This window comes from Bombus huntii, chromosome 4 (genome assembly GCF_024542735.1).
Source record: "Bombus huntii isolate Logan2020A chromosome 4, iyBomHunt1.1, whole genome shotgun sequence".
Taxonomy (NCBI): domain Eukaryota; kingdom Metazoa; phylum Arthropoda; class Insecta; order Hymenoptera; family Apidae; genus Bombus; species Bombus huntii.
In genome coordinates, this window is record NC_066241.1 from 1,352,617 (window position 1) to 1,496,795 (window position 144,179).

The window sequence follows — 144,179 nt, forward strand, 5'->3', positions numbered from 1 at the left end:
TACCATATAACGTGTTACGTTTTGACGTAATACCATATAACGTAATACGTTATGACGTAATACCTTATAACGTAATACGTCATAACGTTATACCATATGACGTTATGCCATATAACGTAATACGTTATGTCGTAATACCATATAACGTAATACGTTATAACGTTATACCATATAACGTAATACGTTATAACGTTATACCATATGACGTTATACCATATAACGTAATATGTTATAACGTTATACCATATAACGTAATACGTTATAACGTTATACCATATGACGTTATACTATATAAGGTAATACGTTATAACGTTATACCATATAACGTAATACGTTATAACGTTATACCATATAACATAATACGTTATAACGTAATACCATATAACATAATACGTTATAACGTTATACTATGTTACGTTATAGCATATAACGTAATACGTTATAACGATATACCATATAACGTAATACGTTATGACGTAATACCATATAACGTAATACGTTATAACGTTATACCATATGATGTAATACGTTGTGACGTAATACCATATAACGTAATACGTCATAACGTTATACCATATGACGTTATACTATATAAGGTAATACGTTATAACGTTATACCATATAACGTAATACGTTATAACGTTATACCATATAACGTAATACGTTAAAACGTTATACCATATAACGTAATACGTTGTAACGTAATACCATATAACGTAATACGTTATAACGTTATACCATATGACGTTATAGCATATAACGTAATAAGTTATAACGTTATAACATATAACGTATTACGTTATAACGTTATACCATATGACGTTATAGCATATAACGTATTACGTTATAACGTTATACAATATGACGCAATACATTATAACGTTATACCATTTGACGTTATACCATATAACGTAATACGTTATAACGTTATACCATATAACGTAATACGTTATAACGTAATACCATATAACGTAATACGTTATAACGTTATACCATATGACGTAATACGTCATAACGTTATACAATATGACGTTATACCATATAACGTAATACGTTATGACGTAATACCATATAACGTAATACGTCATAACGTTATACCATATGAAGTTATACCATATAACGTAATACGTTATGACGTAATACCATATGACGTAATACGTTATAACGTGATACCATATAACGTAATACGTTATAACGTTATACCATATAACGTAATACGTTATTACGTAATACCATATAACGTAATACGTTATAACGTTATACCATATAACGTAATACGTTTTGAGGTAATACCATATAACGTAATACGTTATAATGTTATACCATATAACGTAATACGTTATAACGTTATACCATATAACGTAATACGTTATAACGTTATACCATATGACGTTATACCATATAATGTAATACGTTATAACGTTATACCATATAACGTAATACGTTATAACGTAATACCATATAACGTAATACGTTATAACGCTATACCATATGACGTTATACCATATAACGTAATACGTTATGACGTAATACCATATAACGTAATACGTTATAACGTTATACCATATAACGTAATACGTTATAACGTAATACCATATAACGTAATACGTTATAACGTTATACCATATGACGTTATAGCATATAACGTAATACATTATAACGTTATACCATATAACGTGTTACGTTTTGACGTAATACCATATAACGTAATACGTTATGACGTAATACCTTATAAAGTAATACGTCATAACGTTATACCATATGACGTTATGCTATATAAGGTAATACGTTATAACGTTATACCATATAACGTAATACGTTATAACGTTATACCATATGATGTAATACGTTGTGACGTAATACCATATAACGTAATACGTCATAACGTTATACTATGTTACGTTATAGCATATAACGTAATACGTTATAACGATATACCATATAACGTAATACGTTATGACGTAATACCATATAACGTAATACGTTATAACGTTATACCATATGATGTAATACGTTGTGACGTAATACCATATAACGTAATACGTCATAACGTTATACCATATGACGTTATACTATATAAGGTAATACGTTATAACGTTATACCATATAACGTAATACGTTATAACGTTATACCATATAACGTAATACGTTAAAACGTTATACCATATAACGTAATACGTTGTAACGTAATACCATATAACGTAATACGTTATAACGTTATACCATATGACGTTATAGCATATAACGTAATAAGTTATAACGTTATAACATATAACGTATTACGTTATAACGTTATACCATATGACGTTATAGCATATAACGTATTACGTTATAACGTTATACAATATGACGCAATACATTATAACGTTATACCATTTGACGTTATACCATATAACGTAATACGTTATAACGTTATACCATATAACGTAATACGTTATAACGTAATACCATATAACGTAATACGTTATAACGTTATACCATATGACGTAATACGTCATAACGTTATACAATATGACGTTATACCATATAACGTAATACGTTATGACGTAATACCATATAACGTAATACGTCATAACGTTATACCATATGAAGTTATACCATATAACGTAATACGTTATGACGTAATACCATATGACGTAATACGTTATAACGTGATACCATATAACGTAATACGTTATAACGTTATACCATATAACGTAATACGTTATTACGTAATACCATATAACGTAATACGTTATAACGTTATACCATATAACGTAATACGTTTTGAGGTAATACCATATAACGTAATACGTTATAATGTTATACCATATAACGTAATACGTTATAACGTTATACCATATGACGTTATACCATATAAGGTAATACGTTATAACGTTATACCATATAACGTAATACGTTATAACGTAATACCATATAACGTAATACGTTATAACGTAATACCATATGACGTTATACCATATAACGTGTTACGTTATAACGTTATACAATATGACGTTATACTATATAAGGTAATACGTTATAACGTTATACCATATAACGTAATACGTTATAACGTTATACCATATAACGTAATACGTTATAACGTAATACCATATAACATAATACGTTATAACGTTATACTATATTACGTTATAGCCTATAACGTAATACGTTATAACGATATACCATATAACGTAATACGTTATGACGTAATACCATATAACGTAATACGTTATAACGTTATACCATATAACGTAATACGTTATAACGTTATACCATATAACGTAATACGTTATTACGTTATACCATATAACGTAATACGTTTTGAGGTAATACCATATAACGTAATACGTTATAATGTTATACCATATAACGTAATACGTTATAACGTTATACCATATGACGTTATACCATATAAGGTAATACGTTATAACGTTATACCATATAACGTAATACGTTATAACGTAATACCATATAACGTAATACGTTATAACGTAATACCATATGACGTTATACCATATAACGTGTTACGTTATAACGTTATACAATATGACGTAATACATTATAACGTTATACCATTAGACGTTATACCATATGACGTTATACCATATAACGTAATACGTTATAACGTTATACCATATAACGTAATACGTTATAACGTTATACCATATAACGTAATACGTTATAACGTAATACCATATAACGTAATAAGTTATGACGTAATACCATATAACGTAATACGTCATAACGTTATACCATATGAAGTTATACCATATAACGTAATACGTTATGACGTAATACCATATGACGTAATACGTTATAACGTGATACCATATAACGTAATACGTTATAACGTTATACCATATGACGTTATACCATATAACGTAATACGTTATAACGTTATACCATATAACGTAATACGTTATAACGTTATACCATATAACGTAGTACGTTATAAGGTAATACCACATAATGTAATACGTTATAACGTTATGCCATATAACGTAATACGTTATAACGTTATACCATATAACGTAATACGTTATGACGTAATACCATATAATGTAATACGTTAAAACGTTATGCCATATAACGTAATACGTTATAACGTGATTCCATATAACGTAATACGTTATAACGTTATACCATATAACGTAATACGTTATTACGTAATACCATATAACGTAATACGTTATAACGTTATACCATATAACGTAATACGTTTTGACGTAATACCATATAACGTAATACGTTATAATGTTATACCATATAACGTAATACTTTATAACGTTATACCATATGACGTTATACCATATAAGGTAATACGTTATAACGTTATACCATATAACGTAATACGTTATAACGTTATTCCATATGACGTTATACCATATAACGTATTACGTTATATCGTTATACAGTATGACGTAATATATTATAACGTTATACCATTTGACGTTATACCATATAACGTAATACGTTATAACGTGATTCCGTATAACGTAATACGTTATAACGTTATACAATATGACGTTATACCATATAACGTAATACGTTATAACGTAATACCATATAACGTAATACGTTATAACGTTATACCATATAACGTAATACGTTTTGACGTAATCTCATATAACGTAATACGTTATAACGTTATACCATATAACGTAATAAGTTATTACGTAATACAATATAACCTAATACGTTATAACGTTACACCATACATCGTAATACGTTATAACGTTATACCATATGACGTTATACCATATAACGTATTACGTTATAACGTTATACCATATGACATAATACATTATAACGTTATACCATTTGACGTTATACCATATAACGTAATACGTTATAACGTTATACCATATATCGTAATACGTTATAACGTAATACCATATAACGTAATACGTTATAACGTTATACCATATAACGTAATGCGTTATAACGTAATACCATATAACGTAATACGTTATAACGTTACACCATATGAAGTTATAGCATATAACGTAATACGTTATAACGTTATACCATATAACGTGTTACGTTTTGACGTAATACCATATAACGTAATACGTTATGACGTAATACCTTATAACGTAATACGTCATAACGTTATACCATATGACGTTATGCCATATAACGTAATACGTTATGTCGTAATACCATATAACGTAATACGTTATGACGTAATACCATATAACGTAATACGTTATAACGATATACCATATGACGTTATACCATATAATGTAATACGTTATAACGTTATACCATATAACGTAATACGTTATAACGTTATACCATATAACGTAATACGTTATAACGTAATACCATATAACATAATACGTTATAACGTTATACTATATTACGTTATAGCATATAACGTAATACGTTATAACGATATACCATATAACGTAATACGTTATGACGTAATACCATATAACGTAATACGTTATAACGTTATACCATATGATGTAATACGTTATGACGTAATACCATATAACGTAATACGTCATAACGTTATACCATATGACGTTATACTATATAAGGTAATACGTTATAACGTTATAACATATAACGTAATACGTTATAACGTTATACCATATAGCGTAATACGTTATAACGTAATACCATATAACGTAATACGTTATAACGTTATACCATATAACGTAATACGTTTTGAGGTAATACCATATAACGTAATACGTTATAATGTTATACCATATAACGTAATACGTTATAACGTTATACCATATGACGTTAGACCATATAAGGTAATACGTTATAACGTTATACCATATAACGTAATACGTTATAACGTAATACCATATGACGTAATACGTTATAACGTAATACCATATGACGTTATACCATATAACGTGTTACGTTATAACGTTATACAATATGACGTAATACATTATAACGTTATACCATTTGACGTTATACCATATGACGTTATACCATATAACGTAATACGTTATAACGTTATACCATATGACGTTATAGCATATAACGTAATACGTTATAACGTAATACCATATAACGTAATAAGTTATGACGTAATACCATATAACGTAATACGTCATAACGTTATACAATATGACGTTATACCATATAACGTAATACGTTATGACGTAATACCATATGACGTAATACGTTATAACGTGATACCATATAACGTAATACGTTATAACGTTATACCATATGACGTTATACCATATAACGTAATACGTTATAACGTTATACCATATAACGTAATACGTTATAACGTTATACCATATAAGGTAATACGTTATAACGTTATACCATATAACGTAATACGTTATAACGTAATACCATATAACGTAATACGTTATAACGTAATACCTTATGACGTTATACCATATAACGTGTTACGCTATAACGTTATACAATATGACGTAATACATTATAACGTTATACCATTTGACGTTATACCATATGACGTTATACCATATAACGTAATACGTTATAACGTTATACCATATAACGTAATACGTTATAACGTTATCTCATATAACGTAGTACGTTATAAGGTAATACCACATAATGTAATACGTTATAACGTTATACTATATGACGTAATACGTCATAACGTTATACAATATGACGTTATACCATATAACGTAATACGTTATGACGTAATACCTTATAACGTAATACGTCATAACGTTATACCATATGACGTTATGCCATATAACGTAATACGTTATAACGTTATACCATATAACGTAATACGTTATAACGTAATACCATATGACGTAATACGTTATAACGTAATACCATATGACGTTATACCATATAACGTGTTACGTTATAACGTTATACAATATGACGTAATACATTATAACGTTATACCATTTGACGTTATACCATATGACGTTATACCATATAACGTAATACGTTATAACGTTATACCATATGACGTTATAGCATATAACGTAATACGTTATAACGTAATACCATATAACGTAATAAGTTATGACGTAATACCATATAACGTAATACGTCATAACGTTATACAATATGACGTTATACCATATAACGTAATACGTTATGACGTAATACCATATAACGTAATACGTCATAACGTTATACCATATGAAGTTATACCATATAACGTAATACGTTATGACGTAATACCATATGACGTAATACGTTATAACGTGATACCATATAACGTAATACGTTATAACGATATACCATATGACGTTATACCATATAACGTAATACGTTATAACGTTATACCATATAACGTAATACGTTATTACGTAATACCATATAACGTAATACGTCATAACGTTATACCATATGAAGTTATACCATATAACGTAATACGTTATGAAGTAATACCATATGACGTAATACGTTATAACGTGATACCATATAACGTAATACGTTATAACGTTATACCATATGACGTTATACCATATAACGTAATACGTTATAACGTTATACCATATAACGTAATACGTTATAACGTTATACCATATAACGTAATACGTTATAACGTTATACCATATAACGTAGTACGTTATAAGGTAATACCACATAATGTAATACGTTATAACGTTATACTATATGACGTAATACGTCATAACGTTATACAATATGACGTTATACCATATAACGTAATACGTTATGACGTAATACCTTATAACGTAATACGTCATAACGTTATACCATATGACGTTATGCCATATAACGTAATACGTTATGTCGTAATACCATATAACGTAATACGTTATAACGTTATACCATATAACGTAATACGTTATAACGTTATACCATATGACGTTATACCATATAACGTAATATGTTATAACGTTATACCATATAATGTAATACGTTATAACGTTATACCATATGACGTTATACTATATAAGGTAATACGTTATAACGTTATACCATATAACGTAATACGTTATAACGTTATACCATATAACATAATACGTTATAACGTAATGCCATATAACATAATACGTTATAACGTTATACTATATTACGTTATAGCATATAACGTAATACGTTGTAACGTAATACCATATAACGTAATACGTTATAACGTTATACCATATGACGTTATAGCATATAACGTAATAAGTTATAACGTTATAACATATAACGTATTACGTTATAACGTTATACCATATGACGTTATAGCATATAACGTATTACGTTATAACGTTATACAATATGACGCAATACATTATAACGTTATACCATTTGACGTTATACCATATAACGTAATACGTTATAACGTTATACCATATAACGTAATACGTTATAACGTAATACCATATAACGTAATACGTTATAACGTTATACCATATGACGTAATACGTCATAACGTTATACAATATGACGTTATACCATATAACGTAATACGTTATGACGTAATACCATATAACGTAATACGACATAACGTTATACCATATGAAGTTATACCATATAACGTAATACGTTATGACGTAATACCACATGACGTAATACGTTATAACGTGATACCATATAACGTAATACGTTATAACGTTATACCATATGACGTTATACCATATAACGTAATACGTTATAACGTTATACCATATAACGTAGTACGTTATAAGGTAATACCACATAATGTAATACGTTATAACGTTATGCCATATAACGTAATACTTTATAACGTTATACCATATGACGTTATACCATATAAGGTAATACGTTATAACGTTATACCATATAACGTAATACGTTATAACGTTATTCCATATGACGTTATACCATATAACGTATTACGTTATATCGTTATACAATATGACGTAATATATTATAACGTTATACCATTTGACGTTATACCATATAACGTAATACGTTATAACGTTATACAATATGACGTTATACCATATAACGTAATACGTTATAACGTAATACCATATAACGTAATACGTTATAACGTTATACCATATAACGTAATACGTTTTGACGTAATACCATATAACGTAATACGTTATAATGTTATACCATATAACGTAATACGTTATAACGTTATACCATATGACGTTATACCATATAAGGTAATACGTTATAACGTTATACCATATAACGTAATACGTTATAACGTAATACCATATAACGTAATACGTTATAACGTAATACCTTATGACGTTATACCATATAACGTGTTACGTTATAACGTTATACAATATGACGTAATACATTATAACGTTATACCATTTGACGTTATACCATATGACGTTATACCATATAACGTAATACGTTATAACGTTATACCATATAACGTAATACGTTATAACGTTATACCATTTAACGTAGTTCGTTATAAGGTAATACCACATAATGTAATACGTTATAACGTTATACCATATGACGTTATACCATATAACGTAATACGTTATAACGTTATACCATAAAACGTAATACGTTATAACGTTATACCATATAACGTAGTACGTTATAAGGTAATACCACATAATGTAATACGTTATAACGTTATGCCATATAACGTAATACGTTAGGACGTTATACCATATAACGTAATACGTTATGACGTAATACCATATAATGTAATACGTTAAAACGTTATGCCATATAACGTAATACGTTATAACGTTATACCATATAACGTAATACGTTATAACGTAATACCATATAACGTAATACGTTATAACGTTATACCATATAACGTATTACGTTATGACGTAATACCATATAACGTAATACGTTATAACGTTATACCATATGACGTTATACCATATATCGTATTACGTTATAACGTTATACCATATAACGTAATACGTTATGACGTAATACCATATAACGTAATACGTCATAACGTTATACCATATGACGTTATACCATATAACGTAATACGTTATAACGTTATAACATATAACGTAATACGTTATAACGTTATACCATATGACGTTATACCATATAACGTATTACGTTATAACGTTATACCATATAACGTAATACGTTATAACGTTATACCATATAACGTAGTACGTTATAAGGTAATACCACATAATGTAATACGTTATAACGTTATGCCATATAACGTAATACTTTATAACGTTATACCATATGACGTCATACCATATAACGTAATACGTTATAACGTTATACAATATGACGTTATACCATATAACGTAATACGTTATAACGTAATACCATATAACGTAATACGTTATAACGTTATACCATATAACGTAATACGTTTTGACGTAATACCATATAACGTAATACGTTATAATGTTATACCATATAATGTAATACGTTATAACGTTATACCATATGACGTTATACCATATAAGGTAATACGTTATAACGTTATACCATATAACGTAATACGTTATAACGTAATACCATATAACGTAATACGTTATAACGTAATACCATATAACGTAATACGTTTTGACGTTATACCATATAACGTGTTACGTTATAACGTTATACAATATGACGTAATACATTATAACGTTATACCATTTGACGTTATACCATATGACGTTATACCATATAACGTAATACGTTATAACGTTATACCATATAACGTAATACGTTATAACGTTATTCCATATGACGTTATACCATATAACGTATTACGTTATATCGTTATACAATATGACGTAATATATTATAACGTTATACCATTTGACGTTATACCATATAACGTAATACGTTATAACGCGATACCATATAACGTAATACGTTATAACGTTATACAATATGACGTTATACCATATAACGTAATACGTTATAACGTAATACCATATAACGTAATACGTTATAACGTTATACCATATAACGTAATACGTTTTGACGTTATACCATATAACGTGTTACGTTATAACGTTATACAATATGACGTAATACATTATAACGTTATAACATTTGACGTTATACCATATGACGTTATACCATATAACGTAGTACGTTATAAGGTAATACCACATAATGTAATACGTTATAACGTTATACCATATGACGTTATACCATATAACGTAATACGTTATAACGTTATACCATATAACGTAATACGTTATAACGTTATACCATATAACGTAGTACGTTATAAGGTAATACCACATAATGTAATACGTTATAACGTTATGCCATATAACGTAATACGTTAGAACGTTATACCATATAACGTAATACGTTATGACGTAATACCATATAATGTAATACGTTAAAACGTTATGCCATATAACGTAATACGTTATAACGTTATACCATATAACGTAATACGTTATAACGTAATACCATATAACGTAATACGTTATAACGTTATACCATATAACGTATTACGTTATGACGTAATACCATATAACGTAATACGTTATAACGTTATACCATATGACGTTATACCATATATCGTATTACGTTATAACGTTATACCATATAACGTAATACGTTATGACGTAATACCATATAACGTAATACGTCATAACGTTATACCATATGACGTTATACCATATAACGTAATACGTTATAACGTTATAACATATAACGTTATACGTTATAACGTTATACCATATGACGTTATACCATATAACGTAATACGCTATAACGTTATACCATATAACGTAATACGTTATAACGTTATACCATATAACGTAGTACGTTATAAGGTAATACCACATAATGTAATACGTTATAACGTTATGCCATATAACGTAATACTTTATAACGTTATACCATATGACGTTATACCATATAACGTAATACGTTATAACGTTATACAATATGACGTTATACCATATAACGTAATACGTTATAACGTAATACCATATAACGTAATACGTTATAACGTAATACCATATAACGTAATACGTTTTGACGTTATACCATATAACGTGTTACGTTATAACGTTATACAATATGACGTAATACATTATAACGTTATACCATTTGACGTTATACCATATGACGTTATACCATATAACGTAATACGTTATAACGTTATACCATATAACGTAATACGTTATAACGTTATTCCATATGACGTTATACCATATAACGTATTACGTTATATCGTTATACAATATGACGTAATATATTATAACGTTATACCATTTGACGTTATACCATATAACGTAATACGTTATAACGTGATACCATATAACGTAATACGTTATAACGTTATACAATATGACGTTATACCATATAACGTAATACGTTATAACGTAATACCATATAACGTAATACGTTATAACGTTATACCATATAACGTAATACGTTTTGACGTTATACCATATAACGTGTTACGTTATAACGTTATACAATATGACGTAATACATTATAACGTTATACCATTTGACGTTATACCATATGACGTTATACCATATAACGTAATACGTTATAACGTTATACCATATAACGTAATACGTTATAACGTTATACCATATAACGTAGTACGTTATAAGGTAATACCACATAATGTAATACGTTATAACGTAGTACCATATAACGTAATACGTTATAACGTTATACCATATAACGTAATACGTTTTGACGTAATACCATATAACGTAATACGTTATAATGTTATACCATATAACGTAATACGTTATAACGTTATAGCATATGACGTTATACCATATAAGGTAATACGTTATAACGTTATACCATATAACGTAATACGTTATAACGTAATACCATATAATGTAATACGTCATAACGTTATACAATATGACGTTATACCATATAACGTAATACGTTATGACGTAATACCATATAACGTAATACGACATAACGTTATACCATATGAAGTTATACCATATAACGTAATACGTTATGACGTAATACCATATGACGTAATACGTTATAACGTGATACCATATAACGTAATACGTTATAACGTTATACCATATGACGTTATACCATATAACGTAATACGTTATAACGTTATACCATATAACGTAGTACGTTATAAGGTAATACCACATAATGTAATACGTTATAACGTTATGCCATATAACGTAATACTTTATAACGTTATACCATATGACGTTATACCATATAAGGTAATACGTTATAACGTTATACCATATAACGTAATACGTTATAACGTTATTCCATATGACGTTATACCATATAACGTATTACGTTATATCGTTATACAATATGACGTAATATATTATAACGTTATACCATTTGACGTTATACCATATAACGTAATACGTTATAACGTGATACCATATAACGTAATACGTTATAACGTTATACAATATGACGTTATACCACATAACGTAATACGTTATAACGTAATACCATATAACGTAATACGTTATAACGTTATACCATATAACGTAATACGTTTTGACGTAATACCATATAACGTAATACGTTATAATGTTATACCATATAACGTAATACGTTATAACGTTATACCATATGACGTTATACCATATAAGGTAATACGTTATAACGTTATACCATATAACGTAATACGTTATAACGTAATACCATATAACGTAATACGTTATAACGTAATACCTTATGACGTTATACCATATAACGTGTTACGTTATAACGTTATACAATATGACGTAATACATTATAACGTTATACCATTTGACGTTATACCATATGACGTTATACCATATAACGTAATACGTTATAACGTTATACCATATAACGTAATACGTTATAACGTTATACCATATAACGTAGTACGTTATAAGGTAATACCACATAATGTAATACGTTATAACGTTATACCATATGACGTTATACCATATATCGTATTACGTTATAACGTTATACCATATAACGTAATACGTTATGACGTTATACCATATAACGTATTACGTTATGACGTAATACCATATAACGTAATACGTTATAACGTTATACCATATGACGTTATACCATATATCGTATTACGTTATAACGTTATACCACATAACGTAATACGTTATGACGTAATACCATATAACGTAATACGTTATAACGTTATACCATATAACGTAATACGTTATAACGTAATACCATATAACGTAATACGTTATAACGTTATACCATATAACGTAATACGTTATAACGTAATACCATATAACGTAATACGTTATAACGTTATACCATATAATGTAATACGTTAAAACGTTATGCCATATAACGTAATACGTTATAACGTTATACCATATAACGTAATACGTTATAACGTAATACCATATAACGTAATACGTTATAACGTTATACCATATAACGTATTACGTTATGACGTAATACCATATAACGTAATACGTTATAACGTTATACCATATGACGTTATACCATATATCGTATTACGTTATAACGTTATACCATATAACGTAATACGTTATGACGTAATACCATATAACGTAATACGTCATAACGTTATACCATATGACGTTATACCATATAACGTAATACGTTATGACGTAATACCATATAACGTAATACGTTATAACGTTATACCATATAACGTAATACGTTATAACGTAATACCATATAACGTAATACGTTATAACGTTATACCATATGACGTTATAGCATATAACGTAATACATTATAACGTTATACCATATAACGTGTTACGTTTTGACGTAATACCATATAACGTAATACGTTATGACGTAATACCTTATAACGTAATACGTCATAACGTTATACCATATGACGTTATGCCATATAACGTAATACGTTATGTCGTAATACCATATAACGTAATACGTTATAACGTTATACCATATAACGTAATACGTTATAACGTTATACCATATGACGTTATACCATATAACGTAATATGTTATAACGTTATACCATATAACGTAATACGTTATAACGTTATACCATATGACGTTATACTATATAAGGTAATACGTTATAACGTTATACCATATAACGTAATACGTTATAACGTTATACCATATAACGTAATACGTTATAACGTAATACCATATAACATAATACGTTATAACGTTATACTATATTACGTTATAGCATATAACGTAATACGTTATAACGATATACCATATAACGTAATACGTTATGACGTAATACCATATAACGTAATACGTTATAACGTTATACCATATGATGTAATACGTTATGACGTAATACCATATAACGTAATACGTCATAACGTTATACCATATGACGTTATACTATATAAGGTAATACGTTATAACGTTATACCATATAACGTAATACGTTATAACGTTATACCATATAACGTAATACGTTATGACGTAATACCATATGACGTAATACGTTGTAACGTGATACCATATAACGTAATACGTTATAACGTTATACCATATGACGTTATACCATATAAGGTAATCCGTTATAACGTTATACCATATAACGTTATACCATATAACGTAATTCGTTATAACGTTATACCATAGAACGTAATACGTTATAAGGTAATACCACATAATGTAATACGTTATAACGTTATGCCATATAACGTAATACGTTATAACGTTATACCATATAACGTAATACGTTATAACGTAATACCATATAACGTAATACGTTATAACGTTATACCATATAACGTAATACGTTTTGAGGTAATACCATATAACGTAATACGTTATAATGTTATACCATATAACGTAATACGTTATAACGTTATACCATATGACGTTATACCATATAAGGTAATACGTTATAACGTTATACCATATAACGTAATACGTTATAACGTAATACCATATGACGTAATACGTTATAACGTAATACCATATGACGTTATACCATATAACGTAATACGTTATGACGTAATACCATATAACGTAATACGTTATAATGTTATACCATATAACGTAATACGTTATAACGTTATACCATATAACGTAATACGTTTTGACGTAATACCATATAACGTAATACGTTATAATGTTATACCATATAACGTAATACGTTATAACGTTATACCATATGACGTTATACCATATAAGGTAATACGTTATAACGTTATACCATATAACGTAATACGTTATAACGTAATACCATATAACGTAATACGTTATAACGTAATACCATATAACGTAATACGTTTTGACGTTATACCATATAACGTGTTACGTTATAACGTTATACAATATGACGTAATACATTATAACGTTATACCATTTGACGTTATACCATATGACGTTATACCATATAACGTAATACGTTATAACGTTATACCATATAACGTAATACGTTATAACGTTATTCCATATGACGTTATACCATATAACGTATTACGTTATATCGTTATACAATATGACGTAATATATTATAACGTTATACCATTTGACGTTATACCATATAACGTAATACGTTATAACGTGATACCATATAACGTAATACGTTATAACGTTATACAATATGACGTTATACCATATAACGTAATACGTTATAACGTAATACCATATAACGTAATACGTTATAACGTTATACCATATAACGTAATACGTTTTGACGTTATACCATATAACGTGTTACGTTATAACGTTATACAATATGACGTAATACATTATAACGTTATACCATTTGACGTTATACCATATGACGTTATACCATATAACGTAATACGTTATAACGTTATACCATATAACGTAATACGTTATAACGTTATACCATATAACGTAGTACGTTATAAGGTAATACATCATAATGTAATACGTTATAACGTAATACCATATAACGTAATACGTTATAACGTTATACCATATAACGTAATACGTTTTGACGTAATACCATATAACGTAATACGTTATAATGTTATACCATATAACGTAATACGTTATAACGTTATAGCATATGACGTTATACCATATAAGGTAATACGTTATAACGTTATACCATATAACGTAATACGTTATAACGTAATACCATATAATGTAATACGTCATAACGTTATACAATATGACGTTATACCATATAACGTAATACGTTATGACGTAATACCATATAACGTAATACGACATAACGTTATACCATATGAAGTTATACCATATAACGTAATACGTTATGACGTAATACCATATGACGTAATACGTTATAACGTGATACCATATAACGTAATACGTTATAACGTTATACCATATGACGTTATACCATATAACGTAATACGTTATAACGTTATACCATATAACGTAGTACGTTATAAGGTAATACCACATAATGTAATACGTTATAACGTTATGCCATATAACGTAATACTTTATAACGTTATACCATATGACGTTATACCATATAAGGTAATACGTTATAACGTTATACCATATAACGTAATACGTTATAACGTTATTCCATATGACGTTATACCATATAACGTATTACGTTATATCGTTATACAATATGACGTAATATATTATAACGTTATACCATTTGACGTTATACCATATAACGTAATACGTTATAACGTGATACCATATAACGTAATACGTTATAACGTTATACAATATGACGTTATACCACATAACGTAATACGTTATAACGTAATACCATATAACGTAATACGTTATAACGTTATACCATATAACGTAATACGTTTTGACGTAATACCATATAACGTAATACGTTATAATGTTATACCATATAACGTAATACGTTATAACGTTATACCATATGACGTTATACCATATAAGGTAATACGTTATAACGTTATACCATATAACGTAATACGTTATAACGTAATACCATATAACGTAATACGTTATAACGTAATACCTTATGACGTTATACCATATAACGTGTTACGTTATAACGTTATACAATATGACGTAATACATTATAACGTTATACCATTTGACGTTATACCATATGACGTTATACCATATAACGTAATACGTTATAACGTTATACCATATAACGTAATACGTTATAACGTTATACCATATAACGTAGTACGTTATAAGGTAATACCACATAATGTAATACGTTATAACGTTATACCATATGACGTTATACCATATATCGTATTACGTTATAACGTTATACCATATAACGTAATACGTTATGACGTTATACCATATAACGTATTACGTTCTGACGTAATACCATATAACGTAATACGTTATAACGTTATACCATATGACGTTATACCATATATCGTATTACGTTATAACGTTATACCATATAACGTAATACGTTATGACGTAATACCATATAACGTAATACGTTATAACGTTATACCATATAACGTAATACGTTATAACGTAATACCATATAACGTAATACGTTATAACGTTATACCATATAACGTAATACGTTATAACGTAATACCATATAACGTAATACGTTATAACGTTATACCATATAATGTAATACGTTAAAACGTTATGCCATATAACGTAATACGTTATAACGTTATACCATATAACGTAATACGTTATAACGTAATACCATATAACGTAATACGTTATAACGTTATACCATATAACGTATTACGTTATGACGTAATACCATATAACGTAATACGTTATAACGTTATACCATATGACGTTATACCATATATCGTATTACGTTATAACGTTATACCATATAACGTAATACGTTATGACGTAATACCATATAACGTAATACGTCATAACGTTATACCATATGACGTTATACCATATAACGTAATACGTTATGACGTAATACCATATAACGTAATACGTTATAACGTTATACCATATAACGTAATACGTTATAACGTAATACCATATAACGTAATACGTTATAACGTTATACCATATGACGTTATAGCATATAACGTAATACATTATAACGTTATACCATATAACGTGTTACGTTTTGACGTAATACCATATAACGTAATACGTTATGACGTAATACCTTATAACGTAATACGTCATAACGTTATACCATATGACGTTATGCCATATAACGTAATACGTTATGTCGTAATACCATATAACGTAATACGTTATAACGTTATACCATATAACGTAATACGTTATAACGTTATACCATATGACGTTATACCATATAACGTAATATGTTATAACGTTATACCATATAACGTAATACGTTATAACGTTATACCATATGACGTTATACTATATAAGGTAATACGTTATAACGTTATACCATATAACGTAATACGTTATAACGTTATACCATATAACGTAATACGTTATAACGTAATACCATATAACATAATACGTTATAACGTTATACTATATTACGTTATAGCATATAACGTAATACGTTATAACGATATACCATATAACGTAATACGTTATGACGTAATACCATATAACGTAATACGTTATAACGTTATACCATATGATGTAATACGTTATGACGTAATACCATATAACGTAATACGTCATAACGTTATACCATATGACGTTATACTATATAAGGTAATACGTTATAACGTTATACCATATAACGTAATACGTTATAACGTTATACCATATAACGTAATACGTTATGACGTAATACCATATGACGTAATACGTTGTAACGTGATACCATATAACGTAATACGTTATAACGTTATACCATATGACGTTATACCATATAAGGTAATCCGTTATAACGTTATACCATATAACGTTATACCATATAACGTAATTCGTTATAACGTTATACCATAGAACGTAATACGTTATAAGGTAATACCACATAATGTAATACGTTATAACGTTATGCCATATAACGTAATACGTTATAACGTTATACCATATAACGTAATACGTTATAACGTAATACCATATAACGTAATACGTTATAACGTTATACCATATAACGTAATACGTTTTGAGGTAATACCATATAACGTAATACGTTATAATGTTATACCATATAACGTAATACGTTATAACGTTATACCATATGACGTTATACCATATAAGGTAATACGTTATAACGTTATACCATATAACGTAATACGTTATAACGTAATACCATATGACGTAATACGTTATAACGTAATACCATATGACGTTATACCATATAACGTAATACGTTATGACGTGATACCATATAACGTAATACGTTATAACGTTATACCATATGACGTTATACCATATAACGTAATACGTTATAACGTTATACCATATAACGTAGTACGTTATAAGGTAATACCACATAATGTAATACGTTATAACGTTATGCCATATAACGTAATACTTTATAACGTTATACCATATGACGTTATACCATATAAGGTAATACGTTATAACGTTATACCATATAACGTAATACGTTATAACGTTATTCCATATGACGTTATACCATATAACGTATTACGTTATATCGTTATACAATATGACGTAATATATTATAACGTTATACCATTTGACGTTATACCATATAACGTAATACGTTATAACGTGATACCATATAACGTAATACGTTATAACGTTATACAATATGACGTTATACCACATAACGTAATACGTTATAACGTAATACCATATAACGTAATACGTTATAACGTTATACCATATAACGTAATACGTTTTGACGTAATACCATATAACGTAATACGTTATAATGTTATACCATATAACGTAATACGTTATAACGTTATACCATATGACGTTATACCATATAAGGTAATACGTTATAACGTTATACCAGATAACGTAATACGTTATAACGTAATACCATATAACGTAATACGTTATAACGTAATACCTTATGACGTTATACCATATAACGTGTTACGTTATAACGTTATACAATATGACGTAATACATTATAACGTTATACCATTTGACGTTATACCATATGACGTTATACCATATAACGTAATACGTTATAACGTTATACCATATAACGTAATACGTTATAACGTTATACCATATAACGTAGTACGTTATAAGGTAATACCACATAATGTAATACGTTATAACGTTATACCATATGACGTTATACCATATATCGTATTACGTTATAACGTTATACCATATAACGTAATACGTTATGACGTTATACCATATAACGTATTACGTTATGACGTAATACCATATAACGTAATACGTTATAACGTTATACCATATGACGTTATACCATATATCGTATTACGTTATAACGTTATACTATATAACGTAATACGTTATGACGTAATACCATATAACGTAATACGTTATAACGTTATACCATATAACGTAATACGTTATAACGTAATACCATATAACGTAATACGTTATAACGTTATACCATATAACGTAATACGTTATAACGTAATACCATATAACGTAATACGTTATAACGTTATACCATATAATGTAATACGTTAAAACGTTATGCCATATAACGTAATACGTTATAACGTTATACCATATAACGTAATACGTTATAACGTAATACCATATAACGTAATACGTTATAACGTTATACCATATAACGTATTACGTTATGACGTAATACCATATAACGTAATACGTTATAACGTTATACCATATGACGTTATACCATATATCGTATTACGTTATAACGTTATACCATATAACGTAATACGTTATGACGCAATACCATATAACGTAATCCGTCATAACGTTATACCATATGACGTTATACCATATAACGTAATACGTTATGACGTAATACCATATAACGTAATACGTTATAACGTTATACCATATAACGTAATACGTTATAACGTAATACCATATAACGTAATACGTTATAACGTTATACCATATGACGTTATAGCATATAACGTAATACATTATAACGTTATACCATATAACGTGTTACGTTTTGACGTAATACCATATAACGTAATACGTTATGACGTAATACCTTATAACGTAATACGTCATAACGTTATACCATATGACGTTATGCCATATAACGTAATACGTTATGTCGTAATACCATATAACGTAATACGTTATAACGTTATACCATATAACGTAATACGTTATAACGTTATACCATATGACGTTATACCATATAACGTAATATGTTATAACGTTATACCATATAACGTAATACGTTATAACGTTATACCATATGACGTTATACTATATAAGGAAATACGTTATAACGTTATACCATATAACGTAATACGTTATAACGTTATACCATATAACGTAATACGTTATAACGTAATACCATATAACATAATACGTTATAACGTTATACTATATTACGTTATAGCATATAACGTAATACGTTATAACGATATACCATATAACGTAATACGTTATGACGTAATACCATATAACGTAATACGTTATAACGTTATACCATATGATGTAATACGTTATGACGTAATACCATATAACGTAATACGTCATAACGTTATACCATATGACGTTATACTATATAAGGTAATACGTTATAACGTTATACCATATAACGTAATACGTTATAACGTTATACCATATAACGTAGTACGTTATAAGGTAATACCACATAATGTAATACGTTATAACGTTATGCCATATGACGTTATACCATATAAGGTAATCCGTTATAACGTTATACCATATAACGTTATACCATATAACGTAATTCGTTATAACGTTATACCATAGAACGTAATACGTTATAAGGTAATACCACATAATGTAATACGTTATAACGTTATGCCATATAACGTAATACGTTATAACGTTATACCATATGACGTTATACCATATAAGGTAATCCGTTATAACGTTATACCATATAACGTTATACCATATAACGTAATTCGTTATAACGTTATACCATAGAACGTAATACGTTATAAGGTAATACCATATAACGTAATACGTTATAATGTTATACCATATAACGTAATACGTTATAACGTTATACCATATGACGTTATACCATATAAGGTAATACGTTATAACGTTATACCATATAACGTAATACGTTATAACGTAATACCATATGACGTAATACGTTATAACGTAATACCATATGACGTTATACCATATAACGTAATACGTTATGACGTAATACCATATAACGTAATACGTCATAACGTTATACCATATGAAGTTATACCATATAACGTAATACGTTATGACGTAATACCATATGACGTAATACGTTATAACGTGATACCATATAACGTAATACGTTATAACGATATACCATATGACGTTATACCATATAACGTAATACGTTATAACGTAATACCATATAACGTAATAAGTTATGACGTAATACCATATAACGTAATACGTCATAACGTTATACAATATGACGTTATACCATATAACGTAATACGTTATGACGTAAAACCATATAACGTAATACGTCATAACGTTATACCATATAACGTAATACGTCATACCGTTATACCTTATGAAGTTATACCATATAACGTAATACGTTATGACGTAATACCATATGACGTAATACGTTATAACGTGATACCATATAACGTAATACGTTATAACGTTATACCATATGACGTTATACCGTATAACGTAATACGTTATAACGTTATACCATATAACGTAATACGTTATAACGTTATACCATATAACGTAGTACGTTATAAGGTAATACCACATAATGTAATACGTTATAACGTTATGCCTTATAACGTAATACTTTATAACGTTATACCATATGACGTTATACCATATAAGGTAATACGTTATAACGTTATACCATATAACGTAATACGTTATAACGTTATTCCATATGACGTTATACCATATAACGTAATACGTTATGACGTAATACCATATAACGTAATACGTCATAACGTTATACCATATAACGTAATACGTCATACCGTTATACCTTATGAAGTTATACCATATAACGTAATACGTTATGACGTAATACCATATGACGTAATACGTTATAACGTGATACCATATAACGTAATACGTTATAACGTAATACCATATGACGTTATACCATATAACGTAATACGTTATGACGTAATACCATATAACGTAATACGTCATAACGTTATACCATATGAAGTTATACCATATAACGTAATACGTTATGACGTAATACCATATGACGTAATACGTTATAACGTTATACCATATAACGTAATACGTTTTGACGTAATACCATATAACGTAATACGTTATAATGTTATACCATATAACGTAATACGTTATAACGTTATACCATATGACGTTATACCATATAAGGTAATACGTTATAACGTTATACCATATAACGTAATACGTTATAACGTAATACCATATAACGTAATACGTTATAACGTAATACCTTATGACGTTATACCATATAACGTGTTACGTTATAACGTTATACAATATGATGTAATACATTATAACGTTATACCATTTGACGTTATACCATATGACGTTATACCATATAACGTAATACGTTATAACGTTATACCATATATCGTAATACGTTATAACGTTATACCATATAACGTAGTACGTTATAAGGTAATACCACATAATGTAATACGTTATAACGTTATGCCATATAACGTAATACGTTATAACGTTATACCATATAACGTAATACGTTATGACGTTATATCATATAATGTAATACGTCATAACGTTATACAATATGACGTTATACCATATAACGTAATACGTTATGACGTAATACCATATAACGTAATACGACATAACGTTATACCATATGAAGTTATACCATATAACGTAATACGTTATGACGTAATACCATATGACGTAATACGTTATAACGTGATACCATATAACGTAATACGTTATAACGTTATACCATATAACGTAATACGTTATAACGTTATACCATATGACGTTATACCATATAACGTATTATGTTATAACGTTATACCATATAACGTAATACGTTATGACGTAATACCATATAACGTAATACGTTATAACGTTATACCATATAACGTATTACGTTATGACGTAATACAATGTAACGTAATACGTTAAAAACGTTATGAAACATAACGTAATACGTTTTGACGTAATACCATATAACGTAATACGTTATGACGTAATACCATATAACGTAATACGACATAACGTTATACCATATGAAGTTATACCATATAACGTAATACGTTATGACGTAATACCATATGACGTAATACGTTATAACGTGATACCATATAACGTAATACGTTATAACGTTATACCATATGACGTTATACCATATAACGTAATACGTTATAACGTTATACCATATAACGTAATACGTTATAACGTTATACCATATAACGTATTACGTTATGACGTAATACAATGTAACGTAATACGTTAAAAACGTTATGAAACATAACGTAATACGTTATAACGTGATTCCATATAACGTAATACGTTATAACGTTATACCATATAACGTAATACGTTATAACGTAATACCATATGACGTTATACCATATAAGGTAATACGTTATAACGTTATACCATATAACGTAATACGTTATAACGTAATACCATATGACGTTATAGCATATAACGTAATACGTTATTACGTAATACCATATAACGTAATACGTTATAACGTTATACCATATAACGTAATACGTTATAACGTTATACCATATAACGTAATACGTTTTGACGTAATACCATATAACGTAATACGTTATAATGTTATACCATATAACGTAATACTTTATAACGTTATACCATATGACGTTATACCATTTAAGGTAATACGTTATAACGTTATACCATATAACGTAATACGTTATAACGTTATTCCATATGACGCTATACCATATAACGTATTACGTTATAACGTTATACAATATGACGTAATATATTATAACGTTATACCATTTGACGATATACCATATAACGTAATACGTTATAACGTGATACCATATAACGTAATACGTTATAACGTTATACAATATGACGTTATACCATATAACGTAATACGTTATAACGTTATACCATATGACGTTATAGCATATAACGTAATACCTTATAACGTTATACCTTATAACGTATTACGTTATGACGTAATACCATATAACGTAATACGTTAAAAACGTTATGAAACATAACGTAATACGTTTTGACGTAATACCATATAACGTATTACGTTATGACGTAATACCATATAACGTAATACGTTATAACGTTATACCATATGACGTTATACCATATAACGTATTACGTTATAACGTTATACCATATAACGTAATACGTTATGACGTAATACCACATAACGTAATACGTCATAACGTTATACCATATGACGTTATACCATATAACGTAATACGTTATGACGTAATACAATATAACGTAATACGTTATAACGTTATACCATATAACGTAATGCGTTATAACGTAATACCATATAACGTAATACGTTATAACGTTACACCATATGACGTTATAGCATATAACGTAATACGTTATAACGTTATACCATATAATGTATTACGTTATGACGTAATACCATATAACGTAATACGTTAAAAACGTTATGCCACATAACGTAAGACGTTTTGACGTAATACCATATAACGTAATACGTTATAACGTTATACCATATAACGTAATACGTTATAACGTTATACCATATGACGCTATACCATATAAGGTAATACGTTATAACGTTATACCATATAACGTAATACGTTTTAACGTAATACCATATAACGTAATACGTTATAACGTTATACCATATAACGTATTACGTTATGACGTAATACCATATAACGTAATACGTTATAACGTTATACCATATGACGTTATACCATATATCGTATTACGTCATAACGTTATACCATATAACGTAATACGTTATGTCGTAATACCATATAACGTAATACGTCATAACGTTATACCATATAACGTAATACGTTATAACGTTATACCATATGACGTTATACCATATAACGTAATACGTTATAACGTTATACCATATAACGTAATACGTTATAACGTTATACCATATGACGTTATACTATATAAGGTAATACGTTATAACGTTATACCATATAACGTAATACGTTATAACGTTATACCATATAACGTAATACGTTATAACGTTATACCATATGACGTTATACTATATAAGGTAATACGTTATAACGTTATACCATATAACGTAATACGTTATGACGTTATATCATATAACGTAATACGTCATAACGTTATACAATATGACGTTATACCATATAACGTAATACGTTATGACGTAATACCATATAACGTAATACGACATAACGTTATACCATATGAAGTTATACCATATAACGTAATACGTTATGACGTAATACCATATGACGTAATACGTTATAACGTGATACCATATAACGTAATACGTTATAACGTTATACCATATAACGTAATACGTTATAACGTAATACCATATGACGTTATACCATATAAGGTAATACGTTATAACGTTATACCATATAACGTAATACGTTATAACGTAATACCATATGACGTTATAGCATATAACGTAATACGTTATTACGTAATACCATATAACGTAATACGTTATAACGTTATACCATATAACGTAATACGTTTTGACGTAATACCATATAACGTAATACGTTTTGACGTAATACCATATAACGTAATACGTTATAATGTTATACCATATAACGTAATACTTTATAACGTTATACCATATGACGTAATACCATATAAGGTAATACGTTATAACGTTATACCATATAACGTAATACGTTATAACGTAATACGTTATAACGTAATACCATATGACGTTATAGCATATAACGTAATACGTTATTACGTAATACCATATAACGTAATACGTTATAACGTTATACCATATAACGTAATACGTTTTGACGTAATACCATATAACGTAATACGTTATAATGTTATACCATATAACGTAATACTTTATAACGTTATACCATATGACGTTATACCATTTAAGGTAATACGTTATAACGTTATACCATATAACGTAATACGTTATAACGTTATTCCATATGACGTTATACCATATAACGTATTACGTTATAACGTTATACAATATGACGTAATATATTATAACGTTATACCATTTGACGTTATACCATATAACGTAATACGTTATAACGTGATACCATATAACGTAATACGTTATAACGTTATACAATATGACGTTATACCATATAACGTAATACGTTATAACGTTATACCATATGACGTTATAGCATATAACGTAATACCTTATAACGTTATACCTTATAACGTATTACGTTATGACGTAATACCATATAACGTAATACGTTAAAAACGTTATGAAACATAACGTAATACGTTTTGACGTAATACCATATAACGTATTACGTTATGACGTAATACCATATAACGTAATACGTTATAACGTTATACCATATGACGTTATACCATATAACGTATTACGTTATAACGTTATACCATATAACGTAATACGTTATGACGTAATACCACATAACGTAATACGTCATAACGTTATACCATATGACGTTATACCATATAACGTAATACGTTATGTCGTAATACAATATAACGTAATACGTTATAACGTTATACCATATAACGTAATGCGTTATAACGTAATACCATATAACGTAATACGTTATAACGTTATACCATATAACGTAGTACGTTATAAGGTAATACCACATAATGTAATACGTTATAACGTTATGCCATATAACGTAATACTTTATAACGTTATACCATATGACGTTATACCATATAAGGTAATACGTTATAACGTTATACCATATAACGTAATACGTTATAACGTTATTCCATATGACGTTATACCATATAACGTATTACGTTATATCGTTATACAATATGACGTAATATATTATAACGTTATACCATTTGACGTTATACCATATAACGTGATACCATATAACGTAATACGTTATAACGTTATACAATATGACGTTATACCATATAACGTAATACGTTATAACGTAATACGTTATAACGTTATACCATATAACGTAATACGTTTTGACGTAATACCATATAACGTAATACGTTATAACGTTATACCATATGACGTTATACCATATAACGTATTATGTTATAACGTTATACCATATAACGTAATACGTTATGACGTAATACCATATAACGTAATACGTTATAACGTTATACCATATAACGTATTACGTTATGGCGTAATACAATATAACGTAATACGTTAAAAACGTTATGAAACATAACGTAATACGTTTTGACGTAATACCATATAACGTAATACGTTATGACGTAATACCATATAACGTAATACGACATAACGTTATACCATATGAAGTTATACCATATAACGTAATACGTTATGACGTAATACCATATGACCTAATACGTTATAACGTGATACCATATAACGTAATACGTTATAACGTTATACCATATGACGTTATACCATATAACGTAATACGTTATAACGTTATACCATATAACGTAATACGTTATAACGTTATACCATATAACGTAGTACGTTATAAGGTAATACCACATAATGTAATACGTTAAAACGTTATGCCATATAACGTAATACGTTATAACGTGATTCCATATAACGTAATACGTTATAACGTTATACCATATAACGTAATACGTTATAACGTAATACCATATGACGTTATACCATATAAGGTAATACGTTATAACGTTATACCATATAACGTAATACGTTATAACGTAATACCATATGACGTTATAGCATATAACGTAATACGTTATTACGTAATACCATATAACGTAATACGTTATAACGTTATACCATATAACGTAATACGTTTTGACGTAATACCATATAACGTAATACGTTTTGACGTAATACCATATAACGTAATACGTTATAATGTTATACCATATAACGTAATACTTTATAACGTTATACCATATGACGTAATACCATATAAGGTAATACGTTATAACGTTATACCATATAACGTAATACGTTATAACGTAATACGTTATAACGTAATACCATATGACGTTATAGCATATAACGTAATACGTTATTACGTAATACCATATAACGTAATACGTTATAACGTTATACCATATAACGTAATACGTTTTGACGTAATACCATATAACGTAATACGTTATAATGTTATACCATATAACGTAATACTTTATAACGTTATACCATATGACGTTATACCATTTAAGGTAATACGTTATAACGTTATACCATATAACGTAATACGTTATAACGTTATTCCATATGACGTTATACCATATAACGTATTACGTTATAACGTTATACAATATGACGTAATATATTATAACGTTATACCATTTGACGTTATACCATATAACGTAATACGTTATAACGTGATACCATATAACGTAATACGTTATAACGTTATACAATATGACGTTATACCATATAACGTAATACGTTATAACGTTATACCATATGACGTTATAGCATATAACGTAATACCTTATAACGTTATACCTTATAACGTATTACGTTATGACGTAATACCATATAACGTAATACGTTAAAAACGTTATGAAACATAACGTAATACGTTTTGACGTAATACCATATAACGTATTACGTTATGACGTAATACCATATAACGTAATACGTTATAACGTTATACCATATGACGTTATACCATATAACGTATTACGTTATAACGTTATACCATATAACGTAATACGTTATGACGTAATACCACATAACGTAATACGTCATAACGTTATACCATATGACGTTATACCATATAACGTAATACGTTATGACGTAATACAATATAACGTAATACGTTATAACGTTATACCATATAACGTAATGCGTTATAACGTAATACCATATAACGCAATACGTTATAACGTTACACCATATGACGTTATAGCATATAACGTAATACGTTATAACGTTATACCATATAATGTATTACGTTATGACGTAATACCATATAACGTAATACGTTAAAAACGTTATGCCACATAACGTAAGACGTTTTGACGTAATACCATATAACGTAATACGTTATAACGTTATACCATATAACGTAATACGTTATAACGTTATACCATATGACGCTATACCATATAAGGTAATACGTTATAACGTTATACCATATAACGTAATACGTTATAACGTAATACCATATAACGTAATACGTTATAACGTTATACCATATAACGTATTACGTTATGACGTAATACCATATAACGTAATACGTTATAACGTTATACCATATGACGTTATACCATATATCGTATTACGTTATAACGTTATACCATATAACGTAATACGTTATGTCGTAATACCATATAACGTAATACGTCATAACGTTATACCATATAACGTAATACGTTATAACGTTATACCATATGACGTTATACCATATAACGTAATACGTTATAACGTTATACCATATAACGTAATACGTTATAGCGTTATACCATATGACGTTATACTATATAAGGTAATACGTTATAACGTTATACCATATAACGTAATACGTTATAACGTTATACCATATAACGTAATACGTTGTAACGTTATACCATATGACGTTATACCATATAACGTAATACGTTATAACGTTATACCATATAACGTAATACGTTATAACGTTATACCATATGACGTTATACTATATAAGGTAATACGTTATAACGTTATACCATATAACGTAATACGTTATAACGTTATACCATATAACGTAATACGTTATGACGTAATACCATATAACGTAATACGTTATAACGTTATACCATATGATGTAATACGGTATGACGTAATACCATATAACGTAATACGTCATAACGTTATACCATATGAAGTTATACTATATAAAGTAATACGTTATAACGTTATACCATATAACGTAATACGTTATAACGTTATACCATATAACGTAATACGTTATGACGTAATACCATATGACGTAATACGTTACAACGTAATACCATATAACATAATACGTTATAACGTTATACTATATTACGTTATAGCATATAACGTAATACGTTATAACGATATACCATATAACGTAATACGTTATGACGTAATACCATATAACGTAATACGTTATAACGTTATACCATATGATGTAATACGTTATGACGTGATACCATATAACGTAATACGTTATAACGTTATACCATATGACGTTATACCATATAAGGTAATCCGTTATAACGTTATACCATATAACGTTATACCATATAACGTAATTCGTTATAACGTTATACCATATAACGTAATACGTTATAAGGTAATACCACATAATGTAATACGTTATAACGTTATGCCATATAACGTAATACGTTTTAACGTTATAACATATAACGTAATACGTTATAACGTTATACCATATGACGTTATACCATATAACGTAATACGTTATAACGTTATACCATATAACTTAATACGTTATAACGTTATACCATATAACGTAGTACGTTATAAGGTAATACCACATAATGTAATACGTTATAACGTTATGCCATATAACGTAATACTTTATAACGTTATACCATATGACGTTATACCATATAACGTAATACGTTATAACGTTATACAATATGACGTTATACCATATAACGTAATACGTTATAACGTAATACCATATAACGTAATACGTTATAACGTTATACCATATAACGTAATACGTTTTGACGTAATACCATATAACGTAATACGTTATAATGTTATACCATATAACGTAATACGTTATAACGTTATACCATATGACGTTATACCATATAAGGTAATACGTTATAACGTTATACCATATAACGTAATACGTTATAACGTAATACCATATAACGTAATACGTTATAACGTAATACCATATAACGTAATACGTTTTGACGTTATACCATATAACGTGTTACGTTATAACGTTATACAATATGACGTAATACATTATAACGTTATACCATTTGACGTTATACCATATGACGTTATACCATATAACGTAATACGTTATAACGTTATACCATATAACGTAATACGTTATAAAGTTATTCCATATGACGTTATACCATATAACGTATTACGTTATATCGTTATACAATATGACGTAATATATTATAACGTTATACCATTTGACGTTATACCATATAACGTAATACGTTATAACGTGATACCATATAACGTAATACGTTATAACGTTATACAATATGACGTTATACCATATAACGTAATACGTTATAACGTAATACCATATAACGTAAAATGTTATAACGTTATACCATATAACGTAATACGTTTTGACGTTATACCATATAACGTGTTACGTTATAACGTTATACAATATGACGTAATACATTATAACGTTATACCATTTGACGTTATACCATATGAAGTTATACCATATAACGTAATACGTTATAACGTTATACCATATAACGTAATACGTTATAACGTTATACCATATAACGTAGTACGTTATAAGGTAATACCACATAATGTAATACGTTATAACGTAATACCATATAACGTAATACGTTATAACGTTATACCATATAACGTAATACGTTTTGACGTAATACCATATAACGTAATACGTTATAATGTTATACCATATAACGTAATACGTTATAACGTTATACCATATGACGTTATACCATATAAGGTAATACGTTATAACGTTATACCATATAACGTAATACGTTATAACGTAATACCATATAATGTAATACGTCATAACGTTATACAATATGACGTTATACCATATAACGTAATACGTTATGACGTAATACCATATGACGTAATACGTTATAACGTGATACCATATAACGTAATACGTTATAACGTTATACCATATGACGTTATACCATATAACGTAATACGTTATAACGTTATACCATATAACGTAGTACGTTATAAGGTAATACCACATAATGTAATACGTTATAACGTTATGCCATATAACGTAATACTTTATAACGTTATACCATATGACGTTATACCATATAAGGTAATACGTTATAACGTGATACCATATAACGTAATACGTTATAACGTTATACAATATGACGTTATACCATATAACGTAATACGTTATAACGTAATACCATATAACGTAATACGTTATAACGTTATACCATATAACGTAATACGTTTTGACGTAATACCATATAACGTAATACGCTATAATGTTATACCATATAACGTAATACGTTATAACGTTATACCATATGACGTTATACCATATAAGGTAATACGTTATAACGTTATACCATATAACGTAATACGTTATAACGTAATACCATATAACGTAATACGTTATAACGTAATACCTTATGACGTTATACCATATAACGTGTTACGTTATAACGTTATACAATATGACGTAATACATTATAACGTTATACCATTTGACGTTATACCATATGACGTTATACCATATAACGTAATACGTTATAACGTTATACCATATAACGTAATACGTTATAACGTTATACCATATAACGTAGTACGTTATAAGGTAATACCACATAATGTAATACGTTATAACGTTATGCCATATAACGTAATACGTTATAACGTTATACCATATAACGTAATACGTTATGACGTAATATCATATAATGTAATACGTCATAACGTTATACAATAGGACGTTATACCATATAACGTAATACGTTATGACGTAATACCATATGACGTAATACGTTATAACGTGATACCATATAACGTAATACGTTATAACGTTATACCATATGACGTTATACCATATAACGTAATACGTTATAACGTTATACCATATAACGTAATACGTTATAACGTTATACCATATAACGTAGTACGTTATAACGTAATACCATATAACGTAATACGTTATAACGTTATACCATATGACGTTATAGCATATAACGTAATACATTATAACGTTATACCATATAACGTGTTACGTTTTGACGTAATACCATATAACGTAATACGTTATGACGTAATACCTTATAACGTAATACGTTATAACGTGATACCATATAACGTAATACGTTATAACGTTATACAATATGACGTTATACCATATAACGTAATACGTTATAACGTAATACCATATAACGTAATACGTTATAACGTTATACCATATAACGTAATACGTTTTGACGTAATACCATATAACGTAATACGTTATAACGTGATACCATATAACGTAATACGTTATAACGTTATACCATATGACGTTATACCATATAACGTAATACGTTATAACGTTATACCATATAACGTAATACGTTATAACGTTATAGCATATAACGTAGTACGTTATAACGTAATACCATATAACGTAATACGTTATAACGTTATACCATATGACGTTATACCATATAACGTAATACGTTATAACGTTATACCATATAACGTAATACGTTATAACGTTATACCATATAACGTAGTACGTTATAACGTAATACCATATAACGTAATACGTTATAACGTTATACCATATGACGTTATAGCATATAACGTTATACCATATAACGTAATACGTTATAACGTTATACCATATGACGTTATACTATATAAGGTAATACGTTATAACGTTATACCATATAACGTAATACGTTATAACGTTATACCATATAACGTAATACGTTATAACGTAATACCATATAACATAATACGTTATAACGTTATACTATATTACGTTATAGCATATAACGTAATACGTTATAACGATATACCATATAACGTAATACGTTATGACGTAATACCATATAACGTAATACGTTATAACGTTATACCATATGATGTAATACGTTATGACGTAATACCATATAACGTAATACGTCATAACGTTATACCATATGACGTTATACTATATAAGGTAATACGTTATAACGTTATACCATATAACGTAATACGTTATAACGTTATACCATATAACGTAATACGTTATGACGTAATACCATATGACGTAATACGTTGTAACGTGATACCATATAACGTAATACGTTATAACGTTATACCATATGACGTTATACCATATAAGGTAATCCGTTATAACGTTATACCATATAACGTTATACCATATAACGTAATTCGTTATAACGTTATACCATATAACGTAATACGTTATAAGGTAATACCACATAATGTAATACGTTATAACGTTATGCCATATAACGTAATACGTTATAACGTTATACCATATAACGTAATACGTTATAACGTAATACCATATAACGTAATACGTTATAACGTTATACCATATAACGTAATACGTTTTGAGGTAATACCATATAACGTAATACGTTATAATGTTATACCATATAACGTAATACGTTATAACGTTATACCATATGACGTTATACCATATAAGGTAATACGTTATAACGTTATACCATATAACGTAATACGTTATAACGTAATACCATATGACGTAATACGTTATAACGTAATACCATATGACGTTATACCATACAACGTGTTACGTTATAACGTTATACAATATGACGTAATACATTATAACGTTATACCATTTGACGTTATACCATATGACGTTATGCCTTATAACGTAATACTTTATAACGCTATACCATATGACGTTATACCATATAAGGTAATACGTTATAACGTTATACCATATAACGTAATACGTTATAACGTTATTCCATATGACGTTATACCATATAACGTATTACGTTATATCGTTATACAATATGACGTAATATATTATAACGTTATACCATTTGACGTTATTCCATATAACGTAATACGTTATAACGTGATACCATATAACGTAATACGTTATAACGTTATACAATATGACCTTATACCATATAACGTAATACGTTATAACGTAATACCATATAACGTAATACGTTATAACGTTATACCATATAACGTAATACGTTTTGACGTAATACCATATAACGTAATACGTTATAATGTTATACCATATAACGTAATACGTTATAACGTTATACCATATGACGTTATACCATATAAGGTAATACGTTATAACGTTATACCATATAACGTAATACGTTATAACGTTATACCATATAACGTAGTACGTTATAAGGTAATACCACATAATGTAATACGTTATAACGTTATGCCATATAACGTAATACGTTATAACGTTATACCATATAACGTAATACGTTATGACGTTATATCATATAATGTAATACGTCATAACGTTATACAATATGACGTTATACCATATAACGTAATACGTTATGACGTAATACCATATAACGTAATACGACATAACGTTATACCATATGAAGTTATACCATATAACGTAATACGTTATGACGTAATACCATATGACGTAATACGTTATAACGTGATACCATATAACGTAATACGTTATAACGTTATACCATATGACGTTATACCATATAACGTAATACGTTATAACGTTATACCATATAACGTAGTACGTTATAAGGTATTACCACATAATGTAATACGTTATAACGTTATGCCATATAACGTAATACTTTATAACGTTATACCATATGACGTTATACCATATAAGGTAATACGTTATAACGTTATACCATATAACGTAATACGTTATAACGTTATTCCATATGACGTTATACCATATAACGTATTACGTTATAACGTTATACAATATGACGTAATATATTATAACGTTATACCATTTGACGTTATACCATATAACGTAATACGTTATAACGTGATACCATATAACGTAATACGTTATAACGTTATACAATATGACGTTAGACCATATAACGTAATACGTTATAACGTTATACCATATGACGTTATAGCATATAACGTAATACCTTATAACGTTATACCTTATAACGTATTACGTTATGACGTAATACCATATAACGTAATACGTTAAAAACGTTATGAAACATAACGTAATACGTTTTGACGTAATACCATATAACGTATTACGTTATGACGTAATACCATATAACGTAATACGTTATAACGTTATACCATATGACGTTATACCATATAACGTAATACGTTATAACGTAATACCATATAACGTAATACGTTATAACGTTATACCATATAACGTAATACGTTTTGACGTAATACCATATAACGTAATACGTTATAATGTTATACCATATAACGTAATACGTTATAACGTTATACCATATGACGTTATACCATATAAGGTAATACGTTATAACGTTATACCATATAACGTAATACGTTATAACGTAATACCATATAACGTAATACGTTATAACGTAATACCTTATGACGTTATACCATATAACGTGTTACGTTATAACGTTATACAATATGACGTAATACATTATAACGTTATACCATTTGACGTTATACCATATGACGTTATACCATATAACGTAATACGTTATAACGTTATACCATATAACGTAATACGTTATAACGTTATACCATATAACGTAGTACGTTATAAGGTAATACCACATAATGTAATACGTTATAACGTTATGCCATATAACGTAATACGTTATAACGTTATACCATATAACGTAATACGTTATGACGTTATATCATATAATGTAATACGTCATAACGTTATACAATATGACGTTATACCATATAACGTAATACGTTTTGACGTAATACCATATAACGTAATACGACATAACGTTATACCATATGAAGTTATACCATATAACGTAATACGTTATGACGTAATACCATATGACGTAATACGTTATAACGTGATACCATATAACGTAATACGTTATAACGTTATACCATATGACGTTATACCATATAACGTAATACGTTATAACGTTATACCATATAACGTAGTACGTTATAAGGTATTACCACATAATGTAATACGTTATAACGTTATGCCATATAACGTAATACTTTATAACGTTATACCATATGACGTTATACCATATAAGGTAATACGTTATAACGTTATACCATATAACGTAATACGTTATAACGTTATTCCATATGACGTTATACCATATAACGTATTACGTTATAACGTTATACAATATGACGTAATATATTATAACGTTATACCATTTGACGTTATACCATATAACGTAATACGTTATAACGTGATACCATATAACGTAATACGTTATAACGTTATACAATATGACGTTAGACCATATAACGTAATACGTTATAACGTTATACCATATGACGTTATAGCATATAACGTAATACCTTATAACGTTATACCTTATAACGTATTACGTTATGACGTAATACCATATAACGTAATACGTTAAAAACGTTATGAAACATAACGTAATACGTTTTGACGTAATACCATATAACGTATTACGTTATGACGTAATACCATATAACGTAATACGTTATAACGTTATACCATATGACGTTATACCATATAACGTATTACGTTACAACTTTATACCATATAACGTAATACGTTATGACGTAATACCACGTAACGTAATACGTCATAACGTTATACCATATGACGTTATACCATATAACGTAATACGTTATGACGTAATACAATATAACGTAATACGTTATAACGTTATACCATATAACGTAATGCGTTATAACGTAATACCATATAACGTAATACGTTATAACGTTACAACATATGACGTTATAGCATATAACGTAATACGTTATAACGTTATACCATATAATGTATTACGTTATGACGTAATACCATATAACGTAATACGTTAAAAACGTTATGCCACATAACGTAAGACGTTTTGACGTAATACCATATAACGTAATACGTTATAACGTTATACCATATAACGTAATACGTTATAACGTTATACCATATGACGCTATACCATATAAGGTAATACGTTATAACGTTATACCATATAACGTAATACGTTATAACGTAATACCATATAACGTAATACGTTATAACGTTATTCCATATAACGTATTACGTTATGACGTAATACCATATAACGTAATACGTTATAACGTTATACCATATGACGTTATACCATGTATCGTATTACGTTATAACGTTATACCATATAACGTAATACGTTATGTCGTAATACCATATAACGTAATACGTCATAACGTTATACCATATAACGTAATACGTTATAACGTTATACCATATGACGTTATACCATATAACGTAATACGTTATAACGTTATACCATATAACGTAATACGTTATAACGTTATACCATATGACGTTATACTATATAAGGTAATACGTTATAACGTTATACCATATAACGTAATACGTTATAACGTTATACCATATAACGTAATACGTTATAACGTTATACCATATGACGTTATACCATATAACGTAATACGTTATAACGTTATACCATATAACGTAATACGTTATAACGTTATACCATATGACGTTATACTATATAAGGTAATACGTTATAACGTTATACCATATAACGTAATACGTTATAACGTTATACCATATAACGTAATACGTTATGACGTAATACCATATAACGTAATACGTTATAACGTTATACCATATGATGTAATACGTTATGACGTAATACCATATAACGTAATACGTCATAACGTTATACCATATGACGTTATACTATATAAAGTAATACGTTATAACGTTATACCATATAACGTAATACGTTATAACGTTATACCATATAACGTAATACGTTATAATGTTATGCCATATAACGTAATACTTTATAACGTTATACCATATGACGTTATACCATGTAAGGTAATACGTTATAACGTTATACCATATAACGTAATACGTTATAACGTAATACCACATAATGTAATAGGTTATAACGTTATGCCATATAACGTAATACGTTATAACGTTATACCATATAACGTAATACGTTATGACGTAATACCATATAATGTAATACGTTAAAGCGTTATGCCATATAACGTAATACGTTATAACGTGATTCCATATAACGTAATACGTTATAACGTTATACCATATAACGTAATACGTTATTACGTAATACCATATAACGTAATACGTTATAACGTTATACCATATAACGTAATACGTTTTGACGTAATACCATATAACGTAATACGTTATAATGTTATACCATATAACGTAATACTTTATAACGTTATACCATATGACGTTATACCATATAAGGTAATACGTTATAACGTTATACCATATAACGTAATACGTTATAACGTTATTCCATATGACGTTATACCATATAACGTATTACGTTATAACGTTATACAATATGACGTAATATATTATAACGTTATACCATTTGACGTTATACCATATAACGTAATACGTTATAACGTGATACCATATGACGTTATAGCATATAACGTAATACCTTATAACGTTATACCTTATAACGTATTACGTTATGACGTAATACCATATAACGTAATACGTTAAAAACGTTATGAAACATAACGTAATACGTTTTGACGTAATACCATATAACGTATTACGTTATAACGTTATACCATATAAAGTAATACGTTACGACGTAATACCACATAACGTAATACGTCATAACGTTATACCATATGACGTTATACCATATAACGTAATACGTTATGACGTAATACAATATAACGTAATACGTTATAACGCTATACCATATGACGTTATAGCATATAACGAAATACGTTATAACGTTATACCATATAACGTATTACGTTATGACGTAATACCATATAACGTAATACGTTATATCGTTATACCATATAACGTAATACGTTATAACGTAATACCATATAACGTAATACGTTATAACGTTATACCATATGACGTTATAGCATATAACTTAATACGTTATAACGTTATACCATATAACGTATTACGTTATGGCGTAAAACCATATAACGTAATACGTTAAAAACGTTATACCACATAACGTAATACGTTTTGACGTAATACGTTATAACGTTATACCATATAACGTAATACGTTATAACGTTATACCATATAACGTGTTACGTTTTGACGTAATACCATATAACGTAATACGTTATAACGTTATACCATATGACGTTATACCATATAACTTATTACGTTATAACGTTATACAATATGACGTAATACATTATTACGTTATACCATATGACGTTATAGCATATAACGTAATACGTTATAACGTTATACCATATAACGTAATACGTTATGACGTAACTCCATATAACGTAATACGTCATAACGTTATACCATATGACGTTATACCATATAACGTAATACGTTATGACGTAATACCATATAACGTAATACGTTATAACGTTATACCATATAACGTAATACGTTATAACGTTATACCATATGACGTTATACCATATAACGTAATACGTTATAACGTTATACCATATAACGTAATACGTTATGACGTAATACCATATGACTTAATACGTTATAACGTGATACAATATAACGTAATACGTTATAACGTTATACCATATAACGTAATACGTTATAACGTTATACCATATAACGTAATACGTTATGACGTAATACCATATAACGTAATACGTTATAACGTAATACCATATAACATAATACGTTATAACGTTATACTATAATACGTTATAGCATATAACGTAATACGTTATAACGATATACCATATAACATAATACGTTATAACGTAATACCATATAACGTAATACGTTATAACGTTATACCATATGATGTAATAGGTTATGACGTAATACCATATAACGTAATACGTCATAACGTTATAACATATGACGTTATACTATATAAGGTAATACGTTATAACGTTATACCATATAACGTAATACGTTATAACGTTATACCATATAACGTAATACGTTATGACGTAATACCATATGACGTAATACGTTATAACGTGATACCATATAACGGAATACGTTATAACGTTATACCATATGACGTAATACCATACAAGGTAATACGTTATAACGTTATACCATATAACGTTATTCCATATAACGTAATACGTTATAACGTTATACCATATGACGTTATACCATATAAGGTAATACGTTATAACGTTATACAATATGACGTAATACAATATAACGTTATACCATTTGACGTTATACCATATGACGTTATAGCATATAACGTAATACGTTATAACGTAATACCATATAACGTAATACGTTATGACGTAATACCATATAACGTAATACGTCATAACGTTATACCATATGAAGTTATACCATATAACGTAATACGTTATGATGTAATACCATATGACGTAATACGTTATAACGTGATACCATATAACGTAATACGTTATAACGTTATACCATATGACGTTATACCATATAACGTAATACGTTATAACGTTACACCATATAACGTAATACGTTATAACGTTATACCATATAACGTACTACGTTATAAGGTAATACCACATAATGTAATACGTTATAACGTTATGCCATATAACGTAATACGTTATAACGTTATACCATATAACGTAATACGTTATGACGTAATACCATATAATGTAATACGTTAAAGCGTTATGCCATATAACGTAATACGTTATAACGTGATTCCATATAACGTAATACGTTATAACGTTATACCATATAACGTAATACGTTATTACGTAATACCATATAACGTAATACGTTATAACGTTATACCATATAACGTAATACGTTTTGACGTAATACCATATAACGTAATACGTCATAATGTTATACCATATAACGTAATACTTTATAACGTTATACCATATGAGGTTATACCATATAAGGTAATACGTTATAACGTTATACCATATAACGTAATACGTTATATCGTAATACCATATAACGTAATACGTTATAACGTTACACCATATGACGTTATACCATATAACGTATTACGTTATAACGTTATACAATATGACGTAATACATTATAACGTTATACCATTTGACGTTATACCATATAACGTAATACGTTATAACGTAATACGTTTTGACGTAATACCATATAACGTAATACGTTATAACGTGATACCATATAACGTAATACGTTATAACGTTATACCATATGACGTTATAGCATATAACGTAATACGTTATAACGTTATACCATATAACGTATTACGTTATGACGTAATACCATATAACGTAATACGTTATAACGTTATACCATATAACGTAATACGTTATAACGTAATAACATATAACGTAATACGTTATAACGTTATACCATATGACGTTATAACATATAACTTAATACGTTATAACGTTATACCATATGACGTATTACGTTATGACGTAAAACCATATAACGTAATACGTTAAAAACGTTATACCACATAACGTAATACGTTTTGACGTAATACGTTATAACGTTATACCATATAACGTAATACGTTTTGACGTAATACCCTTATAACGTAATACGTTATATGTTATCACGTTATAACGTATTACGTTATATGGTATAACGTTATAACGTATTACGTTATATGGTATAACATTATAACGTATTACGTTATATGGTATTACGTCAAAACGTATTACGTTATATGGTATAACGTCAAATGGAATAACGTTATAATGTATTACGTCATATTGTATAACGTTATACCATATGACGTTATACCATATAAGGTAATACGTTATAACGTTATACCATATAACGTAATACGTTATAACGTTATAACGTAATACCATATAACATAATACGTTATAACGTTATACTATATTACGTTATAGCATATAACGTAATACGTTATAACGATATACCATATAACGTAATATTTTATGACATAATACCATACAACGTAATACGTTATAACGTTATACCATATGACGTTATACCATATAACGTAATACGTTATAACGTTATACCATATAACGTAATACGTTATAAGGTAATACCACATAATGTAATACGTTATAACGTTATGCCATATAACGTAATACGTTATAACGTTATACCATATAACGTAATACGTTATGACGTAATACCATATAATACAATACGTTAAAACGTTATGCCATATAACGTAATACGTTATAACGTGATTCCATATAACGTAATACGTTATAACGTTATACCATATAACGTAATACGTTTTAACGTAATACCATATAACGTAATACGTTATAACGTTATACCATATAACGTAATACGTTTTGACGTAATACCATATAACGTAATAAGTTATAATGTTATACCATATAACGTAATACGTAATAACGTTATACCATATGACATTATACCATATAAGGTAATACGTTATAACGTTATACCATATAACGTATTACGTTATTTGGTATTACGTCATAACGTATTACGTTATATGGTATATCGTTATAACGTATTACGTTATATGCTATAACGTAATATAGTATAACGTTATAACGTATTATGTTATATGGTATTACGTTATAACGTATTACGTTATATGGTATAACGTTATAACGTATTACGTTATATGGTATAACGTTATATGGTATAACGTTATGACGTATTACGTTATATGGAGTTACGTCATAACGTATTACGTTATATGGTATAACGTTATAACGTATTACGTTATATGCTATAACGTCATATGGTATAACGTTATAATGTATTACGTCATATTATATAACGTTATAACGTAATAAGTTATATGGTATAACGTCATATGGTATAACGTTATAACGTATTACGTTATATGGTATTACGTCAAAACGTAACACGTTATATGGTATAACGTTATAACGTATTACGTTATATTGTATTACGTTATAACGTAATACGTTATATGGTATAACGTCATATGGTATAACGTTATGACGTATTACGTTATATGGTATCACGTTATAACGTATTAAGTCATATGGTATTACGTCATAACGTATTACGTTATATGGTTTAACGTTATAACGTATTACGTTATATGGTATAACGTCATATGGTATAACGTTATGACGTATTACGTTATATGGAGTTACGTCATAACGTATTACGTTATATGGTATAACGTTATAACGTATTACGTTATATTCTATAACGTCATATGGTATAACGTTATAATGTATTACGTCATATTGTATAACGTTATAACGCAATAAGTTATATGGTATAACGTCATATGGTATAACGTTATAACGTATTACGTTATATGGTATTACGTCAAAACGTAACACGTTATATGGTATAACGTTATAACGTATTACGTTATATTGTATTACGTTATAACGTAATACGTTATATGGTATAACGTCATATGGTATAACGTTATGACGTATTACGTTATATGGTATCACGTTATAACGTATTAAGTCATATGGTATTACGTCATAACGTATTACGTTATATGGTTTAACGTTATAACGTATTACGTTATATGGTATAACGTCATATGGTATAACGTTATGACGTATTACGTTATATGGAGTTACGTCATAACGTATTACGTTATATGGTATAACGTTATAACGTATTACGTTATATTCTATAACGTCATATGGTATAACGTTATAATGTATTACGTCATATTGTATAACGTTATAACGCAATAAGTTATATGGTATAACGTCATATGGTATAACGTTATAACGTATTATGTTATATGGTATTACGTCAAAACGTAACACGTTATATGGTATAACGTTATAACGTATTACGTTATATTGTATTACGTTATAACGTAATACGTTATATGGTATAACGTTATAACGTATTACGTTATATGCTATAACGTCAAATGGTATAACGTATGGTAATAGGTTATGACGTAATACCATATAACGAAATACGTCATAACGTTATAAAATATGACGTTATACTATATAAGGTAATACGTTATAACGTTATACCATATAACGTAATACGTTATAACGTTATACCATATAACGTAATACGTTATGACGTAATACCATATGACGTCATACGTTAAAAACGTTATGAAACATAACGTAATACGTTTTGACGTAATACCATATAACGTAATACATTATGACGTTATACCATATGACGTTATACCATATAACGTAATACGTTATAACGTTATACCATATAACGTAATACGTTATAAGGTAATACCACATAATGTAATACGTTATAACGTTATGCCATATAACGTAATACGTTATAACGTTATACCACATAACGTAATACGTTATGACGTAATACCATATAATGTAATGCGTTAAAACGTTATAGCATCTAACGTAATACGTTATAAGGATATACCATATAACGTAATACGTTATGATGTAATACCATATAACGTAATACGTTATAACGTTATACCATATGATGCAATAGGTTATGACGTAATACCATATAACGTAATTCGTCATAACGTTATAACATATGACGTTATACTATATAAGGTAATACGTTATAACGTTATATCATATAACGTAATACGTTATAACGTTATACCATATAACGTAATACGTTATGACGTAATACCATATGACGTAATACGTTATAACGTGATACCATATAACGTAATACGTTATAACGTTATACCATATGACGTTATACCATATAAGGTAATACGTTATAACGTTATACCATATAACGTTATACCATATAACGTAATACGTTATAACGTTATAACGTAATACCATATAACATAATACGTTATAACGTTATACTATATTACGTTATAGCATATAACGTAATACGTTATAACGATATACCATATAACGTAATACGTTATAACGTAATACCATATAACGTAATACGTTATAACGTTATACCATATGACGTTATACCACATAACGTAATACGTTATAACGTTATACCATATAACGTAATACGTTATAACGTTATACCATATAACGTAATACGTTATAACGTAATACCATATAACGTAATACGTTATAACGTTATACCATATAACGTAATACGTTTTGACGTAATACCATATAACGCAATACGTTGTAATGTTATACCATATAACGTAATACGTTATAACGTTATACCATTTGACGTTATACCATATAACGTAATACGTTATAACGTTATACCATATATCGTAATACGTTATAACGTAATACCATATAACGTAATACGTTATAACGTTATGCCATATAACGTAATACGTTATAACGTGATACCATATAACGTAATACGTTATAACGTTATACCATATGACGTTATACCATATAACGTAACACGTTATAACGTTATACCATATGACGTTATAGCATATAATGTAATACGTTATTACGTTATACCATATAAGGTATTACGTTATGACGTAATACCATATAACGTAATACGTTAAAAACGTTATGAAACATAACGTAATACGTTTTGACGTAATACCATATAACGTAATACGTTATGACGTTATACCATATGACGTTATACCATATAACGTAATACGTTATAACGTTATACCATATAACGTAATACGTTATAACGTAATACCATATAACGTAATACGTTATAACGTTATGCCATATAACGTAATACGTTATAACGTGATACCATATAACGTAATACGTTATAACGTTATACCATATGACGTTATACCATATAAGGTAATACGTTATAACGTTATACCATATAACGTAATACGTTATAACGTGATACCATATAACGTAATACGTTATAACGTTATACCATATGATGTAATAGGTTATGACGTAATACCATATAACGTAATTCGTCATAACGTTATAACATATGACGTTATACTATATAAGGTAATACGTTATAACGTTATACCATATAACGTAATACGTTATAACGTTATACCATATAACGTAATACGTTATGACGTAATACCATATGACGTAATACGTTATAACGTGATACCATATAACGTAATACGTTATAACGTTATACCATATGACGTTATACCATATAAGGTAATACGTTATAACGTTATACCATATAACGTTATACCATATAACGTAATACGTTATAACGTTATAACGTAATACCATATAACATAATACGTTATAACGTTATACTATATTACGTTATAGCATATAACGTAATACGTTACAACGATATACCATATAACGTAATACGTTATGACGTAATACCATATAACGTTATACGTTATAACGTTATACCATATGACGTTATACCATATAACGTAATACGTTATAACGTTATACCATATAACGTAATACGTTATAACGTTATACCATATAACGTAATACGTTATAAGGTAATACCACGTAATGTAATACGTTATAACGTTATACCATATAACGTAATACGTTATAACGTTATAACGTAATACCATATAACATAATACGTTATAACGTTATACTATATTACGTTATAGCATATAACGTAATACGTTATAACGTTATACCATATAACGTAATACGTTATGGCGTAATACCATATAATGTAATACGTTAAAACGTTATGCCATATAACGTAATACGTTATAACGTGATTCCATATAACGTAATACGTTATAACGTTATACCATATAACGTAATACGTTATAACGTAATACCATATAACATAATACGTTATAACGTTATACCATATAACGTAATACGTTTTGACGTAATACCATATAACGCAATACGCTGTAATGTTATACCATATAACGTAATACGTTATAACGTAATACCATATAACGTAATACGTTATAACGTTATACCATATAACGTAATACGTTTTGACGTAATACCATATAACGCAATACGTTGTAATGTTATACCATATAACGTAATACGCTATAACGTTATACCATATGACGTTATACCATATAACGTAATACGTTATAACGTTATACCATATATCGTAATACGTTATAACGTAATACCATATAACGTAATACGTTATAACGTTATGCCATATAACGTAATACGTTATAACGTGATACCATATAACGTAATACGTTATAACGTTATACCATATGACGTTATACCATATAACGTAACACGTTACAACGTTATACCATATGACGTTATAGCATATAATGTAATACGTTATTACGTTATACCATATAAGATATTACGTTATGACGTAATACCATATAACGTAATACGTTATAACGTTATGCCATATAACGTAATACGTTATAACGTGATACCATATAACGTTATACGTTATAACGTTATACCATATGACGTTATACCATATAACGCAATACGTTATAACGTTATACCATATAACGTAATACGTTATAAGGTAATACCACATAATGTAATACGTTATAACGTTATACCATATAACGTAATACGTTATAACGTTATAACGTAATACCATATAACATAATACGTTATAACGTTATACTATATTACGTTATAGCATATAACGTAATACGTTATAACGTTATACCATATAACGTATTACGTTATGGCGTAATACCATATAATGTAATACGTTAAAACGTTATGCCGTATAACGTAATACGTTATAACGTGATTCCATATAACGTAATACGTTATAACGTTATACCATATAACGTAATACGTTATAACGTAATACCATATAACGTAATACGTTATAACGTAATACCATATAACGTAATACGTTATAACGTTATGCCATATAACGTAATACGTTATAACGTGATACCATATAACGTTATACGTTATAACGTTATACCATATGACGTTATACCATATAACGCAATACGTTGTAATGTTATACCATATAACGTAATACGCTATAACGTTATACCATATGACGTTATACCATATAGGGTAATACGTTATAACGTTATACCATATAACGTAATACGTTATAACGTAATACCATATAACGTAATACGTTATAACGTTATACCATATGACGTTATACCATATAACGTATTACGTTATAACGTTATACTATATGACGTTATACCATATAACGTAATACGTTATAACGTTATACCATATGACGTTATAGAATATAACGTAATACGTTATAACGTTATACCATATAACGTATTACGTTATGACGTAATACAATATAACGTAATACGTTAAAAACGTTATGAAACATAACGTAATACGTTTTGACGTAATACCATATAACGTATTAAGTTATGACGTAATACCATATAACGTAATACGTTATAACGTTATACCATATGACGTTATACCATATAACGTAATATGTTATGACGTAATACCATATAACGTAATAGGTTATAACGTTATACCATATGACGTTATAGTATATAACGTAATACGTAATAACGTTATACCATATAACGTATTACGTTATGACGTAATACCATATAACGTAATACGTTATAACGTCATACCATATAACGTAATACGTTTTGACGTAATACCATATAACGTAATACGTTGTAACGTTATAACGTTATACCATATGACGTTATAGCATATAACGTAATACGTTATAACGTTATACCATATAACGTATTACGTTTTGACGTAATACCATATAACGTAATACGTTATAACGTTATACCATATAACGTATTACGCTATGACGTAATACAATATAACGCAATACGTTAAAAACGTTATGAAACATAACGTAATACGTTTTGACGTAATACCATATAACGTATTACGTTATGACGTAATACCATATAACGTAATACGTTATAACGTTATACCATATGACGTTATACCATATAACGTATTATGTTATAACGTTATACCATATAACGTAATGCGTTATGACGTAATACCATATAACGTAATACGTCATAACGTTATATCATATGACGTTATACCATATAACGTAATACGTTATGACGTAATACCATATAACGTAATACGTTATAACGTTATACCATATGACGTTATAGCATATAACGTAATACGTTATAACGTTATACCATATAACGTATTACGTTATGACGTAACACCATATAACGTAATACGTTAAAAACGTTATACCACATAACGTAATACGATTTGACGTAATACGTTATAACGTTATACCATATAACGTAATACGTTTTGTCGTAATAACATATAACGTAATACGTTATAATGTTATACCATATAACGTAATACGTTATAACTGTAAATTCGACCAATCGCGGGGAGACGTACTCGCGAGGAGAGTCGTCAACGGGGGTCGTAAATCCCCGTTACGATTATAACAATCGACACCACGAATTGATCGATCCCCTGATTTCCGGTGGGATAATAAGGGGTGATTGATTTGGTATAACACTGGGATTCACAGTATTATAAAGTATATATTTCCAAGCACTTAGTTACAAAAGGATTTGCGTGAAGTATGCGACTCTCGCGCTATGTGTAGATTGCCGCGTTAGGCGTTAGTTGGTAGACTGTCGCGTTAGGCGTTAGGTGGTAGACTGTCTCGTTAGGCGTTAGTTGGTAGACCGTCGCGTTAGGCGTTAGTGGGTAGACTGTCGCGTTAGGCGTTAGCTGGGAGACTGTCTCGTTAGGCGTTAGCTGGTAGACTGTCGCGTTAGGCGTTAGGTGGTAGACTGTCGCGTTAGGCGTTAGGTGGTAGACCGTCGCGTTAGGCGTTAGGTGGTAGACTGTCGCGTTAGGCGTTAGGTGGTAGACTGTCGCGTTAGGCGTTAGTTTGGAGACCGTCGCGTTAGGCGTTAGCTGGTAGACTGTTTGTCGCTCTTCTGTTAATACGGAAGAAAGTTCGGTGTGGGTGTGCCCCTGTGCCTAAAGAACGCGGATTCGTTGGTCCCACTTTCGTTAGGAAAAGTGAGGGTAACGAACCGCGGTGTCGATTGGTCATGCTGCACTACTGCTCGAAGGGATGAGTAGGGAGTCTTCTACCATCGTGGTGCGTAAATGACGGTGTGTATGAGAAAACCTAGCCTGTTTTATTACAGGGCTATTCGGGTTTTCCTAATGGGTGCATACCCGCTTTCTCCGTGCTTTAAAGGCGACTAATAAACCCAAGGACACCTATAAAACCGACTGTGTTTCGAGCATATTTTTAGGTTTTAGCAATTCTTCAAGACAATCGGATTGAAGACATATGGCTAAACAATGCAGGGAAGTGAAAGTTATGGTGGGTCCTTAGGTTTATTGAGGGTCGAAGTGCCGTTACGCAGGTCGGTTGTTGTCCGGTCGCGCGGGCTGGCGTGCAGATGTTTTAGGCGTCGTAACAATAACGTTATACCATATGACGTTATACCATATAAGGTAATACGTTATAACGTTATACCATATAAGGTAATACGTTATAACGTAATACCATATAACGTGATACGTTATAACGTTATACCATATGACGTTATACCATATAACGTATTACGTTATAACGTTATACCATATGACGTTATAGCATATAACGTAATACGTTATAACGTTATACCATATAACGTATTACGTTATAACGTAATACCATATAACGTAATACGTTATAACGTTATACCATATAACGTGTTACGTTTTGACGTAATACCATATAACGTAATACGTTATAACGTTATACCATATGACGTTATACCATATAACTTATTACGTTATAACGTTATACAATATGACGTGATACATTATAACGTTATACCATATGACGTTATAGCATATAACGTAATACGTTATAACGTTATACCATATAACGTAATACGTTATGACGTAATACCATATAACGTAATACGTCATAACGTTATACCATATGACGTTATACCATATAACGTAATACGTTATAACGTTATACCATATAACGTGTTACGTTTTGACGTAATAACATATAACGTAATACGTTTTAACGTTATACCATATGACGTTATACCATATAACTTATTACGTTATAACGTTATACAATATGACGTGATACATTATAACGTTATACCATATGACGTTATAGCATATAACGTAATACGTTATAACGTTATACCATATAACGTAATACGTTATGACGTAATACCATATAACGTAATACGTTATAACGTAATACCATATAACGTAATACGTTATAACGTTATACCATATAACGTAATACGTTATAATGTTATACCATATAACCTAATACGTTATAACGTTATACCATATGACGTTATACCATATAAGGTAATACGTTATAACGTTATACCATATAACGTAATACGTTATAACGTAATACCATATAACGTAATACGTTATAACGTTATACCATATGACGTTATACTATATAACGTATTACATTATAACGTTATAACATATGACGTTATAGCATATAACGTAATACGTTATAACGTTATACCATATAACGTAATACGTTATAACGTAATACCATATAACGTAATACGTTATAACGTTATACCATATAACGTAATACGTTTTGACGTAATAACATATAACGTAATACGTTATAATGTTATACCATATAACGTAATACGTTATAAGGTAATACCACATAATGTAATACGTTATAACGTTATGCCATATAACGTAATACGTTATAACGTTATACCATATAACGTAATACGTTATAACGTAATACCATATAACGTAATACGTTATAACGTTATACCATATAACGTAATACGTTTTGACGTAATACCATATAACGCAATACGTTGTAATGTTATACCATATAACGTAATACGTTATAACGTTATACCATATGACGTTATACCATATAGGGTAATACGTTATAACGTTACACCATATAACGTAATACGTTATAACGTAATACCATATAACGTAATACGTTATAACGTTATACCATATGACGTTATTCCATATAACGTATTACGTTATAACATTATACAATATGACGTAATACATTATAACGTTATACCATTTGACGTTATACCATATAACGTAATACGTTATATCGTTATACCATATATCGTAATACGTTATAACGTAATACCATATAACGTAATACGTTATAACGTTATGCCATATAACGTAATACGTTATAACGTGATACCATATAACGTAATACGTTATAACGTTATACCATATGACGTTATACCATATAACGTAATACGTCATAACGTTATATCATATGACGTTATACATTATAACGTTATACCATATGACGTTATAGCATATAACGTAATACGTTATAACGTTATACCATATAGCGTAATACGTTATGACGTAATACCATATAACGTAATACGTTATAACGTAATACCATATAACGTAATACGTTATAGCGTTATACCATATAACGTAATACGTTATAATGTTATACCATATAACCTAATACGTTATAACGTTATACCATATGACGTTATACCATATAAGGTAATACGTTATAACGTTATACCATATAACGTAATACGTTATAACGTAATACCATATAACGTAATACGTTATAACGTTATACCATATGACGTTATACTATATAACGTATTACATTATAACGTTATAACATATGACGTTATAGCATATAACGTAATACGTTATAACGTTATACCATATAACGTAATACGTTATAACGTAATACCATATAACGTAATACGTTATAACGTTATACCATATAACGTAATACGTTTTGACGTAATAACATATAACGTAATACGTTATAATGTTATACCATATAACGTAATACGTTATAAGGTAATACCACATAATGTAATACGTTATAACGTTATGCCATATAACGTAATACGTTATAACGTTATACCATATAACGTAATACGTTATAACGTAATACCATATAACGTAATACGTTATAACGTTATACCATATAACGTAATACGTTTTGACGTAATACCATATAACGCAATACGTTGTAATGTTATACCATATAACGTAATACGTTATAACGTTATACCATATGACGTTATACCATATAGGGTAATACGTTATAACGTTACACCATATAACGTAATACGTGTAGTATCGTGGACGAAAGGCCTAAGAAATATCGGGCGAACTATGAACAATGTCGCGAGAGCCGAGGCGTCGTCGGGCCCATCAATGTGTCATCGGTCTTTTCAAGTGCATAGTTTCGTGGAAAAGACCTACGTGACCCTGGCCACGAGCGCCTGCAGAACACGTGTGCGGTGTGCCTAGGAAAAAGACAACAGAATGCGGCAACGACCAGAGAGTTAGTCGAAAAGCAGAGAGTGCGAGTCGAGGAGCCGAGTGCGAGCTGAGCGGAGACAGAGGTTGCGAGTGGCGTTGCCGAGAGAGTGTGGATTGCGCTGTTTTCTGTGCGTTTGGCGTGAATAGTTCAGGTTGAACAACAATCGTCTTTTTCTGTCTGATTAACATCTCTATTGTCCACTCTTTTTAAACACATTATATCACGATATTACATACGTTATAACGTAATACCATATAACGTAATACGTTATAACGTTATACCATATGACGTTATACCATATAACGTATTACGTTATAACGTTATACAATATGACGTAATACATTATAACGTTATACCATTTGACGTTATACCATATAACGTAATACGTTATATCGTTATACCATATATCGTAATACGTTATAACGTAATACCATATAACGTAATACGTTATAACGTTATGCCATATAACGTAATACGTTATAACGTGATACCATATAACGTAATACGTTATAACGTTATACCATATGACGTTATACCATATAACGTAATACGTCATAACGTTATATCATATGACGTTATACCATATAACGTAATACGTTATGACGTAATACCATATAACGTAATACGTTATAACGTTATACCACATAACGTAATACGTTTTGACGTAATACGTTATAACGTTATACCATATAACGTAATACGTTTTGACGTAATACCATATAACGTAATACGTTATAATGTTATACCATATAACGTAATACGTTATAACGTTATACCATATGACGTTATACCATATAAGGTAATACGTTATAACGTTATACCATATAAGGTAATACGTTATAACGTAATACCATATAACGTGATACGTTATAACGTTATACCATATGACGTTATACCATATAACGTATTACGTTATAACGTTATACCATATGACGTTATAGCATATAACGTAATACGTTATAACGTTATACCATATAACGTATTACGTTATAACGTAATACCATATAACGTAATACGTTATAACGTTATACCATATAACGTGTTACGTTTTGACGTAATAACATATAACGTAATACGTTTTAACGTTATACCATATGACGTTATACCATATAACTTATTACGTTATAACGTTATACAATATGACGTGATACATTATAACGTTATACCATATGACGTTATAGCATATAACGTAATACGTTATAACGTTATACCATATAACGTAATACGTTATGACGTAATACCATATAACGTAATACGTTATAACGTAATACCATATAACGTAATACGTTATAACGTTATACCATATAACGTAATACGTTATAATGTTATACCATATAACCTAATACGTTATAACGTTATACCATATGACGTTATACCATATAAGGTAATACGTTAGAACGTTATACCATATAACGTAATACGTTATAACGTAATACCATATAACGTAATACGTTATAACGTTATACCATATGACGTTATACTATATAACGTATTACGTTATAACGTTATAACATATGACGTTATAGCATATAACGTAATACGTTATAACGTTATACCATATAACGTAATACGTTATAACGTAATACCATATAACGTAATACGTTGTAACGTTATACCATATAACGTAATACGTTTTGACGTAATAACATATAACGTAATACGTTATAATGTTATACCATATAACGTAATACGTTATAAGGTAATACCACATAATGTAATACGTTATAACGTTATGCCATATAACGTAATACGTTATAACGTTATACCATATAACGTAATACGTTATAACGTAATACCATATAACGTAATACGTTATAACGTTATACCATATAACGCAATACGTTTTGACGTAATACCATATAACGCAATACGTTGTAATGTTATACCATATAACGTAATACGTTATAACGTTATACCATATGACGTTATACCATATAGGGTAATACGTTATAACGTTACACCATATAACGTAATACGTTATAACGTAATACCATATAACGTAATACGTTATAACGTTATACCATATGACGTTATACCATATAACGTATTACGTTATAACGTTATACAATATGACGTAATACATTATAACGTTATACCATTTGACGTTATACCATATAACGTATTATGTTATAACGTTATACCATATAACGTAATACGTTATGACGTAATACCATATAACGTAATACGTTATAACGTTATACCATATGACGTTATACCATATAACGTATTATGTTATAACGTTATACCATATAACGTAATACGTTATGACGTAATACCATATAACATAATACGTCATAACGTTATATCATATGACGTTATACCATATAACGTAATACGTTATGACGTAATACCATATAACGTAATACGTTATAACGTTATACCATATGACGTTATAGCATATAACGTAATACGTTATAACGTTATACCATATAACGTATTACGTTATGTCGTAACACCATATAACGTAATACGTTAAAAACGTTATACCACATAACGTAATACGTTTTGACGTAATACGTTATAACGTTATACCATATAACGTAATACGTTTTGACGTAATACCATATAACGTAATACGTTATAATGTTATACCATATAACGTAATACGTTATAACGTAATACCATATAACGTAATACGTTATAACGTTATACCATATAACGCAATACGTTATGACGTAATACCATATAAGGTAATACGTTATAACGTTATACCATATAAGGTAATACATTATAACGTAATACCATATAACGTGATACGTTATAACGTTATACCATATGACGTTATACCATATAACGTATTACGTTATAACGTTATACCATATGACGTTATAGCATATAACGTAATACGTTATAACGTTATACCATATAACGTATTACGTTATAACGTAATACCATATAACGTAATACGTTATAACGTTATACCATATAACGTGTTACGTTTTGACGTAATACCATATAACGTAATACGTTATAACGTTATACCATATGACGGTATACCATATAACTTATTACGTTATAACGTTATACAATATGACGTGATACATTATAACGTTATAACATATGACGTTATAGCATATAACGTAATACGTTATAACGTTATACCATATAACGTAATACGTTATGACGTAATACCATATAACGTAATACGTCATAACGTTATACCATATGACGTTATACCATATAACGTAATACGTTATAACGTTATACCATATAACGTGTTACGTTTTGACGTAATAACATATAACGTAATACGTTTTAACGTTATACCATATGACGTTATACCATATAACTTATTACGTTATAACGTTATACAATATGACGTGATACATTATAACGTTATACCATATGACGTTATAGCATATAACGTAATACGTTATAACGTTATACCATATAACGTAATACGTTATGACGTAATACCATATAACGTAATACGTTATAACGTAATACCATATAACGTAATACGTTATAACGTTATACCATATAACGTAATACGTTATAATGTTATACCATATAACGTAATACGTTATAACGTTATACCATATGACGTTATACCATATAAGGTAATACGTTATAACGTTATACCATATAACGTAATACGTTATAACGTAATACCATATAACGTAATACGTTATAACGTTATACCATATGACGGTATACTATATAACGTATTACGTTATAACGTTATAACATATGACGTTATAGCATATAACGTAATACGTTATAACGTTATACCATATAACGTAATACGTTATAACGTAATACCATATAACGTAATACGTTATAACGTTATACCATATAACGTAATACGTTTTGACGTAATAACATATAACGTAATACGTTATAATGTTATACCATATAACGTAATACGTTATAAGGTAATACCACATAATGTAATACGTTATAACGTTATGCCATATAACGTAATACGTTATAACGTTATACCATATAACGTAATACGTTATAACGTAATACCATATAACGTAATACGTTATAACGTTATACCATATAACGTAATACGTTTTGACGTAATACCATATAACGCAATACGTTGTAATGTTATACCATATAACGTAATACGTTATAACGTTATACCATATGACGTTATACCATATAGGGTAATACGTTATAACGTTACACCATATAACGTAATACGTTATAACGTAATACCATATAACGTAATACGTTATAACGTTATACCATATGACGTTATACCATATAACGTATTACGTTATAACGTTATACAATATGACGTAATACATTATAACGTTATACCATTTGACGTTATACCATATAACGTATTATGTTATAACGTTATACCATATAACGTAATACGTTATGACGTAATACCATATAACGTAATACGTCATAACGTTATACCATATGACGTTATACCATATAACGTAATATGTTATGACGTAATACCATATAACGTAATAGGTTATAACGTTATACCATATGACGTTATAGTATATAACGTAATACGTAATAACGTTATGACGTAATACCATATAACGTAATACGTTATAACGTTATACCATATAACGTAATACGTTTTGACGTAATACCATATAACGTAATACGTTGTAACGTTATACCATATGACGTTATACCATATAACGTATTATGTTTTGACGTAATACCATATAACTTAATACGTTATAACGTTATACCATATAACGTATTACGTTATGACGTAATACAATATAACGCAATACGTTAAAAACGTTATGAAACATAACGTAATACGTTTTGACGTAATACCATATAACGTATTACGTTATGACGTAATACCATATAACGTAATACGTTATAACGTTATACCATATGACGTTATACCATATAACGTATTATGTTATAACGTTATACCATATAACGTAATACGTTATGACGTAATACCATATAACGTAATACGTCATAACGTTATATCATATGACGTTATACCATATAACGTAATACGTTATGACGTAATACCATATAACGTAATACGTTATAACGTTATACCATATGACGTTATAGCATATAACGTAATACGTTATAACGTTATACCATATAACGTAATACGTTTTGATGTAATACCATATAACGCAATACGTTGTAATGTTATACCATATAACGTAATACGTTATAACGTTATACCATATGACGTTATACCATATAGGGTAATACGTTATAACGTTACACCATATAACGTAATACGTTATAACGTAATACCATATAACGTAATACGTTATAACGTTATACCATATGACGTTATACCATATAACGTATTACGTTATAACGTTATACAATATGACGTAATACATTATAACGTTATACCATTTGACGTTATACCATATAACGTAATACGTTATAACGTTATACCATATATCGTAATACGTTATAACGTAATACCATATAACGTAATACGTTATAACGTTATGCCATATAACGTAATACGTTGTAACGTGATACCATATAACGTAATACGTTATGACGTTATACCATATGACGTTATACCATATAACGTAATACGTTATAACGTTATACCATATAACGTAATACGTTATAAGGTAATACCACTTAATGTAATACGTTATAACGTTATGCCATATAACGTAATACGTTATAACGTTAGACCATATAACGTAATACGTTATGACGTTATACCATATAATGTAATGCGTTAAAACGTTATAGCATCTAACGTAATACGTTATAAGGATATACCATATAACATAATACGTTATGACGTTATACCATATAACGTAATACGTTATGACGTAATACCCTATGACGTTATACCATATAACGTAATACGTTATGACGTTATACCATATGACGTTATACCATATAACGTAATACGTTATAACGTTATACCATATAACGTAATACGTTATAAGGTAATACCACATAATGTAATACGTTATAACGTTATGCCATATAACGTAATACGTTATAACGTTAGACCATATAACGTAATACGTTATGACGTAATACCATATAATGTAATGCGTTAAAACGTTATAGCATCTAACGTAATACGTTATAAGGATATACCATATAACATAATACGTTATAACGTTATACCATATAACGTTATACCATATAACGTAATACGTTATAACGTTATAACGTAATACCATATAACATAATACGTTATAACGTTATACTATATTACGTTATAGCATATAACGTAATACGTTATAACGATATACCATATAACGTAATACGTTATGACGTAATACCATATAACGTTATAAGTTATAACGTTATACCATATGACGTTATACCATATAACGTAATACGTTATAACGTTATACCATATAACGTAATACGTTATGAAGTAATACCCTATGACGTAATACGTTATAACGTGATACCATATAACGTAATACGTTATAACGTTATACCATATGACGTTATACCATATAAGGTAATACGTTTTGACGTAATAACATATAACGTAATACGTTATAATGTTATACCATATAACGTAATACGTTATAAGGTAATACCACATAATGTAATACGTTATAACGTTATGCCATATAACGTAATACGTTATAACGTTATACCATATAACGTAATACGTTATAACGTAATACCATATAACGTAATACGTTATAACGTTATACCATATAACGTAATACGTTTTGACGTAATACCATATAACGCAATACGTTGTAATGTTATACCATATAACGTAATACGTTATAACGTTATACCATATGACGTTATACCATATAGGGTAATACGTTATAACGTTACACCATATAACGTAATACGTTATAACGTAATACCATATAACGTAATACGTTATAACGTTATACCATATGACGTTATACCATATAACGTATTACGTTATAACGTTATACAATATGACGTAATACATTATAACGTTATACCATTTGACGTTATACCATATAACGTATTATGTTATAACGTTATACCATATAACGTAATACGTTATGACGTAATACCATATAACGTAATACGTTATAACGTTATACCATATAACGTATTACGTTATGACGTAATACAATATAACGCAATACGTTAAAAACGTTATGAAACATAACGTAATACGTTTTGACGTAATACCATATAACGTATTACGTTGTAACGTTATACCATATGACGTTATACCATATAACGTATTATGTTTTGACGTAATACCATATAACGTAATACGTTATAACGTTATACCATATAACGTATTACGTTATGACGTAATACAATATAACGCAATACGTTAAAAACGTTATGAAACATAACGTAATACGTTTTGACGTAATACCATATAACGTATTACGTTATGACGTAATACCATATAACGTAATACGTTATAACGTTATACCATATGACGTTATACCATATAACGTATTATGTTATAACGTTATACCATATAACGTAATACGTTATGACGTAATACCATATAACGTAATACGTCATAACGTTATATCATATGACGTTATACCATATAACGTAATACGTTATGACGTAATACCATATAACGTAATACGTTATAACGTTATACCATATGACGTTATAGCATATAACGTAATACGTTATAACGTTATACCATATAACGTATTACGTTATGACGTAACACCATATAACGTAATACGTTAAAAACGTTATACCACATAACGTAATACGTTTTGACGTAATACGTTATAACGTTATACCATATAGCGAAATACGTTTTGACGTAATACCATATAACGTAATACGTTATAATGTTATACCATATAACGTAATACGTTATAACGTTATACCATATGACGTTATACCATATAAGGTAATACGTTATAACGTTATACCATATAAGGTAATACGTTATAACGTAATACCATATAACGTGATACGTTATAACGTTATACCATATGACGTTATACCATATAACGTATTACGTTATAACGTTATACCATATGACGTTATAGCATATAACGTAATACGTTATAACGGTATACCATATATCGTAATACGTTATAACGTAATACCATATAACGTAATACGTTATAACGTTATGCCATATAACGTAATACGTTATAACGTGATACCATATAACGTAATACGTTATAACGTTATACCATATGACGTTATACCATATATCGTAACACGTTATAACGTTATACCATATGACGTTATACCATATAAGGTAATACGTTATAACGTTATACCATATAACGTAATACGTTATAACGTAATACCATATAACGTAATACGTTATAACGTTATACCATATGACGTTATACTATATAACGTATTACGTTATAACGTTATAACATATGACGTTATAGCATATAACGTAATACGTTATAACGTTATACCATATAACGTAATACGTTATAACGTAATACCATATAACGTAATACGTTATAACGTTATACCATATAACGTAATACGTTTTGACGTAATACCATATAACGTAATACGTTATAATGTTATACCATATAACGTAATACGTTATAACGTTATACCATATGACGTTATACCATATAAGGTAATACGTTATAACGTTATACCATATAAGGTAATACGTTATAACGTAATACCATATAACGTGATACGTTATAACGTTATACCATATGACGTTATACCATATAACGTATTACGTTATAACGTTATACCATATGACGTTATAGCATATAACGTAATACGTTATAACGGTATACCATATATCGTAATACGTTATAACGTAATACCATATAACGTAATACGTTATAACGTTATGCCATATAACGTAATACGTTATAACGTGATACCATATAACGTAATACGTTATAACGTTATACCATATGACGTTATACCATATATCGTAACACGTTATAACGTTATACCATATGACGTTATACCATATAAGGTAATACGTTATAACGTTATACCATATAACGTAATACGTTATAACGTAATACCATATAACTTAATACGTTATAACGTTATACCATATGACGTTATACTATATAACGTATTACGTTATAACGTTATAACATATGACGTTATAGCATATAACGTAATACGTTATAACGTTATACCATATAACGTAATACGTTATAACGTAATACCATATAACGTAATACGTTATAACGTTATACCATATAACGTAATACGTTTTGACGTAATAACATATAACGTAATACGTTATAATGTTATACCATATAACGTAATACGTTATAAGGTAATGCCACATAATGTAATACGTTATAACGTTATGCCATATAACGTAACACGTTATAACGTTATACCATATAACGTAATACGTTATAACGTAATACCATATAACGTAATACGTTATAACGTTATACCATATAACGTAATACGTTTTGATGTAATACCATATAACGCAATACGTTGTAATGTTATACCATATAACGTAATACGTTATAACGTTATACCATATGACGTTATACCATATAGGGTAATACGTTATAACGTTACACCATATAACGTAATACGTTATAACGTAATACCATATAACGTAATACGTTATAACGTTATACCATATGACGTTATACCATATAACGTATTACGTTACAACGTTATACAATATGACGTAATACATTATAACGTTATACCATTTGACGTTATACCATATAACGTAATACGTTATAACGTTATACCATATATCGTAATACGTTATAACGTAATACCATATAACGTAATACGTTATAACGTTATGCCATATAACGTAATACGTTGTAACGTGATACCATATAACGTAATACGTTATAACGTTATACCATATGACGTTATACCATATAACGTAACACGTTATAACGTTATAACATATGACGTTATAGCATATAATGTAATACGTTATTACGTTATACCATATAAGGTATTACGTTATGACGTAATACCATATAACGTAATAGGTTAAAAACGTTATGAAACATAACGTAATACGTTTTGACGTAATACCATATAACGTAATACGTTATGACGTTATACCATATGACGTTATACCATATAACGTAATACGTTATAACGTTATACCATATAACGTAATACGTTATAAGGTAATACCACATAATGTAATACGTTATAACGTTATGCCATATAACGTAATACGTTATAACGTTATACCATATAACGTAATACGTTATAACGTAATACCATTTGACGTTTTACCATATAACGTAATACGTTATAACGGTATACCATATATCGTAATACGTTATAACGTTATAACGTAATACCATATAACATAATACGTTATAACGTTATACTATATTACGTTATAGCATATAACGTAATACGTTATAACGTTATACCATATAACGTAATACGTTATGGCGTAATACCATATAACGTAATACGTTATAACGTAATACCATATAACGCAATAAGTTATAACGTTATACCATATAACGTAATACGTTTTGACGTAATGCCATATAACGCAATACGTTGTAATGTTATACCATATAACGTAATACGTTATAACGTTATACCATATGACGTTATACCATATAGGGTAATACGTTATAACGTTATACCATATAACGTAATACGTTATAACGTAATACCATTTGACGTTTTACCATATAACGTAATACGTTATAACGGTATACCATATATCGTAATACGTTATAACGTAATACCATATAACGTAATACGTTATAACGTTATGCCATATAACGTAATACGTTATAACGTGATACCATATAACGTAATACGTTATAACGTTATACCATATGACGTTATACCATATATCGTAACACGTTATAACGTTATACCATATGACGTTATAGCATATAATGTAATACGTTATTACGTTATACCATATAAGGTATTACGTTATGACGTAATACCATATAACGTAATACGTTAAAAACGTTATGAAACATAACGTAATACGTTTTGACGTAATACCATATAACGTAATACGTTATGACGTTATACCATATGACGTTATACCATATAACGTAATACGTTATAACGTTATACCATATAACGTAATACGTTATAAGGTAATACCACTTAATGTAATACGTTATAACGTTATGCCATATAACGTAATACGTTATAACGTTAGACCATATAACGTAATACGTTATGACGTTATACCATATAATGTAATGCGTTAAAACGTTATAGCATCTAACGTAATACGTTATAAGGATATACCATATAACATAATACGTTATGACGTTATACCATATAACGTTATACCATATAACGTAATACGTTATAACGTTATACCATATAACGTAATACGTTATAAGGTAATACCACATAATGTAATACGTTATAACGTTATGCCATATAGCGTAATACGTTATAACGTTAGACCATATAACGTAATACGTTATGACGTAATACCATATAATGTAATGCGTTAAAACGTTATAGCATCTAACGTAATACGTTATAAGGATATACCATATAACATAATACGTTATAACGTTATACCATATAACGTTATACCATATAACGTAATACGTTATAACGTTATAACGTAATACCATATAACATAATACGTTATAACGTTATACTATATTACGTTATAGCATATAACGTAATACGTTATAACGATATACCATATAACGTAATACGTTATGACGTAATACCATATAACGTTATAAGTTATAACGTTATACCATATGACGTTATACCATATAACGTAATACGTTATAACGTTATACCATATAACGTAATACGTTATGAAGTAATACCCTATGACGTAATACGTTATAACGTGATACCATATAACGTAATACGTTATAACGTTATACCATATGACGTTATACCATATAAGGTAATACGTTTTGACGTAATAACATATAACGTAATACGTTATAATGTTATACCATATAACGTAATACGTTATAAGGTAATACCACATAATGTAATACGTTATAACGTTATGCCATATAACGTAATACGTTATAACGTTATACCATATAACGTAATACGTTATAACGTAATACCATATAACGTAATACGTTATAACGTTATACCATATAACGTAATACGTTTTGACGTAATACCATATAACGCAATACGTTGTAATGTTATACCATATAACGTAATACGTTATAACGTTATACCATATGACGTTATACCAAATAGGGTAATACGTTATAACGTTACACCATATAACGTAATACGTTATAACGTAATACCATATAACGTAATACGTTATAACGTTATACCATATGACGTTATACCATATAACGTATTACGTTATAACGTTATACAATATGACGTAATACATTATAACGTTATACCATTTGACGTTATACCATATAACGTATTATGTTATAACGTTATACCATATAACGTAATACGTTATGACGTAATACCATATAACGTAATACGTCATAACGTTATACCATATGACGTTATACCATATAACGTAATATGTTATGACGTAATACCATATAACGTAATAGGTTATAACGTTATACCATATGACGTTATAGTATATAACGTAATACGTAATAACGTTATGACGTAATACCATATAACGTAATACGTTATAACGTTATACCATATAACGTAATACGTTTTGACGTAATACCATATAACGTAATACGTTGTAACGTTATACCATATGACGTTATACCATATAACGTATTATGTTTTGACGTAATACCATATAACGTAATACGTTATAACGTTATACCATATAACGTATTACGTTATGACGTAATACAATATAACGCAATACGTTAAAAACGTTATGAAACATAACGTAATACGTTTTGACGTAATACCATATAACGTATTACGTTATGACGTAATACCATATAACGTAATACGTTATAACGTTATACCATATGACGTTATACCATATAACGTATTATGTTATAACGTTATACCATATAACGTAATACGTTATGACGTAATACCATATAACGTAATACGTCATAACGTTATATCATATGACGTTATACCATATAACGTAATACGTTATGACGTAATACCATATAACGTAATACGTTATAACGTTATACCATATGACGTTATACCATATAACGTATTACGTTATAACGTTATACAATATGACGTTACACCATATAACGTAATACGTTATAACGTTATACCATATAACGTTATACCATATAACGTAATACGTTATAACGTTATAACGTAATACCATATAACATAATACGTTATAACGTTATACTATATTACGTTATAGCATATAACGTAATACGTTATAACGATATACCATATAACGTAATACGTTATGACGTAATACCATATAACGTTATACGTTATAACGTTATACCATATGACGTTATACCATATAACGTAATACGTTTTGACGTAATACCATATAACGCAATACGTTGTAATGTTATACCATATAACGTAATACGTTATGACGTAATACCCTATGACGTAATACGTTATAACGTGATACCATATAACGTAATACGTTATAACGTTATACCATATGACGTTATACCATATAAGGTAATACGTTATAACGTTATACCATATAACGTTATACCATATAACGTAATACGTTATAACGTTATAACGTAATACCATATAACATAATACGTTATAACGTTATACCATATAACGTAATACGTTATGACGTAATACCATATAACGTAATACGTTATAACGTTATACCATATAATGTATTACGTTATGACGTAATACAATATAACGTAATACGTTAAAAACGTTATGAAACATAACGTAATACGTTTTGACGTAATACCATATAACGTAATACGTTGTAACGTTATACCATATAACGTAATACGTTATAACGTTATACCATATGACGTTATACCATATAGGGCAATACGTTATAACGTTATACCATATAACGTAATACGTTATAACGTAATACCATATAACGTAATACGTTATAACGTTATACCATATGACGTTATACCATATAACGTATTACGTTATAACGTTATACAATATGACGTTACACCATATAACGTAATACGTTATAACGTTATACCATATGACGTTATAGCATATAACGTAATACGTTATAACGTTATACCATATAACGTATTACGTTATGACGTAATACAATATAACGTAATACGTTAAAAACGTTATGAAACATAACGTAATACGATTTGACGTAATACCATATAACGTATTACGTTATGACGTAATACCATATAACGTAATACGTTATAACGTTATACCATATGACGTTATACCATATAACGTATTATGTTATAACGTTATACCATATAACGTAATACGTTATGACGTAATACCATATAACGTAATACGTTATAACGTTATACCATATAATGTATTACGTTATGACGTAATACAATATAACGTAATACGTTAAAAACGTTATGAAACATAACGTAATACGTTTTGACGTAATACCATATAACGTAATACGTTGTAACGTTATAACGTTATACCATATGACGTTATAGCATATAAGGTAATACGTTATAACGTTATACCATATAAGGTAATACGTTATGACGTAATACCATATAACGTAATACGTCATAACGTTATACCATATGACGTTATAGCATATAACGTAATACGTTATAACGTTATACCATATAACGTATTACGTTATGACGTAACACCATATAACGTAATACGTTAAAAACGTTATTCCACATAACGTAATACGTTTTGACGTAATACGTTATAACGTTATACCATATAACGTAATACGTTTTGACGTAATACCATATAACGTAATACGTTATAACGTTATACCATATAACGTGTTACGTTTTGACGTAATACCATATAACGTAATACGTTATAACGTTATACCATATGACGTTATAGCATATAACGTAATACGTTAAAACGTTATACCACATAACGTATTACGTTATAACGTAATACCATATAACGTAATACGTTATAACGTTATACCATATAACGTGTTACGTTTTGACGTAATACCATATAACGTAATACGTTATAACGTTATACCATATGACGTTATACCATATAACTTATTACGTTATAACGTCATACAATATGACGTGATACATTATAACGTTATACCATATGACGTTATAGCATATAACGTAATACGTTATAACGTCATACCATATAACGTAATACGTTATGACCTAATACCATATAACGTAATACGTCATAACGTTATACCATATGACGTTATACCATATAACGTAATACGTTATAACGTTATACCATATAACGTAATACGTTATAACGTAATACCATATAACGTAATACGTTATAACGTTATACCATATAACGTAATATGTTATAATGTTATACCATATAACCTAATACGTTATAACGTTATACCATATGACGTTATACCATATAAGGTAATACGTTATAACGTTATACCATATAACGTAATACGTTATAACGTAATACCATATAACGTAATACGTTATAACGTTATACCATATGACGTTATACTATATAACGTATTACGTTATAACGTTATAACATATGACGTTATAGCATATAACGTAATACGTTATAACGTAATACCATATAACGTAATACGTTATAACGTTATACCATATAACGTAATACGTTTTGACGTAATACCATATAACGTAATACGTTATAATGTAATACCATATAACCTAATACGTTATAACGTTATACCATATGACGTTATACCATATAACGTAATACGTTATAACGTTATGCCATATAACGTAATACGTTACAACGTGATACCATATAACGTAATACGTTATAACGTTATATCATATGACGTTATACCATATAACGTAATACGTTATAACGTTATACCATATGACGTTATAGCATATAACGTAATACGTTATAAAGTTATACCATATAACGTATTACGTTATGACGTAATACCATATAACGTAATACGTTAAAAACGTTTTGAAACACAACGTAATTCGTTTTGACGTAATACCATATAACGTAATACGTTATGACGTAATACCATATAACGTAATACGTCATAACGTTATACCATATGACGTTATACCATATAACGTAATACGTTATGACGTAATACCATATAACGTGATACGTCATAACGTTATACCATATGACGTTATACCATATAACGTAATACGTTATGACGTAATACCATATGACGTAATACGTTATAACGTGATACCATATAACGTAATACGTTATAACGTTATACCATATGACGTTATACCATATAAGGTAATACGTTATAACGTTATACCATATAACGTAATACGTTATAACGTTATAACGTAATACCATATAACATAATACGTTATAATGTTATACTATATTACGTTATAACATATAACGTAATACGTTATAACGATATACCATATAACGTAATACGTTATGACGTAATACCATATAACGTAATACATTATAACGTTATACCATATGACGTTATACCATATAACGTAATACGTTATAACGTTATACCATATAACGTAATACGTTATAAGGTAATACCACATAATGTAATACGTTATAACGTTATGCCACATAACGTTATACGTTATAACGTTATACCATATAACGTATTACGTTATGACGTAATACCATATAACGTAATACGTTATAACGTTATACCATATAACGTAATACGTTATAACGTAATACCATATAACGTAATACGTTATAACGTTATACCACATAACGTAATACGTTTTGACGTAATACGTTATAACGTTATACCATATGACGTTATAGCATATAACGTAATACGTTATAACGTTATACCATATAACGTATTACGTTGTAACGTAATACCATATAACGTAATACGTCATAACGTTATAGCAGATGACGTTATACTATATAAAGTAATACGTTATAACGTTATACCATATAACGTAATATGTTATAACGTTATACCATATAACGTAATACGTTATGACGTAATACCATATGACGTAATACGTTATAACGTAATACCATATAACATAATACGTTATAACGTTATACTATATTACGTTATAGCATATAACGTAATACGTTATAGCATATAACGTACTACGTTATAACGTTATAACGTAATACCATATAACATAATACGTTATAACGTTATACTATATTACGTTATAACATATAACGTAATACGTTATAACGATATACCACATAACGTAATACGTTATGACGTAATACCATATAACGTATTACGTTATAACGTTATACCATATGACGTTATACCACATAACGTAATACGTTATAACGTTATACCATATAACGTAATACGTTATAAGGTAATACCACATAATGTAATACGTTATAACGTTATGCCATATAACGTAATACGTTATAACGTTATACCATATAACGTAATACGTTATGACGTAATACCATATAATGTAATACGTGAAAGCGTTATGCCATATAACGTAATACGTTATAACGTGATTCCATATAACGTAATACGTTATAACGTTATACCATATAACGTTATACGTTTTGACGTAATACCATAAAACGTAATACGTTATAATGTTATACCATATAACGTAATACGTTATAACGTTATACCATATGACGTTATACCATATAAGGTAATACGCTATAACGTTATACCATATAACGTAATACATTATAACGTAATACCATATAACGTAATACGTTATTACGTTATACCATATGACGTTATAGCATATAACGTAATACGTTATAACGTTATACCATATAACGTATTACGTTATGATGTAATACCATATAACGTAATTCGTTAAAAACGTTATGAAACATAACGTAATACGTTTTGACGTAATACCATATAACGTAATACGTTAAGACGTAATACTATATAACGTAATACGTCATAACGTTATACCATATGATGTTATACCATATAACGTAATACGTTATAACGTTATACCATATGACGTAATACCATATAACGTAATACGTTATAACGTTATACCATATAGCGTAATACGTTTTGACGTAATACCATATAACGTAATACGTTATAACGTTATACCATATGACGTAATACCATATAACGTAATACGTTATAACGTTATACCATATAGCGTAATACGTTTTGAGGTAATACCATATAACGTAATACGTTATAATGTTATACCATATAACGTAATACGTTATAACGTTACACCATATGACGTTATACCATATAAGGTAATACGTTATAACGTTATACCATATAACGTAATACGTTATAACGTAATACCATATAACGTAATATGTTATAACGTTATACCACATAACGTAATACGTTTTGACGTAATACGTTATAACGTTATACCATATAACGTAATACGTTTTGACGTAATACCATATAACGTAATACGTTATAACGTTATACCATATGACGTTATACCATATAACTTATTACGTTATAACGTTATGCAATATGACGTAATACATTATAACGTTATACCATATGACGTTATAGCATATAACGTAATACGTTATAACGTTATACCATATAACGTAATACGTCATTACGTTGTACCATATGACGTTATACCATATAACGTAATACGTTATAACGTTATACCATATGACGTTATACCATATAACGTAATACGTTATAACGCTATACCATATAACGTAATACGTTATAACGTTATACCATATGACGTTATACTATATAAGGTAATACGTTATAACGTTATACCATATAACGTAATACGTTATAACGTTATACCATATAACGTAATACGTTATGACGTAATACCATATGACTTAATACGCTATAACGTGATACCATATAACGTAATACGTTATAACGTTATACCATATGATGTAATAAGTTATGACGTAATACCATATAACGTAATACGTCATAACGTTATACCATATGACGTTATACTATATAAAGTAATACGTTATAACGTTATACCATATAACGTAATATGTTATAACGTTATACCATATAACGTAATACGTTATGACGTAATACCATATGACGTAATACGTTATAACGTAATACCATATAACATAATACGTTATAACGTTATACTATATTACGTTATAGCATATAACGTAATACGTTATAGCATATAACGTACTACGTTATAACGTTATAACGTAATACCATATAACATAATACGTTATAACGTTATACTATATTACGTTATAACATATAACGTAATACGTTACAACGATATACCACATAACGTAATACGTTATGACGTAATACCATATAACGTATTACGTTATAACGTTATACCATATGACGTTATACCACATAACGTAATACGTTATAAGGTAATACCACATAATGTAATACGTTATAACGTTATGCCATATAACGTAATACGTTATAACGTTATACCATATAACGTAATACGTTATGACGTAATACCATATAATGTAATACGTGAAAGCGTTATGCCATATAACGTAATACGTTATAACGTGATTCCATATAACGTAATACGTTATATCGTTATACCATATAACGTTATACGTTTTGACGTAATACCATAAAACGTAATACGTTATAATGTTATACCATATAACGTAATACGTTATTACGTTATACCATATGACGTTATACCATATAAGGTAATACGTTATAACGTTATACCCTATAACGTAATACATTATAACGTAATACCATATAACGTAATACGTTATTACGTTATACCATATGACGTTATACCATATAACTTATTACGTTATAACGTTATACAATATGACGTAATACAATATAACGTTATACCATTTGACGTTATACCATATCACGTAATACGTTATAACGATATACCATATATCGTAATGCGATATAACGTAATACCATATAACGTAATACGTTATAACGTTATACCATATGACGTTATAGCATATAACGTAATACGTTATAACGTTATACCATATAACGTATTACGTTATGATGTAATACCATATAACGTAATTCGTTAAAAACGTTATGAAACATAACGTAATACGTTTTGACGTAATACCATATAACGTAATACGTTAAGACGTAATACTATATAACGTAATACGTCATAACGTTATACCATATGATGTTATACCATATAACGTGTTACGTTTTGACGTAATACCATATAACGTAATACGTTATAACGTTATACCATATGACGTTATACCATATAACTTATTACGTTATAACGTTATGCAATATGACGTAATACATTATAACGTTATACCATATGACGTTATAGCATATAACGTAATACGTTATAACGTTATACCATATAACGTAATACGTTATGACGTAATATCATATAACGTAATACGTTATAACGTTATACCATATGACGTTATACCATATAAGGTAATACGTTATAACGTTATACCATATAACGTTATACCACATAACGTAATACGTTATAACGTTATACCATATAACGTAATACGTTATAACGTAATACCATATAACATCTTACGTTGTAACGTTATACTATATTACGTTATAGCATATAACGTAATACGTTATAACGATATACCATATAACGAAATACGTTATGACGTAATACCATATAACGTAATACGTTATAACGTTATACCATATGACGTAATACCATATAACGTAATACGTTATAACGTTATACCATATAGCGTAATACGTTTTGAGGTAATACCATATAACGTAATACGTTATAATGTTATACCATATAACGTAATACGATATAACGTTACACCATATGACGTTATACCATATAAGGTAATACGTTATAACGTTATACCATATAACGTAATACGTTATAATGTTATACCATATAACGTAATACGTTATAACGTTATACCATATGACGTTATACCATATAAGGTAATACGTTATAACGTTATACCATATAACGTAATACGTTATAACGTAATACCATATAACGTAATACGTTATAACGTTATACCATATGACGTTATACCATATAACGTATTACGTTATAACGTTATACAATATGACGTAATACACTATAACGTTATACCATTTGACGTTATACCATATAACGTAATACGTTATAACGATATACCATATATCGTAATGCGATATAACGTAATACCATATAACGTAATACGTTATAACGTTATACCATATGACGTTATAGCATATAACGTAATACGTTATAACGTTATACCATATAACGTATTACGTTATAACGTAATACCATATAACGTAATACGTTATAACGTTATACCATATAACGTATTACGTTATAACGTAATACCATATGACGTTATACCATATAACGTAATACGTTATGACGTAATACCATATAACGTAATACGTCATAACGTTATACCATATGACGTTACACCATATAACGTAATACGTTATGACGTAATACCATATGACGTAATACGTTATAACGTGATACCATATAACGTAATACGTTATAACGTTATACCACATGACGTTATACCATATAAGGTAATACGTTATAACGTTATACCATATAACGTAATACGTTATAACGTTATAACGTAATACCATATAACATAATACGTTATAATGTTATTTCTATATTACGTTATAACATATAACGTAATACGTTATAACGTTATACCATATAACGTAATACGTTATAACGTAATACCATATAACGTAATACGTTATAACGTTATACCACATAACGTAATACGTTTTGACGTAATACGTTATAACGTTATACCATATAACGTAATACGTTTTGACGTAATACCATATAACGTAATACGTTATAACGTTATACCATATGACGTAATACCATATAACGTAATACGTTATAACGTTATACCATATAGCGTAATACGTTTTGAGGTAATACCATATAACGTAATACGTTATAATGTTATACCATATAACGTAATACGTTATAACGTTATACCATATGACGTTATAGCATATAACGTAATACGTTATAACGTTATACCATATGACGTTATAGCATATAACGTAATACGTTATAACGTTATACCATATAACGTAATACGTTATGACGTAATACCATATAATGTAATACGTGAAAGCGTTATGCCATATAACGTAATACGTTATAACGTGATTCCATATAACGTAATACGTTATAACGTTATACCATATAACGTTATACGTTTTGACGTAATACCATAAAACGTAATACGTTATAATGTTATACCATATAACGTAATACGTTATAACGTTATACCATATGACGTTATACCATATAAGGTAATACGTTATAACGTTATACCATATAACGTAATACATTATAACGTAATACCATATAACGTAATACGTTATTACGTTATACCATATGACGTTATACCATATAACTTATTACGTTATAACGTTATACAATATGACGTAATACAATATAACGTTATACCATTTGACGTTATACCATATAACGTAATACGTTATAACGATATACCATATATCGTAATGCGATATAACGTAATACCATATAACGTAATACGTTATAACGTTATACCATATGACGTTATAGCATATAACGTAATACGTTATAACGTTATACCATATAACGTATTACGTTATGATGTAATACCATATAACGTAATTCGTTAAAAACGTTATGAAACATAACGTAATACGTTTTGACGTAATACCATATAACGTAATACGTTAAGACGTAATACTATATAACGTAATACGTCATAACGTTATACCATATGATGTTATACCATATAACGTAATACGTTATGACGTAATACCATATAACGTAATACGTTATAACGTTATACCATATAACGTAATACGTTATAACGTTATACCATATGACGTTATACCATATAAGGTAATACGTTATAACGTTATACCATATAACGTAATACATTATAACGTAATACCATATAACGTAATACGTTATTACGTTATACCATATGACGTTATACCATATAACTTATTACGTTATAACGTTATACAATATGACGTAATACAATATAACGTTATACCATTTGACGTTATACCATATAACGTAATACGTTATAACGTTATACCATATAACGTAATACGTTATAACGTTATACCATATGACGTTATACCATATAACGTAATACGTTATAACGTTATACCATATAACGTAATGCGTTATAACGTTACACCATATGACGTTATACTATATAATGTAATACGTTATAACGTTATACCATATAACGTAATACGTTATAACGTTATACCATATGACGTTATACCATATAAGGTAATACGTTATAACGTTATACCATATAAAGTTATACCATATAACGTTATACGTTATAACGTTATACCATATAACGTAATACGTTATAACGTAATACCATATAACATCTTACGTTGTAACGTTATACTATATTACGTTATAGCATATAACGTAATACGTTATAACGATATACCATATAACGAAATACGTTATGACGTAATACCTTATAACGTAATACGTTATAACGTTATACCATATGACGTAATACCATATAACGTAATACGTTATAACGTTATACCATATAGCGTAATACGTTTTGAGGTAATACCATATAACGTAATACGTTATAATGTTATACCATATAACGTAATACGTTATAACGTTACACCATATGACGTTATACCATATAAGGTAATACGTTATAACGTTATACCATATAACGTAATACGTTATAACGTAATACCATATAACGTAATACGTTATAACGTTATACCACATAACGTAATACGTTTTGACGTAATACGTTATAACGTTATACCATATAACGTAATACGTTTTGACGTAATACCATATAACGTAATACGTTATAACGTTATACCATATGACGTTATACCATATAACTTATTACGTTATAACGTTATGCAATATGACGTAATACATTATAACGTTATACCATATGACGTTATAGCATATAACGTAATACGTTATAACGTTATACCATATAACGTAATACGTCATAACGTTGTACCATATGACGTTATACCATATAACGTAATACGTTATAACGTTATACCATATGACGTTATACCATATAACGTAATACGTTATAACGCTATACCATGTAACGTAATACGTTATAACGTTATACCATATGACGTTATACTATATAAGGTAATACGTTATAGCGTTATACCATATAACGTAATACGTTATAACGTTATACCATATAACGTAATACGTTATGACGTAATACCATATGACTTAATACGCTATAACGTGATACCATATAACGTAATACGTTATAACGTTATACCATATGATGTAATAAGTTATGACGTAATACCATATAACGTAATACGTCATAACGTTATACCATATGACGTTATACTATATAAAGTAATACGTTATAACGTTATACCATATAACGTAATATGTTATAACGTTATACCATATAACGTAATACGTTATGACGTAATACCATATGACGTAATACGTTATAACGTAATACCATATAACATAATACGTTATAACGTTATACTATATTACGTTATAGCATATAACGTAATACGTTATAGCATATAACGTACTACGTTATAACGTTATAACGTAATACCATATAACATAATACGTTATAACGTTATACTATATTACGTTATAACATATAACGTAATACGTTACAACGATATACCACATAACGTAATACGTTATGACGTAATACCATATAACGTATTACGTTATAACGTTATACCATATGACGTTATACCACATAACGTAATACGTTATAACGTTATACCATATAACGTAATACGTTATAAGGTAATACCACATAATGTAATACGTTATAACGTTATGCCATATAACGTAATACGTTATAACGTTATACCATATAACGTAATACGTTATGACGTAATACCATATAATGTAATACGTGAAAGCGTTATGCCATATAACGTAATACGTTATAACGTGATTCCATATAACGTAATACGTTATAACGTTATACCATATAACGTTATACGTTTTGACGTAATACCATAAAACGTAATACGTTATAATGTTATACCATATAACGTAATACGTTATAACGTTATACCATATGACGTTATACCATATAAGGTAATACGTTATAACGTTATACCATATAACGTAATACATTATAACGCAATACCATATAACGTAATACGTTATTACGTTATACCATATGACGTTATACCATATAACTTATTACGTTATAACGTTATACAATATGACGTAATACAATATAACGTTAAACCATTTGACGTTATACCATATAACGTAATACGTTATAACGATATACCATATATCGTAATGCGATATAACGTAATACCATATAACGTAATACGTTATAACGTTATACCATATGACGTTATAGCATATAACGTAATACGTTATAACGTTATACCATATAACGTATTACGTTATGATGTAATACCATATAACGTAATTCGTTAAAAACGTTATGAAACATAACGTAATACGTTTTGACGTAATACCATATAACGTAATACGTTAAGACGTAATACTATATAACGTAATACGTCATAACGTTATACCATATGATGTTATACCATATAACGTGTTACGTTTTGACGTAATACCATATAACGTAATACGTTATAACGTTATACCATATGACGTTATACCATATAACTTATTACGTTATAACGTTATGCAATATGACGTAATACATTATAACGTTATACCATATGACGTTATAGCATATAACGTAATACGTTATAACGTTATACCATATAACGTAATACGTTATGACGTAATATCATATAACGTAATACGTTATAACGTTATACCATATGACGTTATACCATATAAGGTAATACGTTATAACGTTATACCATATAACGTTATACCATATAACGTAATACGTTATAACGTTATACCATATAACGTAATACGTTATAACGTAATACCATATAACATCTTACGTTGTAACGTTATACTATATTACGTTATAGCATATAACGTAATACGTTATAACGATATACCATATAACGAAATACGTTATGACGTAATACCATATAACGTAATACGTTATAACGTTATACCATATGACGTAATACCATATAACGTAATACGTTATAACGTTATACCATATAGCGTAATACGTTTTGAGGTAATACCATATAACGTAATACGTTATAATGTTATACCATATAACGTAATACGTTATAACGTTACACCATATGACGTTATACCATATAAGGTAATACGTTATAACGTTATACCATATAACGTAATACGTTATAACGTAATACCATATAACGTAATATGTTATAACGTTATACCACATAACGTAATACGTTTTGACGTAATACGTTATAACGTTATACCATATAACGTAATACGTTTTGACGTAATACCATATAACGTAATACGTTATAACGTTATACCATATGACGTTATACCATATAACTTATTACGTTATAACGTTATGCAATATGACGTAATACATTATAACGTTATACCATATGACGTTATAGCATATAACGTAATACGTTATAACGTTATACCATATAACGTAATACGTCATAACGTTGTACCATATGACGTTATACCATATAACGTAATACGTTATAACGTTATACCATATGACGTTATACCATATAACGTAATACGTTATAACGCTATACCATATAACGTAATACGTTATAACGTTATACCATATGACGTTATACTATATAAGGTAATACGTTATAACGTTATACCATATAACGTAATACGTTATAACGTTATACCATATAACGTAATACGTTATGACGTAATACCATATGACTTAATACGCTATAACGTGATACCATATAACGTAATACGTTATAACGTTATACCATATGATGTAATAAGTTATGACGTAATACCATATAACGTAATACGTCATAACGTTATACCATATGACGTTATACTATATAAAGTAATACGTTATAACGTTATACCATATAACGTAATATGTTATAACGTTATACCATATAACGTAATACGTTATGACGTAATACCATATGACGTAATACGTTATAACGTAATACCATATAACATAATACGTTATAACGTTATACTATATTACGTTATAGCATATAACGTAATACGTTATAGCATATAACGTACTACGTTATAACGTTATAACGTAATACCATATAACATAATACGTTATAACGTTATACTATATTACGTTATAACATATAACGTAATACGTTACAACGATATACCACATAACGTAATACGTTATGACGTAATACCATATAACGTATTACGTTATAACGTTATACCATATGACGTTATACCACATAACGTAATACGTTATAAGGTAATACCACATAATGTAATACGTTATAACGTTATGCCATATAACGTAATACGTTATAACGTTATACCATATAACGTAATACGTTATGACGTAATACCATATAATGTAATACGTGAAAGCGTTATGCCATATAACGTAATACGTTATAACGTGATTCCATATAACGTAATACGTTATAACGTTATACCATATAACGTTATACGTTTTGACGTAATACCATAAAACGTAATACGTTATAATGTTATACCATATAACGTAATACGTTATAACGTTATACCATATGACGTTATACCATATAAGGTAATACGTTATAACGTTATACCATATAACGTAATACATTATAACGTAATACCATATAACGTAATACGTTATTACGTTATACCATATGACGTTATACCATATAACTTATTACGTTATAACGTTATACAATATGACGTAATACAATATAACGTTATACCATTTGACGTTATACCATATCACGTAATACGTTATAACGATATACCATATGACGTTATAGCATATAACGTAATACGTTATAACGTTATACCATATAACGTATTACGTTATGATGTAATACCATATAACGTAATTCGTTAAAAACGTTATGAAACATAACGTAATACGTTTTGACGTAATACCATATAACGTAATACGTTAAGACGTAATACTATATAACGTAATACGTCATAACGTTATACCATATGATGTTATACCATATAACGTGTTACGTTTTGACGTAATACCATATAACGTAATACGTTATAACGTTATACCATATGACGTTATACCATATAACTTATTACGTTATAACGTTATGCAATATGACGTAATACATTATAACGTTATACCATATGACGTTATAGCATATAACGTAATACGTTATAACGTTATACCATATAACGTAATACGTTATGACGTAATATCATATAACGTAATACGTTATAACGTTATACCATATGACGTTATACCATATAAGGTAATACGTTATAACGTTATACCATATAACGTTATACCATATAACGTAATACGTTATAACGTTATACCATATAACGTAATACGTTATAACGTAATACCATATAACATCGTACGTTGTAACGTTATACTATATTACGTTATAGCATATAACTTAATACGTTATAACGATATACCATATAACGAAATACGTTATGACGTAATACCATATAACGTAATACGTTATAACGTTATACCATATGACGTAATACCATATAACGTAATACGTTATAACGTTATACCATATAGCGTAATACGTTTTGAGGTAATACCATATAACGTAATACGTTATAATGTTATACCATATAACGTAATACGTTATAACGTTACACCATATGACGTTATACCATATAAGGTAATACGTTATAACGTTATACCATATAACGTAATACGTTATAATGTTATACCATATAACGTAATACGTTATAACGTTATACCATATGACGTTATACCATATAAGGTAATACGTTATAACGTTATACCATATAACGTAATACGTTATAACGTAATACCATATAACGTAATACGTTATAACGTTATACCATATGACGTTATACCATATAACGTATTACGTTATAACGTTATACAATATGACGTAATACACTATAACGTTATACCATTTGACGTTATACCATATAACGTAATACGTTATAACGATATACCATATATCGTAATGCGATATAACGTAATACCATATAACGTAATACGTTATAACGTTATACCATATGACGTTATAGCATATAACGTAATACGTTATAACGTTATACCATATAACGTATTACGTTATAACGTAATACCATATAACGTAATACGTTATAACGTTATACCATATAACGTATTACGTTATAACGTAATACCATATGACGTTATACCATATAACGTAATACGTTATGACGTAATACCATATAACGTAATACGTCATAACGTTATACCATATGACGTTACACCATATAACGTAATACGTTATGACGTAATACCATATGACGTAATACGTTATAACGTGATACCATATAACGTAATACGTTATAACGTTATACCATATGACGTTATACCATATAAGGTAATACGTTATAACGTTATACCATATAACGTAATACGTTATAACGTTATAACGTAATACCATATAACATAATACGTTATAATGTTATTTCTATATTACGTTATAACATATAACGTAATACGTTATAACGATATACCATATAACGTCATACGTTATGACGTAATACCATATAACGTAATACATTATAACGTTATACCATATGACGTTATACCATATAACGTAATACGTTATAACGTTATACCATATAACGTAATACGTTATAAGGTAATACCACATAATGTAATACGTTATAACGTTATGCCACATAACGTTATACGTTATAACGTTATACCATATAACGTATTACGTTATGACGTAATACCATATAACGTAATACGTTATAACGTTATACCATATAACGTAATACGTTATAACGTAATACCATATAACGTAATACGTTATAACGTTATACCACATAACGTAATACGTTTTGACGTAATACGTTATAACGTTATACCATATAACGTAATACGTTTTGACGTAATACCATATAACGTAATACGTTATAACGTTATACCATATGACGTAATACCATATAACGTAATACGTTATAACGTTATACCATATAGCGTAATACGTTTTGAGGTAATACCATATAACGTAATACGTTATAATGTTATACCATATAACGTAATACGTTATAACGTTATACCATATGACGTTATAGCATATAACGTAATACGTTATAACGTTATACCATATGACGTTATAGCATATAACGTAATACGTTATAACGTTATACCATATAACGTAATACGTTATGACGTAATACCATATAATGTAATACGTGAAAGCGTTATGCCATATAACGTAATACGTTATAACGTGATTCCATATAACGTAATACGTTATAACGTTATACCATATAACGTTATACGTTTTGACGTAATACCATAAAACGTAATACGTTATAATGTTATACCATATAACGTAATACGTTATAACGTTATACCATATGACGTTATACCATATAAGGTAATACGTTATAACGTTATACCATATAACGTAATACATTATAACGTAATACCATATAACGTAATACGTTATTACGTTATACCATATGACGTTATACCATATAACTTATTACGTTATAACGTTATACAATATGACGTAATACAATATAACGTTATACCATTTGACGTTATACCATATAACGTAATACGTTATAACGATATACCATATATCGTAATGCGATATAACGTAATACCATATAACGTAATACGTTATAACGTTATACCATATGACGTTATAGCATATAACGTAATACGTTATAACGTTATACCATATAACGTATTACGTTATGATGTAATACCATATAACGTAATTCGTTAAAAACGTTATGAAACATAACGTAATACGTTTTGACGTAATACCATATAACGTAATACGTTAAGACGTAATACTATATAACGTAATACGTCATAACGTTATACCATATGATGTTATACCATATAACGTAATACGTTATGACGTAATACCATATAACGTAATACGTTATAACGTTATACCATATAACGTAATACGTTATAACGTTATACCATATGACGTTATACCATATAACGTAATACGTTATAACGTTATACCATATAACGTAATGCGTTATAACGTTACACCATATGACGTTATACTATATAATGTAATACGTTATAACGTTATACCATATAACGTAATACGTTATAACGTTATACCATATGACGTTATACCATATAAGGTAATACGTTATAACGTTATACCATATAAAGTTATACCATATAACGTTATACGTTATAACGTTATACCATATAACGTAATACGTTATAACGTAATACCATATAACATCTTACGTTCTAACGTTATACTATATTACGTTATAGCATATAACGTAATACGTTATAACGATATACCATATAACGAAATACGTTATGACGTAATACCATATAACGTAATACGTTATAACGTTATACCATATGACGTAATACCATATAACGTAATACGTTATAACGTTATACCATATAGCGTAATACGTTTTGAGGTAATACCATATAACGTAATACGTTATAATGTTATACCATATAACGTAATACGTTATAACGTTACACCATATGACGTTATACCATATAAGGTAATACGTTATAACGTTATACCATATAACGTAATACGTTATAACGTAATACCATATAACGTAATACGTTATAACGTTATACCACATAACGTAATACGTTTTGACGTAATACGTTATAACGTTATACCATATAACGTAATACGTTTTGACGTAATACCATATAACGTAATACGTTATAACGTTATACCATATGACGTTATACCATATAACTTATTACGTTATAACGTTATGCAATATGACGTAATACATTATAACGTTATACCATATGACGTTATAGCATATAACGTAATACGTTATAACGTTATACCATATAACGTAATACGTCATAACGTTGTACCATATGACGTTATACCATATAACGTAATACGTTATAACGTTATACCATGTGACGTTATACCATATAACGTAATACGTTATAACGCTATACCATATAACGTAATACGTTATAACGTTATACCATATGACGTTATACTATATAAGGTAATACGTTATAGCGTTATACCATATAACGTAATACGTTATAACGTTATACCATATAACGTAATACGTTATGACGTAATACCATATGACTTAATACGCTATAACGTGATACCATATAACGTAATACGTTATAACGTTATACCATATGATGTAATAAGTTATGACGTAATACCATATAACGTAATACGTCATAACGTTATACCATATGACGTTATACTATATAAAGTAATACGTTATAACGTTATACCATATAACGTAATATGTTATAACGTTATACCATATAACGTAATACGTTATGACGTAATACCATATGACGTAATACGTTATAACGTAATACCATATAACATAATACGTTATAACGTTATACTATATTACGTTATAGCATATAACGTAATACGTTATAGCATATAACGTACTACGTTATAACGTTATAACGTAATACCATATAACATAATACGTTATAACGTTATACTATATTACGTTATAACATATAACGTAATACGTTACAACGATATACCACATAACGTAATACGTTATGACGTAATACCATATAACGTATTACGTTATAACGTTATACCATATGACGTTATACCACATAACGTAATACGTTATAACGTTATACCATATAACGTAATACGTTATAAGGTAATACCACATAATGTAATACGTTATAACGTTATGCCATATAACGTAATACGTTATAACGTTATACCATATAACGTAATACGTTATGACGTAATACCATATAATGTAATACGTGAAAGCGTTATGCCATATAACGTAATACGTTATAACGTGATTCCATATAACGTAATACGTTATAACGTTATACCATATAACGTTATACGTTTTGACGTAATACCATAAAACGTAATACGTTATAATGTTATACCATATAACGTAATACGTTATAACGTTATACCATATGACGTTATACCATATAAGGTAATACGTTATAACGTTATACCATATAACGTAATACATTATAACGTAATACCATATAACGTAATACGTTATTACGTTATACCATATGACGTTATACCATATAACTTATTACGTTATAACGTTATACAATATGACGTAATACAATATAACGTTAAACCATTTGACGTTATACCATATAACGTAATACGTTATAACGATATACCATATATCGTAATGCGATATAACGTAATACCATATAACGTAATACGTTATAACGTTATACCATATGACGTTATAGCATATAACGTAATACGTTATAACGTTATACCATATAACGTATTACGTTATGATGTAATACCATATAACGTAATTCGTTAAAAACGTTATGAAACATAACGTAATACGTTTTGACGTAATACCATATAACGTAATACGTTAAGACGTAATACTATATAACGTAATACGTCATAACGTTATACCATATGATGTTATACCATATAACGTGTTACGTTTTGACGTAATACCATATAACGTAATACGTTATAACGTTATACCATATGACGTTATACCATATAACTTATTACGTTATAACGTTATGCAATATGACGTAATACATTATAACGTTATACCATATGACGTTATAGCATATAACGTAATACGTTATAACGTTATACCATATAACGTAATACGTTATGACGTAATATCATATAACGTAATACGTTATAACGTTATACCATATGACGTTATACCATATAAGGTAATACGTTATAACGTTATACCATATAACGTTATACCATATAACGTAATACGTTATAACGTTATACCATATAACGTAATACGTTATAACGTAATACCATATAACATCTTACGTTGTAACGTTATACTATATTACGTTATAGCATATAACGTAATACGTTATAACGATATACCATATAACGAAATACGTTATGACGTAATACCATATAACGTAATACGTTATAACGTTATACCATATGACGTAATACCATATAACGTAATACGTTATAACGTTATACCATATAGCGTAATACGTTTTGAGGTAATACCATATAACGTAATACGTTATAATGTTATACCATATAACGTAATACGTTATAACGTTACACCATATGACGTTATACCATATAAGGTAATACGTTATAACGTTATACCATATAACGTAATACGTTATAATGTTATACCATATAACGTAATACGTTATAACGTTATACCATATGACGTTATACCATATAAGGTAATACGTTATAACGTTATACCATATAACGTAATACGTTATAACGTAATACCATATAACGTAATACGTTATAACGTTATACCATATGACGTTATACCATATAACGTATTACGTTATAACGTTATACAATATGACGTAATACACTATAACGTTATACCATTTGACGTTATACCATATAACGTAATACGTTATAACGATATACCATATAACGAAATACGTTATGACGTAATACCATATAACGTAATACGTTATAACGTTATACCATATGACGTAATACCATATAACGTAATACGTTATAACGTTATACCATATAGCGTAATACGTTTTGAGGTAATACCATATAACGTAATACGTTATAATGTTATACCATATAACGTAATACGTTATAACGTTACACCATATGACGTTATACCATATAAGGTAATACGTTATAATGTTATACCATATAACGTAATACGTTATAACGTTATACCATATGACGTTATACCATATAAGGTAATACGTTATAACGTTATACCATATAACGTAATACGTTATAATGTTATACCATATAACGTATTACGTTATGATGTAATACCATATAACGTAATTCGTTAAAAACGTTATGAAACATAACGTAATACGTTTTGACGTAATACCATATAACGTAATACGTTAAGACGTAATACTATATAACGTAATACGTCATAACGTTATACCATATGATGTTATACCATATAACGTGTTACGTTTTGACGTAATACCATATAACGTAATACGTTATAACGTTATACCATATGACGTTATACCATATAACTTATTACGTTATAACGTTATGCAATATGACGTAATACATTATAACGTTATACCATATGACGTTATAGCATATAACGTAATACGTTATAACGTTATACCATATAACGTAATACGTTATGACGTAATATCATATAACGTAATACGTCATAACGTTATACCATATGACGTTATACCATATAAGGTAATACGTTATAACGTTATACCATATAACGTTATACCATATAACGTAATACGTTATAACTTTATACCATATAACGTAATACGTTATAACGTAATACCATATAACATCTTACGTTGTAACGTTATACTATATTACGTTATAGCATATAACGTAATACGTTATAACGATATACCATATAACGAAATACGTTATGACGTAATACCATATAACGTAATACGTTATAACGTTATACCATATGACGTAATACCATATAACGTAATACGTTATAACGTTATACCATATAGCGTAATACGTTTTGAGGTAATACCATATAACGTAATACGTTATAATGTTATACCATATAACGTAATACGTTATAACGTTACACCATATGACGTTATACCATATAAGGTAATACGTTATAACGTTATACCATATAACGTAATACGTTATAATGTTATACCATATAACGTAATACGTTATAACGTTATACCATATGACGTTATACCATATAAGGTAATACGTTATAACGTTATACCATATAACGTAATACGTTATAACGTAATACCATATAACGTAATACGTTATAACGTTATACCATATGACGTTATACCATATAAGGTAATACGTTATAATGTTATACCATATAACGTAATACGTTATAACGTTATACCATATGACGTTATACCATATAAGGTAATACGTTATAACGTTATACCATATAACGTAATACGTTATAATGTTATACCATATAACGTAATACGTTATAACGTTATACCATATGACGTTATACCATATAAGGTAATACGTTATAACGTTATACCATATAACGTAATACGTTATAACGTAATACCATATAACGTAATACGTTATAACGTTATACCATATGACGTTATACCACATAACGTAATACGTTATAACGTTATACCATATAACGTAATACGTTATAAGGTAATACCACATAATGTAATACGTTATAACGTTATGCCATATAACGTAATACGTTATAACGTTATACCATATAACGTAATACGTTATGACGTAATACCATATAATGTAATACGTGAAAGCGTTATGCCATATAACGTAATACGTTATAACGTGATTCCATATAACGTAATACGTTATAACGTTATACCATATAACGTTATACGTTTTGACGTAATACCATAAAACGTAATACGTTATAATGTTATACCATATAACGTAATACGTTATAACGTTATACGTTTTGACGTAATACCATAAAACGTAATACGTTATAATGTTATACCATATAACGTAATACGTTATAACGTTATACCATATGACGTTATACCATATAAGGTAATACGTTATAACGTTATACCATATAACGTAATACATTATAACGTAATACCATATAACGTAATACGTTATTACGTTATACCATATGACGTTATACCATATAACTTATTACGTTATAACTTTATACAATATGACGTAATACAATATAACGTTATACCATTTGACGTTATACCATATAACGTAATACGTTATAACGATATACCATATATCGTAATGCGATATAACGTAATACCATATAACGTAATACGTTATAACGTTATACCATATGACGTTATAGCATATAACGTAATACGTTATAACGTTATACCATATAACGTATTACGTTATGATGTAATACCATATAACGTAATTCGTTAAAAACGTTATGAAACATAACGTAATACGTTTTGACGTAATACCATATAACGTAATACGTTAAGACGTAATACTATATAACGTAATACGTCATAACGTTATACCATATGATGTTATACCATATAACGTAATACGTTATGACGTAATACCATATAACGTAATACGTTATAACGTTATACCATATAGCGTAATACGTTATAACGTTATACCATATGACGTTATACCATATAACGTAATACGTTATAACGTTATACCATATAACGTAATGCGTTATAACGTTACACCATATGACGTTATACTATATAATGTAATACGTTATAACGTTATACCATATAACGTAATACGTTATAACGTTATACCATATGACGTTATACCATATAAGGTAATACGTTATAACGTTATACCATATAACGTTATACCATATAACGTAATACGTTATAACGTTATACCATATAACGTAATACGTTATAACGTAATACCATATAACATCTTACGTTGTAACGTTATACTATATTACGTTATAGCATATAACGTAATACGTTATAACGATATACCATATAACGAAATACGTTATGACGTAATACCATATAACGTAATACGTTATAACGTTATACCATATGACGTAATACCATATAACGTAATACGTTATAACGTTATACCATATAGCGTAATACGTTTTGAGGTAATACCATATAACGTAATACGTTATAATGTTATACCATATAACGTAATACGTTATAACGTTACACCATATGACGTTATACCATATAAGGTAATACGTTATAACGTTATACCATATAACGTAATACGTTATAACGTAATACCATATAACGTAATACGTTATAACGTTATACCACATAACGTAATACGTTTTGACGTAATACGTTATAACGTTATACCATATAACGTAATACGTTTTGACGTAATACCATATAACGTAATACGTTATAACGTTATAACATATGACGTTATACCATATAACTTATTACGTTATAACGTTATGCAATATGACGTAATACATTATAACGTTATACCATATGACGTTATAGCATATAACGTAATACGTTATAACGTTATACCATATAACGTAATACGTCATAACGTTGTACCATATGACGTTATACCATATAACGTAATACGTTATAACGTTATACCATATGACGTTATACCATATAACGTAATACGTTATAACGCTATACCATATAACGTAATACGTTATAACGTTATACCATATGACGTTATACTATATAAGGTAATACGTTATAACGTTATACCATATAACGTAATACGTTATAACGTTATACCATATAACGTAATACGTTATGACGTAATACCATATGACTTAATACGCTATAACGTGATACCATATAACGTAATACGTTATAACGTTATACCATATGATGTAATAAGTTATGACGTAATACCATATAACGTAATACGTCATAACGTTATACCATATGACGTTATACTATATAAAGTAATACGTTATAACGTTATACCATATAACGTAATATGTTATAACGTTATACCATATAACGTAATACGTTATGACGTAATACCATATGACGTAATACGTTATAACGTAATACCATATAACACAATACGTTATAACGTTATACTATATTACGTTATAGCATATAACGTAATACGTTATAGCATATAACGTACTACGTTATAACGTTATAACGTAATACCATATAACATAATACGTTATAACGTTATACTATATTGCGTTATAACATATAACGTAATACGTTACAACGATATACCACATAACGTAATACGTTATGACGTAATACCATATAACGTATTACGTTATAACGTTTTACCATATGACGTTATACCATATAAGGTAATACGTTATAACGTTATACCATATAACGTAATACATTATAACGTAATACCATATAACGTAATACGTTATTACGTTATACCATATGACGTTATACCATATAACTTATTACGTTATAACGTTATACAATATGACGTAATACAATATAACGTTATACCATTTGACGTTATTCCATATAACGTAATACGTTATAACGATATACCATATATCGTAATGCGATATAACGTAATACCATATAACGTAATACGTTATAACGTTATACCATATGACGTTATAGCATATAACGTAATACGTTATAACGTTATACCATATAACGTATTACGTTATGATGTAATACCATATAACGTAATTCGTTAAAAACGTTATGAAACATAACGTAATACGTTTTGACATAATACCATATAACGTAATACGTTAAGACGTAATACTATATAACGTAATACGTCATAACGTTATACCATATGATGTTATACCATATAACGTGTTACGTTTTGACGTAATACCATATAACGTAATACGTTATAACGTTATACCATATGACGTTATACCATATAAGGTAATACGTTATAACGTTATACCATATAACGTTATACCATATAACGTAATACGTTATAACGTTATACCATATAACGTAATACGTTATAACGTAATACCATATAACATCTTACGTTGTAACGTTATACTATATTACGTTATAGCATATAACGTAATACGTTATAACGATATACCATATAACGAAATACGTTATGACGTAATACCATATAACGTAATACGTTATAACGTTATACCATATGACGTAATACCATATAACGTAATACGTTATAACGTTATACCATATAACGTTATACCATATAACGTAATACGTTATAACGTTATACCATATAACGTAATACGTTATAACGTAATACCATATAACATCTTACGTTGTAACGTTATACTATATTACGTTATAGCATATAACGTAATACGTTATAACGATATACCATATAACGAAATACGTTATGACGTAATACCATATAACGTAATACGTTATAACGTTATACCATATGACGTAATACCATATAACGTAATACGTTATAACGTTATACCATATAGCGTAATACGTTTTGAGGTAATACCATATAACGTAATACGTTATAATGTTATACCATATAACGTAATACGTTATAACGTTACACCATATGACGTTATACCATATAAGGTAATACGTTATAACGTTATACCATATAACGTAATACGTTATAATGTTATACCATATAACGTAATACGTTATAACGTTATACCATATGACGTTATACCATATAAGGTAATACGTTATAACGTTATACCATATAACGTAATACATTATAACGTAATACCATATAACGTAATACGTTATTACGTTATACCATATGACGTTATACCATATAACTTATTACGTTATAACGTTATACAATATGACGTAATACAATATAACGTTAAACCATTTGACGTTATACCATATAACGTAATACGTTATAACGATATACCATATATCGTAATGCGATATAACGTAATACCATATAACGTAATACGTTATAACGTTATACCATATGACGTTATAGCATATAACGTAATACGTTATAACGTTATACCATATAACGTATTACGTTATGATGTAATACCATATAACGTAATTCGTTAAAAACGTTATGAAACATAACGTAATACGTTTTGACGTAATACCATATAACGTAATACGTTAAGACGTAATACTATATAACGTAATACGTCATAACGTTATACCATATGATGTTATACCATATAACGTGTTACGTTTTGACGTAATACCATATAACGTAATACGTTATAACGTTATACCATATGACGTTATACCATATAACTTATTACGTTATAACGTTATGCAATATGACGTAATACATTATAACGTTATACCATATGACGTTATAGCATATAACGTAATACGTTATAACGTTATACCATATAACGTAATACGTTATGACGTAATATCATATAACGTAATACGTTATAACGTTATACCATATGACGTTATACCATATAAGGTAATACGTTATAACGTTATACCATATAACGTTATACCATATAACGTAATACGTTATAACGTTATACCATATAACGTAATACGTTATAACGTAATACCATATAACATCTTACGTTGTAACGTTATACTATATTACGTTATAGCATATAACGTAATACGTTATAACGATATACCATATAACGAAATACGTTATGACGTAATACCATATAACGTAATACGTTATAACGTTATACCATATGACGTAATACCATATAACGTAATACGTTATAACGTTATACCACATAGCGTAATACGTTTTGAGGTAATACCATATAACGTAATACGTTATAATGTTATACCATATAACGTAATACGTTATAACGTTACACCATATGACGTTATACCATATAAGGTAATACGTTATAACGTTATACCATATAACGTAATACGTTATAATGTTATACCATATAACGTAATACGTTATAACGTTATACCATATGACGTTATACCATATAAGGTAATACGTTATAACGTTATACCATATAACGTAATACGTTATAACGTAATACCATATAACGTAATACGTTATAACGTTATACCATATGACGTTATACCATATAACGTATTACGTTATAACGTTATACAATATGACGTAATACACTATAACGTTATACCATTTGACGTTATACCATATAACGTAATACGTTATAACGATATACCATATAACGAAATACGTTATGACGTAATACCATATAACGTAATACGTTATAACGTTATACCATATGACGTAATACCATATAACGTAATACGTTATAACGTTATACCATATAGCGTAATACGTTTTGAGGTAATACCATATAACGTAATACGTTATAATGTTATACCATATAACGTAATACGTTATAACGTTACACCATATGACGTTATACCATATAAGGTAATACGTTATAATGTTATACCATATAACGTAATACGTTATAACGTTATACCATATGACGTTATACCATATAAGGTAATACGTTATAACGTTATACCATATAACGTAATACGTTATAATGTTATACCATATAACGTAATACGTTATAACGTTATACCATATGACGTTATACCATATAAGGTAATACGTTATAACGTTATACCATATAACGTAATACGTTATAACGTAATACCATATAACGTAATACGTTATAACGTTATACCATATGACGTTATACCACATAACGTAATACGTTATAACGTTATACCATATAACGTAATACGTTATAAGGTAATACCACATAATGTAATACGTTATAACGTTATGCCATATAACGTAATACGTTATAACGTTATACCATATAACGTAATACGTTATGACGTAATACCATATAATGTAATACGTGAAAGCGTTATGCCATATAACGTAATACGTTATAACGTGATTCCATATAACGTAATACGTTATAACGTTATACCATATAACGTTATACGTTTTGACGTAATACCATAAAACGTAATACGTTATAATGTTATACCATATAACGTAATACGTTATAACGTTATACGTTTTGACGTAATACCATAAAACGTAATACGTTATAATGTTATACCATATAACGTAATACGTTATAACGTTATACCATATGACGTTATACCATATAAGGTAATACGTTATAACGTTATACCATATAACGTAATACATTATAACGTAATACCATATAACGTAATACGTTATTACGTTATACCATATGACGTTATACCATATAACTTATTACGTTATAACTTTATACAATATGACGTAATACAATATAACGTTATACCATTTGACGTTATACCATATAACGTAATACGTTATAACGATATACCATATATCGTAATGCGATATAACGTAATACCATATAACGTAATACGTTATAACGTTATACCATATGACGTTATAGCATATAACGTAATACGTTATAACGTTATACCATATAACGTATTACGTTATGATGTAATACCATATAACGTAATTCGTTAAAAACGTTATGAAACATAACGTAATACGTTTTGACGTAATACCATATAACGTAATACGTTAAGACGTAATACTATATAACGTAATACGTCATAACGTTATACCATATGATGTTATACCATATAACGTAATACGTTATGACGTAATACCATATAACGTAATACGTTATAACGTTATACCATATAGCGTAATACGTTATAACGTTATACCATATGACGTTATACCATATAACGTAATACGTTATAACGTTATACCATATAACGTAATGCGTTATAACGTTACACCATATGACGTTATACTATATAATGTAATACGTTATAACGTTATACCATATAACGTAATACGTTATAACGTTATACCATATGACGTTATACCATATAAGGTAATACGTTATAACGTTATACCATATAACGTTATACCATATAACGTAATACGTTATAACGTTATACCATATAACGTAATACGTTATAACGTAATACCATATAACATCTTACGTTGTAACGTTATACTATATTACGTTATAGCATATAACGTAATACGTTATAACGATATACCATATAACGAAATACGTTATGACGTAATACCATATAACGTAATACGTTATAACGTTATACCATATGACGTAATACCATATAACGTAATACGTTATAACGTTATACCATATAGCGTAATACGTTTTGAGGTAATACCATATAACGTAATACGTTATAATGTTATACCATATAACGTAATACGTTATAACGTTACACCATATGACGTTATACCATATAAGGTAATACGTTATAACGTTATACCATATAACGTAATACGTTATAACGTAATACCATATAACGTAATACGTTATAACGTTATACCACATAACGTAATACGTTTTGACGTAATACGTTATAACGTTATACCATATAACGTAATACGTTTTGACGTAATACCATATAACGTAATACGTTATAACGTTATAACATATGACGTTATACCATATAACTTATTACGTTATAACGTTATGCAATATGACGTAATACATTATAACGTTATACCATATGACGTTATAGCATATAACGTAATACGTTATAACGTTATACCATATAACGTAATACGTCATAACGTTGTACCATATGACGTTATACCATATAACGTAATACGTTATAACGTTATACCATATGACGTTATACCATATAACGTAATACGTTATAACGCTATACCATATAACGTAATACGTTATAACGTTATACCATATGACGTTATACTATATAAGGTAATACGTTATAACGTTATACCATATAACGTAATACGTTATAACGTTATACCATATAACGTAATACGTTATGACGTAATACCATATGACTTAATACGCTATAACGTGATACCATATAACGTAATACGTTATAACGTTATACCATATGATGTAATAAGTTATGACGTAATACCATATAACGTAATACGTCATAACGTTATACCATATGACGTTATACTATATAAAGTAATACGTTATAACGTTATACCATATAACGTAATATGTTATAACGTTATACCATATAACGTAATACGTTATGACGTAATACCATATGACGTAATACGTTATAACGTAATACCATATAACACAATACGTTATAACGTTATACTATATTACGTTATAGCATATAACGTAATACGTTATAGCATATAACGTACTACGTTATAACGTTATAACGTAATACCATATAACATAATACGTTATAACGTTATACTATATTGCGTTATAACATATAACGTAATACGTTACAACGATATACCACATAACGTAATACGTTATGACGTAATACCATATAACGTATTACGTTATAACGTTTTACCATATGACGTTATACCATATAAGGTAATACGTTATAACGTTATACCATATAACGTAATACATTATAACGTAATACCATATAACGTAATACGTTATTACGTTATACCATATGACGTTATACCATATAACTTATTACGTTATAACGTTATACAATATGACGTAATACAATATAACGTTATACCATTTGACGTTATTCCATATAACGTAATACGTTATAACGATATACCATATATCGTAATGCGATATAACGTAATACCATATAACGTAATACGTTATAACGTTATACCATATGAAGTTATAGCATATAACGTAATACGTTATAACGTTATACCATATAACGTATTACGTTATGATGTAATACCATATAACGTAATTCGTTAAAAACGTTATGAAACATAACGTAATACGTTTTGACATAATACCATATAACGTAATACGTTAAGACGTAATACTATATAACGTAATACGTCATAACGTTATACCATATGATGTTATACCATATAACGTGTTACGTTTTGACGTAATACCATATAACGTAATACGTTATAACGTTATACCATATGACGTTATACCATATAAGGTAATACGTTATAACGTTATACCATATAACGTTATACCATATAACGTAATACGTTATAACGTTATACCATATAACGTAATACGTTATAACGTAATACCATATAACATCTTACGTTGTAACGTTATACTATATTACGTTATAGCATATAACGTAATACGTTATAACGATATACCATATAACGAAATACGTTATGACGTAATACCATGTAACGTAATACGTTATAACGTTATACCATATGACGTAATACCATATAACGTAATACGTTATAACGTTATACCATATAGCGTAATACGTTTTGAGGTAATACCATATAACGTAATACGTTATAATGTTATACCATATAACGTAATACGTTATAACGTTACACCATATGACGTTATACCATATAAGGTAATACGTTATAACGTTATACCATATAACGTAATACGTTATAATGTTATACCATATAACGTAATACGTTATAACGTTATACCATATGACGTTATACCATATAAGGTAATACGTTATAACGTTATACCATATAACGTAATACGTTATAACGTAATACCATATAACGTAATACGTTATAACGTTATACCATATGACGTTATACCATATAACGTATTACGTTATAACGTTATACAATATGACGTAATACACTATAACGTTATACCATTTGACGTTATACCATATAACGTAATACGTTATAACGATATACCATATATCGTAATGGGATATAACGTAATACCATATAACGTAATACGTTATAACGTTATACCATATGACGTTATAGCATATAACGTAATACGTTATAACGTTATACCATATAACGTATTACGTTATAACGTAATAAGATATAACGTAATACGTTATAACGTTATACCATATAACGTATTACGTTATAACGTAATACCATATGACGTTATACCATATAACGTAATACGTTATGACGTAATACCATATAACGTAATACGTCATAACGTTATACCATATGACGTTATACCATATAACGTAATACGTTATGACGTAATACCATATGACGTAATACGTTATAACGTGATACCATATAACGTAATACGTTATAACGTTATACCACATGACGTTATACCATATAAGGTAATACGTTATAACGTTATACCATATAACGTAATACGTTATAACGTTATAACGTAATACCATATAACATAATACGTTATAATGTTATTTCTATATTACGTTATAACATATAACGTAATACGTTATAACGATATACCATATAACGTCATACGTTATGACGTAATACCATATAACGTAATACATTATAACGTTATACCATATGACGTTATACCATATAACGTAATACGTTATAACGTTATACCATATAACGTAATACGTTATAAGGTAATACCACATAATGTAATACGTTATAACGTTATGCCACATAACGTTATACGTTATAACGTTATACCATATAACGTATTACGTTATGACGTAATACCATATAACGTAATACGTTATAGCGTTATACCATATAACGTAATACGTTATAACGTAATACCATATAACGTAATACGTTATAACGTTATACCACATAACGTAATACGTTTTGACGTAATACGTTATAACGTTATACCATATAACGTAATACGTTTTGACGTAATACCATATAACGTAATACGTTATAACGTTATAACGTTATACCATATGACGTTATAGCATATAACGTAATACGTTATAACGTTATACCATATAACGTATTACGTTGTAACGTAATACCATATAACGTAATACGTTATAATGTTATATCGTATAACGTGTTACGTTTTGACGTAATACCATATAACGTAATACGTAATAACGTTATACCATATGACGTTATACCATATAACTTATTACGTTATAACGTTATGCAATATGACGTAATACATTATAACGTTATACCATATGACGTTATAGCATATAACGTAATACGTTATAACGTTATACCATATAACGTAATACGTCATAACGTTGTACCATATGACGTTATACCATATAACGTAATACGTTATAACGTTATACCATATGACGTTATACCATATAACGTAATACGTTATAACGCTATACCATATAACGTAATACGTTATAACGTTATACCATATGACGTTATACTATATAAGGTAATACGTTATAAAGTTATACCATATAACGTAATACGTTATAACGTTATACCATATAACGTAATACGTTATGACGTAATACCATATGACTTAATACGCTATAACGTGATACCATATAACGTAATACGTTATAACGTTATACCATATGATGTAATAAGTTATGACGTAATTCCATATAACGTAATACGTCATAACGTTATACCATATGACGTTATACTATATAAAGTAATACGTTATAACGTTATACCATATAACGTAATATGTTATAACGTTATACCATATAACGTAATACGTTATGACGTAATACCATATGACGTAATACGTTATAACGTAATACCATATAACATAATGCGTTATAACGTTATACTATATTACGTTATAGCATATAACGTAATACGTTATAGCATATAACGTACTACGTTATAACGTTATAACGTAATACCATATAACATAATACGTTATAACGTTATACTATATTACGTTATAACATATAACGTAATACGTTATAACGATATACCACATAACGTAATACGTTATGACGTAATACCATATAACGTATTACGTTATAACGTTATACCATATGACGTTATACCACATAACGTAATACGTTATAACGTTATACCATATAACGTAATACGTTATAAGGTAATACCACATAATGTAATACGTTATAACGTTATGCCATATAACGTAATACGTTATAACGTTATACCATATAACGTAATACGTTATGACGTAATACCATATAATGTAATACGTGAAAGCGTTATGCCATATAACGTAATACGTTATAACGTGATTCCATATAACGTAATACGTTATAACGTTATACCATATAACGTTATACGTTTTGACGTAATACCATAAAACGTAATACGTTATAATGTTATACCATATAACGTAATACGTTATAACGTTATACCATATGACGTTATACCATATAAGGTAATACGTTATAACGTTATACCATATAACGTAATACATTATAACGTAATACCATATAACGTAATACGTTATTACGTTATACCATATGACGTTATACCATATAACGTATTACGTTATAACGTTATACAATATGACGTAATACAATATAACGTTATACCATTTGACGTTATACCATATAACGTAATACGTTATAACGATATACCATATATCGCAATGCGATATAACGTAATACCATATAACGTAATACGTTATAACGTTATACCATATGACGTTATAGCATATAACGTAATACGTTATAACGTTATACCATATAACGTATTACGTTATGATGTAATACCATATAACGTAATTCGTTAAAAACGTTATGAAACATAACGTAATACGTTTTGACATAATACCATATAACGTAATACGTTAAGACGTAATACTATATAACGTAATACGTCATAACGTTATACCATATGATGTTATACCATATAACGTAATACGTTATGACGTAATACCATATAACGTAATACGTTATAACGTTATACCATATAACGTAATACGTTATAACGTTATACCATATGACGTTATACCATATAACGTAATACGTTATAACGTTATACCATATAACGTAATGCGTTATAACGTTACACCAAATGACGTTATACTATATAATGTAATACGTTATAACGTTATACCATATAACGTAATACGTTATAACGTTATACCATATGACGTTATACCATATAAGGTAATACGTTATAACGTTATACCATATAACGTTATACCATATAACGTAATACGTTATAACGTTATACCATATAACGTAATACGTTATAACGTAATACCATATAACATCTTACGTTATAACGTTATACTATATTACGTTATAGCATATAACGTAATACGTTATAACGATATACCATATAACGAAATACGTTATGACGTAATACCATATAACGTAATACGTTATAACGTTATACCATATGACGTAATACCAAATAACGTAATACGTTATAACGTTATACCATATAGCGTAATACGTTTTGAGGTAATACCATATAACGTAATACGTTATAATGTTATACCATATAACGTAATACGTTATAACGTTACACCATATGACGTTATACCATATAAGGTAATACGTTATAACGTTATACCATATAACGTAATACGTTATAACGTTATACTATATGACGTGTTACGTTTTGACGTAATACCATATAACGTAATACGTTATAACGATATACCATATATCGTAATGCGATATAACGTAATACCATATAACGTAATACGTTATAACGTTATACCATATGACGTTATAGCATATAACGTAATACGTTATAACGTTATACCATATAACGTATTACGTTATAACGTAATACCATATAACGTAATACGTTATAACGTTATACCATATAACGTGTTACGTTTTGACGTAATACCATACAACGTAATACGTTATAACGTTATACCATATGACGTTATACCATATAACTTATTACGTTATAACGTTATGCAATATGACGTAATACATTATAACGTTATACCATATGACGTTATAGCATATAACGTAATACGTTATAACGTTATACCATATAACGTAATACGTTGTGACGTAATATCATATAACGTAATACGTCATAACGTTGTAACATATGACGTTATACCATATAACGTAATACGTTATAACGTTATACCATATGACGTTATACTATATAAGGTAATACGTTATAACGTTATACCATATAACGTAATACGTTATAACGTTATACCATATAACGTAATACGTTATGACGTAATACCATATGACTTAATACGTTATAACGTGATACCATATAACGTAATACGTTATAACGTTATACCATACGATGTAATAAGTTATGACGTAATACCATATAACGTAATACGTCATAACGTTATACCATATGACGTTATACGATATAAAGTAATACGTTATAACGTTATACCATATAACGTAATACGTTATAACGTTATACCATATAACGTAATACGTTATGACGTAATACCATATGACGTAATACGTTATAACGTAATACCATATAACATAATACGTTATAACGTTATACTATATTACGTTATAGCATATAACGTAATACGTTATAACGTTATAACGTAATACCATATAACATAATACGTTATAACGTTATACTATATTACGTTATAACATATAACGTAATACGTTATAACGATATACCACATAACGTAATACGTTATGAAGTAATACCATATAACGTAATACGTTATAACGATATACCATATGACGTTATACCACATAACGTAATACGTTATAACGATATACCATATAACGTAATACGTTATAAGGTAATACCACATAATGTAATACGTTATAACGTTATGCCATATAACGTAATACGTTATAACGTTATACCATATAACGTAATACGTTATAACGTTATACCATATAACGTAATACGTTATGACGTAATACCATATAATGTAATACGTTAAAGCGTTATGCCATATAACGTAATACGTTATAACGTGATTCCATATAACGTAATACGTTATAACGTTATACCATATAACGTAATACGTTATAACGTAATACCATATAACGTAATACGTTATAACGTTATACCATATAACGTTATACGTTTTGACGTAATACCATAAAACGTAATACGTTATAATGTTATACCATATAACGTAATACGTTATAACGTTATACCATATGACGTTATACCATATAAGGTAATACGTTATAACGTTATACCATATAACGTAATACGTTATAACGTAATACCATATAACGTAATACGTTATAACGTTATACCATATGACGTTATACCATATAACGTATTACGTTATAACGTTATACAATATGACGTAATACAATATAACGTTATAAAATTTGACGTTATACCATATAACGTAATACGTTATAACGATATACCATATATCGTAATGCGATATAACGTAATACCATATAACGTAATACGTTATAACGTTATGCCATATAACGTAATACGCTATAACGTGATACCATATAACGTAATACGTTATAACGTTATACCATATGACGTTATACCATATAACGTAATACGTTATAACGTTATACCATATGACGTTATAGAATATAACGTAATACGTTATAACGTTATACCATATGACGTTATACCATATAACGTAATATGTTATAACGTTATACCATATAGCTTAATACGTTCTAACGTTATACAATATGACGTAATACATTATAACGTTATACCATATGACGTTATAGCATATAACGTAATACGTTATAACGTTATACCATATAACGTAATACGTTATGACGTAATACCATATAACGTAATACATTATAACGTTATACCATATAACGTAATACGTTATAACGTTGTACCATATATCGTAATACGTTATAACGTAATACCATATAACGTAATACGTTATAACGTTATGCCATATAACTTAATACGTTATAACGTGATACCATATAACGTAATACGTTATAACGTTATACCATATGACGTTATACCATATAACGTATTACGTTATAACGTTATACCATATGACGTAATACATTATAACGTTATACCATTTGACGTTATACCATATAACGTAATACGTTATAACGTTATACCATATAACATTATACCATATAACGTAATACGTTATAACGTAATACCATATATCGTAACACGTTATGACGTAATACCATATAACGTAATACGTCATAACGTTAAACCATATGACGTTATACCATATAACGTAATACGTTATGACGTAATACCATATGACGTAATACGTTATAACGTAATACCATATAACGTAATACGTTATAACGATATACCGTATAACGTAATACGTTATGACGTAATACCATATAACGTAATGCGTTATAACGTTATACCATATGACGTTATACCATATAACGTAATACGTTATAACGTTATACCATATAACGTAATACGTTATAAGGTAATACCACATAATGTAATACGTTATAACGTTATGCCATATAACGTAATACGTTATAACGTTATACCATATAACGTAATACGTTATGACGTAATACCATATAATGTAATACGTTATAGCGTTATGCCATATAACGTAATACGTTATAACGTGATTCCATATAACGTAATACGTTATAACGTTATACCATATAACGTAATACGTTATAACGTAATATGTTATACCATATAACGTAATACGTTATAACGTAATACCATATAACGTAATACGTTATAACATTATACCATATAACGTAATACGTTTTGACGTAATACCATATAACGTAATACGTTATAATGTTATACCATATAACGTATACGTTATAACGTTATACCATATGACGTTATACCATATAAGGTAATACGTTATAACGTTATACCATATAACGTAATACGTTATAACGTAATACCATATAACGTAATACGTTATAACGTTATACCATATGACGTTATACCATATAACGTATTACGTTATAACGTTATACAATATGACGTAATACATTATAACGTTATACCATTTGACGTTATACCACATATCGTAATACGTTATAACGTTATACCATATATCGTAATGCGTTATAACGTAATACCATATAACGTAATACGTTATAACGTTATGCCATATAACGTAATACGTTATAACGTGATACCATATAACGTAATACGTTATAACGTTATACCATATGACGTTATACCATATAACGTAATACGTTATAACGTTATACCATATGACGTTATAGCATATAACGTAATACGTTATAACGTTATACCATATAACGTATTACGTTATGACGTAATACTGTATAACGTAATACGTTAAAAACGTTATGAAACATAACGTAATTCGTTTTGACGTAATACCATATAACGTAATACGTTAAGACGTAATACCATATAACGTAATACGTCATAACGTTATACCATATGACGTTATACCATATAACGTAATACGTTATGACGTAATACCATATAACGTAATACGTTATAACGTTATACCATATAACGTAATACGTTATAACGTTATACCATATGACGTTATACCATATAACGTAAAACGTTATAACGTTATACCATATAACGTAATACGTTATAACGTTATACCATATGACGTTATACTATATAATGTAATACGTTATAACTTTATACCATATAACGTTATACCATATTACGTAATACGTTATAACGTTATACCATATAACGTAATACGTTATAACGTTATACCATATGACGTTATAGCATATTATGACGTAATACTGAATAACGTAATACGTTAAAAACGTTATGAAACATAACGTTATACGTTTTGACGTAATACCATATAACGTAATACGTTAAGACGTAATACCATATAACGTAATACGTCATAACGTTATACCATATGACGTTATACCATACAACGTAATACGTTATGACGTAATACCATATAACGTAATACGTTATAACGTTATACCATATAACGTAATACGTTATAACGTTATACCATATGACGTTATACCATATAACGTAATACGTTATAACGTTATACCATATGACGTTATACTATATAATGTAATACGTTATAACGTTATACCATATAACGTTATACCATATAACGTAGTACGTTATAACCTTATACAATATGACGTAATACATTATAACGTTATACCATATGACGTTATACCATATAACGTAATACGTTATAACGTTATACCATATGACGTTATACCATATAACGTAATACGTTTTGACGTAATACCATATAACGTAATACGTTATAACGTTATAACGTTATACGATATGACGTTATAGCATATAACGTAATACGTTATAACGTTATACCATATAACGTATTACGTTATACCGTAATACCATATAACGTAATACGTTATAACGTTATACCATATAACGTATTACGTTATACCGTAATACCATATAACGTAATACGTCATAACGTTATACCATATGACGTTATGCCATATAACGTAATACGTTATGACGTAATACCATATAACGTAATACGTTATAACGTTATACCATATAACGTAATACGTTATAACGTTATACCATATAACGTAATACGTTACAACGTAATACCATATAACATAATACGTTATAACGTTATACTATATTACATTATAGCATATAAGGTAATACGTTATAACGTTATACCATATAACGTTATACCATATAACGTAATACGTTATAACGTTATACCATATGAGGTTATACCATATAAGGTAATACGTTATAACGTTATACCATATAACGTTATACCATATAACGTAATACGTTATAACGTTATAACGTAATACTATATAACATAATACGTTATAACGTTATACTATATTATGTTATAGCATATAACGTAATACGTTATAACGATATACCATATAACGTAATACGTTATGACGTAATACCATATAACGTAATACGTTATAACGTTATACCATATAACGTGTTACGTTTTGACGTAATACCTTATAACGTAATACGTTATAACGTAATTCCATATAACGTAATACGTTATAACGTTATACCATATGACATTATACCATATAAGGTAATACGTTATAACGTTATACCATATAACGTAATACGTTATAACGTAATACCATATAACGTAATACGTTATAACGTTATACCATATGACGTTATACCATATAACGTATTACGTTATAACGTTATACAATATGACGTAATACATTATAACGTTATACCATTTGACGTTATACCATATAACGTAATACGTTATAACGTTATACCATATATCGTAATACGTTATAACGTAATACCATATAACGTAATACGTTATAACGTTATGCCATATAACGTAATACGTTATAACGTGATACCATATAACGTAATACGTTATAACGTTATACCATATGACGTTATACCATATAACGTATTACGTTATAACGTTATACAATATGAAGTAATACATTATAACGTTATACCATTTGACGTTATACCATATAACGTAATACGTTTTGACGTAATACCATATAACGTAATACGTTATAATGTTATACCATATAACGTAATACGTTATAACGTTAAACCATATGACGTTATAGCATATAACGTAATACGTTATAACGTTATACCATATAACGTATTACGTTATAACGTAATACCATATAACGTAATACGTTATAACGTTATACCATATAACGTGTTACGTTTTGACGTAATACCATATAACGTAATACGTTATAACGTTATACCATATGACGTTATACCATATAACTTATTACGTTATAACGTTATACAATATGACGTAATACGTTATAACGTTATACCATATGACGTTATACGTTATAACGTTATACCATATGACGTTATACCATATAACGTATTACGTTATAACGTTATACAATATGACGTAATACATTACAACGTTATACCATTTGACGTTATACCATATAACGTAATACGTTTTGACGTAATACCATATAACGTAATACGTTATAATGTTATACCATATAACGTAATACGTTATAACGTTATACCATATGACGTTATAGCATATAACGTAATACGTTATAACGTTATACCATATAACGTATTACGTTATAACGTTATACAATATGACGTAATACGTTATAACGTTATACCATATGACGTTATAGCATATAACGTAATACGTTATAACGTTATACCATATAACGTAATACGTTATGACGTAACTCCATATAACGTAATACGTCATACCGTTATACCATATGACGTTATACCATATAACGTAATACGTTATGACGTGATACCATATAACGTAATACGTTATAACGTTATACAATATGACGTTATACCATATAACGTAATACGTTATAACGTTATACCATATGACGTTATAGCATATAACGTAATACGTTATGACGTAATACCATATGACTTAATACGTTATAACGTGATACCATATAACGTAATACGTTATAACGTTATACTATAATACGTTATAGCATATAACGTAATACGTTATAACGATATACCATATAACGTAATACGTTATGACGTAATACCATATAACGTAATACGTTATAACGTTATACCATATGATGTAATAGGTTATGACGTAATACCATATAACGTAATACGTCATAACGTTATAACATATGACGTTATACTATATAAGGTAATACGTTATAACGTTATACCATATAACGTAATACGTTATAACGTTGTACCATATAACGTAATACGTTATGACGTAATACCATATGACGTAATACGTTATAACGTGATACCATATAACGTAATACGTTATAACGTTATACCATATGACGTTATACCATATAAGGTAATACGTTATAACGTTATACCATATAACGTTATACCATATAACGTAATACGTTATAACGTTATAACGTAAATCCATATAACATAATACGTTATAACGTTATACTATATTACGTTATAGCATATAACGTAATACGTTATAACGATATACCATATAACGTAATACGTTATGACGTAATACCATATAACGTAATACGTTATAACGTTATACCATATGACGTTATACCATATAAGGTAATACGTTATAACGTTATACCATATGACGTTATACCATATAACTTATTACGTTATAACGTTATGCAATATGACGTAATACATTATAACGTTATACCATATGACGTTATAGCATATAACGTAATACGTTATAACGTTATACCATATAACGTAATACGTTATGACGTAATACCATATAACGTAATACGTCATAACGTTGTACCATATGACGTTATACCATATAACGTAATACGTTATAACGTTATACCATATGACGTTATACCATATAACGTAATACGTTATAACGCTATACCATATAACGTAATACGTTATAACGTTATACCATATGACGTTATACTATATAAGGTAATACGTTATAACGTTATACCATATAACGTAATACGTTATAACGTTATACCATATAACGTAATACGTTATGACGTAATACCATATAACGTAATACGTCATAACGTTATACCATATGACGTTATACTATATAAAGTAATACGTTATAACGTTATACCATATAACGTAATACGTTATAACGTTATACCATATAACGTAATACGTTATGACGTAATACCATATGACGTAATACGTTGTAACGTAATACCATATAACATAATACGTTATAACGTTATACTATATTACGTTATAGCATATAACGTAATACGCTATAACGTTATAACGTAATACCATATAACATAATACGTTATAACGTTATACTATATTACGTTATAACATATAATTTAATACGTTATAACGATATACCACATAACGTAATACGTTATGACGTAATACCATATAACGTAATACGTTATAACGTTAGACCATATGACGTTATACCACATAACGTAATACGTTATAACGTTATACCATATAACGTAATACGTTATAAGGTAATACCACATAATGTAATACGTTATAACGTTATGCCATATAACGTAATACGTTATAACGTTATACCATATAACGTAATACGTTATGACGTAATACCATATAATGTAATACGTTAAAGCGTTATGCCATATAACGTAATACGTTATAACGTGATTCCATATAACGTAATACGTTATAACGTTATACCATATAACGTAATACGTTATAACGTAATACCATATAACGTAATACGTTATAACGTAATACCATATAACGTAATACGTTATAACGTTATACCATATGACGTTATACCATATAACGTATTACGTTATAACGTTATACAATATGACGTAATACATTATAACGTTATACCATTTGACGTTATACCATATAACGTAATACGTTATAACGTTATACCATATATCGTAATGCGATATAACGTAATACCATATAACGTAATACGTTATAACGTTATACCATTTGACGTTATACCATATAACGTAATACGTTATAACGTTACACCATATAACGTATTACGTTATGACGTAATACCATATAACGTAATTCGTTAAAAACGTTATGAAACATAACGTAATACGTTTTGACGTAATACCATATAATGTAATACGTTAAAACGTTATGCCATATAACGCAATATGTTATAACGTGATTCCATATAACGTAATACGTTATAACATTATACCATATAACGTAATACGTTATAACGTAATACCATATAACGTAATACGTTATAACGTTATACCATATAGCGTAATACGTTTTGAGGTAATACCATATAACGTAATACGTTATAATGTTATACCATATAACGTAATACGTTATAACGTTATACCATATGACGTTATACCATATAAGGTAATACGTTATAACGTTATACCATATAACGTAATACGTTATAACGTAATACCATATAACGTAATACGTTATAACGTTATACCATATGACGTTATACCATATAACGTATTACGTTATAACGTTATACAATATGACGTAATACATTATAACGTTATACCATTTGACGTTATACCATATAACGTAATACGTTATAACGTTATACCATATATCGTAATACGTTATAACGTAATACCATATAACGTAGTACGTTATAACGTTATACCATATGACGTTATACCATATAACGTAATACATTATGACGTAATACCATATAAAGTCATACGTCATAACGTTATGCCATATGACGTTATACCATATAACGTAATACGTTATGACGTAATACCATATGACGTAATACGTTATAACGTGATACCATATAACGCAATACGTTATAACGTTATACCATATGACGTTATACCATATAAGGTAATATGTTATAACGTTATACCATATAACGTTATACCATATAACGTAATACGTTATAACGTTATAACGTAATACCATATAACATAATACGTTATAACGTTATACTATATTACGTTATAACATATAACGTAATACGTTATAACGATATACCATATAACGTAATACGTTATGACGTAATACCATATAACGTAATGCGTTATAACGTTATACCATATGACGTTATACCATATAACGTAATACGTTATAACGTTATACCATAAAACGTAATACGTTATAAGGTAATACCACATAATGTAATACGTTATAACGTTATGCCATATAACGTAATACGTTATAACATTATACCATATAACATAATACGTTATGACGTAATACCATATAATGTAATACGTTAAAGCGTTATGCCATATAACGTAATACGTTATAACGTGATTCCATATAACGTAATACGTTATAACGTTATACCATATAACGTAATACGTTATAACGTAATACCATATAACGTAATACGTTATAACATTATACCATATAACGTAATACGTTTTGACGTAATACCATATAACGTAATACGTTATAATGTTATACCATATAACGTAATACGTTATAACGTTATACCATATGACGTTATACCATATAAGGTAATACGTTATAACGTTATACCATATAACGTAATACGTTATAACGTAATACCATATAACGTAATACGTTATAACGTTATACCATATGACGTTATACCATATAACGTATTACGTTATAACGTTATACAATATGACGTAATACATTATAACGTTATACCATTTGACGTTATACCATATTACGTAATACGTTATAACGTTATACCATATAACGTAATACGTTATGACGTAATACCATATGACGTAATACGTTATAACGTAATACCATATAACATAATACGTTATAACGTTATACTATATTACGTTATAGCATATAACGTAATACGCTATAACGTTATAACGTAATACCATATAACATAATACGTTATAACGTTATACTATATTACGTTATAACATATAATTTAATACGTTATAACGATATACCACATAACGTAATACGTTATGACGTAATACCATATAACGTAATACGTTATAACGTTATACCATATGACGTTATACCACATAACGTAATACGTTATAACGTTATACCATATAACGTAATACGTTATAAGGTAATACCATATAATGTAATACGTTAAAGCGTTATGCCATATAACGTAATACGTTATAACGTGATTCCATATAACGTAATACGTTATAACGTTATACCATATAACGTAATACGTTATAACGTAATACCATATAACGTAATACGTTATAACATTATACCATATAACGTAATACGTTTTGACGTAATACCATATAACGTAATACGTTATAATGTTATACCATATAACGTAATACGTTATAACGTTATACCATATGACGTTATACCATATAAGGTAATACGTTATAACGTTATACCATATTACGTAATACGTTATAACGTTATACCATATAACGTAATACGTTATGACGTAATACCATATAATGTAATACGATAAAGCGTTATGCCATATAACGTAATACGTTATAACGTTATACCATATGGCGTTATACCATATAAGGTAATACGTTATAACGTTATACCATATAACGTAATACGTTATAACGTAATACCATATAACGTAATACGTTATAACGTTATACCATATGACGTTATACCATATAACGTATTACGTTATAACGTTATACAATATGACGTAATACATTATAACGTTATACCATTTGACGTTATACCATATAACGTAATACGTTATAACGTTATACCATATATCGTAATGCGATATAACGTAATACCATATAACGTAATACGTTATAACGTTATACCATTTGACGTTATACCATATAACGTAATACGTTATAACGTTACACCATATAACGTATTACGTTATGACGTAATACCATATAACGTAATTCGTTAAAAACGTTATGAAACATAACGTAATACGTTTTGACGTAATACCATATAATGTAATACGTTAAAACGTTATGCCATATAACGCAATATGTTATAACGTGATTCCATATAACGTAATACGTTATAACGTTATACCATATAACGTAATACGTTATAACGTAATACCATATAACGTAATACGTTATAACGTTATACCATATAGCGTAATACGTTTTGAGGTAATACCATATAACGTAATACGTTATAATGTTATACCATATAACGTAATACGTTATAACGTTATACCATATGACGTTATACCATATAAGGTAATACGTTATAACGTTATACCATATAACGTAATACGTTATAACGTAATACCATATAACGTAATACGTTATAACGTTATACCATATGACGTTATACCATATAACGTATTACGTTATAACGTTATACAATATGACGTAATACATTATAACGTTATACCATTTGACGTTATACCATATAACGTAATACGTTATAACGTTATACCATATATCGTAATACGTTATAACGTAATACCATATAACGTAATACGTTATAACGTTATGCCATATAACGTAATACGTTATAACGTTATACCATATAACGTATTACGTTATGACGTAATACCATATAACGTAATACGTTAAAAACGTTATGAAACATAACGTAATACGTTTTGACGTAATACCATATAACGTAATACGTTATGACGTAATACCATATAACGTAATACCTCATAACGTTATACCATATGACGTTATACCATATAACGTAATACATTATGACGTAATACCATATAACGTAATACGTCATAACGTTATGCCATATGACGTTATACCATATAACGTAATACGTTATGACGTAATACCATATGACGTAATACGTTATAACGTGATACCATATAACGCAATACGTTATAACGTTATACCATATGACGTTATACCATATAAGGTAATATGTTATAACGTTATACCATATAACGTTATACCATATAACGTAATACGTTATAACGTTATAACGTAATACCATATAACATAATACGTTATAACGTTATACTATATTACGTTATAACATATAACGTAATACGTTATAACGATATACCATATAACGTAATACGTTATGACGTAATACCATATAACGTAATGCGTTATAACGTTATACCATATGACGTTATACCATATAACGTAATACGTTATAACGTTATACCATAAAACGTAATACGTTATAAGGTAATACCACATAATGTAATACGTTATAACGTTATGCCATATAACGTAATACGTTATAACATTATACCGTATAACATAATACGTTATGACGTAATACCATATAATGTAATACGTTAAAGCGTTATGCCATATAACGTAATACGTTATAACGTGATTCCATATAACGTAATACGTTATAACGTTATACCATATAACGTAATACGTTATAACGTAATACGTTATAACGTAATACCATATAACGTAATACGTTATAACATTATACCATATAACGTAATACGTTTTGACGTAATACCATATAACGTAATACGTTATAATGCTATACCATATAACGTAATACGTTATAACGTTATACCATATGACGTTATACCATATAAGGTAATACGTTATAACGTTATACCATATAACGTAATACGTTATAACGTAATACCATATAACGTAATACGTTATAACGTTATACCATATGACGTTATACCATATAACGTATTACGTTATAACGTTATACAATATGACGTAGTACATTATAACGTTATACCATTTGACGTTATACCATATTACGTAATACGTTATAACGTTATACCATATATCGTAATGCGTTATAACGTAATACCATATAACGTAATACGTTATAACGTTATGCCATATAACGTAATACGTTATAACGTGATACCATATAACGTAATACGTTATAACGTTATACCATATGACGTAATACGTCATAACGTTATACCATATAACGTAATACGTTATAACGTTATACCATATGACGTTATACCATATAACGTAATACGTTATAACGTTATACCATATGACGTTATGCCATATAACGTAATATGTTATAACGTTATACCATATAACGTAATACGTTATAACCTTATACCATATGACGTTATACTATATAATGTAATACGTTATAACGTTATACCATATAACGTTATACCATATAACGTAATTCGTTATAACGTTATACCATATAACGTCATACGTTATAACATTATACCATATGACGTTATAGCATATAACGTAATACGTTATAACGTTATACCATATGACGTTATACCATATAACGTATTACGTTCTAACGTTATACAATATGACGTAATACATTATAACGTTATACCATATGACGTTATAGCATATAACGTAATACGTTATAACGTTATACCATATAACGTAATACGTTATGACGTAATACCATATAACGTAATACGTTGTAACGTTATACCATATGAAGTTATACCATATAACGTATTACGTTATAACGTTATACCATATAACGTAATACGTTATAACGTAATACCATATAACGTAATACGTTATAACATTATACCATATAACGTAATACGTTTTGACGTAATACCATATAACGTAATACGTTATAATGTTATACCATATAACGTAATACGTTATAACGTTATACCATATGACGTTATACCATATAAGGTAATACGTTATAACGTTATACCATATAACGTAATACGTTATAACGTAATACCATATAACGTAATACGTTATAACGTTATACCATATGACGTTATACCATATAACGTATTACGTTATAACGTTATACAATATGACGTAATACATTATAACGTTATACCATTTGACGTTATACCATATTACGTAATACGTTATAACGTTATACCATATATCGTAATGCGTTATAACGTAATACCATATAACGTAATACGTTATAACGTTATGCCATATAACGTAATACGTTATAACGTGATACCATATAACGTAATACGTTATAACGTTATACCATATGACGTAATACGTCATAACGTTATACCATATAACGTAATACGTTATAACGTTATACCATATGACGTTATACCATATAACGTAATACGTTATAACGTTATACCATATGACGTTATACCATATAACGTAATACGTTATGACGTAATACCATATAACGTAATACGTCATAACGTTGTACCATATGACGTTATACCATATAACGTAATACGTTATAACGTTATACCATATGATGTAATACGTTATGACGTAATACCATATAACGTAATACGTCATAACGTTATACCATATGACGTTATACTATATAAAGTAATACGTTATAACGTTATACCATATAACGTAATACGTTATAACGTTATACCATATAACGTAATACGTTATGACGTAATACCATATGACGTAATACGTTATAACGTAATACCATATAACATAATACGTTATAACGTTATACTATATTACGTTATAGCATATAACGTAATACGCTATAACGTTATAACGTAATACCATATAACATAATACGTTATAACGTTATACCATATGACGTTATACCATATAACGTAATACGTTATAACGTGATTCCATATAACGTAATACGTTATAACGTTATACCATATAACGTAATACGTTATAACGTAATACGTTATAACGTAATACCATATAACGTAATACGTTATAACATTATACCATATAACGTAATACGTTTTGACGTAATACCATATAACGTAATACGTTATAATGCTATACCATATAACGTAATACGTTATAACGTTATACCATATGACGTTATACCATATAAGGTAATACGTTATAACGTTATACCATATAACGTAATACGTTATAACGTAATACCATATAACGTAATACGTTATAACGTTATACCATATGACGTTATACCATATAACGTATTACGTTATAACGTTATACAATATGACGTAGTACATTATAACGTTATACCATTTGACGTTATACCATATTACGTAATACGTTATAACGTTATACCATATATCGTAATGCGTTATAACGTAATACCATATAACGTAATACGTTATAACGTTATGCCATATAACGTAATACGTTATAACGTGATACCATATAACGTAATACGTTATAACGTTATACCATATGACGTAATACGTCATAACGTTATACCATATAACGTAATACGTTATAACGTTATACCATATGACGTTATACCATATAACGTAATACGTTATAACGTTATACCATATGACGTTATGCCATATAACGTAATATGTTATAACGTTATACCATATAACGTAATACGTTATAACGTTATACCATATGACGTTATACTATATAATGTAATACGTTATAACGTTATACCATATAACGTTATACCATATAACGTAATTCGTTATAACGTTATACCATATAACGTCATACGTTATAACATTATACCATATGACGTTATAGCATATAACGTAATACGTTATAACGTTATACCATATGACGTTATACCATATAACGTATTACGTTCTAACGTTATACAATATGACGTAATACATTATAACGTTATACCATATGACGTTATAGCATATAACGTAATACGTTATAACGTTATACCATATAACGTAATACGTTATGACGTAATACCATATAACGTAATACGTTGTAACGTTATACCATATGACGTTATACCATATAACGTATTACGTTATAACGTTATACCATATAACGTAATACGTTATAACGTAATACCATATAACGTAATACGTTATAACATTATACCATATAACGTAATACGTTTTGACGTAATACCATATAACGTAATACGTTATAATGTTATACCATATAACGTAATACGTTATAACGTTATACCATATGACGTTATACCATATAAGGTAATACGTTATAACGTTATACCATATAACGTAATACGTTATAACGTAATACCATATAACGTAATACGTTATAACGTTATACCATATGACGTTATACCATATAACGTATTACGTTATAACGTTATACAATATGACGTAATACATTATAACGTTATACCATTTGACGTTATACCATATTACGTAATACGTTATAACGTTATACCATATATCGTAATGCGTTATAACGTAATACCATATAACGTAATACGTTATAACGTTATGCCATATAACGTAATACGTTATAACGTGATACCATATAACGTAATACGTTATAACGTTATACCATATGACGTAATACGTCATAACGTTATACCATATAACGTAATACGTTATAACGTTATACCATATGACGTTATACCATATAACGTAATACGTTATAACGTTATACCATATGACGTTATACCATATAACGTAATACGTTATGACGTAATACCATATAACGTAATACGTCATAACGTTGTACCATATGACGTTATACCATATAACGTAATACGTTATAACGTTATACCATATGATGTAATACGTTATGACGTAATACCATATAACGTAATACGTCATAACGTTATACCATATGACGTTATACTATATAAAGTAATACGTTATAACGTTATACCATATAACGTAATACGTTATAACGTTATACCATATAACGTAATACGTTATGACGTAATACCATATGACGTAATACGTTATAACGTAATACCATATAACATAATACGTTATAACGTTATACTATATTACGTTATAGCATATAACGTAATACGCTATAACGTTATAACGTAATACCATATAACATAATACGTTATAACGTTATACTATATTACGTTATAACATATAATTTAATACGTTATAACGATATACCACATAACGTAATACGTTATGACGTAATACCATATAACGTAATACGTTATAACGTTATACCATATGACGTTATACCATATAACGTAATACGTTATGACGTAATACCATATAACGTAATACGTCATAACGTTGTACCATATGACGTTATACCATATAACGTAATACGTTATAACGTTATACCATATGATGTAATACGTTATGACGTAATACCATATAACGTAATACGTCATAACGTTATACCATATGACGTTATACTATATAAAGTAATACGTTATAACGTTATACCATATAACGTAATACGTTATAACGTTATACCATATAACGTAATACGTTATGACGTAATACCATATGACGTAATACGTTATAACGTAATACCATATAACATAATACGTTATAACGTTATACTATATTACGTTATAGCATATAACGTAATACGCTATAACGTTATAACGTAATACCATATAACATAATACGTTATAACGTTATACTATATTACGTTATAACATATAATTTAATACGTTATAACGATATACCACATAACGTAATACGTTATAACGTTATACCATATAACGTAATACGTTATAAGGTAATACCACATAATGTAATACGTTATAACGTTATGCCATATAACGTAATACGTTATAACGTTATACCATATAACGTAATACGTTATGACGTAATACCATATAATGTAATACGTTAAAGCGTTATGCCATATAACGTAATACGTTATAACGTGATTCCATATAACGTAATACGTTATAACCTTATACCATATAACGTAATACGTTATAACGTAATACCATATAACGTAATACGTTATAACGTTATACCATATAACGTTATACGTTTTGACGTAATACCATAAAACGTAATACGTTATAATGTTATACCATATAACGTAATACGTTATAACGTTATACCATATGGCGTTATACCATATAAGGTAATACGTTATAACGTTATACCATATAACGTAATACGTTATAACGTAATACCATATAACGTAATACGTTATAACGTTATACCATATGACGTTATACCATATAACGTATTACGTTATAACGTTATACAATATGACGTAATACATTATAACGTTATACCATTTGACGTTATACCATATAACGTAATACGTTATAACGTTATACCATATATCGTAATGCGATATAACGTAATACCATATAACGTAATAGGTTATAACGTTATACCATTTGACGTTATACCATATAACGTAATACGTTATAACGTTACACCATATAACGTATTACGTTATGACGTAATACCATATAACGTAATTCGTTAAAAACGTTATGAAACATAACGTAATACGTTTTGACGTAATACCATATAATGTAATACGTTAAAACGTTATGCCATATACCGCAATATGTTATAACGTGATTCCATATAACGTAATACGTTATAACGTTATACCATATAACGTAATACGTTATAACGTAATACCATATAACGTAATACGTTATAACGTTATACCATATAGCGTAATACGTTTTGAGGTAATACCATATAACGTAATACGTTATAATGTTATACCATATAACGTAATACGTTATAACGTTATACCATATGACGTTATACCATATAAGGTAATACGTTATAACGTTATACCATATAACGTAATACGTTATAACGTAATACCATATAACGTAATACGTTATAACGTTATACCATATGACGTTATACCATATAACGTATTACGTTATAACGTTATACAATATGACGTAATACATTATAACGTTATACCATTTGACGTTATACCATATAACGTAATACGTTATAACGTTATACCATATATCGTAATACGTTATAACGTTATACTATATTACGTTATAACATATAACGTAATACGTTATAACGATATACCATATAACGTAATACGTTATGACGTAATACCATATAACGTAATGCGTTATAACGTTATACCATATGACGTTATACCATATAACGTAATACGTTATAACGTTATACCATAAAACGTAATACGTTATAAGGTAATACCACATAATGTAATACGTTATAACGTTATACCATATGACGTTATACCATATAAGGTAATACGTTATAACGTTATACCATATAACGTAATACGTTATAACGTAATACCATATAACGTAATACGTTATAACGTTATACCATATGACGTTATACCATATAACGTAATACGTTATAACGTTATACCATATGACGTTATAGCATATAACGTAATACGTTATAACGTTATACCATATAACGTATTACGTTATGACGTAATACCATATAACGTAATACGTTAAAAACGTTATGAAACATAACGTAATACGTTTTGACGTAATACCATATAACGTAATACGTTATGACGTAATACCATATAACGCAATACCTCATAACGTTATACCATATGACGTTATACCATATAACGTAATACATTATGACGTAATACCATATAACGTAATACGTCATAACGTTATGCCATATGACGTTATACCATATAACGTAATACGTTATGACGTAATACCATATGACGTAATACGTTATAACGTTATACCATATAACGTAATACGTTATAACGTAATACGTTATAACGTAATACCATATAACGTAATACGTTATAACATTATACCATATAACGTAATACGTTTTGACGTAATACCATATAACGTAATACGTTATAATGTTATACCATATAACGTAATACGTTATAACGTTATACCATATGACGTTATACCATATAAGGTAATACGTTATAACGTTATACCATATTACGTAATACGTTATAACGTTATACCATATAACGTAATACGTTATGACGTAATACCATATAATGTAATACGATAAAGCGTTATGCCATATAACGTAATACGTTATAACGTTATACCATATGGCGTTATACCATATAAGGTAATACGTTATAACGTTATACCATATAACGTAATACGTTATAACGTAATACCATATAACGTAATACGTTATAACGTTATACCATATGACGTTATACCATATAACGTATTACGTTATAACGTTATACAATATGACGTAATACATTATAACGTTATACCATTTGACGTTATACCATATAACGTAATACGTTATAACGTTATACCATATATCGTAATGCGATATAACGTAATACCATATAACGTAATACGTTATAACGTTATACCATTTGACGTTATACCATATAACGTAATACGTTATAACGTTACACCATATAACGTATTACGTTATGACGTAATACCATATAACGTAATTCGTTAAAAACGTTATGAAACATAACGTAATACGTTTTGACGTAATACCATATAATGTAATACGTTAAAACGTTATGCCATATAACGCAATATGTTATAACGTGATTCCATATAACGTAATACGTTATAACGTTATACCATATAACGTAATACGTTATAACGTAATACCATATAACGTAATACGTTATAACGTTATACCATATAGCGTAATACGTTTTGAGGTAATACCATATAACGTAATACGTTATAATGTTATACCATATAACGTAATACGTTATAACGTTATACCATATGACGTTATACCATATAAGGTAATACATTATAACGTTATACCATATAACGTAATACGTTATAACGTAATACCATATAACGTAATACGTTATAACGTTATACCATATGACGTTATACCATATAACGTATTACGTTATAACGTTATACAATATGACGTAATACATTATAACGTTATACCATTTGACGTTATACCATATAACGTAATACGTTATAACGTTATACCATATATCGTAATACGTTATAACGTAATACCATATAACGTAATACGTTATAACGTTATGCCATATAACGTAATACGTTATAACGTGATACCATATAACGTAATACGTTATAACGTTATACCATATGACGTTATACCATATAACGTAATACGTTATAACGTTATACCATATGACGTTATAGCATATAACGTAATACGTTATAACGATATACCATATAACGTATTACGTTATGACGTAATACCATATAACGTAATACGTTAAAAACGTTATGAAACATAACGTAATACGTTTTGACGTAATACCATATAACGTAATACGTTATGACGTAATACCATATAACGTAATACCTCATAACGTTATACCATATGACGTTATACCATATAACGTAATACATTATGACGTAATACCATATAACGTAATACGTCATAACGTTATGCCATATGACGTTATACCATATAACGTAATACGTTATGACGTAATACCATATGACGTAATACGTTATAACGTGATACCATATAACGCAATACGTTATAACGTTATACCATATGACGTTATACCATATAAGGTAATATGTTATAACGTTATACCATATAACGTTATACCATATAACGTAATACGTTATAACGTTATAACGTAATACCATATAACATAATACGTTATAACGTTATACTATATTACGTTATAACATATAACGTAATACGTTATAACGATATACCATATAACGTAATACGTTATGACGTAATACCATATAACGTAATGCGTTATAACGTTATACCATATGACGTTATACCATATAACGTAATACGTTATAACGTTATACCATAAAACGTAATACGTTATAAGGTAATACCACATAATGTAATACGTTATAACGTTATGCCATATAACGTAATACGTTATAACATTATACCGTATAACATAATACGTTATGACGTAATACCATATAATGTAATACGTTAAAGCGTTATGCCATATAACGTAATACGTTATAACGTGATTCCATATAACGTAATACGTTATAACGTTATACCATATAACGTAATACGTTATAACGTAATACGTTATAACGTAATACCATATAACGTAATACGTTATAACATTATACCATATAACGTAATACGTTTTGACGTAATACCATATAACGTAATACGTTATAATGTTATACCATATAACGTAATACGTTATAACGTTATACCATATGACGTTATACCATATAAGGTAATACGTTATAACGTTATACCATATAACGTAATACGTTATAACGTAATACCATATAACGTAATACGTTATAACGTTATACCATATGACGTTATACCATATAACGTATTACGTTATAACGTTATACAATATGACGTAGTACATTATAACGTTATACCATTTGACGTTATACCATATTACGTAATACGTTATAACGTTATACCATATATCGTAATGCGTTATAACGTAATACCATACAACGTAATACGTTATAACGTTATGCCATATAACGTAATACGTTATAACGTGATACCATATAACGTAATACGTTATAACGTTATACCATATGACGTAATACGTCATAACGTTATACCATATAACGTAATACGTTATAACGTTATACCATATGACGTTATACCATATAACGTAATACGTTATAACGTTATACCATATGACGTTATGCCATATAACGTAATATGTTATAACGTTATACCATATAACGTAATACGTTATAACGTTATACCATATGACGTTATACTATATAATGTAATACGTTATAACGTTATACCATATAACGTTATACCATATAACGTAATACGTTATAACGTCATACCATATAACGTCATACGTTATAACATTATACCATATGACGTTATAGCATATAACGTAATACGTTATAACGTTATACCATATGACGTTATACCATATAACGTATTACGTTATAACGTTATACCATATAACGTAATACGTTATAACGTAATACCATATAACGTAATACGTTATAACATTATACCATATAACGTAATACGTTTTGACGTAATACCATATAACGTAATACGTTATAATGTTATACCATATAACGTAATACGTTATAACGTTATACCATATGACGTTATACCATATAAGGTAATACGTTATAACGTTATACCATATAACGTAATACGTTATAACGTAATACCATATAACGTAATACGTTATAACGTTATACCATATGACGTTATACCATATAACGTATTACGTTATAACGTTATACAATATGACGTAATACATTATAACGTTATACCATTTGACGTTATACCATATTACGTAATACGTTATAACGTTATACCATATATCGTAATGCGTTATAACGTAATACCATATAACGTAATACGTTATAACGTTATGCCATATAACGTAATACGTTATAACGTGATACCATATAACGTAATACGTTATAACGTTATACCATATGACGTAATACGTCATAACGTTATACCATATAACGTAATACGTTATAACGTTATACCATATGACGTTATACCATATAACGTAATACGTTATAACGTTATACCATATGACGTTATACCATATAACGTAATACGTTATGACGTAATACCATATAACGTAATACGTCATAACGTTGTACCATATGACGTTATACCATATAACGTAATACGTTATAACGTTATACCATATGATGTAATACGTTATGACGTAATACCATATAACGTAATACGTCATAACGTTATACCATATGACGTTATACTATATAAAGTAATACGTTATAACGTTATACCATATAACGTAATACGTTATAACGTTATACCATATAACGTAATACGTTATGACGTAATACCATATGACGTAATACGTTATAACGTAATACCATATAACATAATACGTTATAACGTTATACTATATTACGTTATAGCATATAACGTAATACGCTATAACGTTATAACGTAATACCATATAACATAATACGTTATAACGTTATACTATATTACGTTATAACATATAATTTAATACGTTATAACGATATACCACATAACGTAATACGTTATGACGTAATACCATATAACGTAATACGTTATAACGTTATACCATATGACGTTATACCATATAACGTAATACGTTATGACGTAATACCATATAACGTAATACGTCATAACGTTGTACCATATGACGTTATACCATATAACGTAATACGTTATAACGTTATACCATATGATGTAATACGTTATGACGTAATACCATATAACGTAATACGTCATAACGTTATACCATATGACGTTATACTATATAAAGTAATACGTTATAACGTTATACCATATAACGTAATACGTTATAACGTTATACCATATAACGTAATACGTTATGACGTAATACCATATGACGTAATACGTTATAACGTAATACCATATAACATAATACGTTATAACGTTATACTATATTACGTTATAGCATATAACGTAATACGCTATAACGTTATAACGTAATACCATATAACATAATACGTTATAACGTTATACTATATTACGTTATAACATATAATTTAATACGTTATAACGATATACCACATAACGTAATACGTTATAACGTTATACCATATAACGTAATACGTTATAAGGTAATACCACATAATGTAATACGTTATAACGTTATGCCATATAACGTAATACGTTATAACGTTATACCATATAACGTAATACGTTATGACGTAATACCATATAACGTAATACCTCATAACGTTATACCATATGACGTTATACCATATAACGTAATACATTATGACGTAATACCATATAACGTAATACGTCATAACGTTATGCCATATGACGTTATACCATATAACGTAATACGTTATGACGTAATACCATATGACGTAATACGTTATAACGTGATACCATATAACGCAATACGTTATAACGTTATACCATATGACGTTATACCATATAAGGTAATATGTTATAACGTTATACCATATAACGTTATACCATATAACGTAATACGTTATAACGTTATAACGTAATACCATATAACATAATACGTTATAACGTTATACTATATTACGTTATAACATATAACGTAATACGTTATAACGATATACCATATAACGTAATACGTTATGACGTAATACCATATAACGTAATGCGTTATAACGTTATACCATATGACGTTATACCATATAACGTAATACGTTATAACGTTATACCATAAAACGTAATACGTTATAAGGTAATACCACATAATGTAATACGTTATAACGTTATGCCATATAACGTAATACGTTATAACATTATACCGTATAACATAATACGTTATGACGTAATACCATATAATGTAATACGTTAAAGCGTTATGCCATATAACGTAATACGTTATAACGTGATTCCATATAACGTAATACGTTATAACGTTATACCATATAACGTAATACGTTATAACGTAATACGTTATAACGTAATACCATATAACGTAATACGTTATAACATTATACCATATAACGTAATACGTTTTGACGTAATACCATATAACGTAATACGTTATAATGTTATACCATATAACGTAATACGTTATAACGTTATACCATATGACGTTATACCATATAAGGTAATACGTTATAACGTTATACCATATAACGTAATACGTTATAACGTAATACCATATAACGTAATACGTTATAACGTTATACCATATGACGTTATACCATATAACGTATTACGTTATAACGTTATACAATATGACGTAGTACATTATAACGTTATACCATTTGACGTTATACCATATTACGTAATACGTTATAACGTTATACCATATATCGTAATGCGTTATAACGTAATACCATATAACGTAATACGTTATAACGTTATGCCATATAACGTAATACGTTATAACGTGATACCATATAACGTAATACGTTATAACGTTATACCATATGACGTAATACGTCATAACGTTATACCATATAACGTAATACGTTATAACGTTATACCATATGACGTTATACCATATAACGTAATACGTTATAACGTTATACCATATGACGTTATGCCATATAACGTAATATGTTATAACGTTATACCATATAACGTAATACGTTATAACGTTATACCATATGACGTTATACTATATAATGTAATACGTTATAACGTTATACCATATAACGTTATACCATATAACGTAATACGTTATAACGTTATACCATATAACGTCATACGTTATAACATTATACCATATGACGTTATAGCATATAACGTAATACGTTATAACGTTATACCATATGACGTTATACCATATAACGTATTACGTTCTAACGTTATACAATATGACGTAATACATTATAACGTTATACCATATGACGTTATAGCATATAACGTAATACGTTATAACGTTATACCATATAACGTAATACGTTATGACGTAATACCATATAACGTAATACGTTGTAACGTTATACCATATGACGTTATACCATATAACGTATTACGTTATAACGTTATACCATATAACGTAATACGTTATAACGTAATACCATATAACGTAATACGTTATAACATTATACCATATAACGTAATACGTTTTGACGTAATACCATATAACGTAATACGTTATAATGTTATACCATATAACGTAATACGTTATAACGTTATACCATATGACGTTATACCATATAAGGTAATACGTTATAACGTTATACCATATAACGTAATACGTTATAACGTAATACCATATAACGTAATACGTTATAACGTTATACCATATGACGTTATACCATATAACGTATTACGTTATAACGTTATACAATATGACGTAATACATTATAACGTTATACCATTTGACGTTATACCATATTACGTAATACGTTATAACGTTATACCATATATCGTAATGCGTTATAACGTAATACCATATAACGTAATACGTTATAACGTTATGCCATATAACGTAATACGTTATAACGTGATACCATATAACGTAATACGTTATAACGTTATACCATATGACGTAATACGTCATAACGTTATACCATATAACGTAATACGTTATAACGTTATACCATATGACGTTATACCATATAACGTAATACGTTATAACGTTATACCATATGACGTTATACCATATAACGTAATACGTTATGACGTAATACCATATAACGTAATACGTCATAACGTTGTACCATATGACGTTATACCATATAACGTAATACGTTATAACGTTATACCATATGATGTAATACGTTATGACGTAATACCATATAACGTAATACGTCATAACGTTATACCATATGACGTTATACTATATAAAGTAATACGTTATAACGTTATACCATATAACGTAATACGTTATAACGTTATACCATATAACGTAATACGTTATGACGTAATACCATATGACGTAATACGTTATAACGTAATACCATATAACATAATACGTTATAACGTTATACTATATTACGTTATAGCATATAACGTAATACGCTATAACGTTATAACGTAATACCATATAACATAATACGTTATAACGTTATACTATATTACGTTATAACATATAATTTAATACGTTATAACGATATACCACATAACGTAATACGTTATGACGTAATACCATATAACGTAATACGTTATAACGTTATACCATATGACGTTATACCATATAACGTAATACGTTATGACGTAATACCATATAACGTAATACGTCATAACGTTGTACCATATGACGTTATACCATATAACGTAATACGTTATAACGTTATACCATATGATGTAATACGTTATGACGTAATACCATATAACGTAATACGTCATAACGTTATACCATATGACGTTATACTATATAAAGTAATACGTTATAACGTTATACCATATAACGTAATACGTTATAACGTTATACCATATAACGTAATACGTTATGACGTAATACCATATGACGTAATACGTTATAACGTAATACCATATAACATAATACGTTATAACGTTATACTATATTACGTTATAGCATATAACGTAATACGCTATAACGTTATAACGTAATACCATATAACATAATACGTTATAACGTTATACTATATTACGTTATAACATATAATTTAATACGTTATAACGATATACCACATAACGTAATACGTTATAACGTTATACCATATAACGTAATACGTTATAAGGTAATACCACATAATGTAATACGTTATAACGTTATGCCATATAACGTAATACGTTATAACGTTATACCATATAACGTAATACGTTATGACGTAATACCATATAATGTAATACGTTAAAGCGTTATGCCATATAACGTAATACGTTATAACGTGATTCCATATAACGTAATACGTTATAACCTTATACCATATAACGTAATACGTTATAACGTAATACCATATAACGTAATACGTTATAACGTTATACCATATAACGTTATACGTTTTGACGTAATACCATAAAACGTAATACGTTATAATGTTATACCATATAACGTAATACGTTATAACGTTATACCATATGGCGTTATACCATATAAGGTAATACGTTATAACGTTATACCATATAACGTAATACGTTATAACGTAATACCATATAACGTAATACGTTATAACGTTATACCATATGACGTTATACCATATAACGTATTACGTTATAACGTTATACAATATGACGTAATACATTATAACGTTATACCATTTGACGTTATACCATATAACGTAATACGTTATAACGTTATACCATATATCGTAATGCGATATAACGTAATACCATATAACGTAATACGTTATAACGTTATACCATTTGACGTTATACCATATAACGTAATACGTTATAACGTTACACCATATAACGTATTACGTTATGACGTAATACCATATAACGTAATTCGTTAAAAACGTTATGAAACATAACGTAATACGTTTTGACGTAATACCATATAATGTAATACGTTAAAACGTTATGCCATATACCGCAATATGTTATAACGTGATTCCATATAACGTAATACGTTATAACGTTATACCATATAACGTAATACGTTATAACGTAATACCATATAACGTAATACGTTATAACGTTATACCATATAGCGTAATACGTTTTGAGGTAATACCATATAACGTAATACGTTATAATGTTATACCATATAACGTAATACGTTATAACGTTATACCATATGACGTTATACCATATAAGGTAATACGTTATAACGTTATACCATATAACGTAATACGTTATAACGTAATACCATATAACGTAATACGTTATAACGTTATACCATATGACGTTATACCATATAACGTATTACGTTATAACGTTATACAATATGACGTAATACATTATAACGTTATACCATTTGACGTTATACCATATAACGTAATACGTTATAACGTTATACCATATATCGTAATACGTTATAACGTTATACTATATTACGTTATAACATATAACGTAATACGTTATAACGATATACCATATAACGTAATACGTTATGACGTAATACCATATAACGTAATGCGTTATAACGTTATACCATATGACGTTATACCATATAACGTAATACGTTATAACGTTATACCATAAAACGTAATACGTTATAAGGTAATACCACATAATGTAATACGTTATAACGTTATACCATATGACGTTATACCATATAAGGTAATACGTTATAACGTTATACCATATAACGTAATACGTTATAACGTAATACCATATAACGTAATACGTTATAACGTTATACCATATGACGTTATACCATATAACGTAATACGTTATAACGTTATACCATATGACGTTATAGCATATAACGTAATACGTTATAACGTTATACCATATAACGTATTACGTTATGACGTAATACCATATAACGTAATACGTTAAAAACGTTATGAAACATAACGTAATACGTTTTGACGTAATACCATATAACGTAATACGTTATGACGTAATACCATATAACGTAATACCTCATAACGTTATACCATATGACGTTATACCATATAACGTAATACATTATGACGTAATACCATATAACGTAATACGTCATAACGTTATGCCATATGACGTTATACCATATAACGTAATACGTTATGACGTAATACCATATGACGTAATACGTTATAACGTGATACCATATAACGCAATACGTTATAACGTTATACCATATGACGTTATACCATATAAGGTAATATGTTATAACGTTATACCATATAACGTTATACCATATAACGTAATACGTTATAACGTTATAACGTAATACCATATAACATAATACGTTATAACGTTATACTATATTACGTTATAACATATAACGTAATACGTTATAACGATATACCATATAACGTAATACGTTATGACGTAATACCATATAACGTAATGCGTTATGACGTAATACCACATAATGTAATACGTTATAACGTTATGCCATATAACGTAATACGTTATAACATTATACCATATAACATAATACGTTATGACGTAATACCATATAATGTAATACGTTAAAGCGTTATTCCATATAACGTAATACGCTATAACGTGATTCCATATAACGTAATACGTTATAACCTTATACCATATAACGTAATACGTTATAACGTAATACCATATAACGTAATACGTTATAACGTTATACCATATAACGTTATACGTTTTGACGTAATACCATAAAACGTAATACGTTATAATGTTATACCATATAACGTAATACGTTATAACGTTATACCATATGGCGTTATACCATATAAGGTAATACGTTATAACGTTATACCATATAACGTAATACGTTATAACGTAATACCATATAACGTAATACGTTATAACGTTATACCACATGACGTTATACCATATAACGTATTACGTTATAACGTTATACAATATGACGTAATACATTATAACGTTATACCATTTGACGTTATACCATATAACGTAATACGTTATAACGTTATACCATATATCGTAATGCGATATAACGTAATACCATATAACGTAATACGTTATAACGTTATACCATTTGACGTTATACCATATAACGTAATACGTTATAACGTTACACCATATAACGTATTACGTTATGACGTAATACCATATAACGTAATTCGTTAAAAACGTTATGAAACATAACGTAATACGTTTTGACGTAATACCATATAATGTAATACGTTAAAACGTTATGCCATATACCGCAATATGTTATAACGTGATTCCATATAACGTAATACGTTATAACGTTATACCATATAACGTAATACGTTATAACGTAATACCATATAACGTAATACGTTATAACGTTATACCATATAGCGTAATACGTTTTGAGGTAATACCATATAACGTAATACGTTATAATGTTATACCATATAACGTAATACGTTATAACGTTATACCATATGACGTTATACCATATAAGGTAATACGTTATAACGTTATACCATATAACGTAATACGTTATAACGTAATACCATATAACGTAATACGTTATAACGTTATACCATATGACGTTATACCATATAACGTATTACGTTATAACGTTATACAATATGACGTAATACATTATAACGTTATACCATTTGACGTTATACCATATAACGTAATACGTTATAACGTTATACCATATATCGTAATACGTTATAACGTTATACTATATTACGTTATAACATATAACGTAATACGTTATAACGATATACCATATAACGTAATACGTTATGACGTAATACCATATAACGTAATGCGTTATAACGTTATACCATATGACGTTATACCATATAACGTAATACGTTATAACGTTATACCATAAAACGTAATACGTTATAAGGTAATACCACATAATGTAATACGTTATAACGTTATACCATATGACGTTATACCATATAAGGTAATACGTTATAACGTTATACCATATAACGTAATACGTTATAACGTAATACCATATAACGTAATACGTTATAACGTTATACCATATGACGTTATACCATATAACGTAATACGTTATAACGTTATACCATATGACGTTATAGCATATAACGTAATACGTTATAACGTTATACCATATAACGTATTACGTTATGACGTAATACCATATAACGTAATACGTTAAAAACGTTATGAAACATAACGTAATACGTTTTGACGTAATACCATATAACGTAATACGTTATGACGTAATACCATATAACGTAATACCTCATAACGTTATACCATATGACGTTATACCATATAACGTAATACATTATGACGTAATACCATATAACGTAATACGTCATAACGTTATGCCATATGACGTTATACCATATAACGTAATACGTTATGACGTAATACCATATGACGTAATACGTTATAACGTGATACCATATAACGCAATACGTTATAACGTTATACCATATGACGTTATACCATATAAGGTAATATGTTATAACGTTATACCATATAACGTTATACCATATAACGTAATACGTTATAACGTTATAACGTAATACCATATAACATAATACGTTATAACGTTATACTATATTACATTATAACATATAACGTAATACGTTATAACGATATACCATATAACGTAATACGTTATGACGTAATACCATATAACGTAATGCGTTATGACGTAATACCACATAATGTAATACGTTATAACGTTATGCCATATAACGTAATACGTTATAACATTATACCATATAACATAATACGTTATGACGTAATACCATATAATGTAATACGTTAAAGCGTTATGCCATATAACGTAATACGCTATAACGTGATTCCATATAACGTAATACGTTATAACGTTATACCATATAACGTAATACGTTATAACGTAATACGTTATAACGTAATACCATATAACGTAATACGTTATAACATTATACCATATAACGTAATACGTTTTGACGTAATACCATATAACGTAATACGTTATAATGTTATACCATATAACGTAATACGTTATAACGTAATACCATATAACGTAATACGTTATAACGTTATACCATATGACGTTATACCATATAACGTATTACGTTATAACGTTATACAATATGACGTAATACATTATAACGTTATACCATTTGACGTTATACCATATTACGTAATACGTTATAACGTTATACCATATGATGTAATACGTTATGACGTAATACCATATAACGTAATACGTCATAACGTTATACCATATGACGTTATACTATATAAAGTAATACGTTATAACGTTATACCATATAACGTAATACGTTATAACGTTATACCATATAACGTAATACGTTATGACGTAATACCATATGACGTAATACGTTATAACGTAATACCATATAACATAATACGTTATAACGTTATACTATATTACGTTATAGCATATAACGTAATACGCTATAACGTTATACAATATGACGTAATACATTATAACGTTATACCATTTGACGTTATACCATATTACGTAATACGTTATAACGTTATACCATATATCGTAATGCGTTATAACGTAATACCATATAACGTAATACGTTATAACGTTATGCCATATAACGTAATACGTTATAACGTGATACCATATAACGTAATACGTTATAACGTTATACCATATGACGTAATACGTCATAACGTTATACCATATAACGTAATACGTTATAACGTTATACCATATGACGTTATACCATATAACGTAATACGTTATAACGTTATACCATATGACGTTATACCATATAACGTAATACGTTATGACGTAATACCATATAACGTAATACGTCATAACGTTGTACCATATGACGTTATACCATATAACGTAATACGTTATAACGTTATACCATATGATGTAATACGTTATGACGTAATACCATATAACGTAATACGTCATAACGTTATACCATATGACGTTATACTATATAAAGTAATACGTTATAACGTTATACCATATAACGTAATACGTTATAACGTTATACCATATAACGTAATACGTTATGACGTAATACCATATGACGTAATACGTTATAACGTAATACCATATAACATAATACGTTATAACGTTATACTATATTACGTTATAGCATATAACGTAATACGCTATAACGTTATAACGTAATACCATATAACATAATACGTTATAACGTTATACTATATTACGTTATAACATATAATTTAATACGTTATAACGATATACCACATAACGTAATACGTTATGACGTAATACCATATAACGTAATACGTTATAACGTTATACCATATGACGTTATACCATATAACGTAATACGTTATGACGTAATACCATATAACGTAATACGTCATAACGTTGTACCATATGACGTTATACCATATAACGTAATACGTTATAACGTTATACCATATGATGTAATACGTTATGACGTAATACCATATAACGTAATACGTCATAACGTTATACCATATGACGTTATACTATATAAAGTAATACGTTATAACGTTATACCATATAACGTAATACGTTATAACGTTATACCATATAACGTAATACGTTATGACGTAATACCATATGACGTAATACGTTATAACGTAATACCATATAACATAATACGTTATAACGTTATACTATATTACGTTATAGCATATAACGTAATACGCTATAACGTTATAACGTAATACCATATAACATAATACGTTATAACGTTATACTATATTACGTTATAACATATAATTTAATACGTTATAACGATATACCACATAACGTAATACGTTATAACGTTATACCATATAACGTAATACGTTATAAGGTAATACCACATAATGTAATACGTTATAACGTTATGCCATATAACGTAATACGTTATAACGTTATACCATATAACGTAATACGTTATGACGTAATACCATATAATGTAATACGTTAAAGCGTTATGCCATATAACGTAATACGTTATAACGTGATTCCATATAACGTAATACGTTATAACCTTATACCATATAACGTAATACGTTATAACGTAATACCATATAACGTAATACGTTATAACGTTATACCATATAACGTTATACGTTTTGACGTAATACCATAAAACGTAATACGTTATAATGTTATACCATATAACGTAATACGTTATAACGTTATACCATATGGCGTTATACCATATAAGGTAATACGTTATAACGTTATACCATATAACGTAATACGTTATAACGTAATACCATATAACGTAATACGTTATAACGTTATACCATATGACGTTATACCATATAACGTATTACGTTATAACGTTATACAATATGACGTAATACATTATAACGTTATACCATTTGACGTTATACCATATAACGTAATACGTTATAACGTTATACCATATATCGTAATGCGATATAACGTAATACCATATAACGTAATACGTTATAACGTTATACCATTTGACGTTATACCATATAACGTAATACGTTATAACGTTACACCATATAACGTATTACGTTATGACGTAATACCATATAACGTAATTCGTTAAAAACGTTATGAAACATAACGTAATACGTTTTGACGTAATACCATATAATGTAATACGTTAAAACGTTATGCCATATACCGCAATATGTTATAACGTGATTCCATATAACGTAATACGTTATAACGTTATACCATATAACGTAATACGTTATAACGTAATACCATATAACGTAATACGTTATAACGTTATACCATATAGCGTAATACGTTTTGAGGTAATACCATATAACGTAATACGTTATAATGTTATACCATATAACGTAATACGTTATAACGTTATACCATATGACGTTATACCATATAAGGTAATACGTTATAACGTTATACCATATAACGTAATACGTTATAACGTAATACCATATAACGTAATACGTTATAACGTTATACCATATGACGTTATACCATATAACGTATTACGTTATAACGTTATACAATATGACGTAATACATTATAACGTTATACCATTTGACGTTATACCATATAACGTAATACGTTATAACGTTATACCATATATCGTAATACGTTATAACGTTATACTATATTACGTTATAACATATAACGTAATACGTTATAACGTTATACCATAAAACGTAATACGTTATAAGGTAATACCACATAATGTAATACGTTATAACGTTATACCATATGACGTTATACCATATAAGGTAATACGTTATAACGTTATACCATATAACGTAATACGTTATAACGTAATACCATATAACGTAATACGTTATAACGTTATACCATATGACGTTATACCATATAACGTAATACGTTATAACGTTATACCATATGACGTTATAGCATATAACGTAATACGTTATAACGTTATACCATATAACGTATTACGTTATGACGTAATACCATATAACGTAATACGTTAAAAACGTTATGAAACATAACGTAATACGTTTTGACGTAATACCATATAACGTAATACGTTATGACGTAATACCATATAACGTAATACCTCATAACGTTATACCATATGACGTTATACCATATAACGTAATACATTATGACGTAATACCATATAACGTAATACGTCATAACGTTATGCCATATGACGTTATACCATATAACGTAATACGTTATGACGTAATACCATATGACGTAATACGTTATAACGTGATACCATATAACGCAATACGTTATAACGTTATACCATATGACGTTATACCATATAAGGTAATATGTTATAACGTTATACCATATAACGTTATACCATATAACGTAATACGTTATAACGTTATAACGTAATACCATATAACATAATACGTTATAACGTTATACTATATTACGTTATAACATATAACGTAATACGTTATAACGATATACCATATAACGTAATACGTTATGACGTAATACCATATAACGTAATGCGTTATGACGTAATACCACATAATGTAATACGTTATAACGTTATGCCATATAACGTAATACGTTATAACATTATACCATATAACATAATACGTTATGACGTAATACCATATAATGTAATACGTTAAAGCGTTATTCCATATAACGTAATACGCTATAACGTGATTCCATATAACGTAATACGTTATAACCTTATACCATATAACGTAATACGTTATAACGTAATACCATATAACGTAATACGTTATAACGTTATACCATATAACGTTATACGTTTTGACGTAATACCATAAAACGTAATACGTTATAATGTTATACCATATAACGTAATACGTTATAACGTTATACCATATGGCGTTATACCATATAAGGTAATACGTTATAACGTTATACCATATAACGTAATACGTTATAACGTAATACCATATAACGTAATACGTTATAACGTTATACCACATGACGTTATACCATATAACGTATTACGTTATAACGTTATACAATATGACGTAATACATTATAACGTTATACCATTTGACGTTATACCATATAACGTAATACGTTATAACGTTATACCATATATCGTAATGCGATATAACGTAATACCATATAACGTAATACGTTATAACGTTATACCATTTGACGTTATACCATATAACGTAATACGTTATAACGTTACACCATATAACGTATTACGTTATGACGTAATACCATATAACGTAATTCGTTAAAAACGTTATGAAACATAACGTAATACGTTTTGACGTAATACCATATAATGTAATACGTTAAAACGTTATGCCATATACCGCAATATGTTATAACGTGATTCCATATAACGTAATACGTTATAACGTTATACCATATAACGTAATACGTTATAACGTAATACCATATAACGTAATACGTTATAACGTTATACCATATAGCGTAATACGTTTTGAGGTAATACCATATAACGTAATACGTTATAATGTTATACCATATAACGTAATACGTTATAACGTTATACCATATGACGTTATACCATATAAGGTAATACGTTATAACGTTATACCATATAACGTAATACGTTATAACGTAATACCATATAACGTAATACGTTATAACGTTATACCATATGACGTTATACCATATAACGTATTACGTTATAACGTTATACAATATGACGTAATACATTATAACGTTATACCATTTGACGTTATACCATATAACGTAATACGTTATAACGTTATACCATATATCGTAATACGTTATAACGTTATACTATATTACGTTATAACATATAACGTAATACGTTATAACGATATACCATATAACGTAATACGTTATGACGTAATACCATATAACGTAATGCGTTATAACGTTATACCATATGACGTTATACCATATAACGTAATACGTTATAACGTTATACCATAAAACGTAATACGTTATAAGGTAATACCACATAATGTAATACGTTATAACGTTATACCATATGACGTTATACCATATAAGGTAATACGTTATAACGTTATACCATATAACGTAATACGTTATAACGTAATACCATATAACGTAATACGTTATAACGTTATACCATATGACGTTATACCATATAACGTAATACGTTATAACGTTATACCATATGACGTTATAGCATATAACGTAATACGTTATAACGTTATACCATATAACGTATTACGTTATGACGTAATACCATATAACGTAATACGTTAAAAACGTTATGAAACATAACGTAATACGTTTTGACGTAATACCATATAACGTAATACGTTATGACGTAATACCATATAACGTAATACCTCATAACGTTATACCATATGACGTTATACCATATAACGTAATACATTATGACGTAATACCATATAACGTAATACGTCATAACGTTATGCCATATGACGTTATACCATATAACGTAATACGTTATGACGTAATACCATATGACGTAATACGTTATAACGTGATACCATATAACGCAATACGTTATAACGTTATACCATATGACGTTATACCATATAAGGTAATATGTTATAACGTTATACCATATAACGTTATACCATATAACGTAATACGTTATAACGTTATAACGTAATACCATATAACATAATACGTTATAACGTTATACTATATTACATTATAACATATAACGTAATACGTTATAACGATATACCATATAACGTAATACGTTATGACGTAATACCATATAACGTAATGCGTTATGACGTAATACCACATAATGTAATACGTTATAACGTTATGCCATATAACGTAATACGTTATAACATTATACCATATAACATAATACGTTATGACGTAATACCATATAATGTAATACGTTAAAGCGTTATGCCATATAACGTAATACGCTATAACGTGATTCCATATAACGTAATACGTTATAACGTTATACCATATAACGTAATACGTTATAACGTAATACGTTATAACGTAATACCATATAACGTAATACGTTATAACATTATACCATATAACGTAATACGTTTTGACGTAATACCATATAACGTAATACGTTATAATGTTATACCATATAACGTAATACGTTATAACGTAATACCATATAACGTAATACGTTATAACGTTATACCATATGACGTTATACCATATAACGTATTACGTTATAACGTTATACAATATGACGTAATACATTATAACGTTATACCATTTGACGTTATACCATATTACGTAATACGTTGTAACGTTATACCATATATCGTAATGCGTTATAACGTAA